Below are 144,179 nucleotides of genomic sequence, written 5' to 3'. Positions count from 1 at the left end.
CATCTTCGTACTTTAATAATTTAGTAATGCCAGGTTTTTAAATGATCCTTAGATGTCTGTTGGTATGGATGATTTACTTTGTACTCTACCATTCAACAAATGTGATTACGGTTTTTTTTCTGCAGTGTGGCAGCCCTCTAGGTTAACTCTTTGAGGGGCAGGCAAACACCATAAAAATTTTCCCCAGAGGGGAAAGAACGATAATTTACATATTTCAAATCTTACCCACTTGTAACACTTTAGTTTTATTATTGTAAAACGTTTTCTACGGTGGGTTTTTGAAAGTTGACCTTAACAACGACAAAATATCAGCATTAAATGTGGACACGCAGTTACACACCTCCCCATTTCGGCATACAAGTTCGATAGTTGGTGGTTCTACTTTTGCATAGTTTTCTTTTAACTTTCATGGTATCTCTTGAAAGAATTCGTGCCTGCTCTCAGGCGCGAAGATACTTTGCACACGGAACACATCGACACAGTTCGGACCATAGTTTTTCTTGAACTGAAAACTGCATATCTTCTATGGGAGAACCACTGTATTTAAATGTTCTTGCGAATAATGAACGCATTTGTTACACACCAACCTACAAAGTGAAAGAACAGTCTCATCCATTATTTCTTGCTTTTTCTGTCTGTGGCACAGTCTGACTGCAGTCGATTAAAATCATCAACATAGTTCATACAATATTTGTAATCTTTCAACACAAGAGGGCGAGTGATATTGATTTTTCTTCCGTCTTTCATTCTGCGACATGCTGTGGACACATAAGATGGTGTATGACACACGGAAATCATGGTGACTGCCCTCCATTATTGATAATTCTGTAATCGAATTCGCCTCTCTCGCATTATTTTTCCTTCTTGAGTTTCGACATTTTTTCCTTCTGTGATTTATTGTTCCACAAGCGTGCAGACCACTAGACCTTAGGTTCTTGAGCAGAAGATATGATGTAAAATAATTTTCCATAAAAATTATATGATTATTTCCATGGTGGTCACTGGTTAACTTCAGAACCGTTTTCTCTACTAACCCTACTGGAAACTGTGAAACTTATTCTGTATAAATAGTAAATAGAAATTTCAAGTTGTATGACGATTCATCACATAACATTCGCACTTTGTACTCTATCACTAAAGTTTCATACTGTGTGCGAATTGATCTGCCTTTAAATTTAACCATTGTTTCATCAGTAGCGAAATTCTGATGCGGTGTATGGCAGTCTTGGAATTTCCTGTTAAAGCAATAGCCAACGAACGCAGTTTGTATAGTTTGTCAGAATGTTGACTGTTTCTGTCAGGAGCTACAGATTTATAACTGAGGTGCAAGTTACTCAGTGAGCAACTAAATTCTTTTACTGGCATTAGCTTCGATAGATAACTTTCACCAAGGTCTGGATAAGTGCTTCAGTAATCTCTGTGGCAAGAGTTTTTTAGTGATTCTCATGTAAAGAATTATTCCGATAAAAGATTTTATTTCATGTTCGTTGGTGGGGACCTAAGATTTGCCTGTCTGTGTTGCATACAAATTGGACTGAAGCACTATGTGGTTTATAAATGCTTCATCAAAAAATTCGCTAAATAAGTCAACTGGTTTTAGGTTCAGTTTATGCTTTATTTCTGTAATCACACCACGTGTTCCAATAAATAATGGCACTTGGCCAACACTTGTTTCTTGGTCCTAGTTCATTGTACCTGTTGATGGATCAGTGAGCGGCACCGCATTGTTTTCACATATCTCGTTACCTTCACCGTAATGCTGAGAATCACTACTACTCGACGCGCGACTGCAAAAATAAAATTAGAAGCTGCACAGTCTGTAGTGAATATTGGGTCAATGTCATCACTTTCAACAATGCCAACACTGTTGTTGTTGTTGTGGTCTTCAGTCCTGAGACTGGTTTGATGCAGCTCTCCATGCTACTCTATCCTGTGCAAGCTTCTTCATCTCCCAGTACCTACTGCAACCTACATCCTTGTGAATCTGCTTAGTGTATTCATCTCTTGGTCTCCCTCTACGATTTTTACCCTCCACGCTGCCCTCCAATGCTAAATTTGTGATCCCTTGATGCCTCAAAACATGTCCTACCAACCGATCCCTTCTTCTGGTCAAGTTGTGCCACAAACTTCTCTTCTCCCCAATCCTATTCAATATCTCCTCATTAGTTATGTGATCTACCCATCTAATCTTCAGCATTCTTCTGTAGCACCACATTTCCAAAGCCTCTATTCTCTTCTTGTGCAAACTGGTTATCGTCCATGTTTCACTTCCATACATGGCTACACTCCATACAAATACTCTCTGAAACGACTTCCTGATACTTAAATCTATACTCGGTGTTAACAAATTTCTCTTCTTCAGAAACGATTTCCTTGCCATTGCCAGTCTACACTGTTGTTACTAGAAAGAATTTCATGGAATAATATTCGGTAACATTCTTCCGCTGTGATTCCTTTTTGGAAAGGCATACTGAATAGAGAAGGAAATTTACTGGACGGAGAGCAAGGACGGCAGATTGCGCCACTAACCTCACAGATATCCTTCTGTAATGTATAGAAAACTATATTCGAAAAAAGTAATATTACTTGTAGATTTATGCAAGGTCAACAAATAAATATAAAGGATTTATTGCGAAAAATAATTGTATAAAGAAGAGCTACACAGAGAAATGCACTACACTTTCACGAACAACACCAGCAATGTATGAAGTACCAGCACGTGTCGTAAATACGTGGGACAAGTACTGCACTGTGATTCTCCTGCCATGTCGTGAAACTTAGTTGAGAGAACTACCGCCCATGAGTGGTAAACGGAGAAAAATAACGTCGTTTGCTACAGTGACCACTGCTCTTTCTACTTATCTACATATATGTTAGGTTAGAGTTATGGCGCCCTTCAAAGAGTTAATACCTGCTCCATAGACATTATTCACATAATGTAGTCTAAACATATCCAATAATACTGTCTTCATGCGATGTATATGATTACATGCAATGTCACTGCTGAATTCCAAAAATACATCGATGTTTTGGGTGCCATATGTGTTAACGAAGATATTCATGTCTGCCGACCTTGACTAGAACATGCAACCTATAGTCTTTGAACTGCAGATTATTGATGTTTTCCATAACCTTTGACAAAACTGTCTCTGACATGCAACTAGGAATATATATCCTTTTGAGTCTGAAATAATCGGTCGTAACAGATAAGGACTATGTTTTATACAGTAGAGTATTTGTACCAGACAAAATAATTTTAGTTAATTTGAGTTTATGGAGCAATTGTATGAACATAAGATTGGAGTTGATTTATGGTTAATGTTTTAGTGACTCATCATTCTACAGCTTTGTAAGTATTTTCTACCTGGCTTCTTCACACGTGTGCTTCTTTTCTCTGTGTATACTACATACGTTTCTTCTGCTTCCATATCTTATAGTCCTCGTGTGAAGACGGTTATCTACCTGAAACTGCTAGGGAATAAAAGTGTATTTGTACAGCTGATGGCTCAGAGAGGCATTTCTTCTAATATCAGACAGTTGTAAACAGTTATCTTATAAAATTTGTGGCACATATGCATTCAGCTTTATTTGTATATTTTCCACAAACCACCTTTCTACAAATAGTGCACTTGGAAGTAGTTTAATTACATTTGCAGGATTTCGGAACCTACTTTTACGGCATTTCAACGTTATTTTTCTTCTTTTTTGCATCGCTTCTTTTCATAATCGTCTGTGGTCCTACGAAATGAAAGACTCATCACATACTCAGTGTGTAGTTCCTCTGCAAGTGGCCGAACAAAAATCATCTTTTGATGTTCTTCCCAGGAACAGCCTTGAATACTCCATATGCATTTATTCCTGCTAGGTCAAGAGTAATGTAGAATGTGTGTACTCGCCATCCTCTTCAGGAGGCCTTAAGTGAATACTGTCTGGCAATTTAATCTATCATTTGTCTTCTTTTAATAGCTTTTAGTGTCTGGAGTTTCTCCTCATTTGTACTTGTAATAACCCTAAGTTGAAGGGAACTTATTACTAGCATATTCATTACCTTCCTTCCTTGATGGACAATCAAGGAATCATCATCATATTTCAAAATATTTTTCAAAGGCAGAGAGGCCTCCAAAGATTTCAGAACATGTGATATTCCTCTTCTTGCTTTATTTACTGTTCCTACGATGGAAGTTGACTTTTCCTTCAGTTTCTTGAATTTTGAGGGAAATAAAATTAATATATGTATTGATGTTTCTGCCTTTGGATGGAAATGGTTTAATATGATACATTATGACATACTCCGAAACCCTTTCACCGGTACCCTAATGAAGCTAAGGGACACCATTGAGAATGTACTTTCTGTCAACACCTATAGCTAACCAATTCTTTTGTCCATACTTGACAGGCACTGAAGCCATGAAGTGCATGTACAGATACCTAGTTTTACTCGGGAAGGGTTGCTCATCCATAATTAAGTAAGATACGGATTTTTAACACATGGTGCAATTTTCTATGAATTTGTTCCAGACAGCAGAAGCCAATACATATAAACTCCTGGAAATTGAAATAAGAACACCGTGAATTCATTGTCCCAGGAAGGGGAAACTTTATTGACACATTCCTGGGGTCAGATACATCACATGATCACACTGACAGAACCACAGGCACATAGACACAGGCAACAGAGCATGCACAATGTCGGCACTAGTACAGTGTATATCCACCTTTCGCAGCAATGCAGGCTGCTATTCTCCCATGGAGACGATCGTAGAGATGCTGGATGTAGTCCTGTGGAACGGCTTGCCATGCCATTTCCACCTGGCGCCTCAGTTGGACCAGCGTTCGTGCTAGACGTGCAGACCGCGTGAGACGACGCTTCATCCAGTCCCAAACATGCTCAATGGGGAGATCTTGCTGGCCAGGGTAGTTGACTTACACCTTCTAGAGCACGTTGGGTGGCACTGGATACATGCGGACGTGCATTGTCCTGTTGGAACAGCAAGTTCCCTTGCCGGTCTAGGAATGGTAGAACGATGGGTTCGATGACGGTTTGGATGTACCGTGCACTATTCAGTGTCCCCTCGACGATCACCAGTGGTGTACGGCCAGTGTAGGAGATCGCTCCACACACCATGATGCCGGGTGTTGGCCCTGTGTGCCTCGGTCGTATGCAGTCCTGATTGTGGCGCTCACCTGCACTGCGCCAAACACGCATACGACCATCATTGGCACCAAGGCAGAAGCGACTCTCATCGCTGAAGACGACACGTCTCCATTCGTCCCTCCATTCACGCCTGTCGCGACATCACTGGAGGCGGACTGCACGATGTTGGGGCGTGAGCGGAAGACGGCCTAACGGTGTGCGGGACCGTAGCCCAGCTTCATGGAGACGGTTGCGAATGGTCCTCGCCGATACCCCAGGAGCAACAGTGTCCCTAATTTGCTGGGAAGTGGCGGTGCGGTCCCCTACGGCATTGTGTAGGATCCTACGGTCTTGGCGTGCATCCGTGCGTCGCTGCGGTCCGGTCCCAGGTCGACGGGCACGTGCACCTTCCGCCGACCACTGGCGACAACATCGATGTACTGTGGAGACTTCACGCCCCACGTGTTGAGCAATTCGGCGGTACGTCCACCCGGCCTCCCGCATGCCCACTATATGCCCTCGCTCAAAGTCCGTCAACTGCACATACGGTTCACGTCCACGCTGTCGCGGCATGCTACCAGTGTTAAAGACTGCGATGGAGCTCCGTATGCCACGGCAAACTGGCTGACACTGACGGCGGCGGTGCACAAATGCTGCGCAGCTAGCGCCATTCGACGGCCAACACCGCGGTTCCTGGTGTGTCCGCTGTGCCGTGCGTGTGATCATTGCTTGTACAGCCCTCTCGCAGTGTCCGGAGCAAGTATGGTGGGTCTGACACACCGGTGTCAATGTGTTCTTTTTTCCATTTCCAGGAGTATATATTACTGTGCAGGTGTACAAAGTGTGTAGGCTGCTCGTCTAAAACAGAGTATCTTGCAATTTCACACAATACTTTTCTATTCACTATTTCCACACAGAATAATATGCCTCAGGAATCTGGCGATAAGCTGTGGAATTCTGGACTTCCATAACCACTCTCACCTCGAGCATAGCTAATTGCAATAAACGCTTTGTATTTCTTCCGTGGTCATTGACCAACTGTCATTTCCTAGCACTCCTCTTCTGAATTATCAGAGAAAAGTTCATCAACGTTTTCTAAAGACACGTCGATCGACAAAATCGAATGAACCGTTTAGATTTTGGAAATTCGTTGCTTGGTGTTACTTGTGTAATTTACAGTCAGATACTAAACTTTAAATTAATAAAGATATTGAAAATCTGATTACACCATCAGAATCTTCGTGCAAATAATGGTAATGTACATATTTCTTTTTAAGGTATCATGATTCCTCTGGCTATTATCGATTTCTACATGAACTGTGAAATGTCTGCCATTATGATTCTACAATGTCCGCATCTTTGGCACTCCTGACATACAAATCTTCTTCATAGACACAAAGCACAGTCCTCAACACAGCGTCAACATGGAATTCCCAGCCACACGGTCGGCCTGGACTACGCACTGGCCGGCCTGGGTGGCTGAGTGGATCTAAGCGCTACAGTCTGGAACCACGCGATCGCTACGGTCGCAGGATCGAATCCTGCCTCGGGCATGGATGTGTGTGGTGTCCTTAGGTTAGTTAGGTTTAAGTAGTTCTAAATTCTAGGGGACTGATGACTTTATAAGTTAAGTCCCATAGTGCTCAGAGCCATTTGAACCATTTGAACCACGCGCTGTGCGACCATGCCAAGTCAGAACTTACAATATTATCAGGACTTCACAACTCGCCCATTACCTCACAATCTAAATCATCCTCCAGAACTATTTGCAACTCTAAAAGTATCTCATCTTCTCGAAAATAGTGTTTCTCATACATTTCTACCTTCACGTCACTATCACCACTGTAACACTGTTTTTTGCAAGGTATATTGTATTGTGTCCATTGTTGTCTGTTCATACCACAATAGAATGAACAAAATTAATTATTGCATCACAAATTCATATAGCTGCACTTTGGGAGTGCATGAAATAAACTTAAGGCAAACGAATAAAAAATATTATGGAATTATCTTAAAGGGGTCAACTTGACTACTCTCAACGTTAAAGGTGAAACCTGCGAAAAATCGTAATCAGTTGTGTGAAATGAGGTGTTTTTCGGAATAATGGAAGTATATTCTAAATAAATGAACAAAACTCATGAAAGGAAATGTCGCTCCAATCATTCTGTGAAACATAACTATCACTCAAAAAAAAAAAAAAAAATAGGCTCACTTTGTCAGTTCTGGGTGTGCTAGTGTTATATGCTTTACTTTAAGAAACCAATCATTGAACTTCATTTCTCATAATGCTTTTAGGGGAAGTGTGTTATTAATTTATCTTATTACTTGTGGACACTGTTGAAGACTACATATTGCAGGACTATTAGGAAGAGAGTAAAAAGCTTGTAAGTATACTACAGCGTACAAACCGTCTTAATGGTGTATAATTGAGTATACCTCTGGTTCTGACGTAATTTTCCTCTTTCCCGTTTTCATTCGTGAACAGTGCATGGGAAGAACGACTGTCGGCAAACCTCCGTATGAGCAACAGCTTTATTGATATTCTTCTCATGTCAGTTTCGCGAGATGTATGAGCCATGAATCCTCTTAGTACGTACGCTCTTGTAATCTTAATGATAAACCTGTCCATTATGCACGACACCTGTGTTATAGCGACTGCTACTGGAGTTCACTAAACGAGACCGTGGAAAAACGTGCAGCTCTGCTTTGGACATTCTCTACCTCCTGTATTAATACTACATGGGAGTTTTTCTTTCCTTCCATTTTCATTCCAATTTCCGGCCAACCCTTCCTGAGTTCAACAACCCAAATCACACCTTTGGTTTCTCTTTTACTGCCCATTGTCTCATTGTCCCCCATACTTTTTTGGTCATTCTGCCTATACTCAGTGAACTCCAGAAAGTCCTGCCCGTTTCAGTCTGAGTTCTGATATTATCCTCATTACCGGATACAGTTTTTCCCTAGGTCGTCTCACCTACTTTTCACCACCTCTTTAAAGGTCCTCTGTCTTCCCCTGGTCTTCTCACCCATTTTTGGCCATCTCCTTATCGGCCTAGTGTCTTCCCGCGCAGTTTTCGCTGCTTTTTCTTTTGCCGTACGATCTCGTGCTAGTACAGTCGTCTCATTCGTAAATGGAACAGCATTTCTTTCCTTTACCTTGTAGTGTTGGGTCTTCGCATACGATGACTTGTTTGTTAATTGTATACTTTACTGGTCCTACTCGAAGCTGAACTCATCGGCTTCTTTACCAGCTGTATTACCCCACCAGTTTCTTCTTGTTATATGATCTTCCATAAACACGTGCGCTCCAATGCTTATCTAAGTACGAGCTTTGTGTCTTCTTTGGCTAAAATCTTGTTCCAGTGACTTACGATAATTGCCGTTAATACCACTAACGCTCCTACCTCTCTTCAGGCTGAAGTTTGCATGCAATACTGCTGTCTTCTGGCAGTGTTACTTTTTGCGGTAACAGTAATACTTGCTATGCTTAGCTATTCCTACAGAGACGGCAACCATACCACATACCGTCTGGAATTCGACTTAGGCGTTTGCACTTCGTATTGCATATTAAGGTAGTAACTATCCACTGCAAACCACGGGAGTCCCATACCAAAATATTCAGAAAATATCGCGGAACCACTTCCAAAATTTTGTCGGTGACTTTCACGTTCACTCTGTGTGTCTTTTTTGGGCTATCCTCAAGTGTACAATGCTGTCACATTTTGTTTATTCATTTTTCTTTTTACTCGAGGAGTTCTCATAATATTAATATGACGGATACTGCGAATGTGGACAACCGTGAGCTGCCTAATGAAATAGCGACTATGAAAATTTCTGCCAGACCGGGATCCAAACGCAAACTTCTCACTTATTGCCAGCGGGCCTATTCTGTACCTTCCGGCCGCTCTGCCGATCCCTCTAGCCAACCGAGGAGCTGTTGTCAGTTCTTCTCTTCCCAACCAATCAAAATCGAGGGGCCGTAGATCCCCCAAGCCAAGCCGACACTGGCACACTATTCTTCGCAGTACCGAGAAGTGTGTTTGGCGCTTGTAGTGATGCTCAAATTTCGTAGATCATGTGTTTCAGTACATGCATAATAACGATAGGTTATTTGACAGTGTTTTCTGGAAATTGTAATAAATGCCGCATTACGTCGTTTTATTCTCATTCACGTTGACATCTTGTTTTGTATTTTACATTTCGGAATATGAGTTAGGAATGGTGTATAGTACCACATTGTCGAAATATATCTATAAAAACACCCGAAAAATTCTTTAAGAGAGCGTCAAAGAATAAGAAGACGCATAGAATGTGGTTGTAACGAGCTCCTCGAGATGTAAATTATGAAGTAGCCTAATTTGCCACATGATACATCAACGAGTCTGGTCTTAAGAATTTTTTTTTTTTTTAAATGCCTTTTCGATAGCGTATGGTGAGTGCAGCTACTGAAGTTCGTCGAAGTTTATAATATGCATCTGGTGTGTTTCATATAGGGTGGTACAGTCGAAAACTACTGTGGTGGGGATCTTTCATCTCTGTATACTGCCGCTAAGGATTCGATCGCAGATAAATACTTGGGACAAGGAAGAGTATAAAGACAGCTAGGCTCCTAGCGTCCTGTCTAACCACACATTCATAAATCGCTACGTATTCGGAAAATATAGTGAATTATTTGTGACGAGAAAAAATATAAATGTCGCTGTAGGTTGTTTCAAGCACAGCAATTTGATCTTTCATTTTTCAAACATACGGAAATCACGAGATCGAAGACACTCATTACAAGGAAAGCGTGCACTTACATGTAAATGACAACGAATATTGCAGAAAACATACTTAACTTTCACTAACAAAGTCTTAGAATATGTTACGAAAAGACAAAAAAGTATACCCAACCGGAACCTACGACCTTCAACACTCCAGCACTTAACCACTTATATATATATAAGAACCTTCCTGCCGCCCAAAGGGAGGGGTGGGGGCAACATGGGCAAGGGTCGCAACCCGAGGCCTGGCCACCATGTCCTGTTCTCAACCTCCAGGTTCGGCAAGTGAAAAAGAGGAACTTACAGACAAGGAGATATAAGATGATATATATACGTGCGTGTGATAAAGTCCTTCCTTCAAAAATATTCCTGTTCTTAATACCCCCTCTGTATTACCACAGAAGTCACAGGTCTAATTTTTACTAAGATTGCAGTATATGCGAGGTGCTTATTTGCTTCCACCGCCCTGAGTGGAATGCATAAGTTTTAATAAAAGTTCACCAACCTGAAGTCTTCTACAGTTGTGGTTCCCTGCACAGAAAACAGCACGTAGATCGTGAATCTTTTATCTTGAGGCTGTAAGAAACTCTTAACGAGGAACTGTTGAACCATTTCGCCCGACATCGAGGTTTGGCGCGATCCGAAGATCACCGAAGTACTTCGTCTGCTTTTTCGTTTAACAGTTGTTTATTATTCTGCTCGTTATTAATACTTGTGAAATAATGGAATGATAGCACGCTATTGAGAGATGCTTCAAATTTGAAATGAAAGTAAACACGCTGTTTAATTTTGCTGATATTAATAACATCCTGGTGGGCAACTTCCGAATGTAGCAGCCAGTCGCGGAGAACGACCACAATTTATACCTGAACATGACATTAGGTATAATGTCATTTTCTATGGCTTCTTCAAGTAAATAGGCACCAAGACGGACTTTAGAAGAATCCGTGATGAGGCAGAAATCTTGTGACAGATCTGGATGAGCTAGTATTGGCGCGTTAAGAAGCGCTTCTTTCAAAGAATTGAATTCCAACTGTGCCTCTTCGTCCCAGTTCCAAATAATATTTTTTCCAGCGAGAGTACTAAGTTTTGGTGTTACTAGAATTTGCATGTCAGAAAACGACGGTAAAAATTTACGAGACCTAGAAAACTATGGACTTGTTTTTTTGTGGATGGAACTGGAATGGCTCTGATTGCTTCTAATTTTTCAGGATCCGGCTAAATGCCTTCAGAAGAAAGAATGTGCCCCAAAATCTTCACCTTTGTCCCACCGAATTCAGACTTTTCCAAGTTAACTGTAATTCCAGATTCTGCAAAAATACGTAACACACTGTTGAGGATGCGATTATGTTGTTCCCATGAAGCTTCTGCTATTAGAATATCGTCTACATATAAGGTGATAGGACGTTTTAAGAACTCAGGTAATGTGGAATTTAGCCCACGAATGAATGCTGCCGAAGAAATGTTCAAACCAAAAGGAAGTTTCAGAAATTGATAACAAACGCCGAAACAAAGAAAAGCTGTGTATTTTCTACATTCTGGATGAAGTTCGATCTGATAAAAGCTGGATCTAAGCTCAATAGAAGACAACTCTTTTACACCAATAAAATTTTGAAGAAGTTCTTCCAACGTTTGAGGCCTGTTTGTTTCAGGAATGATGATAGTATTGATTTGTCTTGAATCTAAGGCAAGCCTGATCGATCCATTTTTCTTCTCAACAACAGTAATGGAATGTTGTACGAGCTTACTGCAGACTCAATAACTCCCTCGTCAAGCATAGATTGTATTTCTGTTCTAACGCGGTCCCGATAATGTGCCAGAATTACATATGGTCTAACACAAAATTTAGTATGCTCACGAACACGAAACTGGTATTGATATCCCTTGATTGTTCCTGTTTTCTGAGTAAAACTGTGGAATGTACTCGTAAAATGACAAAAATGTCCTGCCTATCAGTGTCATTAGAGTTCTCAATTGTTTGAATTTTATTCTGAATGAAGTCGTTAGTATCAAATACGTCGTCGATATCACCTCTGTCAATACTTGCAGAGTGATTGATGGTGTCAAGTTCCGTCGAAAGTTCCGAACTATTGTCTAACAAGGGGTAAAGCTGATTAATTTCCTCGTCATGGATTGAGAGCCAATCTTCAAATTTCAAAGCTATTGACTTATCTTCTCTCTCTAAACTTATTTCAGTATCGTGAAAGTTTAAGGTTGCTTCGTATTCTTTCAATAAGTCTAATCCCAATATAATTTCTGTCGACAATAACTGAACGATAAGAAGGTTCATAGCGAATCTGTGACTTCGACAAAAGAAATCTAAGTTAGTTTCCTGGCGTGCATCTACACCTTTTCCAAAAACTGCACCTTTTAATTTAATCCTACGTAAAGGAAGAGTAGGGCAATCTTTCGATTTGTTGCATTTGCTGAAAGCTGTTTCACTAGTTACTGAAATGGGACTGCCAAAGTCAAGTATTACCGTAAATTTTACATCATTTACTGTAATATGTATTACAGGATATGCGATGTTTTTCTGTTTTACGTCGTGTTCCTGGAGTAAGACGTCGTCAGCTTCATAAGTACATTTTGTGGCTGCCAGCGGTGTGAGTCATTGTCTACTGTCTCTCTGTTGTCGCACGTCGTTATTGGGATTTGGAGGTCTAACTTCTACAATTTCAACTTGTCGAGAGGGCCCTGCCCTGTTTGAATACCGCCAGTTCTGATTAAATTCTGGTCTGTTGTTAAAATTATATCGTCTGTCGTCATGTCAGGAGTTCCTGTAATTTCTTTCTTGTCGGTCACGTGGTGGAGAATTTCTCGCAACTGCGCGATGAGCTGTTGCGTCTGAAATTATTCTGTCTCCCTTGATAATAATAGCTCTGGTTCCCATATTGTGTGTTTCTATGAGTGCCTCTGTCATAGTCATTCCTGCAGAGAGGTGATCTTTCCCTGTAATTATTATAACTCTGCCAACGGTTGTCATACGGATGGTGTCTGCTTTGGTCACTATCTGCGTTATGAAAGTTGTCTTGTCGTGTCCAGTTATTATTTCTGTCATCATGAAATTGTGACGGATGTGACCTGTAATTGTTGTGTTCCTGTCTTTGCATTCTGCGACTGTCAGTGTCAATTTCCCATTCTTGCAACAGTCCCTGAAAAGCCTCGATGTCGTCTTTGCAACTTCCTGCCAAAATAATATGTCTTAAATGTTCTGGCAATTTATTTAAACAAATGCGGATGAGTTCTGATGAGCTGTCTGGGTTTCACAGGTACTGATTCTTGTGCAACATGTCTTCAAATATTTGACAAGCCTGGAAAATTCAGATTGTTCAAAGTGTTTCATCGTTATGACGCTATGCGTTACTCGGTCTTGATTAGCTTGAGACCAATATGCTGAGAGGAAGGCATGATAAAATTCTCCTTCACTGTGGCAATCGCGAGTGATCGAACGCATTCTTACAACAGGTTCATTTTCCAAATTGCCAAACATAAATTCCAGTATGTGCTCTTATGACCAGTTGGGAGGAAAACAGTGAGAGAATTGATGAAGTCACGCTTGTGGATGAATGTCGTTGCCAGAATTCTTAAATGTTTTGAATTTACGTGTAGTAATAAACAGCTTATAGTCGAAATCATCATGTCAGCGCGTCGCATATCGGTCATTGTTACGTCGTGTCGGCGGTTCCATCTCAAAATTCAGTGCACCTTGCCTATTTTTTTCATAATTTCCGAAATATCCTGTGTGGTTATTTTATGGATTTTTCGTATTTCTAAACCATTCTTCCCGTATTGGAGCGCGACTGTTCTCTGAAATATGTAATTCTTGTATTTCTTGTGCCAACTGATCTTGTACTTCCCGGATTTCTCTTTTGTGTTGCGTATTAATTTGATTCTGATTTTGTTTGAATTTCCTAATTTGTTCGTAGTCTTCTGCGTCACTAAAGGCTACCGTTCTTGTGTCATTCAGATCATCGTCTACCTCCTTAGATAAATTATTTAGCTGATCCGAAAGTTAGACTACTTTATCTGATAATGAACTGATTTCCTCCGCGTGTCTTTCTGAACCAAGTTTCCGAGTGTCCATTTGTGTTGAGAGCGTATTTACTGCGTCCTTTAAGTTTTCTTGAGTTTTTGCAAGTTGCGTAACCGAAACGGTAGATGCAACTGAGTCAGTTTTAGCTTGCAAGGTGTCGTGATTTTCATGAACAATAGTTTGCTGTTCTTTTATGGCTGCTTCGTGGTTCTGTAATGCATTTTCTTGACGCAAATAAATAGGTTGAAAATGCTCACAAATTGGTGTTTTTACGTCAATACAGACTTTTTGACATTTCGATTCGATTTTAAGTAATTTAGCAGTTAAATCTTCACGTGTTTTTTCACGCATTGACTCAGTTGTGTTTAACTTTTGAAGATTTTGTTCCATTGTGTCTAACTTTTGTAGCTGTTGCTGTGTTCGTTCCTACTTTTGTTCCATTTGTTGCTGTGATTGTTTTTGATTTTGTTCCATTGCGTCTAACTTTTGAAACTGTTGTCCCATTTGTTGTATTAATTGTAATAACAATGCACTGGTGTCTGAAACATGTTCCTCTGTACTTTTCGGCAGTGCATTTGCACCGGCTACATTCGCATTTTGAAAAGCAGAAAACGTGTCTTGACTTGATTGAGAAACGGGTAGTGACGCAAAACCTGAATCTACAGTATTTTCAAGATTGTGTCCTGTCATTTCGGATTCCTGTGGCGCACTGTTGCCGACCGATCGTTTGACAATACTACCCTGTTCACCAGCTGTTTCACTGTCTGCACCATTATTTATTGCCTGCTCTATCTCCCTATGCACAATTACCAAATTACTATTCTCAATATTTGTTAATTCATTACACGGTGGCGCCAACACACTACTGTCGTCTTCACTGTCATTTCTCAGTTTATTTTGCAGCCTAGTGTTACGTTTTCACACGCCATAATTGTTAAAATATTTCACAGGATAACACAGAAAAGCACAATTTGAAGAGCAAAATAAGAAAACACATTAACATATCACTGAAAATAATATCTAATTAATTGCAAGCACGGCTGCGAAATATTTGGTGCAAATATACATGCATGCCACAACTGTTTTACCGTACAACAATGAAAAACTACAACTACAAAGGAAATTCTCTCTACAATTACGCGCTAGCAATAAGCAGTAACTACACTAATTACTCAAACTACAAGAAAAAAATCAGAATATCCCAGTTAGGTACCCTCGGCTAAGGGTCGACATATGGAACTTCCCCTTCGAAAATTAAGAATGATTGTGCTGGTGAACTTCTACGTTATTTGATATTCAAACAGTTAAGCAAAACTGAACGTACTCAGACAGTTCTCTCTTTACTTATTCTGATCATCACTAAACTGACACACAATATTTTTTAGAGCAACGCAATCTGACTTTCAATAATCCCTATGTCAGTTCATGACACATGTCCAGATCGTCCGCTCTGAAAACTCTGGCATCTCTCTTCCCACATCCTCCATTGGTGGCGGCTCACCTCCAACTGCCCAACGCTAAGCGCTGTTCCCATTCAACAGCCTACCAACAGTACACAAGCGAATATTCCAACAATTAGTCCAACCAGCCACAGACTGCACGCAGCGCAGTCAGCGATTTTCATACAGAACACTGCGTGGCGTTACCAACATAAAAACGTAAACAGTCTACTTACAAGCTCCACACCTATATGCGTGGCGCTCTATTTGCGGGCGTTAAGGCAGTTGCCAGAAGTTTCGCAGTTGGTGGTAACCCATCCCAGTGGCACCTTCACACCAGCACCGCTACGAAGAACGATGACGACACCGTCGGCATAAGCAGTGCAGCTGGAACATCCCAGAGAGGCGCTATCGGAGGCAGCAGAGCAGCTGTTCCATGGAAAAAGCATACAATAATACAGAGAGCGTGTAGCCTTGATGCCCTGACCGACAGATCGAGATGGGAGGAGTGAGACAGCCATTGTAGATTACGCAAGAGGTAGCTCCACGAAGGAGACACATTACGACTTCGATGGTAGTATCAGGCTATCCCATATTGCAGAGCACCCCTTACAGGTAGATGTGATCGACCCGATCGAACGCCTGGCTGAAGTCACGAGCTGCCAAAATACCAGACGTAAGACGAGGGTGAACAAGAGCGATTATGTCCCCATAGCAACAAAGGGCAGTGCGGATGTTATTGGCACTTCGCAAAGAAGTTTGATCGGAGGAACCCACGTACCGATCCGTCCGTTTAAGCTGCGCAGCCAACAGCTGGGTAAAGATCTTTTAGTAGCTGTTGAGTAACGTCAAGAAGCGGTAATCGCATATCTGTGAGGTACCCCAAGGATTGTGATTGGGAACAAAGAAACCATCTTGGAAATCGTCTGGAATCGGTGTGACACATGACATAAGACGCTGACAAATTTCCGCCCACACTGACGCCAGAAGGGGATGCAATATCCGATAAAACTCCAGTGGGAGGCCAGCAGGGCCAGGCGACCTGTTGGTGAAACCGTCCTGGATAGTATCATGGACTTCATCCTCTGTGACGTTTGCAAGCAGATCCACGGGAACCGAGCAAAGGAGAGTCTGGAGGCCGCCGTAATTTCTTCAGGGTGGTGACGTTGTTCGGAGTACACCATAATATAATGTTCATAGAGGGCAGACGCTATATCCCGTTTGGTATGAAAACGGCGTCCATCGTCGGTCGTAATAACCTTAATCAAAGTTCTGCGACGTTGCCGTCGTTCCGCTATGACATAGAACAAAGATGGACGCACCTACACTAAGGCATCGTGTCTGCACGCCCTGACCATAGCTCCTTCAAGGTGGGAGGTGAGAGAGGGATGTGAGCTGTGCCTTGGCACGATTCACCATCAGCTGACGCTCTGTCGAATGCGGCATCCTAGTGCATTCCCAGAGAATGGTGAAACACAATTCCAGAGTTCGTTGCCACCACACTGGAACCTCGCTTCCGTAATCAGACAAGGCCTTGTGGAGGGCAGGCTTTGCACGGAGCACCCACCACGATAGGGCAGACTGATAGGCATCACGGCATCGAAGACAAGTTGCCCACATGTTCTTCATGAGCTGCCGGCAGTCGGGCTCTGTTTCCCTGGTCCACGGCCGTGCCACACCCTTCGGCGGCAGAGATTGATAGCGCAGATAGATGCGTCACGGTCAGAGAACACAATGGGCAAGAGTTCGGCAGCCTGCACTCCACTGACAATATCGCGGGAGATGTAAACACGATCGAGTTGGCTGGAAGAATGGCTAGTGAAATGCATAAACCTCGGACGATCGCCATGAATATGCTGTCAAGAATCCACAAGGCTGAGGTGCTCGAGAACTGTCGCTAGCGCCGTGCACAGAGAGTGACGTGGTAGTTAGTCTTTGGGTACCTGGGTGTAGTTGAAAACCCCTCCCATGATCAAAGCATCCTGCCGACCCAGGAAAAGAGGCGTGACTCTCTGGCGAGAAGGTGGAACGTTAATGGCGGCGACCTGAACCAGATGGCGCAAAAACATTGACGATACTGACACCACAAAACGTGAGAGTCACACCTCTTGCATCAGGGAGATAGGCAAATGCACGAGCGAGGATACCGTCATGTAAGAGGAGCGCCACTTCATTACCAGTAGGGGAAGCATGAGAAACATCTGCTGTAAAACCATGGGGAGCACAGGAAGTTACAACGTGCACCTCCTGAAGGACAGCAACGTCAAAATCTGCAGTATACAACATGTCATGTAGTTAAGAGAGTTTGTGATGTAAGCGAATTTTACTGACATTTATCATGGGTACGCGATAAGTCTGGAAAGCTGCCATCGCCAGGAGGACAGGCGACTCGAACATGGGGGTAGTGCACGGAACTTCCTGTTAGGTCCAGATGGAAGGGCACATTACTGTGATGAGGAGGGAGCCGACCCCACCAAGGGGGCTCCGTCGCTCTATACACCTCCAGCTCTATACATCTCCAGAACATCCATCCTGAACATCGACGTCAGTCGGCCAGGAGACAGATGTCTCACCAGGCTGGTTTAGTGGAACACTATCAGAGGTGCACCGACAGGTAGCGTCAGACAGAGAAAGGGAGGAAACCACATGAGATGCAGGTGGTGGAAGGTTGGTGTCCGGAGGTGGACGCTGACTGGTGATGGAGGTGGGGAAGCACGATTCGTCGTCAGGTATCAGGGCGTCAGAGGACAGAGCACCATCAGTAACAGGGTAGTCAGACGGTGCACACATGCGATGGGGGCAGTCATCATAAATGGTATGGCGTGGTCTCTTCCGTTTTCCCAGCGACTGTTGCGTCCTATCATACTGTTCCGTGTCAGATGGCGGGCGGCTATCGTCCGAAATGTGGCCAGGTGGCAGAAAAGCGGAGGTCGGTACAGCTCCATGATCAACAACCATGGGGTCGGGACAGAGAGCTTGTGCCTGCTGACGGTCATCGTTCATTTGTATTGCTTCCAGCAGGAGTGCAGGATGGACAGGCGAAATGTCCATCGCGTCCTCGAGAGGAGTCTATTCTGGTACCGTCTGGATCAGGGGGGGAGGGGGGGGGGGGCGCAGCAGGTAGTTTCGCCGCAGATGCTTAAGATAGAGGAACGCAGTGAGCATTGCAGGAATAGCGACGGGTCTGACTTGCGTCTGAACCATTCTACGTCGGAGACATTCAGAACGGACTTGGCCTTCCTGGTCACGACCTGAACAGGTGCGCCGCTGCCCTTCGTACATGACGACAGCCTTTCAGCCACCAATAACCAAGTAGGAAGGCACGTGTTTCCGTAATTTAATTTTTATCTGTAGAACACTATTGACGACACAGTATGTTTCGAACATCTTCGACGTAGCAGAAAAATGACGCCGACTTTGCCATAAGGTTTAAAGGTGACTACCACAACGTCTGTCGGTACCTCAAACGGGAGTTCAAAAGCCCACAATGCTCGGAAGCCAAAACCACCATGATCAAGCACGACAGTCCCTGTGTATCTGTCAGAGTACCGGAACTTGAGAGCGTTAGCGTAGCGCCACATGACGTCGGGGCACAGCTCGTCGTCCGCCAGCTTTATGTACACAGTACATCTTGTGGTGGGACACGCATATCATCCCGTGTAAAACGTTTTAATTCATACCCCTTCGGTCGTTCCTGATCCAAAGGAAAATTTAATTTAATTGTGGCTTGGCGATAAGTAAACGCTAGGGGACTGATGACCATAGATGTTAAGTCCCATAGTGGTCAGAGCCAGAAGTAAACACCATGACGCTGGATGAAGTCGGACTCTGAGACAAGCCGCTACGCGGAAGTGAACAAACGCGCGTTCGCTCGCAAGCAGAACAAGAGGCGAGACGCAAACAAGGCTTGTGCACGTTACCACTGCCGAAGGCAGACAGAGCACCACTTCATCACCACAACTAATACGCACTGATTGCTCTGCTCCTGCTGATTTTAATGGAGAGGGATGCTGGATGACTTCGTTGCCCAAGTATGCGGGCATAATGCATGAAATTTTGTAACGTTTCCACTATCAGGCAACATAAAATTCCTTTCTGTCATTATTTAAAAGTTACAACCACATTTCGATACCTACTAACTAGACCATTTAGGGGTAAAAAGTACCCAAAATCATTAGTAATTTCAGATAATACTCATGTAGTATACGTAAGCAGAACCGGCGTATTGAAAATTTAATGATTTTCAATTCTTAAAATACTTAAAAATAACATGGATTATGTGAGGAGAGTGACCGAAAATGTTTTTTGTTGTTATAATCATTCACAGTAAAAACAATACAAACCATACTTCTAACAAGTCGCTTTCCACTCAGATGCATTTTGGGGACTCTTCAGTAAAGCATAATCCGAAACTAAAACAGTTCAATATTTCTGACACAACAAATTGTAACTGTAAACAAATACTGCGCAAGCGAACGAGCAGCCATACTGAAACCTAACGACCTCCTGTTACAGTTGACAGAAAATCGGTGGGCGAAACGATCGGTAACAGGTCAGAGGAGCTTACAGAATAGTAACTTCCGTCAACGAACCGAAAATGACGTAAACAGCGACGCTAACCTACCATACAGTTCGATATGAACGATACAGAATAGGGCACCAGCTGTTGTCTTTCCATTAGACTATCTGAGCACGACTCACAGGTTGACCAAAACTTCCAAATGTCGTCAACCATGTGTCCACAACCTGCAGTCGTACATCTGTTATGTATATTTACGTACAGGAAAGACATTTTAAATGAAAGTAGCTTGTCCAGTTTTGGAGTATAAATACGATATAGCACTGGCTGTGTATTCTGAAGTTCAAAAATGGTTCAAATGGCTCTGAGCACTATGGGACTTAACATCTATGGTCATCAGTCCCCTAGAACTTAGAACTACTTAAACCTAACTAACCTAAGGACATCACACAACACCCAGTCATCACGAGGCAGAGAAAATCCCTGACCCCGCCGGGAATCGAACCCAGGAACTCGGGCGTGGAAAGCGAGAACGCTACCGCACGACCACGAGCTGCGGGCTATTCAGAAGTACGACGCAAAGTTCCTTCTGACATGCGAAACGTCTCAGAACATTATGTGACGGTTTTCCAGGAGTGTAATGGGAGTGCGCCCTCTAACCTAGATTGCTACAGCGCTGCCACATTGGATGCAGGCATTCCTGGTCATGCATGAGCTTGCTCGCGGACAGCTCTTGCTTTTATAGGCTACCCGCCAGACGACACTATTACAAGTCTTCTGTGCATGTTCTAACCACTTGGCCACCCTTACCTGAGGGAGCCATGTCGGTGTAGGATGGTCGTGTATGCAACGTACCCTGTTGAAGATAGCCCATGCGCCAACTGTTTGCCCACCCTTGTCCGCCAGTACCTCTAGGTTTCCACCTGTGACCAGGTGATATGAAACACAGATTTTTGCGACACAGATAAGTAATTGTAGGTTAAATTTGATACATCAAATAACTGTTGTGTGAAACCCGTCCAAACTGTAAGAGAAAGTAAACGAAAAAGCCACGAAAAACTATCCATTATAGATGACCTTAATATAAAAGTCGAAATGGATCTAGGACGTAAATAAACATTAACGTACCACAGCAATGCCTCGGCGACGTGGTTACCGTCGTCGCTGGCGGCGCAGCGTTCCTGTGTATCGTGCTTTGAAGGCGATAGACATTGATCTTTCTGGACAGTTCAATAAACAACAATTAATTGGAGGTCCAAATGTATTTCGTGGACTTCGTTTGAACTTTACATGTTTGCAGCAAAGAAAGCATTTTGAGGTTAATATTTAATTTTTCGGCGTGGAAGAAGCTTACAAAAACTATCTACATCTACATCTAAATCATACTCCGCAAGCCACTTAACAGTACGTGGTAGAGGGTACATCTGATACAGTAACTGATCTCCCATTCCGTTTCACTCTTGAACAGCGTGTGTGAAATAGAGGTCTGCATTATCTCCGATTTTTACCGGCGAGTCCCTCTCGACCCTCTGGCTCTCGGGAGTACGCGGCCGAGCGGCCTCTTCCGCCGGCTGTGGGCACCCGATCGCCAGCGCTCGGCCGAGTGCGCCAAACGCTCGGGCGGTCGCCAGTAACCGGTGGACTCAGTGCCAGCGAGCGGCGCTTCGTAAGACTTCTTGAGATCAGAGGCCACCGCTTCACATTAACCACTCACTTATTTCTTTTACAAATGTCTTTCGTTGTTTACTACCAGTTCTATTACCTAAACGATACACTTGTATATGTTACATTTGATGTTTGTTAATATGTTGCAGACTACTGGAGTTTCGCCTTTGAGGTTATCATGTATTCCAGTAATTGTAACTTTAAAAACTGTAACGTCTTTATTTAGTATTTTGTTCCGTTCGGTAGACAAACGGGAACACAGTAGACTATGTGCAGCCTATCTCCAAACTCGGCCACGTATACGTTGTACTAACATTGAATGCAGGATCGGGAAGGAATGACGGAGTTAAAAGTAATACTCACGAAATTTTGTTGCACAAACGTCAATTTCTGAACAAATTATGACCTGTAAATAACGTTACAAGTGAATCATGACTATACAATTCGTTTTTCGTCATTGGTGCTCCCTGATACACAGGCGTCATTTGTGTTCCTGGAGCTATTACTACTACAGCTGGCGGTTTGAACTTCTTCCTGTGAAGTCAATGAAAGTGGAACCATACATTTATAGAGTTTGAGGAATGTTTCCTTCCTTGTGATTACGTGGTATGTTTTGAATACTTACGTAATTGTGATGGATCAATAAGAGATCATCCACCTTGTCTGATACCAGGCACTATCTTTTGCTGGACAGCAGGTGACCGGCCTGGCTACAATTTCTCTCGCTGGCAGCACTGGTGGGAGGAATACAGAGAACTCTTCTGGCTACTACCGACAGCCTTGGAAATAACCCCGCGTGCGTTTTCCACCACTGCAAAATTTATCCTTCGGCACAGCTACAGTCTGATTTTGAGAGCGAAAGGTACCTGTCGAGTTCATTGGTAGTAACTGTGTGTCCATCTTCGTCGTCCTCATCCGAACTCCAGTCCATCCTGGACATTTTAATGGGAAGAACTTGATCACTGTTTGCTTGAATGGACTCTAAACATGAATGAAAACATCCGTAAGATATTCCTGTCACCTTCCAATGTGTATACACCGTAGTTAGAATTACTGGTTACTAAATGACTATATTTACGGTGATATTTTATATATATCGCATAAATTACATAAAAACGTATTGTGGAATGTTTAAGCTGCGAAACCTTTCCAAAATATCACATTGTAGACCTAATAAATGTTGATCTAACGAAATATGGCAGAGTAGACAAACAAACATTCGTTTACTAATTGGTTTCAGTGAATGAACCTTACCATTTACGGGCAGTTCGAGGACAATCGTCGAACTTCAGCATACGCGGCTTGCTTTTCGTCTGCTGTGAGTTTCTTCAAATGACGCCGTGATGGCCATAGAACCGTGGCAAAATAATGGATAGCCTCAATTTTGCACTTCTCTGTGATGAAGTATGCTGATCTCCTTTTTATTTTCGCCATGTGCTGAAAAGGAAACCCAATATACTTAACTGCACTTTGATAATTCAACAGTCGTATAAGGGATCGTAACCTATAGAAAGTGTTCTTAACTCGTTGTCACTGTCTATTGGTTCACAATGATGTAACAGACTCTTGTACCACGGCAGCACACGTTCCAGCGTTGTTACCTTTGCAGTTTCCAAATCCAAACTCGCTTCTTTAAAGGGGTTAGAAAAGCGACAACGTCTCGTACGCATCCTTCTTGGAAGGTTTCTAAGAGTGCCAATTGCCCCCGGGATTCTAGTAGATCTCGATGCCAATTGCCCCCGGGATTCTAGTAGATCTCGAATATCGTCGATTTGACTTATGACGGAATTGAGCATTAACAGTATACTGTTCCACCGAGTTACAGCTTCTTGCTTCACAGAGTGCCTCAGACGCCCCGAGTGACCCGATCTCTCCAAATAGCCTACTATAGCTCTTGCTGATAGTAGACACGACAGGATTTCAGGGGCTTCGTCTTCTAAAAACGTCTCTTGAAATGTGTGACGAAGCGCAGTCATCAAGCAGTGATCAAAGCAAGGCAAACGGTCGTAAGATGTGCCTTCTAGCTCCTTGGTCGGTGACAATGTAACATTTCGTAAGATCATTCTTGTTAATTCCTAACTCAAGCATCCACTCTTCGATTTCGTGCCGTATGTTCTCTCCTGTCTTAGGTAGTCCGGAAACTCGGCTGTTATCAAAACAAGCGTTTCTAGCTGCCACTCATCATTCACATAATGCGACGTCACAGTAAAAAAATTTATCTTCCTGTAGTTATCAGACCACATATCAGCGTCTAAAGCGCACATTTTGTTCTTTAAGGCACATATTAGCTTGGGCACCATTGTCGCCCGTATTTTCTCTGCCTTTTCTTTAATATGCCGCGATACAGTGGTTGGGTGCGGAAGAACATCTTCTATACTGACTTTGCCGTAAGTGGCGCCAACATTGATGAGCTCCTGCGAATAATTCTTGAAGCCAATCTTACTACAAGTATTTAACGGTAGCAAATCTATTCCACTCATATCGACCAACCTATCAACAACTTTTTTTATGCTACTTGGTACTGCAAGTGGCCGGTGGACGTCTGCTCCGCATTTACTTTTGCAGTTACGATTCATACCTGTTTTGCTTGACTTTTACGAATGTATGGTAGCACATGTGGTACATTGCACGAAACCAGCAGGAGCCTGCGTCACAGGATCCACTACAAGTGCAAACGATTTCCAAGTTTCACTTTTCGCCTCCTCTTCCGACATGTCTTTCTTCTTCACGACTAATGAGCCGCTCCTAATTCTCTCCATAATACTTCTCTTCGTTTTACGAATGGAACGTTTACGACCTATACTAGTTTTATCCATAACGCTGTCTGCGTTGCTCAAAGCCAGGTCGTCAACTGCGTTTACACACGGTTTCTAATGCGATTCGGCACTGTAGAGCGCGGCGGCGGTTGTACTGTCACCGGCCGAGATTGTGAGTACGCTCGAGCGCCCGGCAGTGCTCGGCAGTCCAACCGATAACCGAGAGGTGGAGGACAACCGGCCACATGGTGCATTAGACGGCCACAGCCGTATAGCAGCGTGGGCCTTTCCCAGCCGTCGAGCAGCGGCACGAAATGGGAAATGCTCGAGCGGTTGTTTACATCGAAATGCAGAGCTCTAGTGTGAAAATAGATTGTCAGTAAGCCCTATTTCTCGGTATTTCTCTTCGAGGCTACGTCGTAAGTAGTATGCGGGGTGAATTATTATGTTTCCGACTCTTCTCGGAAACTGCTCGCTCGAAATTTCAGTAGTGTACCTTTCCACGATGCGCAACGCCTCTCTTCTAACGTCTGCCACTAGAGTATGTTGAGCATCTCCGTAGCACTCTTGTAACAATTAAATGAACACGTGTCGAAACGCATCGCTCTTCGTTTGATATTCTCTAACTCTTTTATCAGTCCTACATGGTAAGGATCGTAGTGTAATAAACAATACTTTGAATCTCTTGAACTAGGGTCTTGTAAACCACTTCTTTCGTTGACGAACTACATTTCCGGAAAGGTCTTTCTCTGAACCTCGACCCGTGATCAGCTTTTCTTACAATTTATTTTATGTGGTCATTCCACTTTAGGTCGCTCTGTATGGTTAGTCCTAGATATTTTATCGTCGATAAACTTCGGTGATCTGACGGGAACCGGTGTTACCACTGTGGTAAAGCCGTTGGCCAACCCTCTGTACGCCATTGTCGAAATCGACACTGGCTTGTGGCGTTGCTACTTTGTTATAGAGAACAGCTTCATCTGCGAACAATGTTAAAGAACTTCGAACGCTTCCTATTGGATCATTTATATGCAGTCTGAACAGCAATGGTCCTTTCACACTTCCTTGGGGGTATTCGGGAAGTGATCTATACATCTATCGATTTTGTTCTGTTAAAGGCGACGTGTTGAGTTCTGTCTGCAAGGAAGTCTTGTCCAGCCTCAAATCTGGTCCAATGTTAGGTACGGTCGTATTATTGTCTCTAAACGGCAGTGAGGGACGGTTTCAAATGCTTTCCTGAAATCAAGGAACACGACGTTAACTCAAGCTCCCTTGTCTACGCCGCTGTGGATCCCGTGGAGAAACAGAGTGAACTTACTGTCGCAAGACTTCTGATTGTGGAATTCATGTTGATTCATGTGGATGAGATTTTCGTTCTCCAAAGACGTCATAATTCTTTAGCATAAAAGATATTCCATAATTCAACAACTGATTGACACCAACGAAATAATCTTACATTTATGTGCATATGGTCTACGACCCCTCTTGAAAACGGCAAGGACGTGCGCTTTTTCACAGTCACTAGGTACCCTGCGTTATTACAGTAACCTACGATAAACTATAGACAGAAGGGGACCAAGTTCGTTCGCATAACCTTTGCAGAATCTTATAGGGAGCTCATCCGGTTCTGCTGCCTTTCCACCGCTAAGCGATTGTACTTGCTTTATTATTCCGCTGTCTGTTATCTCAGTATGTGACACATTGCACCATTGGTACGATGATTTAAAGGAGGGACGGTGCTACGATATTCCGCCTTTAAACAGTTTGTGTCATTGTGTGTGAAATCTTATGGGACTTAACTGCGAAGCTCATCAGTCCCTAAGCTTACACACTACTTAACCTAAATTACCCTAAGGACAAACACACACACCCATGCCCGACGGAGGACTCGAACCTCCTCCGGAACCAGCCGCACAGTCCATGACTGCAGCGCCTAAGACCGCTCGGATAATCCCGCGCGGCGAAACTGTTTCGGAAGTCCAAATTCAGTATTTCAGCCCTCTCTCTGATATCTTCCGTTTCGGTGCTATTATGGTGCAAATGGCTCTGAGCACTATGGGACTTAACTGCTGAGGTCATCAGTCCCCTAGAACTTACAACTACTCAGACCTAAATAACCTTAGGACATCACACGCATCCATGCCCGTATCGGTCGCGCAGTTCCAGACAGTGCTACTATGCTCACTGAATGAGTGAATAGAGGATTTCGAACCGCTTACGAATTTTATATGAGACCAAAACCAAAACCTCTCAGGATTTTTACTCAGATCGCTTTCCAAAATTCGACTTTCAATGTCACTAAACACTTTCGTCATAGCTTTCCTTACGCTCATTTTCTCTTGTTTCAGCTTTCGTTTGTCAGCTAGATTTCGACTTTTCTTGAATCGACGATGAAGCTCTTTTAGTTTATGTATCAGTTTCTAACACGAGTCCTAAAACGCGGTGGGTCTGTCCCATCCCTTATGACCTTGCTCTAACCTTACTTGTCTCGATTACGTTGTGGAGTGGCTCCTTTGCGCCTTCTTCCGTCTTACTTTATAGTGAACAAAATTTGTGTCGCCCGCTGAGGCAGACTTTGAGCAGCTGTCGTGTGCCGCAGCGGTGGACCCCTGCCTGCGGCTGGAGTGCGGGCCGTGGGCGCAGTGCCAGATGGAGTCGGAGGTGGCGTCGTGCGTGTGCCTGCCCTGCCCGGCTCACCACGACTCGCGCGGCCCCGTCTGCGGCTCGGACGGCCGCGACTACGGCTCCGAGTGCCAGCTGCGCGCCGCCGCCTGCCGACAAGGCCTCGACGACCTCTATCTGCGACACCGTGGCACATGTGGTCAGTAGACTCATTCAGTTTGCCTGCACTGCTATCCAAACTTTATTTTCTGAGCTGGAAAGGAAACTTTGCTAAATTATTTTACGATTAGAAGTGGTTAGTAACAGAGTGATACCTTTAAAACAGTAGTTTGTCTCTAACATTACTAGATTTGCGGCTGGTCGTCAATATTTCCCTTTATTTATGTCTGCATATACATCTACACTACTCGATTACTCTTTAATTCAGAATTAAAAGTCTGACGAAAGGTTCATCACAGCCGCGCGGGATTAGCTGAGCGGTCTGAGGCGCTGCAGTCATGGACAGTGCGGCTGGTCCCGGCGGAGGTTCGAGTCCTCCCTCGGGCATGGGTGTGTTTGTCTTTAGGATAATTTATGTTAAGTAGTGTGTAAGCTTAGGGGCTGATGACCTTAGCAGTTAAGTCCCATAAGATTTCACACACATTTGAACATTTTTTGGTTCATCGAACCATCTTCAAGTTATATTTCTACCGTTCCGCCCTCAATCAACGCGCGGGAAGAATAAACACCTAAATCTTTCTATACGAGCTCTGATTTCTTTAATTTTATTATCACGGTCGTTCCTCCCTATGAAATGGGCGCCAAAAAGCTATTTTCACACTGTAAGGAGAAAGTTGGTGATCAAAATTTGAGGAGAAGTTCCTGTCGCAACGACTAACGCCTTTGTTTTAATGACTTCCACCACAATTTATGTAAGATGTCCGGGGCGCACTCTCCCTATTTCGCGACAATACAAAACGAGCTGCCCTTCTTTGAATTTTTTCGATGCCCTCCGTTCATCTTGTATAATGCGAATCCAGCACCGCACAGCAATACTGTACAAGAGGACGTACAAGCTTTGTGTACCTAGCCTCTTTTGTAGACCTTTTGCCTTTTTTCTGTGTTCTCTATACAGATCGTAGCGTTTGGTTTGCTTTACCTACAACATTATCTACGTGAACCTTCAAACGTAAGTTATAAGTAACTGTAATGCTTTAATGTTTAGTTGAATTTACAGCTTTTAGATTTGTGTGATTTATCGCGTAACCGAAATTTAGTCGATCCGTTTTGGTACTTCACACTTTACATTACTTATAGTCGATTGCCACATTTCGCACCATAAAGATATCTTGTGCAAATCGTGTTGAAATATGTTTTGATCATCCGATGACTTTATAAGACGGTAAATGAAAGGTTCAAATGATTCAAATGGCTCTGAGCACTATGCGACTTAACTTCTGAGGTCATCAGTCGCCTAGAACTGAGAACTACTTAAACCTAACTAACCTAAGGACATCACATACATCCATGCCCGAGACAGGATTCGAACCTGCGACCGTGGCGGTCGCTCGGCTCCAGACTGTAGCGCCTAGAACCGCACGGCCACTCTGGCCGGCGGTAAATGAGAGGATCATCTGCAAATAATCTAGGCGCGCTACTGAGATTGTCTCCCTTCCTTAAAGAACGCCGGATGATATTTAGTTTTACTCGATGCCATTCTGTCATTTACAATGAACTGTCACGTTTCCAACATAAAATCACAGATCGAGTAGCACATTTGAGACGATTATCCATAGGCTAGCAATTTTATTCGAAGTCGCTTGTGAGGTGCGACGTCAGTGGCCTTATGGAAATCTAAAAATATGCAATCAGTTTTAATTTCAATACCGTTAGGAAAGTAATTTTCATTATCAAGTTGGATTTTAGTCTATTATGACTTTTTTAGGCGTGATGTTTACTATGTGTGAGCTGCTGCTATTTTGAATGCCTTTACCGTAATTCAAAGACGCGCAACGGTGTAATTACGGTTGTATTTTTCCGTGTAGATAATAGCGAATTAAGAAATAACTTTTACTTAGTATTTTTGTTGTTCTTTTATAAGGAAGCGTCAGGTAATATGTTGTCCATAATTTACAAAAGAATAAGTGAACGGAGTATTTCTATAGATAGCTAAATGCATGAAACTTTGTTCTTTCTTCAGAGTTTATTCAATTATTTCCCTGTGTTACAGAAAGAATTATAATATTTTAAACAGAACATATCTTGTTTCTATCACGTATCTCACGTATTTATATTAACTGCGTGCAAATCAATTTCAACCAAATTTCTATCAGTTTTACTTAGGGAGGAAGAAACGTTCAAAATTGGCTGTGTTCAAATGGATGTTCAAGTAGTGGAATGTTCATTTAAGTGAGATGTTCAAATGAGTACCAACATTCCTGTATGTACTATTCAGTAGGCCTTCTGAAGTACACGTGACCCAGATATAAAGTTGTTGTCACTGAGCGACATGCTTCCTCGATACCTCCTCGATGGGGATTTTGTGTCCTGTGACATAAATAGATACATGTTTATTCGATGTCCGTACCCGTGGCTGACTGATCATTGTTTATTTTTGCATTCCAAACAACCTTCTATAAGGTACAGTAAGAATACCACCATGTAACCGAAAATGACTATAAACGGCACATTGTGGAAAGCTGTTGCTCCCTGTCACTAGCGGGTCACCTGCAGGTGAAAGAAGAAAACTTAGTTGTGCATTAAGGAAAATGTACACTCGTTTGAAAATATCTCTTAATATATTGCAACCAGAACATCCTTCTGAACTAAGAGAACTACACTGAAGAGCCGAAGAAACTGTTACACCTGCCTAATATCGTGTAAGGCCCCAGCGAGCACGCATAAGTGCCGCAACACGATGTGGCATGGACTCGACTTACGTCTGAAGTAATGCTGGAGGGAAGTGACATCATGAATCCGGCAGGGCTGTCCGTAAATCCGTACCAGTACGAGGAGTTGGAGATCTCTTCTGAACAGTACGGTGCAAGGCATCCCAAATATGCTCAATCATGTTCGTGTCTTGGGAGTTTGGTGGCCAGCGGAAGTGTTTAAATTCACAAGAGCATTCCAGGAACCACTCTGTAGCAATTCCGGACGTGTGGGATGTCGAATTGTCCAGCTGGAATTGCGCAAGTCCGTCGGGAAGCACAATGGACATGATTGGATGCAGGTGATCAGACAGGATGCTTACGTACGTGCCACCTGTCAGAGTCGTAGCTAAACATATCGTGGGTCCAATGTCACTCCAACTGCACACTCCCCACACCGTTACAGAGCCTCCACTAGCTTGAACAGTCCCCTGTTGACCTGCAAGGTCCATGGATTCATGAGGTTGTCCATCCGCTCGACACAATTTGAAACGGGACTCGTCCGCCCAGACAAGATGTTTCCATTCCTCAACAGTCCAATGTCGGTACTGACGGCCAAGGTGAGACGTAAAGCTTTGTGTCGTGCAATCATCAAGGGTACAGGAGTGGACCTTCGGCTCCCAAAGCCAATATCGATGATGTTTCGTTGAATGGTTGCACGTTGACACCTGTTGATGGCCCAGCACTGAAATCTACAGCAATATGGGGAAGGGTTGCACTTCTGCCACGCTCAACGATTCTCTTCAGTCAACGTTGGTCCCGTTCTTACAGGATATTTTTACGGCCGCAGCGATGTCGGAGATTTGATGTTTTATCGGTTTCCCGATATTCACAGTACACTCGTGAAAAGATCGTACTGGAAAATCCCCACTTCATCGCCACCACTTATATGCTGTGCCCCATTGCTCGAGCGTCGACTACAACGCCACGTTCAAACTCTCTTAAATCTTAATAACCTGCCATTGTAGCAGCGGTAACCGATCTAGCAACTGCGCCAGACACATGCTGTCTTATATAGGCATTGTCTATCACGGCGTATTATTTTGTCTGTTTACATATCTTTGTATTTGATTACGCATGTCTATACCAGTTTCTTTGGGGCTTCAGTGTATATACAGCATGTTTCACCTACTGCTAAAACTTTGAACGTTTCCAGCTCCATAAATGAAGTAGATCTAAATTTTACGAGAATTGATTTGTGCAGAGATAGCTTAATTATATCAGCTATGTGATAAGGAAACGAAATATTCTGTTAAAAAAATTACTGTTCGTTGTTGCAGCTCTCTGGAAAACTGACTACACAATCTGTGTTCGTATCTCCGCAGAAAGAGTGACGTACCTATGTTTACCTTCCTAAACTGACGTTTCTTTCACGTATTATTTTGTAAATTACAGGGAAAACCACCTTATCTGAAACATCCTGTAAATGAAACAACAAGAAAACCGTAAGGAAAGACCATTTCCAAATACGACACTGTCTGTAAAGAAAAATAGATCACTAATTAAGTGATTTCTTACAATTTCTCTTTTTAGCGAACGAGCTATTTGTATCAGACACACAAAAATTTGGAAAAATATTTGTTGTGACATTTATACATTGGCTGATTTACAAAGCTATTACTTTCTTATGAGGGCTTATATTCACTATTAATACTATCAACTACATTAAAAATTTATTTATTGCGTTCCCCATAGAATTTGTTGTTTTCCTTTGTATATAGAATTTCGCCATTTTTAATCATTTTCGTTCTTCCCTCCTATGTACAGTATATACATTGCAGTTTTGATCATTCTATTTACAGTATTTACATTTAATCAGTGATCAGTCTCTATATGTTTTCTATATATATAGGAAATGAGCACTGGTAGCAGTGGGTGTTGGAAACCACACATACACACAAATATATACAACCTTTACAAGCCGACATAGTGTGTACAAAATTTCCACATAGACATGACGTGCAGTCATTAACATGTACTCATACAGACAACTATGCCAAGCGGTTCATGTACCTATTCCGCACACACATCCAGTGTTGACTAACGAAAGCACATCCACATACCAAACCACTCGATCATTAATGTGAGAACAGGAGGGTACGAATCCTGCCCCCACAGATGAACTATTTGCCGCCATTATGTGCCGGCCTTACCTTCAGCTGCAGGGCAGTGTGTACCTCATGGCATTGCAATGGAAAGGCTGCCTGGCGCACCACATGTGGAGCAGCACGAATGCCCTCAAGTAAACACCTCTTCTAATTCTCCATTGTATGAGCCATTGAAGCAACACTACGCACACCATTAGCCTATCACTGGGCAGCACTTGTATGTATGTGGTATGCACACATTTTCGACATGAGTCCCACAAACATCACAATGTGTGTACCATTCACCTTATCCTTCATCAGTTGGATAACCTTCTTGTTTAGTGGTGTTATTTCTGAGTTATCAGAGTGCATTTACAGACATGTCGAATTCTCCGTGATTGTACCTAATTACTTCATATGGATCGCAACCTTTCACCCAGTAGGTCAAACTGTCAGTATCCATATAAAATAACGTGGGATCGGTGACGGTTAGAACTTCACAAGCTCATAGAGGAATTGGTGCAGGCTTTGTAAACCGCATTGATACCAACGCCATCTCCACAGCTACCATTCCTTGAATGAAAACGGCGATGATGTTAAAAATTTGCCTCAAGATGTTATCTGTTGCTCCAAACTGACGCCTCACCTGTAAAATAAATTCATTACGAAATCCTAATCAACATTTTCCGCGGTTTTTCCAAAAATGTAATTGTTCATTAATTTGCAAATACCTTTTCCAAAGCTACATGTCAGTAAAGCCCTATTCAGTATTTATATCAACGCACTTTTTCAGTAGGTAACGGTGCTCACAGGAGATGCTGCAGACGATTCTAACGGGTCCCATCCCCAACTGGACACCTTGATGGAGGTTTCTGTAGTGTAATATATATCTCTGCTTATTCTCCAGTGATGCGAACAACTTCGCGACAGAAGCATTTTGGAGGACAAGGCACTCAGGACAGTGATTGTATCATATAAATGTGTGGAGTACGCCACTTTTACTTCCATAAAGCATCCGTCACCAGAATCATCTGTCACATCACAGATATTTTCCTCTAGTTTGGCTATTTCCTCTTATGACATCAACCGGCACCCTCCGGAAGTTTTTTCATGGCTTACCTGTAGAGATAGGTTACATCACCCAAGTAAAGGAAATTACTTAAATCGTTAGGTGGCCTGTACTCCTCCTCACTTACTCATGCGCTATTGACATTGGCACACCTGAGCATGCACTGGCAAAGTTCCGCTCGAATCCTGTGTTCGAAGAAGACCAGCATGTCAACATCGATCAAAAATTTGAAGCTGATACGTGTTGTTCTTAACATTGATTCCCATGACAGCCCTGGCACGGTGAAATAGAAGGTAAGATCCAGGGCGTATGTTCCAAATCACACGCTCTGGAATTTCTTGAACGTATTTGCGAGCAATTGGACATGACTGACCAAGTACAATCTTGTGCATTACACTGAATCAGCAATGGAAAATTCTTGCTTAAGTTTCACCAAGTGCTAATACTTTAGACCCTTTATGGCAGTGCCTGTGAGTTTACTGCAGAAAGCAGATATGTTTGAGAATGTGGTTTGCCATAGTCTCTCCATCCAGTCCAGGATTCCTTTCTTCAACACAAGATCAAAGTTCACGTCACTGTGATATGCAGCTCTGGTGATATGCAAGCCCATTGATGCACTGTCTCTGCAAGTATGTCAAGAGAGACTTGCTTGAAACATTGTGAAGCCAGAAAGAGAAGTACTAGTTTCGTTCTGGTTCTCTTGGAGAATGAAACTTACTTTTTGATGGTGTCATAAATGACACTCTTCTTGTCACGCTTCAAACCGAAACCACGCAAATGCTCCACGAGAAAGAAGGCATCATTCCCATTCAAATTATCAAAGAAGATCGGTATGTGCTGTGGCACTTTGTACTTCAAGTTTCACGCATTGTAAGCTACGCCACAGAATTTCCCCATTAGACGACAATGGTCTGTGCTCGTAATTGGAGTCTCCAGTTTTCTATAAAACTGCAGCACACAAATGTGACAATCGAATGGTTCAAATGGCTCTGAGCACTATGGGACATAACATCTGAAGTCATCAGTCCCCTAGAACCTAGAGCTACTTAAACCTAACTAACCTAAGGACATTACACACATCCATGCCCGAGGCAGGATTCGAACCTGCGACTGTAGCGGTCGCGCGATTCCAGACTGAAGGGCATAGAACCGGTCGGCCACACCGGCCGGCATGCTCCAGCATACCATACATTTCGTTCTTTAAAGATAGTATGAGAGGCAGTGAGATCACCTTTACAATGAGCTACAGCATCTGGGAAGCATTCGTAGACAGCATATAGAACGAAGGGACATCGCTGCTGGTGCTGGGCGTTCTTAGACTTTCAGAACTTTTCGAGGCACTTCCACATGTACCGGTTGCTCGCACAATCTAGCGGTGAAATGCGTTTCAACATCCTATGTTTTTCTAAACTACTTGAGCGGTCTGTGACATAAAAAACGTGAAAATTTTTTTACTCGTTTGGGTGGAAAGTAGTTGGGACGTGTTCTTCATCTACATGTAGTGTTGCTTCTCCTCCTCAGTAAATAACAATAAATTTACATGCTTTGGGGCGCTGAAAAGCTAATTATTGAAAGAAGAAGGTTCCAATTACTTTATGCTTGACTTCTTTGTTCTGTAGATTGTAATCATGGTCTTATTCTTATGGCTTGGTAACATCAACATCCATTCAGTATATGCTAATCGAATAGTCTTGATTCTACGTCTCGAATTTGGTAGGTCCTGGAGCCAATAGCGAAGCAATATTGTCAACGTTAATGCAAGCGTGTGCAGTGGCAATATATTCTGGAAGAGTGATGAAACTGGGATCCCCAATTAACTGGACCATAGACATGTGAGTGTACAAAGAGGTGAAGTACACTTCTGAGCCCCTCCCCCAATCCTTTTTCCTGTCTTTCAGAAATAGGGCTTTGTATGAAACTGTTCACAAAAGTTCCATCCCAATCTGCGATTGAACTGCCGTGTGATATAACGCTCGTTGTCCCCCAGATTTGGACAATGCTCTTACTTGGTGATTCGTAACAAAGCGGGTTGCAGTAGTTGTGCATCTTGGCCCGGATTGACGTCTGAGGGCGACGACTGTGAGATGGTCTAGGGTACAGAGAGCACGGATGCGTCGGCAAATGAGCTGGTGTCTTTAGCGTTTACCAAAATGATGACGACGGTCCCACACGTACTGATGTTTGTTGGTATGACAAATATATCGTTGATGTAATGGGCTGTGGCAACAAAACACATCATCACCATCATCATCAACATCATCATAAGGTCAAGTGATGGAGTAGATACCGATAAAAGCCTCCATCAGCATACAGCATACAATTTATCTGCAAGGAAAGAAAAAACGAATATGTATAATGCACAAAAAAGACATAGGCAGACGTCTATAGTAATAGTACTTTACAGTTTTTTCTTTCACTTTCAAAATTACCAGTATCCGAATAAGTCCATGAGCATATCATCACAATGTTGTTTGTCGCTATGACTTGTATCCCTTATCTTGATGTATCATCACAATATTTACGTCAAGAGTACGTAGAGAAATGAAGGTCAATGATTGTTGGAAAATCCTCCAGGAAGCTGCTGTTATGGGAAACTCTCCTGTATCATCAGCCATACGACAATGATGATGGAGGACTGGGCTGTAGTGGCATTTTCAAGTACAGTGGAGACTAGGCTGGGGCACTGAAACTGTGGTCATCATCACGTGAGGTCGTAATTCGGCAGTTGCACGTGCTACCTCAAGTCTGCACACACCCATCACATTTGATACACAACAAGACGAAGAGGAATAAGAAATTAATCGTTAAATTGGAGCTATAGCGAACATACACGAACGTGGGAAAAATAGCCTCAAATGCATACATACACGAACATGGGAAAAATAACCTTAAGTGCATAGCTATAGGATCAATAGCTTGAAATCATAGACTTTGCTAGTCTTGATGAATAACCATTTCCGTTGTGGCGTTTCATCTATGCTGATTCTTTCGGCGCTGCAGATTTTCCTACTAACAGGTCTCAACTTGTAATAAGTTTTCATACTGAAACGACTCTTATTTATAATAAAAAAAACATATTCCTCCGTTTATTTCAACCAACAAAAATTGAGCATGACTAGCTCCAGTCATGTGGATTCAGGCAGGCCTATGTACACTTCACGGCTGTACATAGGCAAAGGATGTCTTACACCAACTCCGCTGGTCTTTTTAAATTGGGATTATGTTTCAGAGCAGGTACATGCACTGTCCCATAATGTGGACGGTGCATCCACTGACGATTAACTTTCTGAGTCTTTGAAACTTGCTACAATTGTCGACTGACATCTGCGGAGTATTACCCATATATTAGATGCTGCCGAGGACTCTGGTAAGGGATTTCGTATCATAGTTTAGTCATGTGCCTTTTGCTGGATTTCACTACTGCGGAAGCCATCAATGTCTTATGTAGGCAATGGAAATCGCTCATCCGGTAGCTATTATGGTACGCACCACTTCCATAATAACATTAATAGTAATGGAAGGAAGTGACAACTATCTTTTACCCTGCCATCGAGTCATCACCTTGGGCTGAGCAGCGTCGAGTAGCGGTGGGCAATGGCTATCGCATGCAGTCCACCCACAGACATCTGTGCGCCATCTGGACCTGAAGACGCATGGCAATACCAAAATGCTACTAGCCTCTAGTAATTTTTTTAGGTATGATAAAAACCTAAATGTTTTTACAAATAACACTCTGTGACCAGTGTTAATAAATCTTTCTGTGATGTTTTATACGAGAACACGAACAGCATATGTTTGTACTGTAGATTCCACGTTAAATAACTTAAATACAGACATACAGTATTTTGCATTAGACCAGTAGCAGTCAAAAACAGTTCAGCCTATTATTCATGTTGGTGGCAAAATTCTCTGAGTAAAGACCCAAGATGGTAGCACTTTCGGTCATATTCTTTAAGTGTGGGAATAATGCAATCCAATTACACAATTTGGTTTATTTGCTGAGAGTGGACACCCGAGGCCCAAAGACGAGGTTGATGTGACTTTTTTATGTGGATAGTGTTACTCAACGCACCAAAATGAATACTGATGAAGGCAAATCAATTTACGTCATGTAGATTCACTTTATAATAAGAGAGAATCTGCTTGTTTGAAAAAATCGGTATGAATAACCGTCAAATGTTAAACCCATGGGACTACGACAGAAGCTTGCAGGCTGGCACATAACGATGACAGATCGCCCTGACGAATCAGTGGACCCACATCTAAGCTTCGACATCATGGAGATGAGATGTGAATCAGAAATCGAGCTGACAGCATCTCCAGACTTCTTCCTCTCCAACACGTTAACTCTCCTCCAAATCAGTCAGTTTGATATATGTCGAAAGCAGTATGATTCCCACAACTGATACCGCTGGAGAGAACAACTGGAAATTTGTTCAATGTAAGAAAAGTGGTTAAAAAGTTAGGCAAACGCCAGGCAACAACATTAGGTGATAATCTATGTCATGTAAATAAAATGTGTGCAACCCATCTCGTGCACAGAGCCCTTTAATCATCTACCGGCAAGCGTCTTGTGTAGCGTTAATATATTCTCCATGTATCTCGCTTATTGTTTATGTAATCATACCACTTTACATCTCACCCAAATATTTGATTATTCCAAGTAGATATGGCCTGCAACTCACATGTATTGCGAGAGGAGCACAGCATTCAGAACCCAAATAAAAACGTTACAGTCTCCTCGCAAACACTGATCTATAGGGAGGATGAAAGTTTTGTCGTATCGCCATGTTTCTCTAGAATGCGCCGCCTCTCCAGTATTAAGGAATGTATTGTGTCAATCGCTCACTTATATCTAGTTGACATATAAAGAACTTACAGCCCCTCTCTACCGCATATTCCAGTTACTCCATCTGCATAATGCTTTTTTATTTCTAAGTGAATGTGTGTTATGTCTCTCCCTCCCTTCGCATAACCAAAGAAATGAATATTTTTGCCAGTAGGTCAGCCAGCTCTCTTACCATAAGTGCATAACGCTCAGTCATTATGAGAGTAGATGCTGCTATGATTCTAATAGTTATCATTCATCAGAGACACCTGTAGCCTTGTAGAAAGTATCCAAGAGATGTACAGACATATTGATCTATGGCTTAAGTCACAAATTTAGACTACTTCCTTTGTATAAATACAGATGATGATGATGTTTGGTTTGTATAAATACAGATATCCTGCATGACTATTTCGAGAATGATTTTACTATATTTTTTACACTTTTTACCGTTTTTCAATGTTTTTCCACTTTTTTAATTTTTCAGTTTTTTTATTCTTCTCCACAATTCCTTACTTGTACATATCTTACAACATTCTATATTAAGTGTGCAAGTATGTATATACTCTTATTGGGGTTACATTAGCTATTGAGGGTTGCTGTTTCTACCATCCAGCTGTGATATGGAGACCCAACCCAATTCCAGTATTTACTTCTTACAAATGTCAGTCCACATAACATTAACTTCCAAAACCAGCGCTAAAGCACACAGACGTACATGGATTGCTGTGAGGGTAAAGTGTTGATGTTACTGTGTTGTAAACATGCACACTTAGATCAGTTACAGTATTCTATGTGTCCATTTCCTATAGGACTCGCACTCCCTGTGATTCTACACCTGAGCATACTGTGGTGGATCCACCTTCGGATGCTACCCTGGATCATACGAGTACATATATCTGGGGATCCACTTCTGGACACTACCTGAGACCCGACGCAGGAGGATGCTACCATATACTTAACACGTGTGGATCCATATTTCACCTCTATCCTAGATACAACATACGTAGAACCATCCCAGACACCGTCCTGGGCGTAATGCTAATGGACCCACCATTGGATATTTTCCCAGACTTGACAATGGTCGGTTCATGCCAGACAGTTTTTCAAGCATAGTTCTAGTGGATCCCAATCGAACATCACACCAGACTTAATGTCGGTGGGTCCATGCCAAAAAAATATTCTGAGTATTAGTAGCGGATCCACCTTCAGACAACTTATGAACCCCTATCCAAACCTTCTCTGGACAGTTGGGGCCCCCATGGGAAACCAACACATAAAATAGCTTAACTGATTTATTTGTATGTGTTTCTAACAGCACAAAGTCAACACACTAGCCCCATAAAAATGCCTGCTCGCACATATTTTTAATGCTGACTTTGACAGTTATTGGTATGTGGATAGACATTTAAGTGAAGTATAGTATGGCTGTGTTGGGACTTAGAATCACAGCTGGATGGTAAGAAATGAAACAACAAGCCACACATGGTAACGTAGGCAATATGAGCGTATGTGCATTTACATATAGAATGTGGAAAAATATGAGAAAGCGATAAAATTTTTAGAAATACGGTAAAATCCAGACACAAACAGGGCATGTAGGATATCTGAAATTTCACACAGGAAGTAGTCAAAATATTTGACACAAGCGCTAGTCTTGAGAGCTCTTGGATATATTCCAAGAAAGCTACATGTTCGCACCATGGAAGAGAACGGTTAGAATCGCAGCCCAATCTGCCCCCCAAGTTACTGAAACATTGCGCTAAAGGTTGAGAGAACTCGCGACGCCTTGAGGAAAACTAATATTAGCAGATGAAGTTTCAGATATGACGCCTTCAATGCGTATTCCTAGATTTAAGAATTCTTGGGTGCCCTGATGTCGTTTTCAGGTCATCCCTGATGAATACTTCTCTGTTCCTGTCAGCGTCCTATATATGTTGGCCGTAAGCGTTCCACCTCTCCGCTCCTATTACTTTCTAAGTGGTTTCCACGGTGGTGGTGTTCGAGGGAGGTAGTGGCCCTCGGCTCCAAACTCTTGTCTCCAGTGTCCTTGCTATCGCTTCCGGGTGTAGACTTCACTGAATTTCTCAATCACCTGAATTTGCTGCACTCCAGTATACCGTTTACCACGAAGATAAAGCAAATTTCTTGACGTCCTAGTGAAACGAAAAGAGATGGGCAGCTGGGACACAGTATGTACAGGAAACCAACATATACTCATCTGTATTAGCATGCCTCCAGTAGCCCCGACAACTCCCATGATGAAGGCGTTCACACAGCATGATTCATCTGTGATGAAGACAGCCTTACAAATGAGCTGAAGCACCTCGAGACGACAGTTTTACGAAATGGGCACAGAGGCAAACAGATGAGACGTCTATTTAGAAAGGCTGTACGGAGACAACAGCAGGAAAAAAGGGCGCAATTCAATAGCGTGAATCCCGTTTATTGTCGATACTTCCAGAAAATTAGGGGGGTTTCGGTGTCGCATAATGTTATTATGTGTATTTTGTCCACCCCGTGAAATATCGACACTATTAGGCTCAGTTAAGAACGATCCAGGCCTTCACAAAGCAGGCGTCTATCAAAACCCTTTCCGGTGGCAAAAAGAATACACCGGAGAAACTATGTGCACAGTAGACAAGAGGTACCATGAACATAGACGGAATCATGTCAGACCGTCAAATCAGCCGTCGCCGGCCATAGTGTAAAGACAGGTCGTACTATGGACTACAACAACACCAAAATGCTTAGGCGGTTTTTATCCTTCTTGGACCGCGTGATTAACCCTTAAGTGGGCATGACGGATATATCCGTCCACGCTCCGGTAATTGCGAGTGAGTTGCGCCGATACCTCCGGCCGCTGTGTTCTGTGGCTGTTAGCTAATGGGAATCACGAGTTATCGGTCAGCCGTTGAAGTTGCGGTATTAGTTGAGCTTCAGCCGCTACGTTGCACAGCGTATTCTGGGCTAATTATAACATTTTCCAGTAGAGCGCGCGTCGACAGTATGCGTCCTGTGAAATATCCGCAAGAGCGGGCCTTTTTCGTCTGTTTTTACCACCGCGTTTGTGAGTGATCTTTTGATATAGCGAAAATCGTTTATCTGATTTAGAGTCAGAGCAGCTGATTTTAAAGAGTGACGAAAATTTCAGTGACAAATCTGGAAGTTTTCAAGACACGGATGTTGATGCTAGTGAAAGTGACTTTGGTTCAGAGACATCCGACAACGAGGCACTAGTGCAGCATTAGTGCTTGCTAGTTCAGTTGCTGATCACTATCTGTTCAGTGGTAGCAATTTTACAATTGGACCTCTAAAAATATATGATGAGATGAATTGTTTTTTGTGTTTCGTGGATGATGCTTTTGCGCAAAATAATAGCTGAACAGATGAACTTGTACGCATGAAAGTTCGTAGCTTCTCATCACAATTTAGCAGCACGCTGCAGAGATCGCAGTTGGCAGGACACTACAAGGGATGAGGTAAAAACACTTATATGCCCATACTTCAAGAGTTCTTCACAAACCAAAACACAAGATATACTTTTCAAAGAAGAATCACTTCACACACGTTTATTCAGGAAACTGACGAGTCAAAAATGATTTCATCTTCTACTGAAATTCCTACACATTGCTGACAGTACCTCGTATTATCCATTACGCACTTACTGCAGTAAACTTAAATTTATCCGATTGTGGAAACAGCTGCGGCGTTAGTTCAGATTAATACACATATCAGATAGGAACATCACCGTTTAAGTATCGTTGATGCCCCGGAAAGGCTTCAAAGGAGGTATTTTATTCCACAAAAGCGCAGCAGATTCGACATCAAATTTTATGAACTCTGTGAAAGCAGTGTGTACGGTACTTTATTTTTTGCACTGGAAAGGTCACTAATTACCGTAGCCACTATACAGAAGAAACAATAACCTCTCGAATTGTTCAGGAGCCGCAACGTGATATACTCGGGGAATGTCACTGCAATTTATCTTGACAACTGGTGCACCAACCCAGATTTGGTATGCAAACTAACCAGCAAAATACCGTCGTGGTCGGCACAACGCGACAAGACAGGAACGGATTCCCTGACTTCGTAAAAAAGGAGGAAGCGAGGAAAGGGGAGCACATAACAGGGGTAGAGAGGCAAGCAGATGCTAATGAAATGTAAGGACAAAATATGCGTAGTTATGACCAGGACAATCCACGACGAATCATTTTTAAATTTAAATTCGAAGGAGGGATTCTTCCAAAAGCCACTAGTTGTTGTTGATTTCAACAAGAATATGAGAGGAGTGGTTACAGCTACCAGATGGCCAGGAGCGGGCTGAAAATACTTTGTATCAGGAGCTTTTCCGGCGCTTGTTGGACATTGCATGCTTCAGTGCATACGTTCTATGCAAGAAGGATGGTGACGGGAGAAAGTAGAATGAGCTGTGTGATTAGCCTTGGCGAACAGTTGGTCATATCTTCTCCATAAAGGACATCAGTAGGACACCTACTTGGAACACCGTAAACAGCACGTCTTGCAACCAAGCATTTTCCGGACCTTCTGCCGTCCACAACGGAGAAGAGGCCTACAGGGAAGTGTGGGGTGTGCAGAGAATAGCCCTTCGCACACATATTTCATACTGGTGCGCAGAATACGAAGTTTCCTTGTGTGCAGCAGCTTGCTTTAGAATGTTTCACACTGAAAACGACTTGCAACATCGCGAAAATACATTTTCGTTGACTTCTGCAACATATTTTATTCATATCCAATCAATATCAATTCAAATTGAAATACTAAAACGTGAAGGAAAACTCTTATGTGTGAGAAAAGTACACAGCACCACCGTGCCAGGGCACGCCGGACCATGTTACCCACTGAGGAAGAGGCGCGCGCCTGCGAACTACCCACATAACAGGTAAAGAGGCCATTGTCATCGTGGTTCGAAATTAAACAATAATTAATAAAGAAGCTTAATAAAATTAGTAGGTAACAATTGAGTCAGGTGTGCTGATACAAAAAAAAAAAAAATTGGAAAGCATTCCTGTACTGTGAATTCTGCACCCGACTGAGGTAGTGCAAGCATTGGAGACCAGAGTTCGGATGTAGGTGCCATTACCCCAACCACCACTATCGCTGTGGCGGCTGTGTGAAAGCAATAAGAGTAGTGGAGTAGCATTCGTCAGGGACTACCTGAAGATGGCAACATATCTGTTTGCCGAAATGTTGTGGAATAATTACGATATGATCCAGTTAGGCATCAGAGAATTCTACAAGCTACTTAGAGTTTTTTATTAATACAGAACGAGCGAAAGACGTGATGTCACACATACACTTAGAAATGTAAAAGCGTTGTATTCAGACAAAATACACAGAATATGTGGTAGAGAGGGCTTGCAGGTCCTTAAGGAAACGACTTGATATAAGTGAGCGATTGATACCAGATATGGTTTAATTCTGTAAAGACGGCGCACTCTTGAGAGACATGGTGACAAGAGGAAGTAGTCATACTCCCACTAGTTCTGGCCGGCCGAAGTGGCCGAGCGGTTCTAGGCGCTACAGTCTGGAACCGCGAGACCGCAACGGTCGCAGGTTCGAATCCTGCCTCGGGCATGGATGTCTGTGATGTCCTTGGTTAGTTAGGTTTAAGTAGTTCTAAGTTCTAGGGGACTGATGACCTCAGAAGTTGAGTCCCATAGTGCAGAGAGCCATTTGAACCATTTTGAACCACTAGTTATGTGTGCTTCCCCCATGAACCATGGACCTTGCCGTTGGTGGGGAGGCTTGCGTGCCTCAGCGATACAGATGGCCGTACCGTAGGTGCAACCACAACGGAGGGGTATCTGTTGAGAGGCCAGACAAACATGTGGTTCCTGAAGAGGGGCAGCAGCCTTTTCAGTAGTTGCAGGGGCAACAGTCTGGATGATTGACTGATCTGGCCTTGTAACATTAACCAAAACGGCCTTGCTGTGCTGGTACTGCGAACGGCTGAAAGCAAGGGGAAACTACAGCCGTAATTTTTCCCGAGGACATGCAGCTCTACTGTATGATTAAATGATGATGGCGTCCTCTTGGGTAAAATATTCCGGAGGTAAAATAGTCCCCCATTCGGATCTCCGGGCGGGGACTACTCAAGAGGACGTCGTTATCAGGAGAAAGAAAACTGGCGTTCTACGGATCGGAGCGTGGAATGTCAGATCACTTAATCGGGCAGGTAGGTTAGAAAATTTGAAAAGGGAAATGGATAGGTTAGTTAGATATAGTGGGAATTAGTGAAGTTCGGTGGCAGGAGGAACAAGACTTTTGGTCAGGTGATTACAGGGTTATAAATACAAAATCAAATAGGGGTAATGCAGGAGTAGGTTTAATAATGAATAAAAAAATAGGAGTGCGGGTTAGCTACTACAAACAGCATAGTGAACGCATTATTGTGGCCAAGATAGACACAAAGCCCATGCCTACTACAGTAGTACAAGTTTATATGCCAACTAGCTCTGCAGATGATGAAGAAATAGATGAAATGTATGACGAGATAAAAGAAATTATTCAGGTAGTGAAGGGAGACGAAAATTTAATAGTCATGGGTGACTGGAATTCGTCAGTAGGAAAAGGGAGAGAAGGAAACATAGTAGGTGAATATGGATTGGGGGGAAGGAATGAAAGAGGAAGCCGCCTTGTAGAATTTTGCACAGAGCATAACTTAATCATAGCTAACACTTGGTTCAAGAATCATGAAAGGAGGCTGTATACATGGAAGAAGCCAGGAGATACTGACAGGTTTCAGATAGATTATATAATGGTAAGACAGAGATTTAGGAACCAGGTTTTAAATTGTAAGACATTTCCTGGGGCAGATGTGGATTCTGACCACAATCTATTGGTTATGAACTGCAGATTGAAACTGAAGAAACTACAAAAAGGTGGGAATTTAAGGAGATGGGACCTGGATAAACTGAAAGAACCAGAGGTTGTAGAGAGTTTCAGGGAGAGCATAAGGGGACAATTGACAGGAATGGGGGAAAGAAATACAGTAGAAGAAGAATGGGTAGCTCTGAGGGATGAAATGGTGAAGGCAGCAGACGATCAAGTAGGTAAAAAGACGAGGGCTAATAGAAATCCTTGGGTAACAGAAGAAATATTGAATTTAATTGATGAAAGGAGAAAATATAAAAATGCAGTAAATGAAGCAGGCAAAAAGGAATACAAACGTCTCAAAAATGAAATCGACAGGAAGTGCAAAATGGCTAAGCAGGGATGGCTAGAGGACAAATGTAAGGATGTAGAGGCTTGTCTCACTAGGGGTAAGATAGATACTGCCTACAGGAAAATTAAAGAGACCTTTGGAGAGAAGAGAACCACTTGTATGAATATCAAGAGCTCAGATGGAAACCCAGTTCTAAGCAAAGAAGGGAAGGCCGAAAGGTGGAAGGAGTATATAGAGGGTTTATACAAGGGAGATGTACTCGAGGACAATATTATGGAAATGGAAGAGGATGTAGATGAAGACGAAATGGGAGATAAGATACTGCGTGAAGAGTTTGACAGAGCACTGAAAGACCTGAGTCGAAACAAGGCCCCGGGAGTAGACAACATTCCACTAGAACTACTGATGGCCTCGGGAGAGCCAGTCATGACAAAACTCTACCATCTAGTGAGCACGATGTATGAGACAGGTGAAATACCCTCAGACTTCAAGAAGAATATAATAATTCCAATCCCAAAGAAAGCAGGTGTGGACAGATGTGAAAATTACCGAACTATCAGTTTAATAAGTCACAGCTGCAAAATACTTACGCGAATTCTTTACAGACGAATGGAAAAACTGGTAGAAGCCGACCTCGGGGAAGATCAGTTTGGATTCCGTAGAAATGTTGGAACACGTGAGGCAATACTGACCTTACGACTTATCTTGGAAGAAAGATTAAGAAAAGGCAAACCTACGTTTCTAGCATTTGTAGACTTAGAGAAAGCTTTTGACAATGTTGACTGGAATACTCTCTTTCAAATTCTGAAGGTGGCAGGGGTAAAATACAGGGAGCGAAAGGCTATTTACAATTTGTACAGAAACGAGATGGCAGTTATAAGAGTCGAGGGGCATGAAAGGGAAGCAGTGGTTGGGAAAGGAGTGAGACAGGGTTGTAGCCTTTCCCCGATGTTATTCAATCTGTATATTGAGCAAGCAGTAAAGGAAACAAAAGAAAAGTTCGGAGTAGGTATTAAAATTCATGGAGAAGAAGTAAAAACTTTGAGGTTCGCCGATGACATTGTAATTCTGTCAGAGACAGCAAAGGACTTGGAAGAGCAGTTGAACGGAATGGACAATGTCTTGAAAGGAGGATATAAGATGAACATCAACAAAAGCAAAACGAGGATAATGGAATGTAGTCAAATTAAGTCGGGTGATGCTGAGGGAATTAGATTAGCAAATGAGACACTTAAAGTAGTACAGGAGTTTTGCTATTTAGGGAGTAAAATAACCGATGATGGTCGAAGTAGAGAGGATATAAAATGTAGACTGGCAATGGCAAGGAAAGCGTTTCTCAAGAAGAGAAATTTGTTAACATCGAGTATAGATTTAGGTGTCAGGAAGTCGTTCCTGAAAGTATTTGTATGGAGTGTAGCCATGTATGGAAGTGAGACATGGACGATAACTAGTTTGGACAAGAAGAGAATAGAAGCTTTCGAAATGTGGTGCTACAGAAGAATGCTGAAGATAAGGTGGGTAGATCACGTAACTAATGAGGAGGTATTGAATAGGATTGGGGAGAAGAGAAGTTTGTGGCACAACTTGACTAAAAGAAGGGATCGGTTGGTAGGACATGTTTTGAGGCATCAAGGGATCACAAATTTAGCATTGGAGGGCAGCGTGGAGGGTAAAAATCGTAGAGGGAGACCAAGAGATCAATACACTAAGCAGATTCAGAAGGATGTAGGTTGCAGTAGGTACTGGGAGATGAAGGAGCTTGCACAGGATAGAGTAGCATGGAGAGCTGCATCAAACCAGTCTCAGGACTGAAGACCACAACAACAACAGTTTAATAAGTCACAGCTGCAAAATACTAACGCGAATTCTTTACAGACGAATGGAAAAACTGGTAGAAGCGGACCTCGGGGGAGATCAGTTTGGATTCCGTAGAAATGTTGGAACACGTGAGGCAATACTGACCTTACGACTTATCTTAGAAGAAAGATTAAGAAAAGGCAAACCTACGTTTCTAGCATTTGTAGACTTAGATAAAGCTTTTGACAACGTTAACTGGAATACTCTCTTTCAAATTCTGAAGGTGGCAGGGATAAAATACAGGGAGCGAAAGGCTATTTACAATTTGTACAGAAACCAGATGGCAGTTATAAGAGTCGAGCGGCATGAAATGGAAGCAGTGGTTGGGAAAGGAGTGAGAAAGGGTTGTAGCCTCTCCCCGATGTTATTCAATCTGTACATTGAGCAAGCAGTAAAGGAAACAAAAGAAAAATTCGGAGTAGGTATTTATATTCATGGAGAAGAAGTAAAAACTTTGAGGTTCGGCGATGACATTGTAATTCTGTCAGAGACAGAAAAGGACTTGGAATTGCAGTTGAACGGAATGAATGGTGTCTTGAAGGGAGGATATAAGATGAACATCAACAAAAGCAAAACGAGGATAATGGAATGTAGTCAAATTAAATCGGGTGATGCTGAGGGGATTAGATTAGGAAATGAGACACTTAAAGTAGTAAAGGAGTTTTGCTATTTAGGGAGTAAAATAACTGATGATGGTCGAAGTAGAGAGGATATAAAATGTAGACTGGCAATGGCAAGGAAATCGTTTCTGAAGAAGAGAAATTTGTTAACATCGAGAATAGATTTAAGTGTCAGGAAGTCGTTTCTAAAAATATTTGTATGGAGTGTAGCCATGTATGGAAGTGAAACATGGACGATAACCAGTTTGGACAAGAAGAGAATAGAAGCTTTCGAAATGTGGTGCTACAGAAGAATGCTGAAGATAAGGTGGGTAGATCACGTAACTAATGAGGAGGTATTGAATAGGATTGGGGAGAAGAGAAGTTTGTGGCACAACTTGACTAGAAGAAGGGATCGGTTGGTAGGACATGTTTTGAGGCATCAAGGGATCTCAAATTTAGCATTGGAGGGCAGCGTGGAGGGTAAAAATCGTAGAGGGAGACCAAGAGATCAATACACTAAGCAGATTCAGAAGGATGTAAGTTGCAGTAGGTACTGGGAGATGAAGAAGCTTGCACAGGATAGAGTAGCATGGAGAGCTGCATCAAACCAGTCTCAGGACTGAAGACCACAACAACAACAACAGTTATGTGTGCATGAGAAAACATTAGTGACGGTTATCTGGATTCTCAGCGCTGTGGTACACATGTGGCTTTTTTAGAGGGGAATTAACGCACGCTGAATAGAGACGAGTCTAGAAATGCTGTCAACTCCATGTCTGATCCGTATCTCATCACTACGATGTGGAATCTTAGGTTTCCCTCGCTTGATTCGCCAGGGTTGAGGCATCATTATCTGCTAGACTGTGAGCTTCCGTTGTAGTCGTATTATTTTAGCGTTTAACATTGTGCCATTATCAATTGCTATTTTTTAAAGAGTTACTCCCTTTGTATAAAGTGGGTCTGGCTGACATTAAATGACTTGTGTCCATTAGTACGCATTTTGGTGTGTTGAGTAACATTACGTGTACAAAAGAAAAGCTACACTAGAGTTGGCATTGTTGTAGCACATGCTTTCCATCAGTGGCGACGTCTTCACACCTTCATTACATCTCTCACAGTTGCTGAAGGCAGTCAACTGACTGCGCAAGGTGATGCCGTTCGCGCTCTCCAACACTATTTCGCGAAACTATATGCGCTGGATAATAATCTCATATCCTTTCCCGTTTGTGTTCATGGAGCCCTAAGTGGGAAGATCACAGCTGATCCGAACATTGAATGACCTTCTATGATGCGACCCTCACGGTTCGGGCATATGCCGACGATGTGGTGGTTATTCTTTGCCGTAACGAGGAGTTTCCCTTGCTATGGGCGATGCAAAGTTGAATGAGGGCAAAAGTAAATTTTTATCACTTCATGGCTTTGATGATGTTGCTGTTCCATGTGCTTCTGCTGTAGACCGGCATAATTCACTGGGGGGTCATCGTCGATCGTTGTCCACTGAAAATGACGACACTTAAATGGAGAACTGTAACCGACAAAGACTGTTTCGATCGGATAGGGGTTAGTGACACGGAAAAAATATAGTAAGTGGGCTCTTGTATATACCACCCAGCGTCGATTTACCTGCTGTGGACATTTAACAAACTGGTATTCGTTCCAGAAACAGCTGACTTTCCTTACCAGCCCTATTGACATCGTCTACACCACTGACATTGTTCTGTACCCTGCAACTCTGTTTCGAGACGTTAGTCGATATGTTATGTTTATTTATTAAAAATGGGATTGCTCCAATGAAAAAAAAACAGTGCTGTTGGTCACAAGGTGTGGAAGCGGGTTCATGGGTCTTCGTTCACATACTCCCAGACTTTTTAACCGCTTAAAAATAGCGATAAAGTGTCTGGCTATGAACAGAAACGTTGTAGAATCGAATGCTGGAATTATCATTTTTTTCACTATGTCAAATAAATAAATAAAGAAGTTACAGTGGCTAATAATAACCCAAAGATCAAAGACAAGATCGTGGAGCAATTTCCCGTGCTAGGCAGAAGTCCTGAGCTCGAATTTCTGCCCGACATACAGTTTTACTCTCGCAGGAAATTTCATACCACAGCAAACTCCGCTGCAGAGTGAAAAATTCATTCGGAACCATCCCCCAGTTTATGGCTAAGCGAAGCCTCCGCAAAATCCCTGCTTCCAAGAGTGCTAAACTCGCAAGTTTGGAAGATTGGAAATGAGGGAGTGTCGGAGGTTAATCTGAGGGGATGGGTCGTAAGTCGTACTTGGGTATCTCACTCAGTTGGTGGAGCAATTGCCCGCGAAGCGGAAGGGTCTCGATTTTGAGTCTCGGTCCGGCGTAGAGTTTTAATCTGGCATGGAGTTTCAGACGACGTTGTTTAATAAGGTCTCAATATCGGTCGGACATTACTTTCATTTAAAGGTCGCTGAAAATATTTTCTTCTGAAATAATATGTCGTTCATTTCGAACACAACACCAGCCAAATCATTTAATTGGAAAACTGCTGAATCTGGCGGTAATGATCTACAAAACAATTCAGAATTGTAAAATTATCTCCAACAACATTAAAAACACTTAATGGAGAGTATTATTACCCTGACTGCTAAAATCTCTTGACAGCGACTTGGTATGCTGTAATAAAATAGAAATGGAAGATTCATGGCCCCACGTTCGATGTCAGAGATGTTGTGAATTTCCTTTAATAAAATAGAAAAAAATTAGAACTTTGCATAAATTATAGATTTAAGGCTCTTAGGACCCATTTTATTTGGCACGTACAGAGTGAGATTAGCCACTGTAACTCTCCCTGCAAAGTCGGCGAGCAGGAGCATCTGGGCGGCTGGCGTGACATCGTCGCGACGTGTCAATTCCATGCGAGGGACCATGTTCTGTCACGTGGCTCTTGATTGACGGGAGCCTGTTATGTTAAGTACTCCCCTACTATCGCAGTGGCCTAAGTGTAAAACGTATACATAAATGAACATTGAACAGAAGTCACCATGGGTTCGCAATAAATTCTACTGAAACACCGAACTGGATATCCTGAAGTGATAGTACCTTACGAAAGTATATGAACACAGTAATTGGGTCATACTATCGTCAGAAAAGTTTCTTGGGCAACATTTTTAGTACCCTGCTTAGACATTCTAGCTACGACGCTGCTCTGAAACCATGTTTACAAGCAGTCTAAGAAATGATGCATATCATCTTCGAAGATAGTCTCCCACATCCCTCATAGGTTCTGTCATAAGGACTATTGCTGATAATGTAGACTAAAAAAGGGCTCTCTCATCATTTCCCTCAGATGCTCCAACACGTAAAGCTCTTGTGACTCTCCGCGTCAGACGAGATAACGAACATTAGGACCATAGTGGGACCAACATGTTAATATATAATCATCAACCACTTAAAATGCGCATGCGTTATACCACATGTATGAAGATGGTATCTGTTCTTTCGCACATGTGAAAGAACAGACACCATCTCCATATGTACACTCCTGGAAATGGAAAAAAGAACACATTGACACCGGTGTGTCAGACCCACCATACTTGCTCCGGACACTGCGAGAGGGCTGTACAAGCTATGATCACACGCACGGCACAGCGGACACACTAGGAACCGCGGTGTTGGCCGTCGAATGGCGCTAGCTGCGCAGCATTTGTGCACCGCCGCCGTCAGTGTCAGCCAGTTTGCCGTGGCATACGGAGCTCCATCGCAGTCTTTAACACTGGTAGCATGCCGCGACAGCGTGGACGTGAACCGTATGTGCAGTTGACGGACTTTGAGCGAGGGCGTATAGTGGGCATGCGGGAGGCCGGGTGGACGTACCGCCGAATTGCTCAACACGTGGGGCGTGAGGTCTCCACAGTACATCGATGTTGTCGCCAGTGGTCGGCGGAAGGTGCACGTGCCCGTCGACCTGGGACCGGACCGCAGCGACGCACGGATGCACGCCAAGACCGTAGGATCCTACGCAGTGCCGTAGGGGACCGCACCGCCACTTCCCAGCAAATTAGGGACACTGTTGCTCCTGGGGTATCGGCGAGGACCATTCGCAACCGTCTCCATGAAGCTGGGCTACGGTCCCGCACACCGTTAGGCCGTCTTCCGCTCACGCCCCAACATCGTGCAGCCCGCCTCCAGTGGTGTCGCGACAGGCGTGAATGGAGGGACGAATGGAGACGTGTCGTCTTCAGCGATGAGAGTCGCTTCTGCCTTGGTGCCAATGATGGTCGTATGCGTGTTTGGCGCCGTGCAGGTGAGCGCCACAATCAGGACTGCATACGACCGAGGCACACAGGGCCAACACCCGGCATCATGGTGTGGGGAGCGATCTCCTACACTGGCCGTACACCACTGGTGATCGTCGAGGGGACACTGAATAGTGCACGGTACATCCAAACCGTCATCGAACCCATCGTTCTACCATTCCTAGACCGGCAAGGGAACTTGCTGTTCCAACAGGACAATGCACGTCCGCATGTATCCCGTGCCACCCAACGTGCTCTAGAAGGTGTAAGTCAACTACCCTGGCCAGCAAGATCTCCGGATCTGTCCCCCATTGAGCATGTTTGGGACTGGATGAAGCGTCGTCTCACGCGGTCTGCACGTCCAGCACGAACGCTGGTCCAACCGAGGCGCCAGGTGGAAATGGCATGGCAAGCCGTTCCACAGGACTACATCCAGCATCTCTACGATCGTCTCCATGGGAGAATAGCAGCCTGCATTGCTGCGAAAGGTGGATATACACTGTACTAGTGCCGACATTGTGCATGCTCTGTGGCCTGTGTCTATGTGCCTGTGGTTCTGTCAGTGTGATCATGTGATGTATCTGACCCCAGGAATGTGTCAATAAAGTTTCCCCTTCCTGGGACAATGAATTCACGGTGATCTTATTTCAATTTCCAGGAGTGTAGTTCATGCTAACCGACCATGGCCTTCTTTTTCTGTGCGGGATGCACACGTATTGCCCAAAGTCTTGCGGGACTCGGTCAGATTGTCTGTCGCGAGTAAAGAGTGTAGTGGGCAGGGACATTACGAATGTAGTGTGTGGACATTAAGTTGGGAATGTGGATCTCACAGGGAGCGTGCAAGGGATAAAGTCCTGCAGTCGCACTATCCTATGTGCCCTCGGGGGCTCAGATGGATAGAGCGTCGGCACACATTTTCAACTGCCCCCGTTGATGTATATCAACGCCTGTCGACAGCTAAGGTCTTGATTTAATTATCATGTCTTATACGACATGGTCTGCCTGAAATTAGAAAGAGCATGTATTTGAAGAACAGAGTTATGATATGTGTACATTTAGTTTGTGTACATGCTTCACACAAAGCTCAAGAAACTAATATTTCCCTTGCAAATAGCTAACGTGGTTAGTAATTATGTTATGATGATGTGTACTTTTCTCATTTTTCTATAAGCTACGCCAATGACTCTTGAAGTCGGATAACCTCAGTTATCATTTTGTGTTTATGGATATTGATAGTGAACATGCTAAGAAAGTATTTCTTCCGATTCATCCAAGATAAATAATTTTATGCATCAGTTTGTATCTATTTCTTGTAATTCCAACGCCGGCCGCTGGTGGCCGAGCGGTTCTGGCGCTACAGGCTGGAACCGCGCGACCGCTACGGTTGCAGGTTCGAATCCTGCCTCGGGCATGGATGAGAGTGTTGTCCTTAGGTTAGTTAGGTTTAAGTAGTTCTAAGTGCTAGGGGACTTATGACCTCAGCAGTTGAGTCCCATAGTGCTCAGAGCCATTGGAACCATTTTTTTGTAATTCCAAAAATCAGATACTGGGAAAGACTTTTTGTGATTTCAGACGCATGCTTGAATCACAGATGTCCGGCATACTCCGTATGCTTCACCGACCTTCATGGGATGCCACACTGCCGCTGTTCTAACATCTGTGCTAAGGTGAGTATCTCCCTTGCATATGTGACTATATATTGTTAGTAGCGTGCATGCTCTGAATTATCGAAACACTAAGCACAGGGAGCTTACAATGTTTCTTTCAGTACTTTACGTCCTCCAGACTGGACAGTACAAAAATGAGGTCTTTACGTTGCGGATAATGTCGGTAGGGATTTGTCTACTCTAGAGTCATACGAGTTTCAGGATTCAGAGATTTTTTAGTAGGGGGGACGGCGTTCATCACCTGTAGGGTTCGTTGCGACGGAATATTCAGTCGCGGTTGGATAGACGAGAAAGGTGTCTCTGATAAAGCTTGTTTAAAGGTTATAACAACATGCTGCCACTGTTCTTAGCGGGGAATGTCTTGGCTTACAAATATTCAGACTCAAAATTAGTTCAAATCCACAGGTTTCAGTACAATGAAACAAGATAAAACAGTCATAACATTCAGCCGAGTTATCGTGTAGTCGCTCTAACGGGACAGTGCTTAATGAGAACGTGATACACATTGTTTCAGCACAGCAACGTTGAATACACGAGACTAGTATATATTGTTAACAATGGTGACTATCTAAAAATTTTCCTCATTAGAAGATATAGGGAATCAGAACTGCAACAGATTAAAAAATTAAGATATTGACAAAAATGAAACAAGGTTATCACCGAAAAGAATAAGGCAAGTGAGTACTGCATACTGTGTAAGTTAGACATAACACCAAGTCTCACCAACCACACCTCACAACTTAGTTGCTACGCCAGTATAAAAGTAATATTATTCACCTTAGTTTCCTGAGAAACACACTTTAAATTTCAAAAATCTCTACATGAGACAGATCACATTCATTGCTTTAAGGGTGGCGTACATCTTAAGTGTAAACTTTCATACACTCGAGTACACGCAGTTTGCAGCTTCAGACACAGCCAAGCAGGCTTAGTCTTAGCGTTCCCGTGCCGATAACATCGTGAGAGACAAGAGTTAAGGTTAGGAAAGTAGAGGACAGGAAATCAGCTATCCGTATGTCAAGGGAGCCATAATACCATTTGCCCCAAGCGATGTAGGTGATAATAGACTAAATGGCCAGATAGTGAAAAACACTCTTCTCCTTAATGTGGGTGTCGTCGCTCATTCACTGTAATGTATCGCTTGGTCATCATGATCTAGATCAGACCGTTCCTATGCTGGCCAGGGGGCATTGGTATCTGCGCACGTCCGTCAGCTCTGCTGCAGATCGGTGAGGATAGTATACGCTACCTGTCAGGTAATCATTCTGCACATACTCTGGGCATCCTCGAACCACTTGGCTGGCCCAGAGCCCAGGAGATGGGCCATTGCCGTATGGAAGTGAGTTCGCGCATACTGGCCAGCCTGGGTGCGTGAATGCCCACGCCTTAGCTTATTGCCCACTCCTTCCTACTGGAGATCCGGAATGAGCTCTATACACTAGCTTTAAACTCACCAACGGGTCTGTGACATTTCCGAGCTGAGAGATTAGATTCGCTAGTCTACACGCTCTCCATGTGTTTTACTTGTCACTTAGGTCTGTTGTCGGGTACAATGAACTATACCAGCATACAGAGGCGAGTACGGGAATTCACACGTACGACTATAACCAAGATATCGCGACACTGCTGCTTTATACGTAACCGCATGACACGACTTTTACAACCAATAAAATGATTGATCAGTTATCAGTGAATATAGTTTTATAAACGCTTAATTTCGTGTCAGACCTCTTTTTTCCCGGTGTAGTACAGCAGCTCGACGTGGCATGGACTCGACAACTCCTTGGAAGTGACCTGGAGAAATTTTGAACCGTGCTGCCTCCGTAAGTGTAGTCGTTACCGGGTTTTGTACACAGACTGACGACTGTGACCCATAAATGTTCGATGGGATTCACTTCGCGCGACCTGGGTGGCGAAATAAATTGCTAGAATTGTCCAGAATGTGTTTCAAACCAGTCGCGAACAAGTGTGGCTCGGTGACATTGTTATCTGGAACCATGAAATCCACCAGTGGGTTCAAATGCTCACCGAACACAATGGTTTCCAGGCAATTATCGGTTCAGTATGACCAGAAGACCCACTCTATTCCATGTAAACACAGTCGACAACGTTATGGAGCTTGCACTGTGCCTTGTTGACAACTTGGGTCCTTGGCTTCGCGGGGCTTGCGCCACACTTGTACCGTACCATCAGCTCTTATCGTCTGAAATCGGTACTCATCTGATCAGGCCACCGTTTTCCAGTCGTCTAGTGTCTAACCGATATTGTTATGAGCCCAGCCGGCCGAAGTGGCCGTGCGGTTCTGGGCGCTGCAGTCTGGAACCGCGAGACCGATACGGTCGCAGGTTCGAATCCTGCCTCGGGCATGGATGTGTGTGATGTTCTTAGGTTGGTTAGGTTTAACTAGTTCTAAGTTCTATGGGACCAATGACCTCAGAAGTTGAGTCCCATAGTGCTCAGCGCCATTTGTTATGAGCCCTGGAGAGACACTGCAGGCGATGTCGTGCAGTTAGTAAAGGCATTCGCGTAGTTTGTCCACTGTCATACATCATGGACGCAAAGTTTCACCGCACTGCCCTAAAGGGTAAGTTCGTCATACTTCCCACACTGACTCTGCGATAATTTCATGAAGTGTTGCTTGTCTGTTAGCGCTGACAACTCTGCGCAAACGGCGCTTCTCTTGATCGTTGCGTAAAGGCCGTCGGACACTGCATGGTAAAAGGTAACGGCTAAAATTTGGTATTCACGGTACGCCCTTGATACTGTGGTCTCCGGAATACTGAATCCCGTAACTATTTCTGAAATGGAATGTCCCAAGCAGCTAGCTCCTTCTACTATTCCGCCTTCAAATCTATTAATCCCCGTCGTGCGGCAATAATAACGTCGGAAACATTTTCACATGAACCACTGAATACAAATGACAGGCCCGGCAATACCTTGTTGACGCGATATTATCGCCATCCGTGTGTGTGTATATTGCTATCATACGACTTTTGTCTCCTCGGGATCTCTCTGTCTTTCTGTGTGTGTGTGTGTGTGTGTGTGTGTGTGTGTGTGTGTGTGTGTCCGCAACTACGGTCGACTATCAGTAGCTTTGGTATGATGCCTAATGACGAGTACGTATGCTATTAATTTTTGAATACCTGGGTGTGTAGTGGTATAGATATTTATGTGTGTATGAATGAATGTTTGTAGTGTTGATATATAGGTACATAATGAGTGAATTCACTGTGCATTGAAAATCATCTCTTACTTCACGCCTTGGATATTATTGCACCACGCTCTGCTTCATTGATGATGATTATCTAATGGAAGGAAAGAACCAAGTATATGATGAATTTAACCTTGAATCCTAAAAGTAGGCGAAAAATTTGGAATTTTGACAATTGCATCCACACCAACTGAAGTCATCTGAAAAATGCATTATATTTTCTAATTATACTTAAACGAAAACACTTGAACTCACTAAATTCGTGCAGAAGTAGTGTTTATAGGGTTTCTTCAGGCTTATATTGCTTTGTAAGAAAGATTTTTCATCAGCGCAACACATACCAACAGTTCCTTCATCCAACTTAAACGTATTTACCCATTAAAATACCTACATTTCTGATCCATATCGCCTAAGATACCAGATCGATGATTAACGTAGCCAATGGATCAAAATGAAATGAAGCCTCACTAAAAGCCTCCTACGTTCTGGATGTAAAGGCACGACGTCTCTACGGTTGTCATGCAGTCTTTAAACGATGCCGTCGTTCTGAGTTGTCAAGCGTTTCGGAAGCTACAAGAGATGCGTGACACTCTGCGTCAAAAATGCTACGGGCTGCCGGACGGGGTGGCCGAGTGGTTCTAGGCGCTACAGTCTGGAACCGCGCGACCGCTACGGTCGCAGGTTCGAATCCTGCCTCGGGTATGGCTGTGTGTGATGTCCTTAGGTTAGTTAGGTTTAAGTGGTTCTAAGTTCTAGGGGAGTGATGACCTCAGAAGTTAAGTCCCATAGTGCTCAGAACCATTTGAACCATTTACTACGGGTTTGTGACTCTAACAGCCCTATAACTTACTGCATCTAACATCCGACGGATCTGAGATTGCTCCGATGTCTGTTGCGTTCGTGTAGCTATCACAGCTCTAGGTCTCTGATCTATGCGCTAAATGACACTTGAGTTTTCTAGGCATATCACAGTTGCCTTACATACTGTTCTCGGGCTCACCTTAGGATTTTATTCTTGTATCTCCAAAATACTCTCTAGCTATACCACGAAATGTAGCAATTAAATATCATAAACCGCGTGCAAAATAATAGTAGATACTCACTGTCACGGAATTATTTATAAACACTGAGTCGCCGACCAAAGAGGAAGAGTCATCAGCATCCCACCCACGTAGATCATATTTAAAAAGTTAATAATAATAAGAAAGTAATACATCTTTCTAAAGTACCTTATGATCTTCCTCAGGGTTAAAGCTATCCCAGTGTCAGATTTGATCGGAGCTGGTCCAGCGGTAGAGTCATGAAAACATAATAGCCAAATTACTTTCGCATTTAATAACATAGGTATTAGTATGGAAATAGGGATTATACATGTGGAAAACTTTTTAAGCATTCTATGGAATATTTTGTGTATTATTATGCAGAACATATCAACCAATAAAAGCATTTTCATAAATGTGATAACAATCAAACGTGAAAAAGTAAGTAACTTTTTCAAAGAATCAGTATTTTTTCATAAATCGCGTAATGTTCTGGAAATGAACAAATAACATTTACTAAACACTTGGTAAAGCTGACATTGATCTTCCTCAGGTTGCAATTTATCTCATACAAAATTCTATAGAAATCACTTCAGTGACTTAGTGGTAGCAACGTATCAAACAGAGTTACTTTCGCATTTATAGTACTAGTACAGATTAAAGGCACTGAAGAGTGTATAAGCATTGTATTATAGCTGTTACCTACGGCTGCGCTCGCACTCAGTAAAATGAAATAAAACGGGCGTTTGGATTTACTGGCCGGGAGATCCCGTTAGGAATGTTCGGGGGCTTGATGTAAGCCGTTATTTGCCACAACTTCGGCGACTTGCGCGTCTATGATGTTAATATGGACGACGCACACATCCAGTCGTGAACGGAAAAAAGATTAGCCTCGGGCATCGAAAGCGATACCCTATGGTGGAAAGTCAGCAAAGCTAATCATAAGACTACAACCTGTTGGTTGATATCCATAGGCATTTTAGGAACTGAAATAGACACATGACGCTCACCAGCTAAAATTCAACGGCCCTGTGGCGGATATTAGTCTCGACGTATGGATTAAACACATGTATAAGCATTGTATTCATTACATTTAATCGTGTTATCACGAACGTATGAAACAATAAAAACATTTTCGCAAATATGATAAAGTTAGAAAGTCAAAGAGTAAATAGCTGTTTTAAAGAGAAATCATTCTGCAGTATTCCGCATTATATTCTTCAATCAATAACTACATTGTACAACATACTTTCTAACGTTGCCTGTGTTCATCCTCAGCATTAAAGCTGTCTCCATACCAAATTCCTCCCTTGAGTGGTTTAGTCATGAAAGCATCAAAGGCAAGGTTGCTTTCGCATGTATACTATTCGTATGACGCTATTCAGAGAATGTCTAACAGTTACACTGACATGTTGTTGTTGTTGTGGTCTTCAGTCCTGAGACTGGTTTGATGCAGCTCTCCATGCTACTCTATCCTGTGCAAGCTTCTTCATCTCCCAGTAACTACTGCAACCTACATCCTTTTGAATCTGCTTAGTGTATTCATCTCTTGGTCTCCCTCTACGATTTTTTCCCTCCACGCTGCCCTCCAATACTAAATTGGTGATCCCTTGATGCCTCAGAACATGTCCTACCAACCGATCCCTTCTTCTAGTCAAGTTGTGCCACAAATTTCTCTTCTCCCCAATCCTATTCAATATTTCCTCATTACTTATGTGATCTACCCATCTAATCTTCAGCATTCTTCTGTAGCACCACATTTCAAAAGCTTCTATTCTCTTCTTGTCCAAACTATTTATCATCCATGTTTCACTTCCATACATGGCTACACTACATACAAATACTTTCTGAAACGACTTCCTGACACTTAAATCTATACTCGGTGTTAACAAATTTCTCTTCTTCAGAAACGCTTTCCATGCCATTGCCAGTCTACATTTTATATCCTCTGTACTTCGACCATCATCATTTATTTTGCTCCCCAAATAGCAAAACTCCTTTACTACTTTAAGTGTCTCATTTTCTAATCTACACTCCTGGAAATTGAAATAAGAACACCGCGAATTCATTGTCCCAGGAAGGGGAAACTTTATTGACACATTCCTGGGGTCAGATACATCACATGATCACACTGACAGAACCACAGGCACATAGACACAGGCAACAGAGCATGCACAATGTCGGCACTAGTACAGTGTATATCCACCTTTCGCAGCAATGCAGGCTGCTGTTCTCCCATGGAGACGATCGTAGAGATGCTGGATGTAGTCCTGTGGAACGGCTTGCCATACCATTTCCACCTGGCGCCTCAGTTGGACCAGCGTTCGTGCTGGACGTGCAGACCGCGTGAGACGACGCTTCATCCAGTCCCAAACATGCTCAATGGGGGACAGATCCGGAGATCTTGCTGGCCAGGGTAGTTGACTTACACCTTCTAGAGCACGTTGGGTGGCACGGGATACTTACGGACGTGCATTGTCCTGTTGGAACAGCAAGTTCCCTTGCCGGTCTAGGAATGGTAGAATGATGGGTTCGATGACGGTTTGGATGTAGCGTGCACTATTCAGTGTCCCCTCGACGATCACCAGTGGTGTACGGCCAGTGTAGGAGATCGCTCCCCACACCATGATGCCGGGTGTTGGCCCTGTGTGCCTCAGTCGTATGCAGTCCTGATTGTGGCGCTCACCTGCACGGCGCCAAACACGCATACGACCATCATTGGCACCAAGGCAGAAGCGACTCTCATCGCTGAAGACGACACGTCTCCATTCGTCCCTCCATTCACGCCTGTCGCGACACCACTGGAGGCGGGCTGCACGATGTTGGGGCGTGAGCGGAAGACGGCCTAACGGTGTGCGGGACCGTAGCCCAGCTTCATGGAGACGGTTGCGAATGGTCCTCGCCGATACCCCAGGAGCAACAGTGTCCCTAATTTGCTGGGAAGTGGCGGTGCGGTCCCCTACGGCACTGCGTAGGATTCTACGGTCTTGGCGTGCATCCGTGCGTCGCTGCGGTCCGGTCCCAGGTCGACGGGCACGTGCACCTTCCGCCGACCACTGGCGACAACATCGATGTACTGTGGAGACCTCACGCCCCACGTGTTGAGCAATTCGGCGGTACGTCCACCCGGCCTCCCGCATGCCCACTATACGCCCTCGCTCAAAGTCCGTCAACTGCACATACGGTTCACGTCCACGCTGTCGCGGCATGCTACCAGTGTTAAAGACTGCGATGGAGCTCCGTATGCCACGGCAAACTGGCTGACACTGACGGCGGCGGTGCACAAATGCTGCGCAGCTAGCGCCATTCGACGGCCAACACCGCGGTTCCTGGTGTGTCCGCTGTGCCGTGCGTGTGATCATTGCTTGTACAGCCCTCTCGCAGTGTCCGGAGCAAGTATGGTGGGTCTGACACACCGGTGTCAATGTGTTCTTTTTTCCATTTCCAGGAGTGTATTTCCCTCAGCATCACACGACTTAATTCTACTACATTCCATTATCCTCGTTTTTCTTTTGTTGATGTTCCTCTTATATCCTCCTTTCAAGACACTATCCATTCCGTTCAACTGCTCTTCCAAGTCGTTTGCTGTCTCTGGCAGAATTACAATGTCAGCGCCAAACCTCAAAGTTTTTATTTCTTCTCCATGGATTTTAATACCTACTCCGAATTTTTCTTTTGTTTCCTTCACTGATTGCTCAATACACAGATTGAATAATGAACTTTGACATAAACCAACTTTATTCATGTTACAGGGTTTGTGACTACAGTACCAGGAAACACAGAAGCGTCAAAGAAACTGGTATAGGCATACGTATTCAAATACAGATATGTAAACAGGCAGAATACGGCGCTGCAGTCGGCATAGCCTGTATAAGACAACAAATGCCTGCTGCAGTTCTTAGATCGGTTTCAGCTGCTGCAATGGCAGGTTATCAGGATTTAAGTGAGTTTGAACGTGGTGTTACTGTCGGTGCACGAGCGATGGGACACAGCATCTCCGAGGTAGCGTTAAATTGGGAATTTTCTCGTATGACCATTTCACGAGTGTATCGTAAATATCAGGAATCCGGCAAAACATCAAATATGTGACATCGCTGCGGTCAGAAAAAGATCCCGCAAGAACGGGACCAACGACGCCTCAAGAGAATCTTTCAACGTGACAGAAGTGCAACCCTTCCGCAAACTGTTGCAGATTTGAGTGCTGGGCCTTCAACAAGTGTCAGCGTGCGAACTATTGAACCATACATCATCGATATGGGCATTCGAAGCCGGAGGCCCACTCGTGTACGCTTGATGACTGCGCGACACAAAGCTTTACGTCTCTCCTGGGCCCGTCAACACCGACATTGGAGTGTTGATGACTGGATACATGTTACCTGGTCTGATGAGTCTCGTTTCAAATTGTATCAAGTTGGTGGATGTGTACGGGTGTGTTGACAACCTCATGAATTCATGGACCCTGTATGTAAGCAGGGGACTTTTGAAGCTGGTGGATGCTCGGTAATGGTGTGGGGAGTGTGTAGTAGGAGTGATACGAGACCCATGATACGTCTGGATACTACTCTGACAGATGACACGTACGTAAGCATACTGTCTGATTATCTGCATCCGCTCATGTCCATTGTGCATTCTGACGGACTTACGAAATTCCAGTAGGACAATGCGACAACCCACACGTCCAGAATTGCTGCAGAGTGGCTCCAGGAATACTCTTCAGAGTTTAAAGACTGACGCTGGCGACCAAAGTGGGATGCCTTGCATTGTGCTGTTCAGAAGAGATCTTCACCCCTTCACACTCTTACGCTTTTATGGACAGCCCTGCAGGATTCATGCTGTCAGTTCCCTCCAGCACTATTTCAGACATTAGTCGAGTCTATACCACGTCGTGTTGCGGTGCTTCTACGTGCTCGTGGGGGTCCTACACGATTTTAGGCAAGTGTAACAGTTTCTTTGGCTTCTCAGTGTAGGACATTAAGGTGAACTGTATTTTCTGAAAGGTGGTTGATTATTAAAAATAATTTACAACAATAGCTCTGCTTTTAGTCAGAGCGATATAACAGTGGCGTTGCAGTGTGGGCCATGTTTTCGTTTAGCGGAGCACTTTCGTTTCCTTATGTTGAGGGTGTAACAAAGAAGAATGCTACCAGTTAGTTTTCGTTGGACGAACATTTTATGCTTTCCATCTGAATCGTGGACTGTAGTATCGAATTTCATACAGATTACATTCTTCCTTTGACGGAGCACATTTGCTACTGCATACACTCAATCACTTAATTTTCGTCGTTCTACAGTCTCACAAAACATAGATCCGTTTGATCCCTCTAATCGGTCATTGTCAGTGTTACTTAACAACACAAAGATCATAATCAGCTTCTCCATTAAGTCACGACTCGACTCACAGTGCTGGATGCTTCATTAAAAGCACAGAGACGATGAGCTGGAAGCAACTGCAGCGCCACCGTTGTCAGACTTATCCTACTGGCAGAACTGTAGTGAGAAGGAAGGAAGCCAGTATTGCACTGACGTAAATGCGACGCTTTCAATTCTAAGGTATACAACCAACAACATGTTTCATTCGCTCCATTTCCTGTCTGTACTGCCCAACGAAGCCCGTATAGAGGAAGGGTGTTACACTGCCCGCCTGTGGGCAGCTGACATCTGGAACAGCCTGATCCAGACCATGGACAGAAAAGAACGAAGCTGGAATGTCTCTATGGGGAAGGTTCCATTAGTGTAATGAAACGGAGATCTAGACACCGTTTATTGTTTAGTAAGCATTCTATCACCTTTCTCTCAACACCATTTCCGCTGCTAAAACAGATGTAGTGTGACTTATTCTTGTGGTAGTGACATCACTTCCTGTTGTCTTGATAGTACCGGTGCTATTGATTTCTGGTATAAACACAATGTGACTGTTGTAGTAGAAGTTTTGAGTCCCATGAGTTCTCAGGGAGGCTGAAATAGCTTTGAATATTTTGTGTGTATCTTAGCTGAATAGGTGATATAGTTAAAGGCCACTATGATTGGTCCATTCTGCCAAAAAAGTTGAAATTGGACGGAAATTCTGGGGTCAACACATTTAATTTCTCAGCGTTAGCCTCATCTGCAGTATGATGACTATACTAGCGAAAAGAGGTTCCCTTGAAAATATAACCACATTAAGGAATTGGTAGAGGACCACCTTTCGATAACAAGTTTACGGAACACAATGAGGAAACCGTTAGACGAAAGTGTAAAACGAAAATTTCTGTCTGTCAACTGTATGACAAATGTTCACAGCACAAAAGATTTTGTAAAGGCTAGTGATATGGCCGACAACGTGCTCAAATGCGTTTACTGACAAGCTTCGAGCTAACTGTTTCGTAGTGACTGAAGGTTACATAGTAAATATTTTGGGGAAATATTTGTAAACATTTTGAGATAATGAATTCTGAACGTACGACTGTAGAGTTTGGCTTTATGGTCAGATTCGTGATGACTCTATTATTCTGTGACGTGTTCACTGTTCTAGGCCGAAGTGTGAGGAAAGCGACTAGGCGATAACGCAACAGTACGCATCAGTAGCATATAACATCCTCTCCTGTAGTGAAATATTCGTAAAACACATAACCGAATACGAGCCATGGAACATCGTTCATAAGTCAGAAAAAACGATCCAAAGCAGTAAAATGAAACTGGTTGCCGATCGTTTTTAAATGCTTCACCTCTATTATCTCTGCTTGTCAATCCCTGTGGGAGTCCTGCAACGTCAAGTAATTTGTACATGAGGCAAAATTTTGCTGCCTACCAATGTGATGTAAACCATATCATGTGAGTATAAGGCACAACGATACTGATGCTTCTTGTGCCCACCCTTCAAGCTACCCTACGTTTTCATATTATTCTGACCTCTGATGGGCGCGCTCATTTTGTAATCTGATGGATAGTACGTTGACAAAATTAAGCATGTTTTGGGATCATTTACGAAGGAGTATAACAGACATGATCTGGCACATAAGAGACATAATTTTTCACTAAGTTAAGATTAGTGAATAGCATCGTTGGCACAAGGAACTAGATACACAAACGATCACACTATCACGTAACACTACCAGTAGCGAAGGCGACCACTTAGTCACTGAACATGACCGTCGCACGATCCATCGCTGAAGATACTACACAGTCCGTGTAACCTCACCCTTTCTAACCGCCCTACTGTAATGTGATATAATTGAATGTGATCCCGCATGCCTAACAAAATTTTGCAGAGTGTAAGGCCATCGTTGTCGTTGTTGTGGTCTTCAGTCCTGAGACTGGTTTGATGCAGCTCTCCATGCTACTTTATCCTGTGCAAGGTTCTTCATCTCCCAGTACCTACTGCAACCTATATCCTTCTGAATCTGCTTAGTGTATTCATCTCTTGGTCTCCCTCTACGATTTCTACCCTTCGCGCTGCCATCCAATGCTAAATTGGTGATCCATTGATGCTGCAGAACATGTTCTACCAACCGATCACTACTTCTAGTCAAGTTGTGCCACAAATTTATCTTCTCCCTGATTCTATTCAGTACCTCCTCATTAGTCATATGATCTACGCATCTAATTTTCAGCATTCTTCTGTAACACCACATTTTGAATGCTTCTGTTCTCTTCTTGCCTAAGCTATTTATCGTCCATGTACATGACTACACTCCATACAAACACTTTCAGAAACGACTTCCTGACAAATAAATCTCTACTCAATGTTAACAAATTTCTCTTCGTCAGAAACGCTTTCCTTGCCATTCCCAGTCTACATTTCATATCCTCTCTACTTCGACCATCATCAGTTATTTTGTTCCCCAAATAGCAAACTCATCTGCTACTTTAAGTGCCTCATCTCCTAATTTAATCCCCTCACGATCTCTCGATATAATTCGACTACATTCCATTATCCCTGTTTTGTTTTTGTTGATGTTCATCTTATGTCCTTCTTTCAAGACACTGTCCTTTCCGTTCAACTGCTCTTCCAGGTCCTTTCCTGTCTCTGACAGAATTATAATGTCATCGGCAAACCTCCAAGTTTTTATTGCTTCCCCGTGGGTTTTAATTCCCATTCCGAATATTTCTTTTGTTCCTTTACAGCTTGCTCAATATACAGATTGAATAACATCGCGAATAGGTTACAACCCTGTCTCACTCACTTCCCAACCACTGCTCCCATGTCATGCTCCTCGACTATTATAACTACCGTCTGGGTTCTCTATAAATTGTAAATAGCCTTTCGCTCCCTGTATTTGACCCCTGCCACCTTCAGAATTTGAAAGAGATTATTGTAGTCAAAATCTTTGTCTAAGTCTACAAACGCCAGTAACGTAGGTTTGCCTTTCCTTAATCTACCTTCTAAGATAAGGCTTAGGGTCAGTACTCCCTCACGTGTTTCACTATTTCTACGGAATCCAAACTGATCTTACCCGAGGTCGGCTTCTACCAGCTTTTCCATCCTTCTGTAAAGATTTCGTGTTAATTTTTGCAACCGTGACTTATTAAACTAATAGTTCGGTAATTATTACATCTAACACCTGCTTTCTTTGGGATTGGAATTATTATATCCTTCTTCAAGTCTGAAGATATTTCACCTGTCTCAGCCATCTTGGTCACCAGATGGTAAAGTTTTTCTCCCAAGGCTATCAGTAGTTCTAATGGAATCTTGTCTACTCCCGGGGTCTTGTTTCAACTTAGGTCTTTCAGTGGTCTGTCCATCTCTTCGCCGGCCGGAGTGGCCGTGCGGTTCTAGGCGCTACTGTCTGGAGCCGAGCGACCACTAAGGTCGCAGGTTCGAATCCTACCTCGGGCACGGATGTGTGTTATGTCCTTAGGTTAGTTAGGTATAATTAGTTCTAATTTCTAGGCGACTGATGACCTCAGAAGTTAAGTCGCATAGTGCTAAGAGCCATTTGAGCCAACCCAACTCTTCACGCAGTATCATACCTCGTATTTTATCTTCATCTACGTCCTCTTCTACTTCCGTAATATTGTCCTCAAGTACATCACCGTTGTATAGACCCTCTATACACTCCTTCCAAGTTTCTGTTTTCTCTTCTTTGCTTAGAACTGGGTTTTCATCTGAGCTCTTGGTATTCATACAAGTGGTTCTCTTTTCTCCAAAGGTCTCTTTAATTTTCCTGTAGGCAGTATGCATCTTACCCCTAGTGATATATGTCTCTACATGTTTACATTTGTTCCCTAACTATCCCAGCTTTGCCATTTTGCACTTCCTGTCGATCTCATTTTTGAGACGTTTGTATTCCTTTTTGCCTGCTTAATTTAGTGCATTTTTATATTTCATCTTTTCATGAATTAAATTCAATATTTCTCCTGTTACCCAAAGATTTATTCTAGCCCTTGTCTTTTTACCTACGTGATCCTCTGCTGCCGTCACTATTTCATCTCTCAAAGCTACCCATTCTTCTTCTACTGTATTTCTTTCCCCCGTTCTTGTCAATCGTTCGCTAATGCTTTCTCTGAAACTCTCTTCACCTCTTGTTCTTTCAGTTGATCCAGGTCCCATCTCCTTAAATTCCCACCTTTCTGTTGTTTCTTCAGTTTTAATCTACAGTTCACAACCAATAGATTGTGGCCAGAGTCCATATCTGACCCTGGAAATATCTCACAATTTAAAACCTGGTTCCTAAATCTCTGTCTTACCATTATTTAAACCATCTGAAACCTTGCAGTGTCTCCAGGCCTCTTCCATGTTTACAACCTTCTACCATGATTCTTTAACCAAGTGTTACCTACGATTGAGTTATGCTCTGGGCAAAATTCTACCATGCAGTCTCCTCTTTCGCTCCTTACCCTCATTCCATATTCACCTGCTACTTTACCTTCTATTCCTTTTCCTGTTATCGAATTTCAGTAGCCCATGACTATTAAATTTTCATCTCCTTTCACTATCTCAATAATTTCCTTTATCTCATCATCTGTTTCATCAATCTCTTCGTCATCTGCGGAGCTAGTTGGCATATAAACTTGTACTACTGTTGTAAGTATGGGCTTCATGTTTGTATTGGCTACAATAATGCGTTCACTATGCTGTTCGTAGTAGCTTACCCACACTCCTATTTTTTTTTATTCATGATTAAACCTACTGCTGCATTACCCCTATTTCATTTTGTAAATTATAACCCTGTATTAATCTGACTAGAAGTCTTTTTCCTCCTGCCACCGAACTTCACTAATTCCCACTATATCTAACGTTAACATATTCATTTCCCTTTTTAAATTTTCTAACCTACCTCCCCGATTAAGGGATCAGATATTCCACGCTCCGATACGCAGAACGCCAGTTTTCTTCCTCCTGATAACAACATCCTCCTGAGTAGTCCAAGCCCGGAGATCAGAACTGGGAACTATTTCACCAAAAAAATGGTTCAAATGGCCCTGAGCACTATGGGACTCAACTGCTGTGGTCATCAGTCCCCTAGAACTTAGAACTACTTAAACCTAACTAACCTAAGGACATCACACACATCCATGCCCGAGGCAGGATTCGAACCTGCGACCGTAGCAGTCGCACGGTTCCGGACTGCGCGCCTAGAACCGCGAGACCACCGCGGCCGGCAACTATTTCACCTCCGGAATATTTTACCCAAGAGGACATCGTCATCATTTAACCATACAGTAAAGCTGCATGCCCTCGGGAAAAACTATTCCTGTAGTTGCCCCTTGCTTTCAGCCGTTCGCAGTACCAGCACAGCAAGCCCGTTTTATTTAATGTTACAAAGCCAGATCAATCAATTATTCAGACTGTTGCCCCTGCAACAACTGAAAAGGCTGCTGCCCCTCTTCAGGAACCAAACGGTTGTCTGGCCTCTCAACAGATACCCCTCCGTTATGGGTGTTCTTACAGTACGGATATCTGCATCGCTGAGGCACGCAAGCCTCCCCACCAACGGCAAGGCCCATGGATCATGGGGTTGGGGGGTGGGAGGGGTTGGGAGGGAGGGTGCTCCAATTATGAAATGGGTGGAATATAGTGTAATTGCTCACGAACCACACGGGGGGGGGGGGGGGGAAGGGTACCATGTAATATTCAATACAAAAATACTGATAATACGAAAAAATACTGATTAGCTAAAAAGAGGATAATGAAATGGTCGTCAGCCCACTAAGGCAATGAATCACCAGAATCTTAAGAAAGGTAATTTAACAAATTGTCACTGGCTTTGCAACAGAATGTTCATTTGCATTTACATCTATACACTAGCCACCACGTGGTGTGTGGCGAGGGCACAATTCGCGCGAAAGTCATATTTACACCCCCCCCCCGCCCCCCCCCCCCTCTGTTCCACTCTGTCTGAATGCCCCAATACGAGCTCTAATTTCTCTTATCTTTGAATGGTGATCATTGCGCAATTTCAAAGTTGGTGGGAATAACATATGCTCTACATTCTCGGTGAAGATCGGATATCGGAATTTAGTGAGCACCCCCTTCAGTTTAGCACGCCGTCTATCTTCAAGTGTGTCCTCTTCAAACTTTCTATGAGATCTGTAACGCTCTCGCGATGGCTAAATGTATCAGTCGCGAATCTTCCCGCTCTTCTTTGGACATTCTCAATCTCCTGAATCAGACCCAACTGGTAAGGGTCCCATACAGACGAACAATACTCTAACACTGGACGAACTGACGTAAGGTATTTCCTTTGTTGAAGGACTGCATCGCTTTAGGATTCTTCCAATAAACCGCAATCTAGAGTTTGCCGTACCCATTACTTGTGTAATCTGATCATTCCATTTGAGATCATTTCGAATAGTTGTTGTTTTTGGGGAAGGAGACCAGACAGCGAGGTCATCGGTCTCATCGGATTAGGGAAGGACGGGGAAGGAATCGGCCGTGCCCTTTTAAAGGAACCATCCCGGCATTTGCCTGGAGCGATTTAAGGAAATCATGGAAAACCCAAATCAGAATGGCCGGGCGCGGGATAGAACCGTCGTCCTCCCGAATACGAGTCCAGTGTCTAACCACTGCGCCACCTCGCTCCGTTCATTTCGAATAGTCACACCCAGATACTTGACGGATGTTACAGCTTCCAAAGACTGGGCATTTATTTTGTACTCGCACATTAATCGGGATTTTCGCCTTGTTATACGCAGTAGGTTACACTTACTAATATTGACAGATAACTGCCAGTCATAACATCACCCATTAATTTTCTGCAAATCCTCATTGATTTGTTCACAACTTTCGTGTGAAACTACTTTCCTGTAGACTACAGAATCATCGGCAATCAGTCTAACGCCGTTGTCAATACCATCAACCAGATCGTTTGTGTAAATCGTATAAAGTCGCGGACCTATTACTTTGCCCTGGGGCACACCTGAACTTACGCTTGTTTCTGTTGAAGTCACCCCGCTCGGGACGACTTACTGCTCCCTGTCTGTTAGAAAACTTTTTATCCAACCGCATATGTCATCGGATAGACCGTAAGCGCGTACTTTTTGGAGCAAGCGACAGTGCGGAACTGAGTCGAACGCCTTTCGAGTCGAGGAATATGGCATCAACCTGGGAGCCGGTATCTAGAGCCTGTTGTATATTATGCACAAAGAGGGTCAGCTGTGTCTCGCATGACCGCTGTTTCCTAAAACCGTGCTGCTTTCTGCAGATGAGCTCCTCAGAGTCTAGAAAGGTCATTATGTCTGAACACAAACTATGTTCCATGATTCTACAACAAATCGATGTCAGTGAAATTAGCCAGAAATTATGTGCATCCGATTTTCTACCCTTTTTATAGATTGTTATGACCTGGGCCTTCTTCCAGTCCCGTGGAACTTTCCGCTGTTCCAATGATCTCTGATAGATGATAGATAAGAATGGTGCTATATTTGTAGCATAGTCAGCATATAATCTTGCTGGGCCAGATGCCTTCCTGGCGTCTAACGATCTTAACTGTTTTACAATCCCAGATACACTAAACACTATGTCAGCCATCTTTGCGTTTGTTCGATAATTGAAAGGGGGAATGGTGCTGCAGTCCTCTACCGAAAATGAGTTTTTGAAAGCTAGGTTCTGAAAATTGTGCTAGGCACATGGTGGAAAATACCTTTAAATTCCGACCAAAGATGCTCAATATCTTTGTGTCCCGCGGCGACTGCTTGGAGCTGACTATAAAGATATTAATTAATGACACTTTTATTTGCTTTTCCGAAAGAGGAAAACTGTACGCTGTTTTTTTTTTTTTTTTTTGCAACTTCCACTGACATAGAGGCCACAACGACATTATGGTCGTTAATATCTCCTTCTACATTAACTTCCTCTGTTTGTCGCCAAGATATCTAATATGTTCCCATCTCGTTGGTTTTCTAACCAATTGCTCAAGGTTGTATGTTGAGAGCGCTCCTAGAATAACTTCACACGAATCTTTGCTTCTCCTCGCGTGATAAGCGTGTAATTTTCCCAGTCAATGGATGCCTGATTAAGCCTCCACGTATAACTAATGGATAGTTAGGATATTTATCTCATGTGTACTCAAGACTTTCCCTGAAACGTTCTGCGATGTTTTTTGCAGATGCTGGTGGTCTATAAAAACATCCTAATACAATGGTCAATCCTTGTCTAATTGACAGTTTTATCCAGACTATTTTACAGTTAGACCCAGTATCGATCTCAACTGCGTTTAAACAGCTTTTAATTGCAATGTTGTCACGCTTCAACAGTTCAGGAGAAAATAAATGAATCAGGAAGCACTGAGTTTGAACTTACTTATCCTGAAGTACTAAATTTTGAAAGTAAAGTTAAATGAAGTTACTGGTTAAATAACTGTAATGAAAACATCGTTATATAAAAAAAGGACTTTCAGTAACCTCACTGTAGCGTAATGCAAAATTTAGAAAAAGGCAAGCAATTTACTTTTGATTATTGAAAGATTGAATTGAATGTATTTTAAGCAAAGGTGCAACTGATTTTACTTTTAAAGTTGCGAAAATAAAATACGTACTAAACGAGCAGAAGTCACTCGCAAAACTGAATACAGAATAAATGAAACCTCATGCCCTTAATTTGTGCTGTATCTTTGGTTATTAGTTTTGCCAGTGAAATGATACGTTTCCTTAAGTGAATGAAATTACTAAAGAAAACTGCAAATTAGTTATAATTCTGTTATGCATTGCAAGAATTAACAGTTTTTTAGGCATAAATTTTATACTGATACTGGCCATCAGCAAGCAAACAAAGATGGCAGTAAATAGTTAACCAATTTCCTTATTTTTACGACACTCGGTGAGTGCATAGAAAGAAAAGGGACCCTGCTTGATAATAACGTCTGGGGACAATGACAATACAGGTGTCCTACAAGTTTTAACTATTGCATATTATTGTTCAAGTTAGTCATACTTCGTGAAAGAAATACCGTTGGATAATCCTTCTACAAGGTTAATTATAGTTTGTAACTTAACATTCTCAAGACGCTGTAGCAGTGCGGCCAACGAAAAATGTAGACAACGACAATGCTAAGCTGCTGCTGCTGGTTGAGAACCTCGAGTCGTTTCCAGAGACACAGATAATTATGGGACAGGAAAGAAATAGAATACCGTGTTCTCAATACCCGCGGTTTAACGAATTAGATGCGCCTACACTAGCGCAATCATAGCAGCACATAGCGTCTGCTGGACCGCCCAAAGGAACACTTCCCCAGTCTTTCATGACTCAAGATGTCTGCTTCCTCCCTGCTGCAAAGATAAACAACGGCGCAGCTACTAGCATTTCGTAGTTGCTATCGATACATTTAAATAAATTTCCCATGCCTGTTACCCAGCAATTTACAATATTTACATCATAATTACAATATATTGTATACATTCAGAGATAAATACTCTATTACATCCATTACATATTAAATATAGTTTCTGTAACAAAGGCTACAGATTGAGAATTAGAAATACTGTTCAAGTTATCAACGGATACTAAACGGCGAAAAATTTTGGTTGTCGCTGAAAGTATTTTATCTGCATTTTGTCTACGTCTGTCGCTCTCCAGACCACTGAACTCAAAGCATATAATTTAATGTAGGACCTTATAATACCACGGTCCACGACGCAACATTTTTGTTAGTGTTTACACCTTGACACTCTTTATCCTGTAATGTAGAGGCCCCATCAATTTAGCGGTCACGAAACCGCTACACATAAAGAAAACGCTATCGAGTTGGTAGTATGTGAATTAATTACTAATTAACACTGGCAGCACATCAACTAAGTTATGGTATGTAGTAACCTATAAATGATCTCAAAATTTTTAAGTCAAAAATTGTGAACCATAAAACTACATTTATTTATAAAAGACACAATCTTAGGGTCGCGACAAGCATCTGTCTCGATCGTCTTAGTGCAAGGAAAGATATAAACAGGGAACAAATATGAACTAATATTGGCTCACAATTAGTGGAGGGAAGACGAGGGTGGAGTTAAGGAAGGAAACCAGTGCAGTTATTTGTCTTGTAACATCATGACACATGTTGTCGCAAATGCGTACGATCCTTATATCTAAATTGTAAACCCATACTATATTGAAAATTCTGATTGTTACTACCAAAGAGATCACCAGTAAAATACTTCGTTTCTGTTTCCCGCTCTTCATTGTTCTATCTTCACTGCTCTCACCACTTTTCACATTCGTTGTCTGTAAATTTACTCTTTTTTGTCGTATCACCGCAACTTTAATCGCCAGTGGAAAACATAATTTCTATCTGCTCTTACTGCTCCGTTGTTTCTTTACTATCTTCACCTTCAATATCAATTTAACTTTCTTCATCTTTAAACTGGATGTCTACTACTATGACCAGTAATTCTGCTTAGCCACTTCCTCAAGTAAATTTTGCTTTGGCTCGCTACCCTCTACATTAACAAATAGCTCATCTTCTAACCCATGGATTCCACATCCTACGGGATTCTCAGCTGAATCTATTCTACTGTTAACAAGTTCAACATTACTTGAAATTATGCCTACTTCTACTTTTATGTCATGCAACTTATCCTCAAGTTTCCCTTCGATATTAACTTTAACTGTTTCGACTTCTGATTTAACACTTGTAATGGCTCTCGACAGTAACCCATCTGATTTTCTGAAAATTTATTACCCCTTCCTGATTTCCGACCAACCGATCTACTAACTTTCCCAGATCCGCTTACTCTTAGTGACTATTTCATTTCATTACTCTCTATCTCTGACAGCAGACTTACAATCCACGCACGGGCACACTGTCTTCACACGTACTTAACTTTTTCTGCCATAATGTGTGCCTCTGCAATGTTACTGACCCCGAAGGTAAAGTTATTCCATCTTTGAAGACGCTGCCGGTGCTGAAGATGAAGTTCTCGAAGCTGCTGCTGTGGCCCCTCGATGCTGTTACCTGCTCCCGCAGTCTGCTCTGTTCACTGCGTCCCTGCTAATAGCTACCGAAGTCTCGAGCAAAACATATCTCTGCACTGTCTTCTTTTTCCTTTCTTGCTATTCTCCCACGTCTTCTTTCCCCTATGCCTGTCATCTACTACACATTCTACGTACGCAACAGACAAAAATTCTAAGCTCGGAGCGCCCATTCACAACTGCCGAGATGTCAGGACCTAGATCACAAAATTTCACTTGCGAATGCTAAAGGCGATTAAAAATTACATCCACATCCCGTGTGAGAAAACATCATTTTTGTCTAATGGGATGTCTTACTCTTCGTAGACACCAAATTAAGTGTGAGTTTGCAATAAGAATCGGTACTGGGCTAGAAAAAGCTCCAATTGAAAATGTGGCTCGCTGATGTAGAGTGGAGCCGTGGACGTTTGCTTTACGCCTAGTTAGTTACTTAATTAATTAGTTACTTTCATGTTCAATGGATCATTTTGCACGATAAATCGTCGTGATGTGGAACGAGTCGTTTTACATTCATATAGCAAATTAATTTGTTCATCTATTTGTACTCTAAACATCATATTATTATTATTATTATTATTATTATTATTATTCCCGAAATGAAAGCAAGATATACAGATTGAGTTATCAATTACTACCCACCACCCTTTACATATCACAAACATAGAAATTCTTCTACGGAATAGAAGGAGTTGTGAAGGAGAAACTTTTTCAGTTTAATTTCAGATTTTGCCTTGCTGTCTGTTAGACATATTATACCACTGGGTAAGTGATCAAAAATTTTTGTGCACCCCTTTCTGTGCTAAAGACAATGAATGTCATTTTTCCTTCTAGTATTGTGATTAGGTGCCTCATTGTTCCTTTTGAATTGTAATGGATTATTTAGAACAAATTTCATGAGGGCATAAATATACTGTGAAGCAGTAGTCAGAATGCCCAACTCCTTAAAGAGATGTCTACAAGATGATAGCAGGTGAGCACCACATATTATTCTTACAGCAAGTTTTTAGGCAATGAAGACCTTCCTTCTTAAAGACGAGTTACCACAGAATATAATTCCATATGTCATTACTGAATGAAAATAAGGAAAATACTTACTGATTTCTCTCTCCCCAAAATTTGCTATGGTTCTAAGTGGAAACGTGGCTGAACTAACTTGCTTTGGGAGTGCCTAAATATGTTTTTTCCAATTTAAATTCTCATTAGTATGAAAATCTAAGAATTTTGAAGTTTCCACCCGACGTATTATTTCAATCACCATATGTTATACGAGGGCTATTCCGAAAGTAAGGTCCGATCGGTCACGAAATGGAAACGACTATGAAAATCCGATAAAGCTTTGCACAGATGTGTTGGGTAGTGTCTCTAGTATAACCCCAGTTAGCATCACGTCGCTCTTCTCATTTCTGAGCTCGCAGTGAGTGCGTAAAGATGTCTAGAAAATAATGTCTGCCGCCAAGTACGGGGGCCTGGTGAGAAATTTCCCCTGAAGCTATGCAGCTAACATTACACAACTGTCGTGCTGTTTCGTCTTCAAGACAATTCTCAGCCGCATTCTGCAGGGGCAATGAAGATGCTCCTGCATCGTTTTCAAATGGAAATGTGAGATTACCCACAATACAGCCCGTAATTGTCTCCCTCTGAGTTTCAGCTCTGGTCACATGAACCGCTGGTTATGAAGACAACATTTCGGCACAAGACAACGAGCCGTAGGCCAGCGTAGAGAATTGGCGGGGAGCACTGGCGGCTGCCTACTATAGCGAGGGTATGGGAAAGTTGGTACAACGCTACGATACACGTCTAAGTCGGGTCGGCGACTATGGAGATAAGTAGCTGCAAGGTGTATCTAACTGTTGCAAATAAAACATTTTTGATTTTTACCGTGGTTTCCATTTCGCGACCTATCGGACCTTACTTTCGGAATAGCCCTCGTACTTATCACTGGTGCAATACCCCTGGTGGTGCAGAACAAAATATGATTTGTCTTTGTGAAATTCTGGGTGAGACCATTCGCAGAGAACCAGTCAATGATACTTTTGAGAACTTTGTTCACCATTTCTTCCATTTCTGTATGTATGATGGCAATACTTACAATACTGGTGTCATCTGCAAAAAGCACAATTCTGCTTGTTTTATATTAGATGGTAGATCATTTACATATACGAGAAACAGTAGTGGCATTAAGATTGACTCTTGAGGAACCGCATACATGTTTTTCCCCCATTCAGAATTATGTCCCTGGATTGTGTTGGTTGAATTACTATTAAATACCACCTTCTGCATTCTTTTGGTTAGATATGACGTGATCCATTGGTTGGCCATATCATCAATCCCATAAAACTTCAATTTATCTTGGAGTATACTATGATTCACACAATCAAATGCCTCAGTTAGGTCACAGAAAATACCTACCGGTGCTATTTTGTTATTTAATGCTTGTAATATCTGGTGTGTGAACATTTAAATGACATTCTCAGCATAGCAACCCTTCTGAAACCCAAACTGTGATTTGCTGAGGCTGTTATTGTTGCCAAGGTGAGATATTATTCTAAAATACATCACCTTCTCAAAAATTTTGGAAAATTATGTCAGCAGTGAAATAGGTCGCTAGTTACTGACCTCTCTCTTACCACATTTCTTAAAGAGGGGTTTAAGAACGGCATATTTTACTCTCTCTGGGAAAATGCCTTGAGTTAGTGATGCATTACATATTTTGGACAATACTGGACTTATTATATGGGAACAAATCTTTAGTACTCTATTGTTAACACCATCAAAACCAGAAGAGCTTTTATTCTTGAGAGATTCTATGATCCTCTCAATTTCAGAAGTAGAAACTGGTGGTACATTCGTATGATGTAATTTTATGAGAGTTACTTCTTCAACATATTGCTGTGATCATTCTCTTGAACTGTTGTATTATTAAATACATTTGCTACCTGTAACTCGTCATTTATAGCCCTTCCATTCAATTAAATAGGAATGTTACCCTCTTCTGTGTTTGGTTGTCCTGTCTCTTGACTATGTTCCATATTGCCTTAAGTCTGTTGTCAGACATACTGATTTCTCACATTATGTGCATGTTTCTTGATTTTTGATAACCTTTCTTAGTAATTTTGAATAGATTTTGTAGTGCGCAACTACTGCAGGGTCTTTACTTGTTCTTGCCGAGAGATATGTTTCCCTTTTCGTTTTACAAGATGCTTTAATCCCCTTAGTGATCCCTGGTTCTTTACATGGCTGTTTAAGGTCCCTTCTGATTACCTTATGCGGAAAGCTATTTTCAAATACTGATATGAATTTATCATGGAATAGATTAAATTTTATATTGGCATTTGGTTCTTTGTAAATTTCATCCCAGGCTGTTTCTTGTAATCTACTCTTAAAAACATCTGTCCTGTTGTCAGTAATAATTCTAGTTGACTTCCACTGAAGTGTATCCCCACTGTAAGGCACTATGTCATTTATCCTGACTAAATGTGCATCATGATAAGAGAGAGCATTTGTTACTGTGTAAACAGGTTCCTCATACATAATTCAAAATTTCCCAGTGGGGATCTATACACTGTTACAATTAAAAGTGAACTGTTTTTCAGCATTAATTCACAAACACACACTACTATGTGCTGATCACTAGAAAATCTACTCGTGTCAATGCTTTTGAACATGTGTACTGTCTTAATATATGCAACAACTCCTCCTTTTCCCATATTAGTTCTACATGAGTAAGCTGGTAGACTGAAATATTTAATATGTAACTTATCTAACCCTGTGATTATGTGGTGATCAGACACGCGCAGGATGTCTAACTTTTCCTCTAAATTTTGCAAGCGAGAAAGAAGCTCTGCTACCATATTAGTCAATCCTCTAATTTTTCGGTGGAATAAGTTAACCTTACTTTTCTGTGCATTATTATGGGGCTCTTCTATTCTGTTCTATTCTATTCTATTCTACTTGATTCCTACGTAAAAAAGGTGCTCTTCTGACACCAGCAGCCACAGGGATCTTACATTATATGATGGTGGTCCCCTGTACGTTCCCTGCAAAAAGTTCAGCCAACCTATCTTTCCCTCTCGTATTCAGATGCAGGTCATGTCTTGTATAACCCCATCTTCCAATTGTAGCAACCGTCACTGCACACATGTGAGAATTCATTTCGGTCAGCAGTAGCCTGCTCAACTCAGAGTTAACACCCCTTACAGCAGTATTAATCCAGGGCTGGTGATGGCGCTGCAAAACCTCCATGAAACTCACATTTGTGTGTGTAGTTGCTACTCCTATTTTATCCATGTCACCCCTAATGCTGTAATTACTGTTCTTAGCCAGTAGCAAATAAAGCCAAATAATATGCAGGAAATTGTGATCTTACGGTCTAATAAATTAAGCAGAGGCGACTGAAGTGAATTGGCGAATAATGCAAAATTTCAGTTACGGGCAATGATCAGCAATGATAAAGTTGAGAAATATCTGCGAATTAACGTATGTGGTACCACGAGTTTAAAGTTATAAGAGGCTGATAATTTATTCAAAATTAGAGTTACTTTATTCTGAAAGGGTGGTCCTACAAAATACACTTAAACAAGGTTATAGAATAAAGACTATTAAACAGATATTGCGCAGATTGTAGCATGAATGGTACTAGAGACCCCAATAATTTAACTGTTCATTGCTCCTTCGAAAGTAGCAAATCTCACTTATAGCTGAATTTTACGAAATATAAGAATGCATTTTCGTGGCCCCAAACAGAAGTCTTAAAAATCGTTCCTATCACTGGAGTAAATACCAAGTCCTATGCCATCTTATACCACAACATCAAGTTAAGACTTTCCTACTGTCTCCCCCTATAGCCCCTACAGGAGTGTTCTCCTCGTGTCTCCATTGCGTCCAATAGCCCGCCAGTGATGACTTGACCCTCTCCCAACAAAAGCACGATCTTCTTACTGTGTCATAACATCCACAAAATGGACCACCATTCTATTGCTAGAATTCCTTCAAATTAGACATATATTTAAAATACGAGCTAACTTATTAATATTTCCAACGATACTCAACACAATAGCCTCCACGTCAATTCTCTGACTTAAATAAATACATATGAATCTAGTGCACACGTGCTTATCATAAAGCATCAAAAATTACGTTAGAGTAAATGAAGCGATGAGCATGAAACAGCCATAGTTCTTAATTTTGCTGTGTGGAAGTCAAGGACTCTTCTGGTTTGAATCATTTACATAATAGGAGTGTTGAAACTACTTGGTATGCAGGAACTAAAGAATGTATTGTGATTTTTCTTTGTTCAATAATAGGAATGCTACTATCCAGCATCACTACATCCTTAATATTTAATACCAGAAATAGTTTTGGAAGTATTATTAATTTTTCTGAAACTCTAATTCCTATGTTATTACTGATAAAATTGTGATTGACATTTTATTAGATGTATCTCATTGTGGTGATTATTTTCATATGGTTGCATTTGCTTTAAAATTTTTTTAACAATTACATGTCAAAAATATTTTTAAGAACGTACCCGTTTTTTGTAAGTCTTAAATTCTTCGCAGTGTCCAGGTTCACTCACCTCTTCCTTGACTGTTAGGGTAAAACCCGCTGACTGCCTGCTTTGGATCTTCCTTGGTTGCTTAATCTTGCCAGAGGAAGTCCACGCTGCTATCCAGTGCTCAAAGCTCCTTCCTCCGCACCAACACTTAAATATAATTTTAAAATATTTTCATCAGCTTGGAATTTATCTACCTTACGCCTCAAGCTATGCAATAGACATAAACATCCTAATAACTCATTAACTCATTGAGAAAAATTCTGATTTTTCATAAGGAAATGAAATCACGTAAACTCTATTTTAGTTTGTAAAATTCTTTAATTAACATGCAAGGAGGAGGCACACGCCGAGCCAAATGACTCTCACTGTCGCATATGAGACCACTTGTAACGCTACTGAAACCACAGCATATCCCATTGCACAAGTGACCACTGGTAACACTACACAATCCTTCGCTCATTTGACTACTAAAATCAGAATATATCACGTCTCATAAGTGTTTACTGATAACACTACACAATTGGGCGACCTCTGAAATCTCGGCACCATGACAGCACTCTTATCCAACCAGCTCGCTCTCATGTGCGTATGTGTGTGTGTGTGTGTGTGTGTGTGTGTGTGTGTGTGTGTGTGTGGGTACCTTTATATACCGCATCAGTGATCTTGCAGCGGAGCAGACACATCAGATGTCTCTACTCTGTAAATCTGTTGGCTCCCAAAACTGGGGACACAGTGAGACTATCTGTAGGGAACTGTATTTCGTTTTTATATGGCCTGGAGCCTTGGCATTGCAGATGACCGTATTGTGGCCAACAGTGTAAGATTGAAGCTTGACTAATTGTGCAGACATTGCCACCTTTTGGCCTGTGCTGTTAGCTCACAACTTGGTCATCTGATCGTAGTAGTGTGGCTGGATGAACTGTGCGATCACCAGTTGCTGTCGCTACAATAATTTGCTATAAGAATCATCGTCATACTTTTACCAAATGTCTTAGTCATTGTTTTTATCCATATGTCGTATGAAATTTTTCTTGGATGTGTGCGTATTCATTTCCATCACTTTGAATGCTTAAATATAATCAGCCAGGTTAGATTGACTTCTGTATGTTTCACAGTTTATATAGAGTATTAGAGTAAATCTTTAGATATTTTTGTTGTTCGTTCATTAACAATTTCTTCTTTTTCTTTAAAGGTTCCAGAATCACTTGTATGCGGCTCTGACGGTGTAACATACAGGAGCGATTGTGATCTGAATAAGGCTTCCTGTGAAAAGAAAGTGCATATCGCTGTCTTGTACAAGGGTCCTTGCGGTATGTATGAGGTTTTAATTTCTTAAGCAACAATGACAAAGATATCCCCGAATGCGAAGCCAATATGGTTTTAATGCTATAACTCCAAACAACAAGTCGTAAAAAAGCTCTAGTCTCTCGCTGGTGAAGGGGATCAACTCCACGTTTCACTGTCGAATCATAGGTCTAATTTGTTTTCTCAGTCACTTCATTTATGTACTTAAATGTCTCCTTCAGCAATACTGCAGCCATAGACTCCAATACTTCTGGTAAAATAAGCTACTCTTCTGTCCCACAAAGTTTTCATTTTTGGTGAGATATTAAACACTTCCAAGGGTTAGACTTTGCCTGAAAAAAGATCTGTGTAGTTTGTAAGGAAAGCATTATTTCCTTACACTACATATTTTATAAATGAATTGTGTATAAAATTTTACTATATTTTTGGCATATGTACAACTTTCCTCAATTTAGATAATATTGGTTAGATTGTATACTACTCTATTGTTGTATTTTCGCCCCCATATCTAGAATAGTTCCGAAACGGGCCAAAAACTTTATCGTGATTCCCGGCCCCCACCCCACTCTGTCCGTCGAGAGTTTGAGACAGGACGTAAAAAATTTAAAAAAAAAATCAATGTTTGAAAACTCGGTTTATTTTGTAGCGCACATGTTTCTGAAGAGCTTGATACATAAAACATGTCCAAGGAAATGTAAGACATGTTATTTGGTCTTAAGTAAGCTTCGCACAGCATTATTCTATCGCACGCCACTGTATTTTGCTCTATAGCATTCGAATGTTTATATTTTGTAATGGATGCCATCAAACCTACATTCAGTAGGTGAGCAGGTGGCCTCTCCTTCAGCAGGGCCCGAGCAGGCACACGGGGGCAAACGCTTGCTGGTTATTGGGAGCTCCAACGTTAGGCGGGTGATGGAGCCCCTTAGGGAAATAGCGTACAGGGCTGGAAAGAAATCCAGCGTGCACTCGGTTTGTCTTCCGGGGGGCCTCATCCGAGATGTGGAGGCGGCCTTGCCTGGGGCAATCGAGCGTACTGGGTGGATTCGTCTGCGGGTAGTTGCTAATGTCGGCACCAATGATGCCTTCTGAGGCGATCTTCAGTTCGTACAGACGGCTGGCGGATTTGGTGAAGACCGCTGGCCTCGCACGCGGGCTGCAAGCAGAGCTCTCTATTTGCAGCATCGTTCCCAGAGTGGATTGGGGTCCTTTGGCTTAGAGCCGAGTGGAGGGTCTCAACCAGAGGCTTCGTCGACGCTGTGACGGTCTTGGCTGCAGATTTCTAGACTTGCGCTATTGGGTGGGAAATTGTAGGACGCCCCTATATAGGTCAGGGGCGCACTACACAAAGGAAGCGGCTACTCGGGTAGCAGAGTAGTTGTGGCGTGCGAGGTGTCCTGATGAACACTCAACAGTCGACGTGCAGGCATAGAAATCAGGGTGCGCTCAGTGTAAAGACACTTCAGCTATCAAGATATTAGCAGTAAATTTTCAGTGTGTTCGGAATAAAGTTCCTGAATTTACTGCCCTCCAGGAAGCGTGTTGCGCGCAAATTATTTTCGGGACTGAGACCTGGCTGAAACCTGAGATAGGAAGTTCTGTAATATTTAGTGAGGTTTGGAACGTGTATCGGAAAGACAGATTAGACACCGTAGGAGGTGGTGTCTTCATTGCAGCTGACAAAAATATTGTGTCTACTGAGGTCGAAATAGAGTGTGACTGTGAAGTTATCTGGACACGTTTAACAGAGTTAGGGGAAATAAAGTTAATTGTGGGGTGTTTTTACCGGCCACCAAGTTCCACCGTGACATTTCTAGAATCATTCAAAGGGAATCTAAATTCTGTATCGCAGAAGTACCCGGATCATGCTATATTAGTCGGATGCGACTTCAACCTACCTAGTATAGACTGGGATGTCTATGGATTCATTACTGGTGGTACAGACCAGCCGTCGTGTCAATTGCTTTTGAACACATTATCCTAAAACTGTCTTGAGCAGCTAAATCGACAGCCAACGCTTAATGGAAATATTTTAGATCTGGTAGCCACGAACAGTTCAGACCTCACCAGTGTTGAGACAGGGATTAGTGATCATGATGTTGTCATTACGACTATGGTTACGAAAGTTAAAAAGTCGGTCAAGAAGGCTAGGAGAGTATTCTTACTAGAAAGAGCAGATAAGCAGCTGTTAGCATCCCACTTAGTAAATGAATCGACTTAATTTACTTCCGGTACGATGGACGTGGAAGAATTATGGGGAAATTTTAAACAAATTGTAAATCACGCATTGGACAGGGTATGTGCCGAAGAAGTGGGTTACGGACGGAAGAGACCCACCGTGGTTTAACAGCGCAATTCGGAGAATGCTCAGGAAGCAAAGACAGTTGCACTCGTGGTACAAGAAAGATCGGGAGAATGAGGACAGGCAAAAGTTAGTAGAGATTCGTGCTGCTATAAAAAGAGCGATGAGCGAAGCATTCAACCACTACCACCGTCATACCTTAGCAAAAGATCTTGCTGAGGAACCAAGGAAATTCTGGTCTTACGTAAAATCGGTAAGCGGGTAGAAGGCTTCCATCCAGTCACTCACTGAGCAGTCTGGCCTGGAAACGGAAGACAGCAAAACGAAAGATGAAATTTTAAATTTAGCATTTGAGAAATCTTTCACGCAGGAGGATCGTACAAACATACCACCGTTTGAGTCTCGTACAGATTCCCGTATGGAGGACATAGTGATAGACATCCCTGGGGTTGTGAAGCAGCTGAATGATTTGAAAATAAATAAATCGCCAGGTCCTGATGGGATTCCAATTCGGTTTTACAGAGAGTACTCTACTGCATTGGCTCCTTACTTAGCTTGCACTTATCGCGAATCTCTTGCCCAACGTAAAGTCCCGAGCGACTGGAAAAAAGCGCAGGTGATGCCTGTATATAAGAAGGGTAGAAGGACGGATCCTCAAAATTACGGACCAATATCCTTAACATCGGTTTGTTGCAGGATTCTCGAACATATTCTAAGTTCGAATATAATGAATTTCCTTGAGACAGAGAAGTTGCTGTCCATGCATCAGCACGGCTTTAGAAAGCATCGCTCCTGCGAAACACAACTCGCCCTTTTTCACATGATATCTTGCGAACCATGGATGAAGGGTATCAGACGGATGCCATATTCCTTGACTTCAGGAAAGCGTTTGACTCGGTGCCCCACTTCAGACTCCTAACTAAGGTATGAGCATATGGGATTGGTTCCCAAGTATGTGAGTGGCTCGAAGACTTCTTAAGTAATAGAACCCAGTACGTTGTCCTCGATGGTGAGTGTTCATCGGAGGTGAGGGTATCATCTAGAGTGCCCCAGGGAAGTGTGGTAGGTCCGATGATGTTTTCTGTCTACATAAATGAACTTTTGGATAGGGTGGATAGCAATGTGCGGCTCTTTGCTGATGATGCTGTGGTGTACGGAAGGTGTCGTCGTTGAGTGACTGTAGGAGGATACAAGATGACTTGGACAGAATTTGTGATTGGTGTAAAGAATGGCAGCTAACTCTAAATATAGATAAATGTAAATTAATGCAGATGAATAGGAAAAAGAATCTTGTAATATCTGAATACTCCAATAGTAGTGCAGCGCTGGACACAGTCACGTCGATTAAATATTTGGGCGTATCATTGCAGAGCGATATGAAGTGGGACAAACATGTAATGGCAGTTGTGGGGAAGGCAGATAGTCGTCTTCGGTTCATTGGTAGAATTTTGGGAAGATGTGGTTCATCTGTAAAGGAAACCGCTTATAAAACACTAATACGATCTATTCTTGAGTACTGCTAGAGCGTTTGGGATCCCTATCAGGTCGGATTGAGGGAGGACATAGAAGCAATTCAGAGGCGGGCTGCTAGATTTGTTACTGGTAGGTTTGATCATCACGCGAGTGTTACGGAAATGCCTCAGGAACTCGGGTGGGAGTCTCTAGAGGAAAGGAGGCGTTCTTTTCGTGAATCGCTACTGAGGAAATTTAGAGAACCAGTATTTGAGGCTGACTGCAGCACAATTTTACTGCCGCCAACTCACATTTCACGGTAAGCCACAAAGATAAGATAAGGGAGATTAGGGCTCGTACAGAGACATATAGGCAGTCATTTTTCCCTCGTTCTGTTTGGGAGTGGAGCAGGGAGAGAAGATGCTAGTTTTGGTACGAGGTACCCTCCGCCACGCACCGTATGGTGGATTGTAGAGTATGTATGTAGATGTAGATGTAACTGAATCGAAAATTTTCCAATGATTTATCCCCTAAATCTCAGTTTCAACACTTGTGTCCCAAACACCACACCTCATAATACATGTTACAGAAAAGTCACCTTGTGTGTTAAGGGTTAATAAGATACATGAAATACACCTTATTTTTTGAAGAATCAGAATATAAGTAATTTCCAATATATTTGATTAACTTTTTCCAGTACTAAACATGTAATGGAATTACAATTAAATAAAAGAAATTGTAACAAGGATAACTTATTTTAAATATCAAGAAAAGTTAATGAATATGAATTCGCTGGAAACTTGCCAAAATTTTGGTTTTTAGCTTTTAGATTACGAATAATGTACTAGTTATACACATATGATTTGTTCAAACTTAAGTAAAGCATGTAATATATACCCTCACAAATAATATCATGTTTCAATCATTAAATATGAAGTTTTCATTTATAAATTTTATCATAACACGTATGTATTCCTACTTTAGATTAGGTAAAAATATGGTCTTATTTACCATGTGTCTCACAAAAAGCAAAATTTGGAGGCTGCTGCTCAATCATGAGTAATGATTCTGTATTCAGTAACTTTCTGGCATTTAGGCAGATACATCATGGAACATTGTTTTTGAAATTATGTATAGGAACGAATGTGTTTCACAAATCAGAATGCTGCAGTCGTAGAAAAATTGAAAACTATTAATTTGATGAGGAATAGCTAATAAAATATTGAATATTTTCTCGTGTATGGTAAGAGGAAATGTATTTATTACTTTGAAATATCATTTTTGATTAAACACGAACCAGCTTGATGCTAATGAAACAAATGATACAACTGATTCTAAGATCTGTGATGTAAAATATGGTAGACATATTGATGACACTCTGAAAAATGTAAGTTTAGTCAAGTAATATTTTCTTAAAGAACGACAATTTTAAAGAATGATAAATTACTCTTCAATTATACATAATATTTACGAAAAGTGCATGAATGGAACTGTAAGTTGAATTTGATGTATTGGGCATTTACTTATGTACACAGTGATGGTCTTCATAAATGGCCTTTTATCCATCACTGTTAAACTAATATTCTAGACTTTGTGGGCTGTAATGTGTAAGACAAATTCTCATTGAAGCCCACTTACCTAGCACAAATTTCCTGCCAACAAGCAATCAATATGACCCATTTTGAATTCATATATTACAGTCAGGAACTCTCATTTGCGAATACCTCTCCAGTTGTCATAAATGTGGCAAGCATTAGAGCACGTCAATGCTACAGAATATTTCAGCATAATTTTTCTACTAGCTGGCAACAAACAATCAAAGACTATAGTTTTATGTAACTTTCATGATATAGTAACTGTAAGAAACAAAAAATGGCAGAAGTTGGAAAATCCACTTCCATTAAAAGCTTTATTTGCTGGTTCTATATGGCTACAGAAAGGACATGCAGATGTATAACATAGCCTTTGTATGAGAAGGTGCTCTAAAATTTCTTCTGCCATATGAGAATTATAGTAGCAGTTTGTGTGTTGATCATCTGTACCATAGTAAAACATCAATGCATGACTATGGAAGTGTTTATTCTTCACCATAGTTGCAGTACAAAGAGTACTGTAGAAACAGAACCGCCTACATAGACCCTGAAAAGGTTACAAGACTAGTGCCTAAAATTTTCGGAAAGGAATAATAATTTTCATTGCAATTTTTTTTGGAGATAACGATAACGTTTTTAGAAATTTCGTAAAACTAAGTACTAAACTAAAATAGAGACCGTTTTCAAATGATTTGTATGATGTTCTAATAACAAGAAAATTATCATTTAAATGTCCGCCCCCGGTAGCTGAGTGGTCAGCGCGACGGAATGTCAATCCAGAGGGCCCGGGTTCGATTCCCGGCTGGGTCGGAGATTTTCTCCGCTCAGGAACTGGGTGTTGTGTTGTCCTAATCATCATAATTTCTTCCCCATCGACGCCCAAGTCTCCGAAGTGGCGTCAAATCGAAAGATCTGCACCAGGCGAACGGTCTACCCGACGGGAGGCCCTCGTCACACGACATTATCATTGTTATTTATCATTTAAATGTGCGATGTACTCTAATTTCAAGCATTATCCAGAACAGAGCATTGAATATATGAATGAATTATTAAAAAGTATTCTTAGCATGTAATAATGCAGCCTGTGAAAAATAAATGGGTACTAGAAATATTCTGAATGTAGTCAAGAATGTACAGTTTTAGTGTTTATGGTATTACATGGGAGTTTTTGCATAATGCTTTGTATAACTTCTTACGCATCAACTGTGTCCAAGCCTCCATGATACCATTGCGTCAATAATTTATTTTCCAGCTATCCTCATTGAGATGAGACATTAATTACTTATCTATTGTCATGGAGAGCGGAATGCTTTGGTGGCGCGTGCAAAGAGTAAAGTCGCAATTACGCGATAACTTGCAAGTCATCCTTCACAAATCAGCTCTACATCTACATCTACGTGATTAATTTAAATAAGGCTATATCTGATTACTTGCCTCGTGCAGTGGATCCAGATGCTTGCAGAGGAGTGGTTTGCGAGGAACCCGCCGCTGTGTGCCACCACGGGGTATGCACTTGCAAGTCCAGCTGTCCTCGCGACGACCCTAAGCAGCGCCTCTGTGGCAGCGACGGACGCACATACGACAGCGAATGCGAGCTGCAGCTGGCGTCCTGTCTTAGGCCACGAGGACAGCACCCCATCACCGTGGCCTCCCTGGGCGATTGCAGAGACGTCAGCGCCGGTATGTCTAGCTGTATGTCCAATGTTCATATGTCTAAAATTAGTCACTTCCAGGAGACATAAAGCGAATATCGTGTAAAACCAGTTCTGGTCTTGACAGTAAACTCAGTTCGGAGACGAGGAGCATCCTTCAGTCTCTTCATACATGCCATATTCAGATAAAGCCGCCCATTGGTGATTAGATCCTGTATATTTATCAAAATGTTGATGGCTCTGTTTCAGCAGCTATTCCAAACTGTCCTAGACAATTTTATGGAATACATCAGATGATTCAGTTAACCCATCGAGATGTGAATGGATGCCTGATCATCGATAAAATCAGAAATGTATGCATGCATTCCTGTTGCCGCCTTGGAAGACAGAAATGACCTTGTGGATAACATCGAAAGTCCACTGAGGCTTTTTGCGGATGATGCTGTACTATATCGAGAGGTTCTAACAATGGGAAATTATACTGAAATGCAGGAGTATCTGCAACGAATTGACGCGTGGCGCAGGGAATGGCGACTGAATCTCAATGTACACAAGTGTAATGTGCTGCGAATACATGGAACGAAAGATTCTTTATAATTTAGCTACAATGTAGTAGGTCAGCAACTGGAAGCAGTTAATTCCATTATCTGGGAGTAGGCATTAAGAGTGATTTAAAATGGAGTGACCATATAAAATTAATCGTCGGTAAAGCAGATGCCAGACTTCGATTCATTGGAAGAATCCTAAGGAAATGCAATCCGAAAACAAAGGAAGTAGGTTACAGTACACTTGTTCGCCCACTGCTTGAATACTGCTCACCGGTGTGGGATCCGTACCAGATAGGGTTGATAGCAGAGATAGAGAAGATCCAACGGAGAGCAGCGCGCATCGTTACAGGATCATTTAGTAATCGCGAAAGCGTGCGGAGATGACAGATAAACTCCAGTGGAAGACTCTGCAAGAGAGACGCTCAGTAGCTCGGTACGGTCTTTTGTTGAAGTTTCGAGAATATACCTTCACCGAGGAGTCAAGCGGTATATTGCTCCCTTCTACGTATATCTCGCGAAGAGACCACGAGGATAAAATCAGAGAGATTAGATGGTTCAAATGGTTCAAATGGCTCTGAGCACTATGGGACTTAACATCTATGGTCATCAGTCCCCTAGGACTTAGAACTACTTAAACCTAACTAACCTAAGGACATCACACAACACCCAGTCATCACGAGGCAGAAAAAGAGAGAGATTAGAGGCATACCGACAATCTTTCTTTCCACGAACAATACGAGACTGGAATAGAAGGAAGAACCGATAGAGGTACTCAAAGTACCTTCCGCCACACACCGTCAGGTGGCTTGTGGAGTATGGATGTAGGTGTAGATGTTGAAATGTCCGATTATATTCAGCAGGAAGATGTAGATCAAAGGACAACAGTCGGAAAACATGACAGTGTATTTGTCATTGTGAACAACGGCCTATTTCTGGTAGTCAACTGTAACTGCCCATTGCATGCATTTCCCTCCCAAATTTTGCCTCTGACACCAGTTGAGATCGACTTGCATTCGTTGAGAGGAGCAGATCCTTTTGAGTTTAATACCGACTATCCCTGAAAATGCGTGATACTCACCTGTATACCCTGTCATTAAGTACGTCATTTTCACTACTGTTGCTACGCTATGATACACGGCTGTGAATGGTACACCATTCCTTGTGTGCCCCGGGACTGTCTGAAATGATACACATACAAATCGTGCAATATCATTCACAGTATTGTCATGGACAATTCCTAATACAAGAATTTTTTTCTGCCATTAGGCACATCTGCACTGTGACACTTCTTACTTCGCTGAATCCACGCAACATATTGTCACATACACACCAATTGACTACTATGACTAGCGTGTCAGCGGTGGAGGATCATATAACGCAACGACCAGTGTGCTGTTTAACTGGTGGCAAATAATTTTTCAGGTGAGGTCACTGCATAGAACTGACTGCCCAATATTATCAACAGAATGTATGATGAAGTCATTTAGTTTCAAGATTTAGTAAACATTCTCTAATCACTTTCGGTCTCGCAGACTGACAGACGGCTGGTAGAGTGGTGTGCTGACCACATGCTCTTCTATATCCGCATCCCGTGACAGCTGTGGGAAGAGGATGGCACGGCGGCCGGTTGGTATCGTTGGAACTTCATGATCTGTGCGGGCAGAGTTCAGTTCTTTAGTCTAATCCGTTTATCCAAGAAAAAACCCGAATATTTGTTGATTATATGCCAAATAATTCCATATATTAAATTACAAAAGATTTGAATGAATAATTGAGGAAAATTTAGGGGATGATAAATTTGGATTCATGAGAAGAATGGTGAATCTGTATCCCTTAGAACGCCTGAGGGTGTTTTGACAAAGAATGATACAAGTGAACACTGATCTATACATAAATTTTGTTGGTTTGGAAAAGGCTTTACATCTACTTTGCTCAGGTCATGTCCTTGAAGCCCTTGAAATATGTTGGTAAAATCTAGAAGAACAGATGGCTGAAACTGGAATTTTACAGAGGGATAATGGACATCATGGACTGACACTGAGGTAACATGTAGGATGGTATTAGGAAAAGTGGTACAGCAGAAGGAGAAATAACGGTTTATACAATGAAGTACGCAAATAATCGAGTAGTGTTCGTAGAATAAGAGGACTCATTACAGTCTATGTTGTAAGGGCGATGAGTAAGTGGTAAAAGACAAATAAATGAGAAGAAATGTGGGAAAGATCGAAGTGAAGAGACTCAGCTCCCTCTTATATTCCATGAAAATAGCATTTGAATGAAAGCTCTTGGAACGACTCAAATCTTTCAGCTGCTTGTGAAGTTTGGTGATAGAAAATTGAAACGCCCTGGAGAAAATAAGAAATGAATATCTCTGGGTGGAAGATCTTTTGAAAATTGAAAGCTTTATTGCTTGAAAAACGATTTCCGGTGGGGCTGAGAAAGAGTTCAATCATGTGGTATGGCTGCAATGTAGTGTTTTGTGGCACTCACTCACAGAAGTCGAAAAGAAAGAGGAAATATACTTGGATATATGTGAACTGGAACTGCTGAAAGAAATTAGTCGACGTGAACTGTTTGACAGAATGAGGAATTAAAAGTTATTCTCAGATTTAGGACCGAAAGAAAACTAATAGAAATTATATTAATAAGCAAAAAAGCTTATATGGTAGAAAAACTGTGAATTCATAGACTACAATGAACAGTTATCGAAAGGTACATTGCAAGGAAGAGGAGACGAAACAGAAAGCTGGGATGATGGGTGACGTTAAAAACGGGGGAGGTTACCAGCATACTGACGGAGAAACTAATGCTAGAGAGAAGTGTGGAGCGTCGAGTTGAAACCTGTTCGAGAAGTCGAATATTACTCAGGAATTAACACGCGCGTCTAATGTTTCGACGAATGGTCTAATAAAACAAAGTATAAAACTTAGTAATACAAGAGACAAACTGAATACCGCTATTCGAGTTCACAGTTACATCTGTTTCTCACATGACACTTTGGCAACAAGTAATAAGCTTCTCAAAATGACATGTAACAGTTACGTCACCAAGAAAAGTGAGAAGGTGATAAAGGAAACAAGATGTTTTCAATTCTGTTCTACCCTACAGAAACTTGTATCATGAAGGCAGTTAAAAAAAAGGCGGATGCAAACAAGTGAAACCAAGTTTTTGTGATTTCGGTTAGGTATAAAAAAATGCAAAGATCAGCAGTGAAAGTGGGCGCAGATTACACATAAGGAGACCACGATTGAGAAAAAAAGATTAAAATCGTATAGGAATTTGAAGAGAATTAATGAGAATTGTAAGTCTAGGAAAGTACACCGGATGAAGAAAGAATCCAAGATACCTAGTGGAAGGCAAACGGAGTGGCTAAAGAAATTAAACAAGTCACACGGAAGAGAGGGCAAGACTTGTCGAGGGCAGTGACAGAGAATTGGTGGGAGTGTGGTACTGGAACATTCTTCATGCTAAGAGATACGTTACTTAATATAATTATAACAGTTAATACCATAAGAATATACGTTCATTTAAACTTTGGAAGGTTTTATCGGAATGAAATTGTAACATCCAAAAAGTCATCAATGTGACAACACAGCTTTAATTCGATGCAAATATTAAACCAAATTAAATATAAGTCACCACGTAATGAGAAAATAGAATAAAATAAGCAAAAATTCGTAATAAAGTCATTAAGCGAAAACTTTTGAATAGAATACGACTAAACGAAAATATTATTTTAAACTTTAGTGAAATCTGTCGCACGTACGATTACGACTGTTCAGCTCAACATGGGCGTAATTGTCATGAGCTCAGTCCTCATAAATGTGACACAAACTACTCTTCTTCTAACGTTTCATTGATCGAGCAAATGGTGTTTCGTTTTCATCCCTGAATATTCCGGTTCCATGACCACTTCTTTGTTTTCCCCACTAAACTTTATGTCTATCAACAAATACACTTCTTGGAACAGAATAGTCACACTCGCTTCCATGATCGTTACTTCAAGAAATAGGTCTTTTCCTATAACTTCGTTCATGTTTCTTACTGTACATGTATTATAAAATTTACTGGCAAACAAAACACAACAATTAAAAGTGAAGTACATACACCTCTTAGACCACGATAATTTCTTACTACTGCGAAATTTCTTTTATTTTCATTCAAAATAGTGAGAGCGGCCTTGTTTCTCCATTGTTGACACTGCGTATGGTGATAGTTTCTTATGTATCTATAAATTCTGAGGTATGCGTTCTTCGTAAGTTTAATGTCAGGATTGTTGCTACAACATAATTCTTTCTGGTCCTGTGACTGTCTGCAATTTTCAAATTTTAGTGCTCTTCTTCTATGGTCAACGCTGATTTTATGGGGCACATTTAAGGTTTGATCAGTTCTATGTGTGCTCAGATATATTAAGTTACGCATCGCATATCTGTGGCCAGAGCGGGGGTTCATTCAATCACGCAAGAGATTTTAGTAGAAACTGTCAATACGAAGTGAAGCAGAATCGCAGCGCCGAAATTTCGGAGGGTGTTCAGGGATATTTTATGAATATTTTTGTGTGAGGGACGCGTTGTCTCTGGTTGCTTGTTACGGAGTAATAATATTATTATGATTTACTCGGTTTGCTTCACCAGTCACCTTTATTTCTGTGAAAATACCTTCACAGTAGTAAATAAACACCTGTAATATCCAATTACCAAACGAGTATTACACAAAACACAGTAATGAAAGAACACTCAGACGCAAAAGCATTGTAATATGGTTTACCGTCGCTGAGTGAACAGCGTTTATTTCCACCCTTCCACTGTATTCAGTGAGCCTGTACACAAGATGTATCAGGCAGCAAATCGGTCAACTCTTCATCATTAAACCTATCCATTTTGATGAATTGCTGAATTGCTATCACCACTGACAAAAAGCAAAGGAAGGAAACGAGATAGAACCGAGTAGTACTGAATGCATTTTTCAGGACGAAGGTTAAAGTGCACGCTACTTTTGTCAACAGCAAGGACAGTCAGTGAACGGAACAAGTTCGTTCCCAAACAGCATACACAGGTCATACCACATACACTCGCACACTTGGAAACATTCTTTCAGAGCAGTACATAATCAAAGATAAATGTGGGAAAGAAATGAAACGAAATTTAATTACTCTGTAACGAACCACCGGAGGCCACAGACATTTTGCTCCGTAATATTTGAAAATTGTCTCTGAATGGACTATGAAATAAAGGAGGTGGAGATTGTTTTGGCCTTCTATGACGTACCTGGCTTGTGTGTACACAAACCGAGCGAGATGGCGCAGTATTTAGCACACTGGACTCCCATCCTGAAGGATGAATGTTTAAATCCCCTTCCGGCAACTCCCTTGATTTTTCAGAATCGCTCCAGGCAAATTCCGGAATGGTTCCTCTGAAAATGGCGAGGCAGATTTCCTTCCCCAATTATCCTCTGACTCTAATAACATCGCCGTCGACGGGACGTTAAACATTAATCTTCCTTTTTCCTATTGCGTATACACCACTCTGAAGTATTATGCTACGTCAGCAGTTAGCTTGGAATTTGTTATTCAGTAACGTGTACAACAGAATTACCCGTAAAGAATAATATCACACTTGGTGATAAATGAAATAAGATACGTTTTGTAGTAGCTAAAAACTGAATGACAATTTCTGTTCAAATGTTACTAGAAAAAGTTCGCTCTGTTTAAATAATAGATTCCGAGGTCCCTGAGATGTTTCTACGGAAGTCTGCTATGAGAGACATGTTTATTGTTCGGAAGCACAAATGTTTGGCTGCCAATGTCTTCTACACAAGAAAGCAGAAATGCTATTCATTGAAGTTAATGATCATTAGAACATAACGTGGTCAGTGGGGTACATCCAGAGTAGGGATATACGAATTTGTTAGGGAACTGATTAAAATTTATGCATTATTCTGCTTGTCTCATTGTTTGTATGTGATAGCAATGCGCTACAGGTTCCTTGCACACTTCTATAGTATATAACACCACAGCAAAGTATTCCTTAAACTTTACGCCATTCTATACAACCATATAAGATTCACACTGCTATAAACAGTTCAATACTATTGAGATATTCATAGGAAAATTCTAGAAGTAACTGTATAAAAAAATCATTGCTTTCTCAATTTACAACGAGATGACGTCTCTGCCCTCCGGACAAGTGACAGAATACAAAAGTCTTTCACTCTGGATGGCAGAAAGGAGCTTAAAATTGGCCACTAGGCAGTCCCTGTTGATACACTCGATTAAATCCCTCTGTCTGTTTCATAAATAATCTGCAATTAAATTGAATTAACTCTATCATTTTGAGACCAACCTACACTTAACTTTAGATGACAGTAATTAGAACACCCCCCCCCCTTCCAAATAGCGCAGACTCAGAAATCAGCAACTCCCGTCGACGTAGTTATTGTCAAGTGAAGAAGTTAAATGGGCCTTGCAGCCAGCGTCGGGTCTGCAGGACGGTAATTAGGCTACAAAAAAGGGTCAGGCAGCCGCCCGTCAGCGACCCTCGAGCTGAGTGGACTTCTACTGAAGCTGTCCACGTAATGAAAATCAGTAAGATCTGCAGCTCGACCAGCTACCAATTACGACAGCCGATCACTGTCTTCCTTTCATGTAATTCAGCGTGATACACTAACGCCGCGACTCTCTCCAAGTCAGCGAGCAAATGCAATGCTTAACCCTGCCCAAACAAGCCCGGCAGCATTAAGCCTGATGGGTAATAAGTAACGCCCAGTCTCTGTCAACCAGAGCCGACAGCGTCGCCGTTGTGTCAGCCGGGTAACAGATGACGGACCTGTCTGCCTGCCTTCCCAGCCCAGGCAGCAAACAGTGCTAAACACCAGCCTCTACTCTCGAGCGTCAGCGCAGACTTCGACTCTGGGCAATGCCATCGCCATGTAGCTGGAACACCGTGACCGTACGCTACACCAGTCAACCTTGCCAGCCGCCCCGCGCTGCAGAAGACCACGAGTAGCCTTTCACCACCACTGACAACTCAGCGCCGGCATAAGAGGCGCCAGCTGAGCGCGCGGTTCCATGAGCAGTACACGTCTACCATACACTGCGTTACCTGGTCTGCAATCCAATGGCGGAATTTTACGTGAAGACGGAAACGTACTGCTGTGACTGTTTCAGTTTGTGGGGTTAATTAGAGACTTGTTCTGTAGATTCTCATGTAAATCCACAGCGATTTCGGTCCAGTTACAAGGCAAAGTCCCAGCTGTATAAATTAGTAAAGAAGTAATAAAGAAATACTCTCACTATGATCTTCGTGTGCTGTATAACATGTCGATCCTATCTTCGGCAGAGAGTCACACATCCACATCATAGCAGCGCACTTGCCTTTCGAATACAATTGGTGTCAGGAAGATAGATGAAGATGTACATCCGGAACACTGCAGCCAGCTTCTTCCGAAGGGGGAAGGGTAGTGGATTATAGAGAGCTGAGGAATCATCTGGGACAGCAAAGTGTGTAAGTAGCAGCCTTCACTTTAATTTTGACTCTTGGTATTCCCTATATCATTCGGTGTGACATTTCGCAATGAAATGAGCGTATGCCATTGGTGGCCGGGAAACCGCTCTCGGGGCGGTTCGGCAGCCGCTCCACTAGTTATTTAACGCCACTACGGCGACTTGCGAGTGAATGAGGATGAAATGATGATGAAAGACACACAACACACAGTCATCTCGAAGCAGAGAAAACTCCCCGACCCCACCGGGAATCGAACCCAGGACCCCATGCGCGGGAAGCAAGAACGCTACCGCAAGACCACGAGCCGCAGACTCCTTTCGCAACTTTTTTCCATATATCCAGCGTTAGATGGTGTTGTAATGTTTGTTAATGGACCAAAGGCCAAACCGTTACCTCTAGTAATATGCACCGATTACAGTTAACCTGGGCATTCCACCCCATGCACTGAATCACATCCCATAGTATGCTGGGTTTCTCATGAAAAAGGGCAGTAGGCCTGCTAGTGGAGAAAGAGTTCGTGGCTCAGGCATAGAAAACCTGGGATACCCAGAAAGCTTCGGCAATTCCTTGAGGATAAGCCAGAATAGGCATACATCATTATTGTAAATACACTACTGGCCATTAAAATTGCTACACCGAGAAGAAATGCAGATGATAAACGGGTAATCATTGGACAAATATATTATACTAGAACTGACATGTGATAACATTTTCACGCAATTTGGGTGCATAGATCCTGAGATATCAGTACCCAGAACAACCACCTTCGGCCGTAATAACGGCCTTGATAAGCCTGGGAATTGAGTCAAACAGAGTTTGGATGGCGTGTACATGTACAGCTGCCCATGCAGCTTCAACACGATACCACAGTTCATCAAGAGTAGTGACTGGTGTATTGTGACGAGCCAGTTGCTCGGCCACCATTGACCAGATGTTTTCCATTGGTGAGAGATTTGGAGAATGTGCTGGCCAGGGCAGCAGTCGAACATTTTCTGTATCCAGAAAGGCCCGTACAGGACCTGCAACATGTGGTCGTGCATTATCCCGCTGAAATAAAAGGTTTCGCAGGGATCGAATGAAGGGTAGAGCCACGGGTCGTAACACATATAAAATCTAACGTCCATAGTTCAAAGTGCTGTCAATGCGAAGAAGAGGTGACCCAGACGTGTAATCAATGGTACCCCATACCATCACGTCGGGTGATACGCCAGTATGGCGATGACGAATACACGCTTCCAATGTGCGTTCACTTTCGATGTCGCCAAACACGGATGCGACCATCATGATGCTGTAAACAGAACCTGGGTTCATCCCAAAAATGACGTTTTGCCATTCGTGCACCCAGGTTCGTCGTCGAGTACACCATCGCAGCCGCTCCTGTCTGTGATGCAGCGTCAAGGGTAACCGCAGCCATGGTCTCCGAGCTTATAGTACAAGCTGCTGCAAACGTCGTCGAATTGTCCGTGCAGATGGTTGTTGTCTTGCAAACGTCCCCATCTGTTGACTCAGGGATCGAGACGTGGCTGCACGATCCGTTACAGCCATGCGGATAAGATGCCTGTCATCTCGACTGCTAGTGATTCGAGGCCGTTGGGATCCAGCACGGCGTTCCATATTACCCTCCTGAACCCACCGATTCCATTTCTGCTAACAGTCATTGGATCTCGACCAAGGCGAGCAGGAATGTCGATACGATAAACCTCATTCGCGATAGATTACAATCCGACCTTTATCAAAGTCGGAAACGTGGTGGTACGCATTTCTTCTCCTTACACGAGGCATCACAACAACGTTTCATCAGGCAACGCCGGTCAACTGCTGTTTGTGTATGAGAAATCGGTTGGAAACTTTCCTCATGTCAGGACGTTGTAGTTGTTGCCACCGGTGCCAACCTTGTGTGAATGCTCTGAAAAGCTAATCATTTGCATATCACAGCATCTTCTTCCTGTCGCTTAAATTTCGCGTCTGTAGCACGTCATCTTCGTGGTGTAGCAATTTTAATGGCTAGTAGTGTAATTCAGCGTATACAAATGATATTGAGGTCCATCTAAGTTCCCCAGAATTGATCACATGCAAATTGCATTTACAATATTGTAATTGAACTAGTTTGAAAGAGGGTGGAAAGGCTAAAAACATACAAAAACGTCAATAGTATAGTAAAATGCCAAAATTAAAATCCAACAGAGTGATACTGTGATGTAAATTTAAAAAAAATTGTTTGATTAGGGGATCATGAAACTGATATTGGATATTGTGTAGGGGAAGTATTATGGAATTTGGTGATTTACCTATTCGCTGTTTTAATTTATCAATAGTAATTACAAAAAGTAATCAGAATCGATGAATTTTTACTTTGTGTTTCGTCTGAAATACATCTACTTTTGAAAAGCGTTTTCTAAATAATATGAAAATTTCAATACGGTTGGTTGGTTGTTTTGGGGAAGGAGACCGGACAGCGAGGTCATCGGTCTCATCGGATTAGGGAAGGACGGGGATGGAAGTCGGCCGTGCCCTTTGAAAGGAACCATCCCGGCATTTGCCTGAATTTCAATAAGGGGTGCTCCCGTATCAGGCCTTCCAGTATTAGTTGATGGAAGGTATTCCTCACAAGTCACATTACGTCATTCGGAATAAGAGATCATTCTGTCTACCAATACATGTCAGTAAATCCAGGGATCACTGGCGGACGAAAGGGTGGGGATGAGGAAGGGGACCAAGAGGGGTCAAGTGCCCCTCCTGGAATTTGGGTACATGGTTTTATGCCGTTAGAGAATTCTCTCGAATTTCAAGTAATTATTGCCTGCAACTCCACTAAATTGAAGACTTAACATCGCCGACCTACGTTAGTCGTCAGTCTGTTTATGGAAAACTAGTTTCGCCCCATGGTGTTACCCGCTGCTGAACAGTTATTTACAGAAATATTCACTGGTATGTACTCACATTTATTCCATCTTCTACTAGTACATCTCCTCCTTCCCATTCTCTCGGTTCATCTCCTCTTCTTTCTATTCTCTGTCCATACCCTCCTCGCTCCACTGGGATTGGAACACTTGCACGGAGTAACATTTGCACGGAGTGACAGTTGGACGGAGCCTGGGACTCTTGCCGGACAAACCGGCTATTCACAGGTACAGGCACGCAAAGAAGTCTAGCAGTTCACACAGCTGCTCGTGCAAGCTCTCTCGCACTCACACCATAGCTGTGGGCAACCATGTATCGCTTCAGGGTGGCTCATTAACGTGTTTCCTGACAAAGTTACTTTAAAGACTGTTGTATTAATGAGAACTGACAAATAAATTCAACATAATGAGATCTGACAAAGAAATTCAAAATCTCGCTTAAAATTTTGATGATGCAAGGAACGGGGGCCAGAAAAGTGAGAAACAAGGCATTTCTTACGACCGTAACAGCTTTATGATGACTGCCGTGTTAGGACAAAATTTTAATTGACAAATTTTATATTTCGTTACCATTTTATTTAAACGTTGAACATAAAAACACAGATTGTCAATGAATATTACTTATTTTGCTTGTCACTAAAGAATCAATGTCTGATACAACTTTTCGAGTAATACTAATTCGAAGACAATGTCGCCAGTGAGCTTCTATGAGAGAATTTCATTCTCTTCACTGAGTAAAAAGAGCAGCATGTGCATGTAAGTGTAACCATCGACGTAATCGTAGCTGCAGACTTATAAGGTCGTGAAAATTTACATTTGAAGATACAGAACTCTACGAGACTAATTTCGCTATGACGATAATTACGCAAACGTCACACTGTACCCGTAAAAGCTCTAGCTGTAGCTGAGTTTCCACACTGTCAACAAACCAGAAAATCAGTGATACTGTGACCTCCTTTGCAAGCTGAAAAGCAGTATGGTAACTTTGATCTTACTGCAGATTCATCGTTGGATGTTCGTCCTGAAACCAAAAATGTTAAGCACCTTAGTAGAATACAAAGCTTACGAAGATACCATTCCAAGACCTGCAGACTAGGCATCCTACACTGACACGTTGTGTTGATATGTCTGACCACTTTGAAGTTCCTTCTTTTAAAAACAGCTGCCCCCCCCCCCCCCATTTTAAGAGGAGACTTCGCCTTAAAACTTCAATTTCTTAAAAAAAATTTAATGGCTGCTTCCCCATCTATGGGGTGTTTACTCTTAAATCCCAAACTGATTTGGCCGTATTCGAACTGAGTACGTGTAGGAAATGTTTGAAATGCGGACTGTGTAAGGGATGTAGCACGCCAAAATAAGATAAAGATAATTTTTGATTTCTATCTCCATCAAACAGAACCATCTTTACTATGAACTTGACATAAACTCGAACTGGCAAAAAAGAGTTGTAAGATTTCCAAGAATACTTAAGCGAAACAATTGTCAGGAAATCATTAGAAGTCAATTCCTTTGTTTGTTGACTGTAAACATAATTTTAGGGAGTCCACTGAAATCCTGTTCAGTACAGTCAGCAAGCTTCAAGAAAATAGGCGTTGGCTTAAAATCGGAAATCATTACCACTGCACCTCCTCAAGAAGACTGTGAGTAGTTTTTCATGCAGAAAATTCAAGAAAAGGCTAATCTGGTCTTGAAATTACAAGAGGCAGCCTCATATACGCAGGAAGGGAATGTTAAAATCTATTTTCTCATAAGTTTGTTTTTATGAGTTCAGTGCCAACATTTTTCTCATAAATATGACCAGTCTGAAGGCAATTTTTTCATGAAGTAGTCCTGATGTGTTTGCATACTACTATGCATTAATATTACCTAAAATATAATTCATTTATTTGATCATCACAGTTATGGACCGATAATTAAAGAAAATTTAATGCTGAAATTTATTACAAACACTGGAAAAAACTTATAAATATTTTTCATAGAATGAATGCACACAATAATTGAACTATGTCTTGTGAACATACATAGAAAATCTGGCATGTGAATATTTTGGTCTGAGTACCAAAACTTGGTTTTCCAGAATACCATCAAAATAATATTAAAATCTTAAAACTTGGAAACCACTGAAGGTAGGTACTTTAAAACTTGGATATTGCTACAACTTTACAGAATGGACACGATTTTAAAATTTCGTTGCTATCGGCAAAGTAGAAGAAAAGTTAAATTTTTCGGTGAATTCTCCTCTTAAACACTGCACCGTATGCACTTTATGTTTTTATCTAAGGGTACGCCGAACCTAATTTTTGTCATTCCTCTGAAGGCAGTACATTGTTTTCTCTTCCCCTGCGCTACCAATTGGCCGTGCTGCGCTGTATAATGACGTATGACCGTCCCATTTCATCGTGAGTCCTCACAATCCGGGCGGCGAGCATGTGTGAGCGCTCCTGGTTGCCTAGCCACTACTTCAACACGGCTGCTGTAGTCTACGACGTGTGTTACTAGAAATTAGTTTCAACATATGTTGAAAGGTTACAAAACTGCGACCAGGCCTTTTTTTACGATACTTTGTCGTTATCAGTTTCATGCTGGTTTGCCACCTTCTCAAGCAGAGAGAAAGTACGGATTGAACTGCATGCCATGTGCCTGCATTCCCGCTGCAAAGATTTTCTATCCGGTGTCCGCCCATACAGATTTTGATTCTAAGAAATTCTAAAGGGGAATGCAGCGATTATTCCCTAGGAAAGTCTTGGTCTTTCAGATAGTCTTGTCGGTGTTCATTAGGGAATATTTTACAAATTTCGAAAGAGATTTAGCCTACTTTGGGTGGTTTCCAGGGAACACCACGAGGAGGTAGTTTCTTTTCGTCCTCCGTTAGATTTATTTCGATATTTACAAGATTGCCAATGATTATATTGAACTATTTTTCAATATTTACCAATTTTTCAGTGTTTCTGACGATTTCTTCGTTATTGTAACTTCTCTGCGTACGCCACATAAGTCAGAAATAATTTTAAGTTCCCATCAGTTTGGAGTTTTGTTAAAGCCTTTCAATGTTTTCGTCAGTCTTCATTGATACCAGTTTTCTTCTTTTCCCATGAAAGTCTAAAATTAGTCGATAAAACTGATGGCCGTGGTATTGTACATCTTCTCGAAGATTTCTCAGTAAAGAGTAAAAATTCGGATGAATTTTAGATGTTAATGTATTTATTCTTCCGTTCCATCCTTCAGAGACGTTATTAGTGCAGTTCCACATCTCTCTTTGCATATGTTCGTTACCGAGCCACTAAACAAGATACAAACGAACACCGTCCGAACATTCCTTCAAGGCCTAACGGTACCGAACGGTCGCCGTCTCATCCTAAGCCTTTAGGCGCCACAGAGTATATCGAACCTTTGGTCTACTAAATAGACATAAAAGTCCTCAATCCTTTGGTTTTCATGCATACTCTCCTGAATATCCAGCCAACCATCGTCCAATATATCCAGGGGATATGTGATAGAGGGGAACAGTCTCATGTGACAGCGTATTTCCTCGCTTTCATTATAAGAGGGAACGAGGCCGCCACAGTGAAGTTATTTCCACGAAGATTGATTAAAATGATAATTGCAACCAGTGCTCTGTTCCAGGAAATAAACTGTTAGCTGATTCGGCGATGGCAATTTCGAAGCCCGTCATCAGAGATGCAGGGTTCCATCCAGGCATGTTAGTTTTAATAGCTTCAAAAAACGTTCAAATGTGTCTTGCTTTTTATTTGACAACTATCCAAACTGCTTGCTCGAACTCTTGAACATTCCATCCACAAGGAACGATTCGCAGTTCGATAAACACGCTTTTCAATTTTCGCTGTCAATCACCAGTATTCTGTCATTCGGTCCCCTATTGTCATCTACAAGTAAAAAAAAAATTACTACCTAATTCATCAATGAAATGTTTTCTTGGAAGAATATTTCTCCAGAATCGATGGAATCGTGTGTAATTCACAGATATTTTCGCCTAATGCTATGTACCGGTTTTTTTTGCGTTTATGTATGATGGTAACGATGTTACTAAGTTGTAGCCTCATTGAAGAGCTGCCCTACTTCTTCAACGTAAACTAACAAAACTGTAGCGTCTGTTTTTTACCCGCTTCTTTTCGCTAATACAATGTTTTCGCACTTCATTTGCTGATTCATCTGGAATAAAAACATGGCTACCTTTACCTAAAACTATTTTATTTTTTTAGATATCTGTCCTTTGCATTTATTCTTTTCAAAGTTTACACTAAGCCAGGAAGTCTTGTTCGCTTATGGAGTCCACAATATACTGGTGCCCGTTGTAAATCAGTAAAGGCTTCCCTTTGATGGTCTCTGTGAACTCCTTTATCTCAGCACTAAAATACCGAACACTACTTGCCAGTCAGAGGTCAACTGTAATACTGAACTCTGGCAGGAAGCCACGCACACTACGAACTGATGCTGGGACCGGGATCTTTGTGTCTTGCCCAGAATACGTCGCAGGTAGCTTGTGTATCCTACTTCACAAACGCCCTCTTCGATACCTACAGTGTCCTCGACTCCGTGCAAATGTCAAAACATTCCCTATCGCTACAAGTGTCACTCGTGCAAATGTCTCATACTCGTCCCACTCCCCATCTACCTAATCCTCCTCCCTTTCTCTGTTAATTTCCACCTCCCCTCTCTCTGTGCATTTCCTCCTCCCCCTTTCACTTTCCATCTCGTCCTCCCCTACTTGTACCCATTTTATCCTTCCTCCTCTCTGTCTTTCCATCTCCTCCTCCTCCCTTTCCCTCTCCATATTATCACCCCCACCACAATATGAGGCTGGTTGTTCTTGCCCCACAATATTTCTTTGCAGACTGTTAGTAATATGAGTACCAAGTTTGATTGAAATCGCTACAGAAGTTTAGGACATGCTTTTTACCCGCGAATTTTCCAGCGTACTACATGTCAATTATATTTCTCATATATCTAAAATATTTCATACATCTTTCCCCTACATTTGTAGCGAATTTGGTCCCGCAATTACGACGTCATGAATGACGCGGCAGTTTCTACTCATGTCGGTATCTGACGTCATATCTCCTAAACTACTGCCGTACGGTGATTTTTTTGTTTTAGATACATTCATTGTCGTATGTGGAACAGTTTGAAAATTGTGTTGCGAATAGAGTTAACGGCAGAGTGGTGATGAATTTAAACATCATGACTGATGCGCCAGTTTTTCTCGTATCTCAGTGTTTATGACGACATATCTCTTGAAGAATGAATAGCACAATGATATAATTTTACTGGTAACTTCAGTGAAATATGAGAACACTGTCCGAAAAACATGTCGGGAATACAGTAACTTGTGAACAAATAATAAGTTAAAATGTCCTGCTTCGTGCGGAAGTTTTAATGCATCAACAGCGAAAACATAGTTAGCGATACGCTGTTCTCCTGCCATCATTTTATGGTGCTTGTCATCGAGAAAAAGTTTCATAAATATTTCATCTTACGTGTGAATTTTGTTGCATGTCATTAAGTGCTGTCATTCTCAAATAACGAATGAACACCCATATGATAACTAGGTACATATAAGGTATCCTACGGGTAAATTCAGAGTATAAGTTGTCTCCTTTCCAAATTTCATCCAGAATCCAAATTTGTGCAGCCATTTCAGCGTGAAGGAGTAACTAACATACTAATTCTCTCACTCTGTCTGTCTGTCTCTCTCTCTCTCTCTCTCTCTCTCTCTCTCTCTCTCTCTCTCTCTCACACACACACACACACACACACACACAGACAGACACACACATACCAACTTTCACGTTTACAGTATACACATGATGTCCCGGAAAAACACCGGCAAGCCTTAGGGACAGGTTCCTTATACAGAAACAAGAAAAAATTGTCTAGTAATTATGAGCTCAAAACGCATATCTTAAAGGGTATGTGCCCTTGTTAATCTTCAAGAATATGAAGCACATCTTTTCTGCGGTAAGGTCTTTGCATCTCATATATCGTTCATGTACGCTGGTGTGAAATACATATCTTCTACTGTACATGTACTCATTGCTCTTAAGGTATACATTTTAGAGCCCATGTTTACTAGACGTTTTTTTCTTGTTTTCGCCCATACTGCCTCCTCCCAAAATATGAAAAGCAAAGAGTTCGTAATGGAAGAGATGTGCTTCATAGTATTGAAGGTGAACATGTGCTCATATCTCTTAAGTTATGCGCTTTAGAACCCTTCCTCCATAGGTACTTATTTCTTGCTTTGGTGTAGGGGACCTGTCCCTAAAGTTTGTCCTTACTTTTTGGGACACCCTGAATATAAGAACTAAGATAGAGTTGATTCCTTGGTGCGACTGAGATTTCGCCACTATTCTGCAGTTAAGTTGGGTGAAAACCTTTAAAAAAGTGCCAAAGTAATGCCTTCATTTTTTCTCTGTCGCTTCCTAGCTCTGCAGTTACTAAGCTGCACAAAGGAGCCCATCCAAACCCTGGCACTCTAATTCCGTCGCCATTTCCGAGAACATCACATACGTGGCAGCATATATACGTGCCAGTTATCCCTCCCCAATTCTCATAAGGACTCCCCCTGCTTAATAGAGGGCAAATCTGTCGGCAAGTGAGCTGCCACCATTTCGTCGGAAAATAAAAAAAAAAACTAAGTCCAGTGAAGTATGGGACACTATGATCTGTACGTCAAAGTAACCATACACTGTAGGGATCTCTAGTCAGAGCAAGGGGTGTAGCCTATGCCAAGACGAATAAAATCGTCGGTACATGGGACGATTTAGCTAACGTTGACGTGCCAGCGTGTGACTTCTGTGATGTCACCTCCTGTTAGTTCACGTTGAGCAGACATTTCTTCATGTAACCACAGAATAAGTTCTACGATAACTCGGCAGCGTGTTGCGATAGATAGAACCAACAGCAAGCAGGAACACTTCCTACATCACAAGCAAAAAGCACGATGGCCGCAAAAAGCAAGACACAGTATTGCATTCAATAGAAGCCCAAATTTTCTTAATTTTATGTCATATCGTATGAATACATGCTGTTTCTAAGCAGCAGCCTATTCAATGTCTCGGGAACAAATCGTTATTAGTACAATTTGTTGCAATAAAATGATGGGGAACGTGTGATTAAAGAATTCTCGTACGTACAGTTAGTTTAGCATTATAAACGGATGAACCAAAACGTTATTACCACTGCTTGCCACGAGGCTGTGTGCTGTCTGTTGGCACTAATGGCACGTGACGTGGTAAGAGAAGTATACTGGTGGAGCAGAGAAGAATGGACAATCAATCTAAAGACGATAAGAGGTGCAAATGCGTAAATCCGCATGCTTAAGCAGCTTTGAGAATAGCCAGATTGTTATGGCCCAGTACCTGGTAGCGAACATCTCGGAAACGTTCTACTGTCGTGAGCATCTATGAAAAGTGTTTGAAGAATGCTGAAACCACGAGTAGGTGACAAGAAATTGGACTTCAATATCTCATCACAGAACAGGGATCAGAGGCTTGCCCGCTCTCTAAAGTAGGATAGGCAGTGATCTACGGCAGATATGACGACTGAGTACAGTGCTGGCGCAGAAACAAGTGTTCTGGAGCACAATGTTCTGCGCGCAATGTTGAACATGATGTTCTCCAGCAGAGGATCTCTACGTGTTCCCATGTTGACCCAACAACATCGTTACTTATGACTACAGTAGGCACGGGATCTTCTAGTTTGGCTCGCAAATGAATGGAATCGGATGAGTGCTATTTAGTGTTAAACCAGATCAATAGTCGTGTCCAGATACGCCGTCATCCAGGTGAGCGGCTGCTCGATAAATAAAGCGCGCCACTGACGCAGGCTGTTGGGAGCAGTTTTATGTTATGGTGGTTATTCACCTGGGCTTACATGTCTAACAATACCACCACTTGCAAAGTAGGTCAGAAATCAGAATAATAATGTTGCTCACGCAGCATATATTCGCTTTATCGGGCAATAACAAAGTTATTAACTGTGGATGGTATCGTCAGAATGGAAATATTGAAGTTACTGTAAGAAAGTCATTAATTTCGGCACTTGTGAATTGATTCCCACGCAGATTTCGTCGAAGTTGTTATGGCTCATCTTGTTGATTTTAGGGTGATTCCACTTTGACTGATAGAAGGTCCAGATCTGTATTTTAGCAATATTTGAAGACCTAACAAATGCGTTTATCCGGAAATTCTTAATGATCAAACAATCCCAGATCAGAACAATGGTATGGTAGAAATAATTTTTGACTTGGTGTTCACGATCCACATTTTTATTAAACTTCTTGTAAACTCACATATACTTCTTCTTAATTGTCACATCGTCAAGAAAACAGTTTTGTATCAATCTTCATATATTTAATTTCCACTTTAACCAAACACAAGACTTGACTGTTCTTTTACAAAGCGAAATAACAACTTAACTTCTGCAAAGTGTAACAAAGACTGCTCTGTGCGCATTCGCGCCAAAAAGGTTACAAGTAAGTCAAAGATTATGACAGTCTTACAGAAATAAATACACACAAGAACCATATCACTGTAATATATTGATACATCAGAGTACCTATACGTTAATAAAACCAAATGTGAACATTGTCACAAAAATATGTCTGTTACTTCGCAGAAAAGTAGTACGATATTACTGGTACCGAGAACTGGGGTTGGAGTGTCGTAATGGTCACGTAAACAAAGAACCATTACACATGGTACCTGCAGCAGTAATCGAAGGCACCTTGACAGCTGTGGACTACGTGAACATTATTAGAGACCACTTGTAACCCCTTACGTTTGATGTCTTCCCCAACAGCGATGGCATCTTCCAGCAGGATAACTCTCCTTTCCACAAGACCAGAACCATGATGCAATGATCTGAGGAGCGTGATAGTGAACTCACGTTAATGTCTTGGCCATCAAATTCGGCATATCTGAATCCGATGAAACTCAGCTGGGACGCTATCTGGCGCCACCTCCGCACCCACAAACCAACCGCCCGTAAATTACGAGAAGTGTGAGCTGTGCGTTCGCATCTGGTGCCACAAATGTCTGGAAAGTATCAAATACTGGCCATATCCTTGGCACGCAGAATCACTGCTGAATTGCGTTACAGAAATGGACCAACGAGCTTTTAAGTAGGTGGTCAAAATGATTTGGCTCAACAGTATAACTCCCACGTTATGAACGTAAGCCGTTTTAAGGCAGTGGCACATTGAAGATTCATTGAAAACGTGTTGTTCTTGTTAGGATTTGTTATACATAAATGCCAGTTAATAACATTTTGCTATTAGAGCTTTAGGACACTGTATCATAAAATACAAGCTCACTAACTAAATAGTATCAGTATATCGCAGTGAGTAGAAGCGTCACGGTATGGGTTAGACGGCAAGTGGGCAGGAGGTTGAAGGCATGCAATATTAAACTTTTTTCATCTTTCTTCACCATTTTTTAAAAGATTGTCGGGATTTGTTACAATATTAATAAATGGCTCTGAGCACTATGTGACTTAACATCTGTGGTCATCAGTCCCCTAGAACTTAGAAATACTTAAACCTAACTAACCTAAGGACATCACACACATCCATGCCCGAGGCAGGATTCGAACCTGCGACCGTAGCAGTCGCGCGGTTCCGGACTGAGCGCCTTAACCGTGAGACCACCGCGGCCGGCTACAAAATTAATAGAAATAATTTCTGTAATACTTGATGTTATGTAAATATAAATGCGCTCTCTGTCAGGAGTGAGTTTTATAGACCTGTTGAATTTTTATAAGCTGATGTCTGTACCGACTGGTCATGAATCTTTGCTTTCTGCCTTATTACATGGTCACGGATACAGAAGTTTTCAATTGTATATTCACTATGTGATCTAAAGTATCCGGACATTTGGCTGAAAATGACTTACAAGTTCGTGGCGCCCTCCATCGGTAAGGCTGGAATTCAACATGGTGTTGGCCCACCTTTAGACTTGATGATAGCTTCTACTCTCGCAGGCATACGTTCAATCAGGTGCTGGAAGGTTTCTTGGAGAATAGCAGCCCATCCTTCACCGAGTGCTGCACTGAGGAGATAAATCGATGTCAATCGGTGAGGCCTGGCACCAAGTCGGTGTTCCAATACATTCCAAAGGTGTTCTATAGGATTCAGGTGAGGACTCTGTGCAGGCCAGTCCATTACAGGGGTGATTAGATAAATAAAATAACATCCCTGTAATGTACTGGCCTGCACAGAGTCCTCACCTGAATCCTATAGAACACGTTTGGGATGTTTTTGAATGCCGACTTAGTGCCAGGCCTCACCGACCGACATCGATACCTCTCCTCAGTACAGCACTCCGTGAAGAATGGGGTGCAATTCCCCAAGAAAGCTTCCAGCACCTGATTGAACGTATGTCTACGAAAGTGGAAGCAGTTACCAAGGCTAAGGGTGGGCCAACACCATATTGAATTCCAGCATTACCGTTGGAGGGTTCCATGAAGTTGTAAGTCATTTTCAGCCAGGTGTCCGGATGCTTTTGATCACATAGTGTATGTTTCTGGCGTCACATCATACGTAATTAAGTCTCCAGACATGCACCAATGGGAAACTTCTACGTATTCCCTGGCTAAAGATTGTGATTTAACCAGGCTGAAGACCAGTACCGAATGGATTGTGTGTGACTCCTGTGCTAGACTGTTTAGGTATATACGACATGACTTTTATCTACCTTTTCAACTACTTTGTTATGGAATATAATTACGATACTTCGACAACTATTGAGAACTCCCCACAGCTACTGCTGCTGTAATCACATTATTTCATATCACTTTTATGCGTCTTATAACTTTGGTATCATCATCTCTGCAAACCAGCAATGTCACACTGTGACACTGCGATGTTGAAGTACCGTACCTCGTAATATTTACTACCATTTTGTTTATAATTTGCTTATTGGAGGTCGGAACATAAACCACATGGTTGTGACTTGATATTAAATGTATGTTTTCACTGTAGTAGAATCAAGGGTTGGTAGAATCTGTAAAATCATCTCCGGGTTTGGCTAACTACATTACATAACACAACTACTTCCGCCACTACATCTACATTTCTGTAAGTTATAAGTAATAAAATCACTTTGATATGCGTGCTGCGGTAATTTTCCCTACCCCTTCCCGCTCCATGGCCCATGCGTATAGCTGGATGCGGTTCCTGGAACTGCCTTGCAGATAAGGTGGTGGGGTCGTTCATTTCAGCAGAATACGAATGGCTCTGAGCACTATGGGACTTAACTTCTGAGGTTATCAGTCCCCTAGAACTTAGAACTACGTAAACCTAACTAACCTAAGGACATCACACACATCCATGCCCGAGGTAGGATCCGAACCTGCGGCCGTAGCGGTAGCGTGGTTCCAGACTGTTGCGCCTAGAACCGCCCGGCTCTGAGCACTGTGGGACTTAACATCTATGGTCATCAGTCCCCTAGAACTTAGAGCTACTTAAACCTAACTAACATAAGGACATCACACAACACCCAGTCATCACGAGGCAGAGAAAATCCCTGACCCCGCCGGGAATCGAACCCGGGAACCCGGTAGAACCGCCCGGCCACCCCGGCTGGCCAGCAGAATACAACATGTACTATTGTCTCAGCTGTAATATGACACCACACATAAAGTCCTGAGCTGATGCCATGATATAATCTGAGTAAATGGGATGATGAAATCTGAGCTGATGCCATAATGTAATCTTTCCACTTATGAAGAATACAGGTGGTGTTACTGCAAACTGCTTTGAGCAGTTGGGCTCAAATGCTCATTTACATATCTAAGCATTTAGTGCACTTCATGCCACTTTCACGTTTGCTGCAACTCGTTCTCAAAATGTCACACTTTTAGTGGTCATCAAACTGTAGATACACACATGAAAAATAGTTTTGCATCACCTCGGTTCCGAGAGTTCCGGAACTTTTACAGAAAATTGGAATAGAGATCAACATAAACATTAATTCTGCCCTTTTTATTGCTCATGGAAACCACACGTTGCATATTGTACCATTATACAGCGAGAACTTCAGAAATAGTGATCCTGCGTGCTGTACACACTGGTACCTCTAATATCTAGTAGCACGTCCTCTTGCACTGATGCATGCCTATATTCGTCGTGGCATACTATATACAAGTTCATCAAGGTACTGTTGGTCTAGAATGTCGCACTCCTCAATGTCTATTCGGCGTAGATACCTCAGAGTGGTTGGTGGGTCACGTCGTCCATAAACAGCTCTTTTCAATCTATCCACGCATGACCGATAGGGTTCATGTGTGGAGAACATGCTGGCCACTCTTGTCGAGCGATGTCGTTACCTTGAAGGAAGTCGTTCACAAGATTTGCACGATGGGGGCGCGAATTGTCGTCCATGAAGACTAATGCCTCGCCAATATGCTGTCGATAAGGTTGCACTATCGGTCGGAGGATGGCATTCACGTATCGTACAGCAGTTGCGGCGCTTTCCATGACCACCAGCGGCGTACGTAGGCCCCACATAATGCCACCCCAAAATAGCAGGGAAACTTCACCTTGCTGCACTCGCTGGAAAGTGTGTCTAAGGCGTCCAGCCTGACCGGGTTGCCTCAAACACGTCTCCGACGATTATCTGGTTTAAGGCATATGCGCTACTCATAGGAGAAGAGAACGTGATGCCAATCCTGAGCGGTCCATTCGGCATGTTGTTGGGCCCATCTGTCCGGTGCTGCATGGTGTCGTGGTTGCAAAAAACGATCTCGCCGTGGACGTCGGGAGTGAACTAGGGAATCATGTAGCCTACTGCGCACAGATTGAGTCGTAACACGAGGTCCTGTGGCTGCACGAAAACCATTATTCAACATGGTGGCGTTGCTGTCAGGATTCCTCCAAGCCATAATCCGTACGTAGCGGTTATCCACTGCAGTAGCAGCCCTTGGGCGGCCTGCGAGATGCATGTCATTGACAGTTCCTGTCTCTCTGTATCTCCTCCATGTCCGAACAACATCGCTTTGTTTCAGTCCGAGACGCCTGGACACTTCCCTTTCTGGCACAAAGTAACAATGGGAACGCTATAGAACCGCGGTATTGACTGTCTAGGCATGGTTGAACTACAGACAACACGAACTGTGTACCTCCTTCCTGGTAGAATGACTGGAACTGATCGACTGTTGGGCCCTTCCGTCCAATAGGCACTGCTCATGAATGGTTGTTTACATCTTTGGGCGGGTTTAGTGACATCTCTGAACAGTCAAAGGGACTGTGTCTTATACACAATATCCGCAGCCAACGTCTGTCTTCAGGAGTTCCTGGAACCGTGGTGATGGAAAACTTTTTCTGATGTGTTTATGTGTGTGCACTTTCGAAATAGTAAGTGTCGACTGACTGGCATGGAAATAATTTTGTGGAGAACTATTGATACAGTGACTGTGTTATTCCAGAGTTTGTTGGATACACTGTGGTAGTTCCAGTATATCATGATTACAGCATCAATGACGTGTGCACCTCCACGAGAGGAAAACTGAGGGCCTAAATGTAGAAGCTCCTCTTGAAGGTGACTTCTGAAATCACGAATGCATCACACCTCTGTAGTGGCAACGTTCTCCCTGTAATTAAGTACTACAGAAAATAAATTGAATGATGTAGGACTAAGGACTGCAGAGACTGCAGGGATAACAAAACGAATGTAGACCATTTCTAACTCCTTTAGGCCTCTGGTTCCGAGATACGACGCTATTGTTCTTTATCTGCGGTATGGATAGCCGTTCTACATCCTGTATTACCATGCTACTAACAGCATGACGTCACATATATCATTGAAGCACAGATGGAATATGAAGATGCGGTGGAGTTTCGTGGCATGCTGGTCCATTACGGTTCCAAAAAGCTCTTAGCTAACACAAGTGGAAAGATTACATTATGGCATCAGCTCAGATTTCATCAACGCATTTACTCAGATTATATCATGGCATCAGCTCAGGGCTTTATCTGTGGTGTCATGTTACAGCTGAGACAATGGTACATGTTGTATTCTGCTGGCCAGCCGGGGTGGCCGGGCGGTTCTAGGCGCTACAGCAGCAGTAGCTGTGGGGAGTTCTCAATAGTTGTCGAAGTATCGTAATTATATTCCATAACAATGTAGTTGAAAAGGTAGATAAAAGTCATGACGTATATACCTAAACAGTCTAGCACAGGAGTCAGACACAATCCATTCGGTACTGGTCTTCAGCCTGGTTAAATCACAATCTTTAGCCAGGGAATACGTAGAAGTTTCCCATTGGTGCATGTCTGGAGACTTTACAACATATAATGTGACGCCAGAAACATACACTATGTGATCAAAAGCATCCGGACACCTGGCTGAAAATGACTTACAACTTCATGGAACCCTCCAACGGTAATGCTGGAATTCAATATGGTGTTGGCCCACCCTTAGCCTTGATAACTGCTTCCACTTTCGTAGACATACGTTCAATCAGGTGCTGGAAGCTTTCTTGGGGAATTGCACCCCATTCTTCACGGAGTGCTGTACTGAGGAGAGGTATCGATGTCGGTCGGTGAGGCCTGGCACTAAGTCGGCATTCAAAAACATCCCAAACGTGTTCTATAGGATTCAGGTGAGAACTCTGTGCAGGCCAGTCCATTACAGGGATGTTATTTTATTTATTTAATTGCGTCCAAGCCATAGACAACCCACATATTACATATACACACAAATACAAATACAATACACATATGTACAAATAAAACAAGCCCAAAATGGGAGTCACATTACAATATAAAGACAAACATAGTATATATATCATATCACGTCCCGCCAAAATTCAGCGCATTTAACTGCCACTGCCGTAGCGTTTGCCAGATCTTCTTTCTTCCACACTTCCCCCGTGTTGCTGCATTCCAGGAGGTGGTCCATTGTTTGGGTCTGTCCGCACTGGCACGTGTCCGTCCCGTCTCGGTATCCCTATTTACACATGTTTACGTTGCATCTGCCCACCCCAGTTCGTAGGCGGTTGAGGGTTCTCCATAATGGCCATTTTTGTTCATTTCCTGAGGCCAATTGTTCGTTGGGTGAGATTAGAGGTGCCTGGTCTCCCGTACGCAGTGTTGCTTGCCATTTTGACAATCTGGCCTTTTGTTTTGAGGTTTCGAGCGGTTGAACTGAGATGAGGAAACTCCGTCTTGATTTTAGACGTGTGTGTGGAGGGTTTTGTCCGAAGAGACGATGGCGCTGGTCGCGCAGCTGCTTGAGGCGCTCTGCTTCGCTTGCTACAGCTCGTCTGATGTTGGATGGAGCTATGCCACTAAGCAAATAAAGTTAACTAACCGGGGTTGGTCTGAGGCATCCCATGATTACGCAACAGGCATCGTTCAGCAGAGGATCCACTCGTTTCGCATGCGCTGATCTTTCCCAAACTGGCGCAGCGTATTCAGCAACCGAGTAGCAGAGTGCAAGTGCCGACGTACGTAAAGTATGTGGGTCGGCACCCCATTTTGTGGAGGTGAGCTTACTCAGGAGGTTGTTTCTTGTTGATAGTTGGCCCTTGACCTTGTCTACATGATGTCTGTAAGTAAGTGTACAATCATGGAGTGCTGCTGAACGCGATCCGTTGGTTGTTCCACATGATGTTTAGGGTATGTTTGGCGTCTCGGTTTCAATATGGAATGTTGTTGTTGTGGTCTTCAGTCCTGAGACTGGTTTGATGCAGCTCTCCATGCTACTCTATCCTGTGCAAGCTTCTTCATCTCCCAGTACTTACTGCAACCTACGTCCTTCTGAATCTGCTTAGTGTATTCATCTCTTGGTCTCCCTCTATGATTTTTACCCTCCACACTGCCCTCCAATGCTAAATTTGTGTCCCTTGATGCCTCAGAACATGTCCTACCAACCGGTCCCGTATTCTTGTCAGGTTGTGCCACAGACTCCTCTTCTTCCCAATTCTATTCAATACCTCTTCATTAGTTATGTGATCTATCCATCTAATCTTCAGCATTCTTCTGTAGCACCACATTTCGAAAGATTCTATTCTCTTCTTGTCTAAACTATTTATTGTCCATGTTTCACTTCCATACATTGCTACACTCCATGGATGTACTAGATGGAATAGGCAGGATAATGTTTTTACTGCGTTCGGGCGTAGGCAGTTGGCTTCGTAGTATGGCGTTAAACCGTTGAGGGCATTCGTAAGGCTAATTTCTATGTCGTTAAAGTTCCGACCCTGCACGGCTATTCCAAGATCGTCCGCGTAAGCAAAGCTCCTAGTCCCTGGTGCAACTGGTTGATCATTCACATATATGTTGAAAAGAGTGGGTGCGAGGACACTGCCTTGGGGTAGTCCATTTTTCTGGATACGCCATCGGCTTCGCTTCCCTCCTAGGTTTACTATGATCCGTCTGTTGCTGAGAAGAGTTGATATAATTTGTATCAGCCCGAAATCATTAGTCATAGCGTATATTTTAGTGAGCAGCAGTTTGTGATTTACAGTGTCGAATGCGGATGAGAGGTCGACAAGTACGGCTCTAGTAACTAGATTGTTCTCGTACCCATGCTCTATCAACTGGGTAAGATTCAAGACCTGTCCAGTGCAAGCTTTCCCAGGGCGAAACCCTGCCTGTTCCGGAATTATCTGATGATCAATATTAGGCACAAGTCGATTCAGCATCATGCGCTCGAACACCTTGTACAAGCAGCAAAGTAATGTTACCGGTCTGAAATTTTTTGGCTCGTCAAATGGTTTTCCGGGTTTCGGAATGGCTATGACGTTGCCCTTTCTCCAGATTTTCGGGATGTTGTTTAGCTGGATACAGGTATTGAAAAGTAGGAGCAGCCAGTTTTTCGTGTACTCGCCAAATTTAAGGATCTGTTCATTCCTAAGGTCGTCTAGCCCTGCTGCTTTGCCAGGTTTCAGAGATTTAAGTGCGGACTCTAGCTCTTTTATGGTAAATGGACGGATGTAGTAGTTCGTGTCACTTTCGCCACTTCTTATTGGGATTGTTTTTGCTGGAGTCTTCGTTTTCCCATTAAGAACGAGTTGGTGCGCTATTTGGTTGGCTTTTACTCTTGGTGCTTCCGCTTGCTGCTTAGGGTCATTACTTAGCTTCTTAATTGTCTAGGGATAGCCGGCACGGTAGCTCAGCGTGTTTGGCCAGAGGGTTAGCTGCCCTCTGTAATAAAAAAAAAACTGAGTCACTGGATCAATAACGAACTTGAACGGATGTCTTACGACGTCCGCCCCGAGCAGCTGCAATGAACATAAGCGAACAAAATGAAATTTAAAAAAAAAGGGGTAGCGTCTTTGATTCATAATGAAAACGTCATCGGTCCCGGGTTCGATCCCCGCCACTGCTTAAATTTTGATAAATAATCAGCATTGGCGACCGAAGACTTCCGGCATAAGAAGTCAGCCTCATTCTGCCAACGACCTTGTCAAAGACGGAGGAGGAGCGGATAGAGGTTCAGGGCACTCTCTTGTCCTAGGGGTGGGAAATTGCCCCTAAAGGCGGAAGAATCAGCAATGATCAACGACATGAGGATGCAGAAGGCAATGGAAACCACTGCATTAAAGACACTTAACGTGTATCCACAGGACATGTGGCCTGTAATTGAAGAAGTGTCATGATGATCTCTCCAGTGGCAAAAGATTCCGGAATAGTCCCCCATTCGGATCTCCGGGAGGGGACTGCCAAGGGGGAGGTTACCATGAGAAAAAGATTGAATAATCGACGAAAGGATAACGTTCTACGAGTCGGGGCGTGGAATGTCAGAAGCTTGAACGTGGTAGGGAAACTAGAAAATCTGAAAAGGGAAATGCAAAGGCTCAATCTAGATATAGTAGGGGTCAGTGAAGTGAAGTGGAAGGATGACAAGGATTTCTGGTCAGATGAGTATCGGGTAATATCAACAGCAGCAGAAAATGGTATAACAGGTGTAGGATTCGTTATGAATAAGAAGGTAGGGCAGAGGGTGTGTTACTGTGAACAATTCAGTGACCGGGTTGTTCTAATCAGAATCGACAGCAGACCAACACCGACAAAAATAGTTCAGGTATACATGCCGACGTCGCAAGCTGAAGAGGAACAGATAGAGAAAGTGTATGAGGATATTGAAAGGGTAATGCAGTATGTAAAGGGGGACGAAAATCTAATAGTCATGGGCGACTGGAAGGCAGTTGTAGGGGAAGGAGTAGAAGAAAAGGTTACAGGAGAATATGGGCTTGGGACAAGGAATGAAAGAGGAGAAAGACTTATTGAGTTATGTAACAAGTTTCAGCTAGTAATAGCGAATACCCTGTTCAAGAATCACAAGGGGAGGAGATATACTTGGAAAAGGCCGGGAGATACGGGAAGATTAATTAGATTACATCATGGTCAGACAGAGATTCCGAAATCAGATACTGGATTGTAAGGCGTACCCATGAGCAGATATAGATTCAGATCACAATGTAGTAGTGATGAAGAGTAGGCTGAAGTTCAAGACATTAGTCAGGAAGAATCAATACGCAAAGAAGTGGGATACGGAAGTACTAAGGAATGACGATATACGTTTGAAGTTCTCTAACGCTATAGATACAGCAATAAGGAATAGCGCAGTAGGCAGTACAGTTGAAGAGGAATGGACATCTCTAAAAAGGGCCGTCACAGAAGTTGGGAAGGAAAACATAGGTACAAAGAAGGTAGCTGCGAAGAAACCATGGGTAACAGAAGAAATACGTCAGTTGATTGATGAAAGGAGGAAGTACAAACATGTTCCGGGAAAATCAGGAATACAGAAATACAAGTCGCTGAGGAATGAAATAAATAGGAAGTGCAGGGAAGCTAAGACGAAATGGCTGCAGGAAAAATGTGAAGACATCGAAAAAGATATGATTGTCGGAAGGACAGACTCAGCACACAGGAAAGTCAAAACAACCTTTGGTGACATTAAAAGCAACGGTGGTAACATTAAGAGTGCAACGGGAATTCCACTGTTAAATGCAGAGGAGAGAGCAGATAGGTGGAAAGAATACATTGAAATCCTCTATGAGGGTGAAGATTTGTCGGATGTGATAGAAGAAGAAACAGGAGTCGATTTAGAAGAGATAGGGGATCCAGTATTAGAATCGGAATTTAAAAGAGCTTTGGAGGACTTACGGTCAAATAAGGCAGAAGGGATAGATAACATTCCATCAGAATTTCTAAAATCATTGGGGGAAGTGGCAACAGAACGACTATTTACGTTCGTGTGTAGAATATATGAGTATGGCGACATACCATCTGACTTTCGGAAAAGCATCATCCACACAATTCCGAAGACGGCAAGAGCTGACAAGTGCGAGAATTATCGCATAATCAGCTTAGCAGCTCATGCATCGAAGCTGCTTACAAGTATAATATACAGAAGAATGGAAAAGAAAATTGAGAATGCGCTAGGTGACGATCAGTTTGGCTTTAGGAAAAGTAAAGGGACGAGAGAGGCAATTCTGACATTACGGCTAATAATGAAAGCAAGGCTAAAGAAAAATCAAGACACTTTCATAGGATTTGTCGACCTGGAAAAAGCGTTCGACAATATAAAATGGTGCAAGCTGTTCGAGATTCTGAAAAAAGTAGGGGTAAGCTATAGGGAGAGACGGGTCATATACAATATGTACAACAACCAAGAGGGAATAATAAGAGTGGACGATCAAGAACGAAGTGCTCGTAATAAGAAGGGTGTAAGACAAGGCTGTAGCCTTTCACCCCTACTCTTCAATCTGTACATCGAGGAAGCAATGATGGAAATAAAAGAAAGGTTCAGGAGTGGAATTAAAATACAAGGGGAAAGGATATCAATGATACGATTCGCTGATGACATTGCTATCCTGAGTGAAAGTGAAGAAGAATTAAATGATCTGCTGAACGGAATGAACAGTCTAATGAGTACAAAGTATGGTTTGAGAGTAAATCGGAGAAAGACGAAGGTAATGAGAAACAGTAGAAATGAGAACAGCGAGAAACTTAACATCAGGATTGATGGTCACGAAGTCAATAAAGTTAAGGAATTCTGCTACCTAGGCAGTAAAATAACCAATGACGGACGGAGCAAGGAGGACATCAAAAGCAGACTCGCTATGGCAAAAAAGGCATTTCTGGCCAAGAGAAGTCTGCTAATATCAAATATCGGCCTTAATTTGAGGAAGAAATTTCTGAGGATGTACGTCTGGAGTACAGCATTGTATGGTAGTGAAACATGGACTGTGGGAAAACCGGAACAGAAGAGAATCGAAGCATTTGAGATGTGGTGCTATAGACGAATGTTGAAAATTAGGTGGACTGATAAGGTAAGGAATGAGGAGGTTCTACGCAGAATCGGAGAGGAAAGGAATATGTGGAAAACACTGATAAGGAGAAGGGACAGGATGATAGGACATCTGCTAAGACATGAGGGAATGACTTCCATGGTACTAGAGGGAGCTGTAGAGGGCAAAACTGTAGAGGAAGACAGAGATTGGAATACGTCAAGCAAATAATTGAGGACGTAGGTTGCAAGTGCTACTCTGAGATGAAGAGGTTAGCACAGGAAAGGAATTCGTGGCGGGCCGCATCAAACCAGTCAGAGGGCAGATGACCAAAAAAAAAAAAAAAAAAAAAAAAATTGTCTTCCAGGCAATCCGGATAGAATTCTAGGGATGTTATTGTCGTGTAACCACTCGGCCACAGGCCGTGCATTATAAACAGTTGCTCGATCATGTTGAAAGATGCAGTCGTTATCCCCGAATTGCTCTTCAGCAGTTTGATGCAACAAGGTGCTTAAAACATCAATTTAGGCCTGTACTGTGATAGTACCACGCAAATCAACAAGGGGTGCAAGCCCCCTCCATTGAAAACACGACCACACCATAGCACCACCGCCTTCGAATTTTACTGTTGGCACTACACACTCTGGAAGATGAGTTTCACCGGGTATTTGCCATACCCACACGCTGCGATGGGATTTCCACATTTTTTATCGTGATTCTTCACTCCACACAACGTTTTTCCTCTGTTCATTTGTCCAATGTTTACGCTCCTTACACCAAACAAGGCGTCGTTTGGAATTTACCGGCATGACGTGTGGCTTCTGAGCAGCCGCTCGACCATGAAATCCAAGTTTTCTCACCTCCCGCGTAACTGTTGTAATACTTGCAGTGGATCCTGATGCACTTTGGAGTTCCTGTGTGATGGTCTGAATAGATGTGTGCTGATTACACACTACGACCCTCTTCAACTGCTGACGGTCTGTCAGTCAACAGACGAGGTCGGTCTGTACGGTTTTATGCTGTACAAGTCACTTCACGTTTGCACTTCACTATCACATCGGAAACAGTGGACCTTGGCATCTCTAGGAGTGTGCAAATCTCGCGTAGTGACGTATGACACAAGTAACACCCAATCACCTGACCACGTCCGAAATCCGTGAGTTCCGCGGAACGCCCCATTCTGCTCTCTCACGATGTTTAATGAGTAATGAGATCGCTGATATGGAGTACCTGACAGTAGGTGGCAGCCCAGTGCACCTAATATGAAAAACGCAATTTTTGGAGGATGTCCGGATAATTTTGATAACATAGTGTAGCTTATTCCTGAGCTTGTGATTTGAGATATAAGTATATTATGTAAATTTTACTGTAAAATGGGAGGTCATCCACGTTAAACAGTCAACCTCATCTGTGTTATTGGTTAGTATAATCCTAGCTGTCGTTTTATATGCGGTATGTCACCTAAAATCGAACATCGCACTCTACCCAGAAAACTTATAGAACTACCGAAACAAGTTGTTTCCTATGACTGATGCATTGCGGTGAAGATCTATGGAGAGCGTTTCAAATCTGTTAATGTAGATTTATAGCCTTTTCCCGTGTGACAGAATAATATGTGATTTCCAGTTACGGTTTGTGTAAATTATTGTGTCATAAGGCATTCCACAAGATGACGGCGAATAATAATGTAAAGAATAGTTTAAGAGCAAATTTCGTGATTTGTATGTGCTCGGACATTAAATCACGACGGACGGACTGTGCTACTGGTGTTATTTTGGAGAACAATAACTTCCCCTGTTTTAATGTAGCACCTCTTGTTTTATTTCTCAAAGTCAAAGAAGGTTATTAAATCCGTCTATTGAAAGAATACAGTTCATGATTTACCTGTATGTCAGTAGAGGAGTAGCAGAAACGTTGTTCATAGTGTTTAATACACTTAAGAAGTCTTTCGCAGGGTCAAATATACGAGCTATCCCGTTTCCAGTTATTTGACTCCCATGACCGAATGATTACTTGCTGTACGCTGCCCCATATGAGGAGATTCTTCATCACCTAGATGACACCCCTTACAGTCTTTGATCATGAGATCCTGTGTGACCTCACGATCGACATCAGTAACCTGTCTCTGGTTGAGACCTAAATCTGTATGGTATGCGTTGATCATCTATCTGATGTCTAAAAGTTCCACAATCCTTGAGCCATTACCCTCGTCTTTCATTAGACCGATAACCTTCTTGTTCTGAAGTGTGATGCTGTAAGGATAGCGGCCGCGTGTCCAGACGCGTCGCATTCCTTTGCAATGTTCCCAATTACTTCATGTCTAATGCAGTTTTGCACCCAGTAAATGAACCTATCTGTATCCACATAAAGTAACTTTAGATCAGCGATGTTTTAGGAGGTGGAGTGCCTTGCCTATTGCTAAACTGTGGAAAAAATGGTTCAAATGGCTCCTAGCACTATGGGACTTAACATCTGTGGTCATCAGTCCCCTAGAACTTAGAACTACTTAAACCTAACTAACCTAAGGACATCACACACATCCATGCCCGAGGCAGGATTCGAACCTGCGACCGTAGCGATCACGCTGTTCCAAATTGAAGCTCCTAGAACCGCACGGCCACACCGGCCGGTGCTAAACTGTGGAGAACTGGTCGATAGCCTTGTGACAGTTGCAGGATCTGTGAGCGTGTGTTGTGTGCATAATGTGTTAGGCTGCAGATGCGTAAAGAAGTGCTGAGTAACAGTGCCGACCAGCCTCATGCAGAGGCAACCTCAGTGTTTCAAAAGTAGTTACGTGTATCTTATTCTCACAGAAGTTATTATTGCAAACAATTCTCTCTCGTTTCCGGTTTCAGCCGCTAGACGCTGACAGCTACAACTCTAGTAGGAATTTCCCGTAACTATATCTATTGGTTAGTCAGTGCAGGTTGCACTGATCTGTAGTAATGTACATTACAGATGTAATTTCTTCATAAAAAAGATACATAATATTTCACTGTCTGACAAAAATGTTTGTTTTAACATAAATAAACAGTACATTTCAATCATATGAAAGTGACGATCGCGCACCTATGTTCCATGAAATTCATATATACTCAGAATTTTGTACAAATTCACTTTCAGTCAGATCACAGGGAGTGAGAAACGCCTCTAGACCTCAATATTATAGACAGCACATTTCGGTAACACGTCATTAAGCCACTTACCTTTCTTCAAGCCCTTCATGAAGACAAATGATACAACTGGATTAACTTAGCATATGCAACTCAACAGCGTTTCCAGTGGTATTCCACCTGAGTCCATACTATACCGGTGGTGATTCACCATTAATTACCTGCAGAGCGCACATCAGACTCATAATGGGGCACTGTCAACTCCGTAATGAATTCACCAGATGCGATTACACTACACCGAGCTCCGTGCACCATCCAAAATGCTAGGTAGTTCCTTTGTAACAAATCGATTGTCTGTAGCGCGAGATCCCTGCGATAAAAGAACACGTCATACATGACTCTACTTGCAATAGACTAACACTGATGCTTCTGGTATCAGCGCTCAGACTAAGATTTACTTAATTTATAGCTGTAAAACTGGTTAGATTTAGATTCTAGTGGTGAAAACAACACCAGCTCCCTACTGGCTTATAAAACTGGTGGGGTGCATTTCCCCCAGAACCACCACCCATGATTCACTAAGTACCGGGAAAAAATTTGCATTCCAACATGTATACCACAAATTGAGCTTGTATGAACTTAATACTAATGAAGGTGATACAAACAAGTTCATCTAATTCGGTCACTACAATGTAACTATGCATGTCTAAATGCCGACAACTACATTTGTTTTTTACAATATTCTCAGTGTACTTTCTACCAACTCCGTGCATGTAGTGGTATAAATTATAATGCAGACTCCAACAGATACGAATAGTAACAGTGTATCTGTGTGTGTGTGTGTGTGTGTGTGTGTGTGTGTGTGTGTGTGTGCCTTGCTGCTAATTGCTGCTAATCATTCACAAGTTAATTTGTTAACTGCTGGTACACAGGCCTATTGCTATATGACAAAGTTGGGTGTGAGGAAATAACAACAATGGTTTATTTACGATCATTGCTTTGTAGCACAGGGTTTTGCTCACAGCCATCTTCCATAAACCTCGAATTCAGCCTGCATTACATCGAATCCTATGATGTGAAAAAGTACAATGGACTATTGTGCATAAGCTCCACCTCTCCGAACTTGATGACATCGATACTTTTACACACTTTGGTACATGGGGAATACTGGTACTGGTGCATTGCTCCACTTAGTCTATACTTACACTGTTGTTGTGTAGGTACTCCACAGTCATAGTACACAATCCTTTCATAAGGACATCAGCTTGTTAGTCTACCTACCGCGTATTCTAGCTCACAGTATAAATCATACTTACTCAAAACACTCAAAAATGTTGTGTGCAAATGTGCACATCCCCAGAAGTTAATTGAAGCTGCGTAAATAGTCCTACTCAACCCATAAATACCGCACTGTAGCACCGACACGGTGAGCAAAATATATGTTTATAACGACTTAAAAGTTTGTATCAAGTACTAGGGCCACATTAATGCGCTGAAAGCCACTGGCGGTTACGGTTGTATGTATTGGTGAAAAACAGTATTCTTGTGGGACACGACCGCCGTGGCTGCGCTGTGGTATAATCAGATGATATCAGGTCAAGAAGACATCCTGTGTGTCCTAGCCCCTAACAATAATAATAACAAGGCACTAAGTATAACTATATACATAAATAATTACAATAGTAACAACAATTCATTTTTATCTGCTTCTGTCAGTGTTTCATCCGTGACTGTATAACTTTTGTAAAATACGGAACAACTGCCTTTATTCACAATCATGATTTTATTTTAATACATGATGCATTTCGAGCCATGGGGGCTCATCTTCAAGTGCTTTGAGAACCTACATTTATTATCTATCCAGATGTAGGTTAATTTTGTTCCTGGTAAGATTACAATGGTATGCTGAGATTCTTCAATTATCCAGTTCACTCCACAATATAGTCATGTTCACAGCTGAATGGGAAACAAACCGATCCATAAGTTTCTTACATCTGACAATTGTTAATTAACAACATGGACATGATTTTTACTTTTACAAGAAACCAACCTACACAGGTATTACAATACATAAATCATCGCAGCATCCAAACACACATGCTGTATTTAGGTCCATGTTGAACAGGGCACACACATTACCTTTCAGATCTAAAGCATTAACACAAGAAATTGGTATGATCAAAGCAATTACAGTAATAATGTGTATTTCCAAAAATGAGTCGACAAACTATCCAACAAAATACTTTAACAGAAGCACTAAAAGGATAACAACTGACACAACACATTTCTTCAAAAGCATTCCCTATTTAGGCACAGCGCCACAAAAAGTTTCTTACTTATTTATAAACGCTATTATTAAAATATCACTCTCCACAAACCATAAATGTGGACACCGCTTACCACACATAGTAAACACAAAAACATCAGTAAGAGAAAATAATGGAATATATAAATTACAATGTAACAGCTGCCCTGCATTTTACATAGGCAAAACAGGAAGAATTTTCCACACACGATGCAAGAACACATTCATACTTTTAGACTCAACCACTTTGACAAATCCACAATAGCCAACCACAAGTAACTTAACTGACACAGGCTAAGTGACCTCAACAACAGCCTAACTGCACTCCATACAGAAAACCATGGTATGAAACTTGCCGTACTAGAACAATTAGAAATAATCTTACACTAAGTGAAATCTTCTGAAAGCATGTTGAATGAATAAACAGAGTTTAGCAGCCACAGTTTTTTCAGTAACTCTAAAAATTAAATTTTTTTCTTGAAGATACAAATATTTAATAAGCAACCATTTGATGACATAATCCACGTTTGACACATTCACAAGTATTACTTTTGTGGATAATATCCTGTATAACTAATAATACAATGGCTGTACATCTCCTTTTAAATAATAATATATGTGTATTTGTAGAAATGCAGCATCCTTACTTTTGAAATTGTTTGATTTGTTTTGACTTGTGTTGCTGTAGAACGAAAAGTGTATGTATGTACATAAGTGTGTTTACTCATACTGTGCTTCAGAAACCATGAATCCACCACTGGAAACACTGATTTATTTTTCGATATATATTAGTTTTTTATGCTTATATTTACAATGTGGCCGCTTTGCAGTACACTATTGTAGTCTTACTAGGACCACAATTAACCTAAATCTGTGTAAATAATCGATGTAGACTGTCAAATCACTTGAAGATCAGTCCACAGAGCTCGAAATGTATCCTACATTGAAATAAAATCACCACTTCGACTTAAGGTGATTGCTTTTTATTTTTTGAATAATAATAATAATAAGAGATGGATTGCCGTAATACATAACGATGGCTTTCTTCTTCCCAGCTGGTTGCTGCTGCTAGCGGCACTTTATGCTGGAAAGCAAATGATGACGCACACGTAATAAAATTATTATAAAAAATTTACTCGGAAGGTGGGGAACTGAACTTGCATGCATTTGGCAGGCTGTAGGAATCTCTCCCAATGACCTTGACACATGTCGACAGGCTTCCACGTGTTATTTTGTTCAGCTTATCTTGCAAAGCAACGAGAAGTTACAGCAATCTGGAAAGTTAATGGAAACGAGGTAGCCGAAAGCATAGCGACCTCCTTTTCTTACCTGTATGAAAGTCATTGTCTCCATGACAATAAACCTAAGAATGCAGAAATCACTATACATGAAGATATTAATGTATATGGGTGTCTCTGCATCCCCACGTCCGTACTCATGGTAAAGACATATGGAGTATGTTGCAGATGGAATCCTGCATCTATATCTCAAGCCTTACGTACTACATAGTATCTACTACCACGTTAATCATGTGATCAGCAAATACGAATGTCAAGTGTATGTGCCTACAGAAAAAATCAAGGTGTCCTTATTTTTTAGGTAATTTTAATACATTTTGCGGCCACTCTTCGTCATTTATATCAAGGGAAGATGTTCATACAGCGGTTGGCTTACGGAGAATATCACTTTAATGGGTGTTACAGCTTGTGAGTAACATATATAGCTACGGAAGGTGGTCATAGGGTGGAGTGGTTACAAAGAATGTCTTGCGTTCGGTTACGCGTTAGGCGTTACGTGTCAGGGGCTATGCATTCAGTATTATGCGTTTTACTCTCCTGTACCAGCATACAATACAGGCATCCGGCATAGTGTAAGCTGAAGTGACTGGTTCACTTGCTAGAGCAATTGTCAGTAAATAAATGAATACACAAGGAAAATGCACGCAGGTCATTCAGTCAACAGTCTTTAGATGGAGGTTTGTGTGAGTACAGTGTACACCAACGCAGAAATGATACTCATATATGGAGAATGAAATTTAGCAGACGTACAAGCGACTGAATGACTGTTGTGCATTTTCCTTGTGTTTACATTTATTTACTGTCATATCCAGTAAGTTGACTAGCTACGTTAACCCCAGTACCGACACTATGTGCTACAACGGGGGAGACAAAGTCGGTTTTATTTTAAGTTTTTAATTGCGTCATGTTGACGTGAACTGTATACTCAAATAAGTTTTTGAACAGGTATTGAAGGGAGGTGGAAGATTACTAAATAAAAAATTAGGGTGTTATTTAAAAGAGATATATTGCTGTTTATATTGCTTTATTGGTATACAGCAATTGCTTGAAACATTTCGAATTTTTCTTCTAGACAAAATGTTATTTTGGGTTCTCAAGCTAAATGGGACTCCTAGAATAAAAAAAGAAAGAGTTATTTCAATAGAAATTTGACTTATCGTTCCATCTGTTACTGCATATGTTTTGGATTTGGTTATGACATGTCCATTGACGAACAAGAAACCATAGAAGATGGGAATCATTTGAATGTAATAATGGTAGGTGTGGTCTTCCAATCGAACCCTGTGGTGCCCTTCCTGTGACTGGTTCCATTAGAGGTTAAGAATCAGATATCATAGAAAAATCTTGATATAGGCCTTATGTCTTTATCTATATTTATATGCCGTTCTTCACATCACTGAAACTCACTCAAATTACTCGAGATTCAGGGTAATTGACAGATTGCTTGTACTGTCTGCAGAGGAGGATCAGCAGATGGTTAATGGTCCCGCCTGCCAAACATCGCCATTGGGATGCTGTCCGGACGGTGAGACGCCTGCAGACAATGGATGTCCACCACCAGGGACAGAAGATGACAGCGACAAGTGTGGCTGCAAACGAATCGGTAAGTATGTTGTCTCACAGTTCACCAGGCTATAAGATCCCTGTCTGACTGCCCGTTTTGAGCGTCAGTCTGACTCTTTCATACCTCCTTAAGCCCACTGGTCACTCTGTGCCATCTTGTTGTTGTGGTCTTCAGTCCTGAGACTGGTTTGATGCAGCTCTCCATGTCTAACGCATCACAAAAGTCATTCATTATATGTTAACTGAAATATCAGCATGTTGAACTTCTACTTCTCATTTTAAATTTCAAATTTCACAGATACCTGGAGAACATCCTTTCAATTAGTTTACAGATATTACACGTGAAGCTAGAATTTTTGTACATTTCCCTACATATTAGAAATCTTAGTATCCTCGTGGTCTCCATGAGATACATGTGTGAGGACATGGCGTATTATAACATTCCCCTTTGGAAACAACCTCATCATATTTTGAGAATCAGTTTTCTTGATATATAATTATGTTCTACATCTACATCTACATCTACATCCATACTCGGCAAGCCACGTGACGGTGTGTGGCGGAGGGTACCTTGAGTACCTCTATCGGTTCTCCCTTCTATTCCAGTCTCGTATTGTTGGTGGAAAGAAGGATTGTCGGTATGCTTCTGTGTGGGCTCTAATCTCTCTGATTTTATCCTCATGGTCTCTTCGCGAGCTATACGTAGGAGGGAGCAATATACTGCTTGACTCCTCGGTGAAGGAATGTTCCCGAAACTTCAACAAAAGCCCGTACCGAGCTACTGAGCGTATCTTCTGCAGAGTCTTCCACTGGAGTTTATCTATTATCTCCGAAACGCTTTCGCGATTACTAAATGATCCTGTAACGAAGCGCGCTGCTCTCCGCTGGATCTTCTCTATTTCTTCTATCAACCCTATCTGCTACGGATCCCACACTGCTGAGCAGTATTCAAGCAGTGGGCGAACAAGCGTACTGTAACGTACTTCTTTTGTTTTCGGATTGCATTTCCTTAGGATTCTTCCAATGAATCTCGGTCTGGCATCTGCTTTACCGACGATCAACTTTATATGATTATTCCATTTTAAATCACTCCTAATGCGTACACCCAGATAATTTATGGAATTAACTGCTTCCAGTTGCTGAACCGCTATATTGTAGCTAAATGGTAAGGGATCTTTCTTTCTATGTATTCGCAGCACATTACACTTGTCTACATTGAGATTCAATTGCCATTCCCTGCACCATGCATTAATTCGCTGCAGATCCTCCTGCATTTCAGTACAATTTTTCATTGTTACAACTTCTCGACATACCACAGCATCATACGCAAAAAGCCTCAGTGAACTTCCGATGTCATCCACAAGGTCATTTATGTATATTATGAATAGCAACGGTCCTACGACACTCCCCTGCGGCACACCTGAAATCACTCTTACTACGGAAGACTTCTCTCCATTCAGAATGACATGGTGCGTTCTGTTATCTAGGAACTCCTCAATCCAATCACACAATTGGTCTGATAATCCATATGCTCTTACTTTGTTCATTAAACGACTATGGGGATCTGTATCGAACGCCTTGCGGAAGTCAAGAAACACGGCATCTACCTGGGAACCAGTTTCTATGGCCCTCTGAGTCTCGTGGTCGAATAGCGCGAGCTGGGTTTCATACGATCGTCTTTTTCGAAACACATGCTGATTCCTTGAGAGGAAATTTCTAGTCTCCAGAAAAGTCATTATACTTGAACATACATAATACTTGTTCCAAAATTCTACCACTGATAGACGTTAGACATATAGGTCTATAGTTCTGCACATCTGTTCGACGTCCCTTCTTGAAAACGGGGATGACTTGTGCCCTTTTCCAATCCTTTGGAACGCTACGCTCTTCTAGAGACCTACGGTGCACCGCTGCAAGAAGGGGGGCAAGCTCCTTCGCGTACTCTGTGTAAAATCTAACTGGTATCCCATCAGGTCCACAGGCCTTTCCTCTTTTGAGCGATTTTAATTGTTTCTGTATCCCTCTGTCGTCTATTTCGATATCTACCATTTTGTCATCTGTGCGACAATCTAGAGAAGGAACTACCGTGCAGTCTTCCTCTGTGAAACAGCTTTGGAAAAAGACATTTAGTATTTCGGCCTTAAGTCTGTCATCCTCTGTTTCAGTACCATTCTGGTCACAGAGTGTCTGGACATTTTGTTCTGATTTACCTACCGCTTTGACATAAGACCAAAATTTCTTACGATTTTCTGCCAAGTCAGTACATAGAACTTTACTTTCGAATTCATTGAACGCCTCTCGCATAGCCCTCCTCACACTACATTTCGCTTCACGTAATTTTTGTTTGTCTGCAAGGCTTTGGCTATGTTTATGTTTATGTTTGCTGTTGAGATTAATTCGTATTTCTTTTACTCCAACCTTTTGCCTAAATCCTTCTGTTAACCATTTTTTCCGCTTATCTGGTAAGGAGTACACGTGGATGGACTTCGTAACCACAATAAAGTGCAAGTCCAATAGTCTGGTAGTTAATGAATTGCAACACTAGGCACTGAAAGTCCCTTTATTGCGAACATCTGCGTACAAATAGAAAATAAATTCAGCTTCTGGAGAGAAAGTGATGCTATTTTTACAAATATCGAATATTCGATGGCATGTATGCATTACAAACACAAGAAATTTCAATAACCTTCCACAAGTTATAAATACTAAATAATAAATAATTTCCGGTAGTGCAGTTTGATCTAGCGACCCGCAGCACGTCAGCCAAAGACACTAGCCACTGCGCCACATTGCGTGCAATATCTCTTACGGCTGTGTTTTCAGAAATGGACTGGGCGAAATCATCTTATCCAGTACAACTAACATTTTAGTAACTGTCTTCTAGCCCTAAAATCTAACAAGTATTGAAAACGTTCTTCGCTTATTTCCACACACGCATCAACCCATAGAATCATGCAGAGTCACACTCCTTCAGACACGCCCAAAGCGTTTCGCAGGCAACCACGACACATTGCTGAAGTGTCTCTTCGTAGTAAATTTACTACACAGCATAAATAAGTTGTTTCTCTGCGCACATAGATAACAAGAGAAGGATTGAGGCCAGCGAAATATGCGGACTATGGAAGTGGTCGCCCTGTACTTATCTATATGTTCTGACAAATTTCATTCATTGCACTTCTAATAATACGATCGAAATTTTACGAGGTTGCGTCATTGGTAAATTGTAAGGAGTGTTTAAACGAAAAGGTACGAAGAGACGTAACAACCAAACCGGTTTAAATCTGCATATGCCACCTTGACTCTGTAGCCTAAGCAAGTCCATCAAGAGCAAACTGCCCGGGCTGCTCACGGAGGGAATGATTCTGCTCCAGGCTAATCCTTCGGCTCGTGAAACAATGGCATAGTAGTGTTCAGCCTCTGGCGATTGCTTTCGTTTAAGGGCCTCAAATACACCCGCAGTGTTGTTACGTACTTTTTGTAGTTAATAGTCCTTATACATGGTTTTGTTTGTCGGGGACTGTCAGTTAGTAATTTTGCAGCAGAGTTCTGAAGAATGCTCTTGCAAACGGTACCTATAACACCTGCTGGGAGGTCACATTGACTTCCAGAGACTCACCCCAAATCCCAGTCTGCATATCAATCTGAACACTGCTGTTCTTTTGCGATCTCCAGAAAAGCATTACTGTTTTATTATTGCCTTTGTTATAAAATGATACATGTTTGTGAAAGTCACTGTCTTTGTCTTTCACTGCAAGAGTTGTTTGAGAATCAAAAATGTTTCTCAACGTTACAGTAGTTTTGTCCCAAATGTTATATATCACATATCGGTACCCCCCTACCGGCGTCTTTGGGATGGTAACGGAATTGCAAGTTTCCGTCCACAGCCGATTGCGGTCGTGTGGGATCCGGAAGACGTAATGGAGCACGCTTGCTGAGCCAGGCCTCCAGCGACCAGAGGTGTGCAAATTCTTCTTCGAGCCTGCCTATCTCCGCCCCTATCTCTGTCACAACCAGTAGAGCAGTCCATCTGAGGCAACGATGACACAGGAGTACAAGCGTACTAAACCACAGTGGTTGAAGCAGGCGAAATTAGGTTTCCGCAAGCTTGGCAAGCTCCAGGATACCCGTTCAGCCTGTCGCACCTGACAACAGGCTGCGCTATCAATCCAACGTGACTATCCACGTATATATTTCTTGAGGTAAGGAGCAGCAAAATGAACAAACCATACTCGGAGAAGACTGAGGAGAAATTAAGAATTCGGAAATATATACCAGTCAAGAAACAGAGCGAAAGTCCAGCAGGAGAAAAGTTGTCGTATGTTTATGAGGTAGCTTGAAACAAATCGGTAGGATTTTCACAGTGTAAATTGTGTAAAAAGATACTGATGTTATATATCACATATCGGTACCCCCCTACCGGCGTCTTTGGGATGGTAACGGAATTGCAAGTTGCCGTCCACAGCCGATTGCGGTCGTGTGGGATCCGGAAGACGTAATGGAGCACGCTTGCTGAGCCAGGCCTCCAGCGGCCAGAGGTGTGCAAGTTCTTCTTCGAGCTTGCCTGTCTCTGCCCCTATCTCTGTCACAACCAGTAGAGCAGTCCATCTGAGGCAACGATGACACAGGAGTACATGCGTACTAAACCACAGTGGTTGAACCTCGAGTATGGTGCGACATGTTGACCAGAAGCTTCTTGCTGGGAGGAGGACAGAGACGTAGTGGCTGACAAGTGCGTGGAACTATGTACTAAGCACTTGACGCTATTTAGCAACACATACGCTTTCTAAATTTATATCAAACATTGATTGGAAAAGGAAAAAATATGCCTCAGTGGATACTAAAAACAATATGCTGGTGGTGTACAACGTAGTGCGAACAAAGCTTAGTATGAAAGGAAAGCTTCTGTTTTCGGATATATGCGTTTTATATTAACATTATATAAAAAACGACATTCGTGTACGCCACGATGAATTTTGGAATTTAGAGTGAACTGTTTTGGCTACTTACAAAGAATTCATCGAACCCACAAAACACATCCTAGGAAAATTAATTAAAATTTATGTAGCTGGCCTCATAATTGGCCGGAACACAGTAAGGTTACAGAAATTAGACGTCAAAAACTTTTCTTTACTTGGCGTTGTAGTATAACAGATATCTTTAGGTTATTAGGTGCAAAGAGATGGATCTACTTACTACATAAAACTAATATTAGACATGATCTGATTTAAAATAGCCAGTAATAATCGAAAGAGAGTGAAATTGCAGACAAAACCGTTCATATTGGATTAAGTAAATGACCCCGAAAAGAGCCAAAAAGCAGAAAAAGGACAAATTAAATCCACCATCTTCTGGTTTCCAAATGGTTCAAATGGCTCTGAGCACTATGGGACTTCGGAAGTAATGAGTCAACTACAACTTAGAACTACTTAAACCTAACTAACCTACGGACATCACGCACATCCATGCCCGACGCAGGATTCGAACATGTAGAACCTATAACCGCTCGGCAACCCCGGCTGGCTCTTCTGGTTTACTATGACCCAAAACAAATATGTGTTTCATTGAGTTTCGTTTTGTGATACTCAGGTAAAACAAGTATGTTCATCAACTTCCGAATGCTGCTGATAACACAGCTATGAAAGCGTACAGTACAAAATGTTACGTAGCGTAACGTAGCACAGCGGGGACACAGGAAGGCAAGCAAGATTCCTTCAGCCTACTTCGGTGTGGCATAGCTTGCTCCGATGGAAGTAAAGCGCCTGCCCATTCGGCTGATAACGTGCGGCAGCTTCCCTGCCTAGCTAGGAGGCAAGCATGGGCACTTTATAAGAGGAATGTGTACACCTCTGCCAGAAGCTCTGGACTACAAGCGCCGTCAGCTACAGCAGTGTAGGATGGCCAGCGGCAGACACACAGCCCACTTGCGCTCGGAGCCGCATCTTAACGTGACACTACATAAACGCCATTTAGTTATGGTTCCAACAACACAGTTCGTTCTTAGTACAGTGAGACTTTTCTTTGTTGACATCGATAAGCTGAACTCTGTTTCTTGCTCCACTATTTGAATTCAGTCTTCGTCTGCTTGGAGAAATAAAGATTAAGTAAATCCTCTGTTTTTTGCGTTAACTTGTTCGCTAATCATTTCTGCTACTGTCCTGCTTTCTACGACAATAGTTGCTGCTCCACTCTACAGCCCACCTCTCCTTACCATTATATACAAAGTTCTACACGACGCAACTAATATTAGAATCTTTCCTGGGTTCTACTGGCATGTTACACATGACTGATATCCAGTATTTACTTTCATATAACAATGGATGAATTATAAACAAATGATCTCTTTTGCATTATTTTTCATATGAAATACCATTGACAGAGTGTTCTCTGCATTGCTCAGTTGCTGTAGTGTTGTAACGTGCATGAATACTCACCATAGCAAATAAATCACTAGCGATGCTGAGATAGAAGCGATTGTGAACCCTTCTGACTCGGAAGACCATACATGGTTCTGAGAGTCAGTATTACTATGTTTTATACAGTCAGCATTCTGTCAACAATACACTATTTTTCTTCTATGGAATACCGCCTACGTCCACTTCTGCAACACAGCCACATTTCTGCAGCCAAGTTGTCAAGAATACAACTGGAATTACAAGGTACACAGCCGCCAGGACTAATAACAAAGAAAGTTCATTTGAAATAGCACTTTATGCAACAACTGATAATTTAATTACTGGCATGTTACACATGACTGATATCCAGTATTTACTTTCATATAACAATGGATGAATTATAAACAAATGATCTCTTTTGCATTATTTTTCATATGAAATACCATTGACAGAGTGTTCTCTGCATTGCTCAGTTGCTGTAGTGTTGTAACGTGCATGAATACTCACCATAGCAAATAAATCACTAGCGATGCTGAGATAGAAGCGATTGTGAACCCTTCTGACTCGGAAGACCATACATGGTTCTGAGAGTCAGTATTACTATGTTTTATACAGTCAGCATTCTGTCAACAATACACTATTTTTCTTCTATGGAATACCGCCTACGTCCACTTCTGCAACACAGCCACATTTCTGCAGCCAAGTTGTCAAGAATACAACTGGAATTACAAGGTACACAGCCGCCAGGACTAATAACAAAGAAAGTTCATTTGAAATAGCACTTTATGCAACAACTGATAATTTAATTATGTAATGACAAACACTGAGGTTAAGCGAGAGCTGTGCTTCAGCTTACAAGTAAACTAAGACGTCGAAATGTAGCTTGTGAAATTTTTTCAACTTATTTCTACTTGGAACAGTAAGAGACAAACATGAAAGTGAAACTGTTAATAATGATGCCACAAACAATACACAAATTACACAGGAATAATCTACAGGGGAGTTCATGGTCTACCATATTACTTCACGATTGACACTTTAGTGATTAATTGCAGCCCAAAGAATAACAAAAATGTCTTCAGAATGAAATTTCACTCTTTAGCGGCGTATGAGCTTAGTGTTGACTTCCTGGCAGAATAAAACTGTGTACCCAACTAGGACTTGAATTTGAGACTTTTGAAAATTTCCCAGGTTCGATTACCAGTCCGTCACAAAGTTTTAAACTCCAAAGACGTTCGAAAAAATTTGTCATACTTACGTGTACGACAAGTAACGACATCTAAATCAACAGTAAAGGTGACTAATAAAAGCCAAAAATGATCGGGATCTGCAACAGACCTAAAGGGATTGTTGACGCACTTTATCAAGTAACAAGTACTTTGACCTGTAAACAAAGGACCAATCGCTGGCCAAAGATTGTTTTTTAGGACGCACAGGTGATGATACACACATGACGTGAGTTTTGTGTACCTAAGTAGAACTCACGTCAGTGGAACGCAAAGAAATTCGTAAGTGTGAGATTATTCTTAGAAGAACCTGAAAACACTCATAAAGTACCATACTGAACAAGATTTCAACTTCGTAGGTCGGGAAAACTGCTGAATTGTCAAGAACATCCAAAAAGCCGAATATACTGTCCCACTACTGAAATTTACAAGAAATGGAAAAACCTATAAAAGTACTAGTTACATTTTCTGCTCATCAAGTAGTGACAATAAGATGATATTTTTGCGTCAAAACTGTAACAGACATGTTTACAAAACTCACGTCATCGATTTGTGTCTAAGGTGCAGCAGTGAATAGCAACACTCGGTATGAAATTTATAAACACACAAGTCATAATAAATGTCACAAGTAATAATACGAATTCATTAGATAAATTGACCCAGTAATAATAGTATCACAAAATAAGTTGTATTTAGCTGTACACAATGATCAATAATTCTCCTTCTGATCAATAATGAATTTTAGGAACTTATTTTCCGGTTTCTGCACACATTTAACAGATTGGATCACATTAACTCAGTGGCGTCAGCAGGGCGAGAAGGTGGAGGGAGGCAGTGGGCTCCGCTGCCCCTGCTGCCAGTTTATTTCGTTTACGAATATGAAAAATATCTGTACCGCAGGGCCTGCGTTTTATAACATAAAATACCTGAAATAAATCCCTAAAATTACATATAAATATCAATAAAATGACATGAATGTGACATATTACACATTAAAGTGTTTTATAAAATAACTAGGTTAATGAAAAGCTTTATGGAAGACTGGAAATTAAATTGCAAAAAGGATAATTAATTTAAAATCACTGTTTCCCTTTAATAAATACCACTCGTTGTAAATGTGCGAAAATTGTTGAATAGCCAGCTTGCAGTATATGACAGTCGGCCTGCTGAGATTCTGGACAGTAAGGGGACGTCTGTTGCCGGACACTTCAGCATTTGCTGAAACAAATAGAGAGTGGACTTTAGTATTTTCCTTTAATTTCAAAAAACCAATCTAAAGAATCAACACACGAATATCAATATTTCACAACTAGAATTTACGTTTCGTACAATATCGACACAAAATAACGGTTGTTGCTTGTGCTAAAGTAGTGCTTTGACTTAAGTATAAATTATGGTCTGCACCATGATTAATCTATGCATGTTAATAACTCTTCATGGCCCCCACAATGCTGCAAACAACGACTGAAAATGTGTGCCATCTGAAGTTGAATCACAAAGCGATACGAGACCAGTTATAATAAAATAAAAATTGAACCATCACAAACGCCGACTGGTTGCAGTTATTTTATAAAACTTCATTCATCACAGTGATAGTGTTTCATGGCCATAATGTAAAAAAAATTCAGTACAAATACACTGACGTAAAAATACCGCAACATCAACAAGGAGTTGTGCGCCATAAACGAAACTTGGTAAGCGTGTTTCAACATCATAAAGATGATGTCTATGCAAATTTCGCTCCAGTCACATAAGAGTGACGCTAAGAGCGCCGCTATGACGATGCAGATCAGGTTTGCTTTGAATACATCTTGTAACGGTCGTGATTGTTAGTTATCTTTCATATTGGACGTGGTGAATTGATGTAATTGATGTTAGTCACAAATGGGTTAAAGGTGACAAAAACGCCATAATCAACACCTCACTGAGAATGAGCTAGGTCGTTTAATAGGGTAATAGGGTTACGAGAAAGTGGACGTTCCTTCTGCGATACTACCGAAAGACTCAGCAGGAATGTAACAACAGTGCGTGATTGTTGGAAGTGGTGGGTAGGACAATGTACGGTCATAAGAAGACCGAGCTCCGTATGTCGGTGCATGGCTCTGGCGCATCGAGCCCCAATGCGACAGCAATCTGAGCAGTAGTTGGCGCCACAATGACACACCGAACTGTTTAAAAAGGATTACTTAAAGCACAGCTCCGCGCCAGACGCCCCGTATCGTGAATTTCACTGACTCCAAACCACCGCCATCTGCAACTTCAGCGGTGTCAAGCGAGAGCTCATTTGAGGACAAGGTGGAGGTCTGTTGTGTATTCTGACGAAAGCTGGTCCAGCCTCGGTGCCAGTGACGGGCGGATGTTGATTAGAAGAAGGCCAGTTGAGAGCCTGCCACCACCCTCTCTGCGAGCTAGACACATTGGACCTACACCTGGAGTTATGGTCTGGGGTGTTATTTCGTATGACCGTAGGAGAACTCACGTGGTTATTCCACGCACTCTGACTGCAAACTTGTGCGTCTGTCTGGTGATTCGACCTGTTGTGCTGCCACTCATGAACGGTATTCCAGGGGGATGTTTTCCAAGAGGTTAACGCTCGCCCGTAAACCGCTGTTGTAGCCAGGCATGCTCCACACATTGTCAACGTGTTGCCTTGGTCAGCTCGAACTCCAATTGAGTACGTACGAGTATGGGACATCATCAGGCACCAAGTCTAGCGTCATCCACAAACAGCATTTACCGTCCATGTATATAACGACCAAGTGCCTCAGGCTTGGAACTCTATCCCACAAACTAGCGTCCGGCACCATTGTAACACAATGCATACTCGTTTGCATGCTTGTATTCAAAATTCTGACGATTAGACCGGTTTTTAATGTACCAGCAGTTTACATTTTCAGTGGCTTATCTCGTGCTTACATTTACCTGTGATCCTACAATTCTAAGCACTTAAATATGTTACCTAGACAAATATATTCTAAAAATTCCATTACTTTATATTAACTACTTTTTGGTGTTACGATTTTTCCCGTCAGTGTATATTGGTGCTCTTTTCCCAAGAGGTACATACATTGTTCGTTCGTGCCAACATTAAAACAATAAAATCTTGTCTTTTAAATGGACGGTAATCACAAATGTATAAAAATTAAGTAAAATCTTGAAAGTGACACAATCGTTAACAAATTAAATAAAGTACGTTGTCTAGGTGTCGAAAAACTTCGAATAAAATTTACGTTCCTACGGACAGAATATTCAGGATTACAGTGCTTGTGAACAATACGTACCTCATAAGGAAAGAAAGATTATATGTCAGCAGTCTCCGCATACCACTAACAAGCTGTAATAAAATGAAATGAAGGTGTGATAGACTGAATGGCGGAACTACTGCATGTGAACGCGGTCGCATGAGGAAAGATATCGATAGTGCGAGTTCCATCTCTGAAATGTTGCCTTCGTAAGGAACGAAAAAGTCAGCCTCTCGGTGCCCACGTCACTATATGCATACAACTTCATAAACTTCAAATGGCTATTGGTGCAAAAAGGCTAACTACTTCAAATTTCAAATTGCAGCTAGTAACTGTCAAGCATTAATTCAAAGTAGGTTATTGTGTTATATTTATTTTCATTTGCTGTAGAGGTGTTCATTTTTAATGCATGGTCACTGATTAGTAATTGTCGCTATTAGCCGGAACTTCTGCTAATCTAGGCGATCTTACAGTGGGTGGCGCTCCTTGACTAACTGTCTGACACCCTTCATTTAATTTATCTGATAATGACTAGTGCAAATAATTTGAGCATGAACGTCTTATTAATTCCCTTTCACAACAGCTGATCGTTACGGTGCAAACCGTAAATGAAAATGAGAGAGTCAAAAATGTACTACGTGTGATGAAATTCCAGAAGCAACAAACGGAGTCAAACTCAAATATCTCTATTTAATATCCCAGTTGTACTGAAGGAGAAATTATAGACCTAGTCAGTATCTATATTGGTTACAAGTGCTTTGATGAAAATGACGGTGGTCTCCTGGTCAGTATTTCCGATGTCGAAAGACATGTTGGAGGAAAGTAATGAGAAAGAAAAGTTTACGGTTCTCTTAGGTATAAGACTGTATTGAATCTAAGAAAACCTGACTAATATTGAAATTTCAAGAATAATGTAGATGGCATAAAGAGAACATTTCGATTGGAGTGTCTGTCATATCCATAGTTGGTTAATTCTAAAGCATATAAAGTGCACTTTGCAGGTTTCGTATATTTTACGGCCACGGATATCAGGGCGCGCTCACAAGCCGGCCATTCACCAGTTTTAAGAAGTTTCGCTTATCTCCAAACACGCACATCAATTCTGAATGGCACAAAGATTCAATTGGAAGGCCAAACAGTTTTGTTAATAAGGGTAATTCTCATTTATTGTTCCGTATCAGCAGCTCATATTTAATTATATTACATTATTAGTTCACTCTGGATAATTTTCAGGTCAAAGTAGTTGCGTCAGCGACTCGTCTTGTCTACTCAGAACCACATATCAAAGTACCCTGATTTGTGTTTCTGAGTAGACAAGGTGGGTTACTGAAGCAACTGCTTTGATCTGAAGCTCATCCATAGTGATCGAAACATGCAATCTAATTAAAAACTGAGGAACTCAGACGGAACGATGAATGAGAATTATCTTAATTGTCTAAACAGTTGCTGAATATCTCATGGACGATTATATCGACTATAAATGAGTTTTCATAATATTCTGACAAACGAGACTAAGAGGGCTGAAAAAACATCAATGAGAAAGTTCCAAAATCAGTAAAAACTAATCGCACTAAGTTGAAATCAGTTGTTTCTTACGTATTAGTTTGTGTGTTACATGGCTTGCCTTTAAAAGGAAAATCAAATTAACAAGCTGTTTTTGATAGTTTATTGCAGTTTAGGGTACAATCAGGTGGCAAAACATTGCGAAAACGTTTAGAAAAATCCCCTAAATTGGCAGATATACACTCCTGGAAATTGAAATAAGAACACCGTGAATTCATTGTCCCAGGAAGGGGAAACTTTATTGACACATTCCTGGGGTCAGATACATCACATGATCGTACTGACAGAACCACAGGCACATAGACAAAGGCAACAGAGCATGCACAATGTGGGCACTAGTACAGTGTATATCCACCTTTCGCAGCAATGCAGGCTGCTATTCTCCCATGGAGACGATCGTAGAGATGCTGGATGTAGTCCTGTGGAACGGCTTGCCATGCCATTTCCACCTGGCGCCTCAGTTGGACCAGCGTTCGTGCTGGACGTGCAGACCGCGTGAGACGACGCTTCATCCAGTCCCAAACATGCTCAATGGGGGACAGATCCGGAGATCTTGCTGGCCAGGGTAGTTGACTTACACCTTCTAGAGCACGTTGGGTGGCACGGGATACATGCGGACGTGCATTGTCCTGTTGGAACAGCAAGTTCCCTTGCCGGTCTAGGAATGGTAGAACGATGGGTTCGATGACGGTTTGGATGTACCGTGCACTATTCAGTGTCCCCTCGACGATCACCAGTGGTGTACGGCCAGTGTAGGAGATCGCTCCCCACACCATGATGCCGGGTGTTGGCCCTGTGTGCCTCGGTCGTATGCAGTCCTGATTGTGGCGCTCACCTGCACGGCGCCAAACACGCATACGAACATCATTGGCACCAAGGCAGAAGCGACTCTCATCGCTGAAGACGACACGTCTCCATTCGTCCCTCCATTCACGCCTGTCGCGACACCACTGGAGGCGGGCTGCACGATGTTGGGGCGTGAGCGGAAGACGGCCTAACGGTGTGCGGGACCGTAGCCCAGCTTCATGGAGACGGTTGCGAATGGTCCTCGCCGATACCCCAGGAGCAACAGTGTCCCTAATTTGCTGGGAAGTGGCGGTGCGGTCCCCTACGGCACTGCGTAGGATCCTACGGTCTTGGCGTGCATCCGTGCGTCGCTGCGGTCCGGTCCCAGGTCGACGGGCACGTGCACCTTCCGCCGACCACTGGCGACAACATCGATGTACTGTGGAGACCTCACGCCCCACGTGTTGAGCAATTCGGCGGTACGTCCACCCGGCCTCCCGCATGCCCACTATACGCCCTCGCTCAAAGTCCGTCAACTGCACATACGGTTCACGTCCACGCTGTCGCGGCATGCTACCAGTGTTAAAGACTGCGATGGAGCTCCGTATGCCACGGCAAACTGGCTGACACTGACGGCGGCGGTGCACAAATGCTGCGCAGCTAGCGCCATTCGACGGCCAACACCACGGTTCCTGGTGTGTCCGCTGTGCCGTGCGTGTGATCATTGCTTGTACAGCCCTCTCGCAGTGTCCGGAGCAAGTATGGTGGGTCTGACACACCGGTGTCAATGTGTTCTTTTTTCCATTTCCAGGAGTGTATTTCTCATACGTACCACAATGAATTAGACCCTGAAACAAAATTGTACAGTTTTATATGATGCACTAATGCATTGTCCAACAGGTAGCACGTGAGCGGAAACACAATTTGGTTTCCACGTAAGTGGACTTAGAAATCGATGATGAATTATGTGGTTATGGTTCAAAAATGCATAGTGTGAAAAACGTTTCCCACATGAAATTTTTAACTACAAGAAAACAGTTAACTGAGTGAATAGAATTTACGATGGGGCCAATAAAAAGATAATGCAAATGACGAAACAACGTAAAATACGCGTATGTAAAACGTTTTGCTAAAAATATTTTATTACGTTATTTAAACACTGACCATGTAGAAAAAGTGCAACTTAGCAGCTAATATCAGAACATGATGAGCAGATATAAATATCCTCAAAATTTCTGAATCAGATGTATGGGAAGAATGTTTTGCCACTACATCCTGGCGCCCCAGCATTTAACCGAACAGTTTATCTGAACGGGAAAGTAACTACCAGTTTAAAAAAATGTTCCTGTGATGACTTGAAATACAGGCGTTTGGTTACAAGTAAAGAACAGCCCTATGAGAAAGCTGTGAGTTCCACGTGATGACCTAAGATCTCAGTTCAAGTACCTATTCGTCAATTCATTGTGAGAAAAGGTATGTGACAATGATCTGGAGGCAGTGTACACCACCTGGCACAAAAAAGTGAATCACCCAGATGACATGGTCTCATGTCAATGTAGCTTCGTGCACCTACATACCATCGGTGACTATGCCAATAACTGGAGTTGCACTTCTCTGTGAAAGGTAGTACTGTGGCCAAAGTGCGTTAGCATTATTACGAGACGTGGTAAAAAACACATTTTCCGACGAAAAGCATCCGGACACCCCTATGTAGACCGTTAGATGTCGCGAGAGGTTGACCTGTGTACAAAGAGGCAGAGGGTATTGTGTTGTGATTGGAGATGTAGGTAAAGTAGAAATTGTTGGCCAGGAGAGTCGAGTAACTTCGAGTTTGGACTAGTACGTAATTGAATGTTACCTAAGTAACAAATCCGTCAGAGACTTTTTAATCATTCTATAGCTGTCGGGATCAACTGTTGCTAATGCAAGTGTGAAGTGGAAACATGAAGCAACGAACACAGCTAGACCTAAATAAGGCAAACATCACATACTGACGGAGAGGGAATGTCGAACATTGTGGAGGGTGCTTGTAAAAAAAAATCACATGAAATCATCAAAAAACATAACTGATGAATACCAATATGCTACCTGCAAGCTAGATAGCACAGCGGCTGTGAGAAGAGCGTTAAAAAGAAAAAGTTACAATAGTCGACCCACTCCCGCCAAACACACATTTCGCTAGTAAGTGTGGTGTATAGGTGTAAGTGTGCTGTAAAGGTAGTGTAAAGAGTAACGCCATTTCCCCGTGGATGACTGGAAACGACGGATTTGGAGTGATGAATGACGCTATATACTGTAGCAGTCCGCTGGAAGGGTTTGTGCTTGGTTAACCCCTGGATAACGTTGCCTGCAATCATACATATCGCCTACAGTGGTGTTCTGAGGATATGATGCAACGGTATGGGAGTGTTTTGTGCTTAGGGTGTGCTCCCTTTATTGCGCTTAAGAAAATACTAAATGTGAAAGGGTGTGAAGAAATTTTACAGGATTTAGCACTGCGTAATATGGGGTAACACTAAAATGTGTCTGAAATCCTTGGATCCTATAGTATAGAACGAGTATGAACATTGTTAGACGTCGAGTGATCACTGTGGAGGATACAGAAATGCGGCGTAACAGTGGAAGAGAACGGTATCAACACTGGATGTAATTTGAAACTGGCCCAATTGTGGCTCTTCATTTGGCCAGCTGGTCGAACCGTGTAGTATCCAGATTTGAGTGGCACTCGAATGTGACAGTCGCAAGTTGTTGCACTTGCATGCACGTCGTCAAGTTTCCGATCGGGCACGGCTGCCCATCGCAAAGGAGGATTGCCGTATTGTGCACCTAGCACACCGCAACCCATTCACATGTGTCAACACAGTACAAGTGATGATCTACGACAGCATTTTGTGTCATCCCGTAACATTGGTCGGAGGCTAGCAGCAGCCTGTCCACGGAATTACTGTCCGATGCGTATATCGCCTTTAACGCTAGAACACAAACGGCTGCCTCTGAAGTGATGCCTTGGCTGGGAAGCATTAACAGCCGATGAATGGCATCTCATGGTGTTGAGCTGTTAACTGCACTTCTGCACCACCCCGGATTACCGTCAGTGATGAGTAAGGTGGTGGCCTAGGAATGGGGTCCCACGCTATCTGAACTAAATATTTCCGGACACCAACTAGCTCACATTAAAAAGGCATGTGTCCTCTCTTCACTATTATGACGGCTTGAAATCTGCTGGGGCCACTTTAAACGAGGTTTCTGAATGCCTAGAGTAGAATGGCAACTCACTCGTCCTCAACAGCCAAAATGAGAGGATATACTGATGTTGGAAACTTGGGTCTGGAGCGAATAGGACGTTCTGACTTCTCCCACTGGTGTTCCGTGGGGTACAGGTATGGGATCTGTGCAGACCAGACCATCTCAGGAACCTCATTGACCACAAACAACTGCGTTACAAGTGCCGGTTTATGACAGGTTGCATTGGCATTCTGATATAAACAAACGTTGGTTTAGAACTGTTCATCTACTATGCACAATACAACATGCTGTAAAATGTGTAAACATCCTTTGCATTTAGCATTTTTTCAAGCACAATAAAGTAAC

At 42.2% G+C, this 144,179-nt stretch overlaps 1 protein-coding gene across 1 annotated transcript; it reads left to right on the top strand.

The window, feature by feature from the left end:
* The first annotated feature begins 24,426 nt into the window (after nt 1–24,426).
* Nucleotides 24,427–141,499, top strand: LOC126249197 (agrin-like). The gene is made up of 5 exons (XM_049950851.1): nt 24,427–24,481; nt 26,909–27,130; nt 87,686–87,922; nt 127,276–127,419; nt 141,489–141,499. The coding sequence occupies exons 1-5, from the start codon at nt 24,427–24,429 to the stop codon at nt 141,497–141,499; spliced, it is 669 nt and encodes a 222-aa protein (XP_049806808.1).
* The last annotated feature ends 2,680 nt before the right edge of the window (nt 141,500–144,179 follow it).

The sequence above is a fragment of the Schistocerca nitens genome, chromosome 3, assembly GCF_023898315.1.
Source record: "Schistocerca nitens isolate TAMUIC-IGC-003100 chromosome 3, iqSchNite1.1, whole genome shotgun sequence".
NCBI classification, from domain to species: Eukaryota; Metazoa; Arthropoda; class Insecta; order Orthoptera; family Acrididae; genus Schistocerca; species Schistocerca nitens.
This window is presented reverse-complemented; position numbering and strand designations above follow the sequence as displayed.

Bases quoted from the DNA above. Each gene is read 5' to 3' on its own strand.
- LOC126249197 (XM_049950851.1), top strand. From the start codon at position 24,427: ATGCGATTCGGCACTGTAGAGCGCGGCGGCGGTTGTACTGTCACCGGC. The intron at 24,482-26,908 runs GTGAGTACGCTC...CGTGTGCCGCAG, and splicing joins TACTGTCACCGGCCGAGATT to CGGTGGACCCCTGCCTGCGG. The intron at 87,923-127,275 runs GTATGTCTAGCT...TACTGTCTGCAG, and splicing joins TTGCAGAGACGTCAGCGCCG to AGGAGGATCAGCAGATGGTT.